At 43.0% G+C, this 143,598-nt stretch overlaps 4 protein-coding genes across 8 annotated transcripts; all 4 read left to right on the top strand.

The window, feature by feature from the left end:
• The first annotated feature begins 20,661 nt into the window (after positions 1-20,661).
• CSF1 (colony stimulating factor 1) lies at positions 20,662-45,778 on the top strand. Of its 2 annotated transcripts, none has more exons than XM_028733853.2 (9): positions 20,662-21,142; positions 26,503-26,634; positions 31,982-32,047; positions 34,025-34,198; positions 35,219-35,363; positions 36,971-38,094; positions 39,651-39,709; positions 40,022-40,080; positions 42,181-45,778. In XM_028733853.2, exons 2-8 carry the CDS (start codon positions 26,509-26,511, stop codon positions 40,077-40,079), a joined length of 1,752 nt encoding a protein of 583 aa, XP_028589686.2. In that variant the 5' UTR covers positions 20,662-21,142; positions 26,503-26,508; the 3' UTR covers position 40,080; positions 42,181-45,778. The 2 variants fall into 2 exon arrangements, with proteins under 2 accessions (XP_028589686.2, XP_028589687.2); XM_028733854.2 differs by having other exon boundaries at positions 20,674-21,142; positions 37,967-38,094.
• Positions 45,779-62,827: 17,049 nt separating this feature from the next.
• AHCYL1 (adenosylhomocysteinase like 1) lies at positions 62,828-110,496 on the top strand. 3 transcript variants are annotated; one of them, XM_028733851.2, is made up of 17 exons: positions 62,829-63,061; positions 90,959-91,070; positions 91,975-92,118; positions 92,658-92,758; positions 93,146-93,248; positions 94,861-94,955; positions 97,521-97,627; positions 98,930-99,046; positions 99,698-99,761; positions 102,256-102,344; positions 103,836-103,906; positions 104,384-104,478; positions 104,560-104,658; positions 105,223-105,291; positions 106,477-106,555; positions 107,556-107,676; positions 108,065-110,496. In XM_028733851.2, the coding sequence occupies exons 1-17, from the start codon at positions 62,951-62,953 to the stop codon at positions 108,069-108,071; spliced, it is 1,584 nt and encodes a 527-aa protein (XP_028589684.1). In that variant the 5' UTR covers positions 62,829-62,950; the 3' UTR covers positions 108,072-110,496. The 3 variants fall into 3 exon arrangements, 2 of the variants coding, with proteins under 2 accessions (XP_028589685.1, XP_028589684.1); XR_013392947.1 differs by lacking the exon at positions 106,477-106,555 and having other exon boundaries at positions 62,828-63,061; XM_028733852.2 differs by lacking the exon at positions 108,065-110,496 and having other exon boundaries at positions 62,828-63,061; positions 107,556-107,680.
• A 3,045-nt stretch (positions 110,497-113,541) lies between these two features.
• On the top strand, positions 113,542-132,639 carry STRIP1 (striatin interacting protein 1). 2 transcript variants are annotated; one of them, XM_028733850.2, is made up of 21 exons: positions 113,542-113,723; positions 114,569-114,638; positions 115,769-115,843; positions 116,791-116,925; positions 118,773-118,893; positions 119,749-119,811; positions 120,957-121,063; positions 121,424-121,551; positions 123,693-123,875; positions 123,987-124,204; positions 124,556-124,621; positions 125,847-125,910; positions 126,079-126,150; positions 126,572-126,646; positions 126,949-127,046; positions 127,929-128,055; positions 128,165-128,265; positions 128,892-128,958; positions 129,083-129,187; positions 129,328-129,532; positions 130,388-132,639. In XM_028733850.2, the coding sequence occupies exons 1-21, from the start codon at positions 113,583-113,585 to the stop codon at positions 130,633-130,635; spliced, it is 2,469 nt and encodes an 822-aa protein (XP_028589683.1). In that variant the 5' UTR covers positions 113,542-113,582; the 3' UTR covers positions 130,636-132,639. The 2 variants fall into 2 exon arrangements, with proteins under 2 accessions (XP_028589683.1, XP_028589681.1); XM_028733848.2 differs by having other exon boundaries at positions 119,743-119,811.
• A 142-nt stretch (positions 132,640-132,781) lies between these two features.
• Positions 132,782-136,466, top strand: UBL4B (ubiquitin like 4B). The gene has a single exon (XM_028733847.2). The coding sequence runs from the start codon at positions 135,830-135,832 to the stop codon at positions 136,409-136,411; it is 582 nt and encodes a 193-aa protein (XP_028589680.2). The 5' UTR covers positions 132,782-135,829; the 3' UTR covers positions 136,412-136,466.
• The last annotated feature ends 7,132 nt before the right edge of the window (positions 136,467-143,598 follow it).

Raw genomic sequence — 143,598 nt, 5'->3', positions numbered from 1 at the left:
GAGATTCTTCACCACTGCAATAAAGGGGAAAGACATTTAAAGGAGAGACCTAAAGATAACTGACTTTCCAAAGAATGCATCCTGATATCTGGATGCAAAGCATGGAAGCATAATGTGTTTTCTGCAGCAGCATCGAAGCATGAAGGGAATACAAAAAGCTGGTGGAACATCATGAGGCAGGCAATTAGTATTTATAGTGAAAGGCCTGAAGATATTTCATCTTTGCCTTTGGATCAGGGGTGCCCCTCTCTGCTCTCCACACCTTTTCAATGGTTGCATGACAGACAGAAAGCAACAGGGCAGCTCCATCAGCAAAAATAAAAATGCAAATCTGCATTTATTTATTTATTAGATTGCTGCCTGCCATACTATCTGGGGGGACGGGACTATAGCACCTTCAGAAGAAAAGAAAGAAAGGTGACAACTCTTCCTTGAACTGCTCTATTTCCTCATTTGACATAGTTCACTGTGAAACTCTGTCAATCTTTCCTTTGCCCTTTAATCGTAGTAACATATAGGAAAGTTGGTAGAGAAAGCAACACAACATAGTAACCGGTCTTGACTTCCCCATTTTTGCAGAATACCATCAAGGGCTCCCTTGCAGCTTCTGCTTTTAATGGGATGTGGAGGTCATCAGAAATGACCTCACTGAACAGCTACTGAGGAATCCTTTAGAAGGCAAGCAGAACATGGTTTCCTGGACAGCAGACATATGCAAAAGCTGATAGACTTCCCCTGATTCATAGTCACGCTTCTCTTTTCATATATTTCCCCCCGTTCCACATGGTTGTCTCAAGAGGTCAACCTCAGTAACAGGAGCTGCAATGTTTAACCAAAGAAATGAATGGATTATTACTTCTTTTTTATTTATTAAATTTCTACACTGCTCTTCATTCGAAGATCGCAGGGCAGTTTACAATATAAAAACACAAAATAAATCCCATATTAACAAACAAAAACAACACACACACCCAACATGTCCCTTGATTAACATTTAAAAGAGAGAGAAAAATCAAGTACTTACAAAAATTGTATGTGGTAGGCACTATCTTTCTTCAAAGATGGGACCTGATGTGACATGACCATCCTAAAAAAAAAGCAGAATTCCCACCCACCTTGTGAACTATTGCCCATTGTATGTATTAACTGGTTGATTAAAAAGTCATTTAATCAATCAACCAAGGTTTCTTAAACCAGCTGACAGCCATAGCTCATAGCCATATACAAGGATAACTCTCCCCACTGCACACACACAGCAGGCCAGAGTACTGAGATGTCTTAGGATGTGGTGCTTATTGGGGATGTGAACATAAAACATAAGAGAAGGCCTTCTAGGTGAAATGCTAGATCCGTGTAATCCAACCTTCCCCAACCTGGTGGCCTCCAGAGATGTTTTGAACAAGCTGCCATCAGCCCAACCATGGCCATGCTAGCTGGGACTGATGGGAATCATATTCCAAAAGAACCTAGAAGGCAGCAGAGTGGGGAAGGTGAATTTAGTCCAGCATCCTATTACCAACTGTAGCCAGCCAGATGTTTCCAGAAAGCCTACAAGTTGGACAAAGGCAACTGTTCTCCCTCATTGTTTGTCACTCAGCAACTGGGGTTTTCCATTTAGCTTTCATTTAAAGTAGAGGTTCCCAAACTATGATCTGTGAATCACCAGAGGTATGCAGACTTCATTTAGATGGTCCACAGTGTGTCTATGGATTTGTGTTTGAAGATGGGAGACAGCACATCCACCACATTGAATATTCATATTTTTAATTGTATTCTTATTGCTTCTTTTATTTAAGTTGTATTTTATTGTACATATCCTCTGGAAGTACAATATCTACAGCAGGCAGAAAAATCACTACATGGTCTGCCAAGGCAGCAGATGGCTGCAGAGTCTCATAACTCCACCTGTATGGGCAACAGAAAGGCTGTACAGGTAAATTTTTTTCTGAGGAAGAAGGGGATCCCGCATAACCTTTGTCATTGTAGATAAATATAAATTTTAAAGTTAGTATTCTAAAACTTTCTGGAGGGACCTGCCATCAGATTTTCTTCTTCAGCTTGCCAATATCATAGTTTGATTTGCTTAACACTGAAGTCTGCGCAGCTATTTTCATGCCCTGATGCATGACATTTACTATTCTTTTCCTCAAAACATCTGACATTTTAGGAAACAAAACATTTCCTGTCGTATCTCTGCCTATCAATGTTACCTTTATTCAGTATTCAATGTCTCGGCTCAATGGAAGTTGCTGGCCTTGATAACATCTTGTGGCAGTGGGTTCCACAAGCAAGTATCAGAACAAATAGGTTCATTCTTTCACGTACCCTTTCATTGAAAAGCCTCCTTGTATTCCTGCACTGCATGCCTTAAAAGCAGAAGTCCGTAGGAGGACTCATTTCATTAATGAGTTCCCTTCCCTTCTCCCCTCCCCTCTTTTTGCTGGGTTAATGTGGGAGCTCAGCATGACTTAGCACTGAGCTATTTCTGGAATGGTTCATGCAGCCTCCAAAAGCTGCAGAGGCTTCTCTGTTCAGAAATAACTCACACTAAAGAGCTAACAGGTCTCAGTGCTGTCATTGTTTTGCACTAGTGAGCACAGATTTGCCAGGATGGCTGAGTCAGTTTTGCAGAGGAAGGATGTATACCGGTAATTTTACTACCCATGCTGCTAAGTGCATGAAGAGGCAACTGATAGGCAATCCTATGGAAGGCTGCAATGCAAACAGGCCTATGTGAAAGATAAAAAATCCATTATGAGGATTTCTAATATTGATTTCTCTCCCCAGTTTGTCTCAAAAAGACAAAAAGCAAGCAAGCAAATATATAATATAATATAATATAATATAATATAATATAATATAATATAATATAATATAATATAATATAATATAATAATATAATATAATAATATAATATAATATAATATAATATAATATAATAAAATAATTCACTGCTATGATTTACAATCCCAGGGCATGGAAGCTGAGCAGACCTTCGGAATGTGGAAGCTGAGGGGACCAGCAATCTGAGATCAGTGGCCGTGTTGTTGTTTTTAATGTGCTGCCTGCGGTGAGCAAGGGTGTCAAAAAGCAAGGGACTGTAACCTTTTTCTCAAGGTTCAATGGGTTTTTTGTGGCTGCCAACTACAAAAATGACCTTCTTCCAGTTAGCTTTGAAGTATGTTTCTTTTTCGGTTTCCACATCGATGTCATTTGTGCTAGATAAATATCAGTGGAACACAGCGTTTACTTTGAGGCGACATTACCAAGCACTTAGCATTTTGTCAACTGTAGACACTAGAAGCACTATTTAGAATCACAGAATTGTAGAGTTGAGACCCAAAGCGTCATCCAGTTCAACTCCCTGCAGTGTAGGAGCCACAGCTAACAAATCTCTGACAGATGGCCCTCTAACCTCTTCCAGAGGCAAGGTGCCACTGCAGAGTAATTTTCTGTGGCTATTGCCACAGGAAAAGGTGGAGGAAGGGTATGAGGCCAGGCCTTAAGGGCAGACTCCTTCCTGTGAGAGTAGTGGAAAAGGCTTACAACCAGAAGACCTGTGAGAAAGGAAGAAAAGGAAGCTCTGCCAGACAGGGGTTGGGATTTGCAGGAGATACTCAGGCGATGTACAACCTTGCCCCTATTCCCTGTAAGGAAGCATCATTCTGCTTCATTCCAGGGCAAGGAGGAGCTGCACACAATCATTTATCATTTATAGGAGCCAGTGTGGTGTAGTGGTTAAGAGCGGTAGTCTCGTAATCTGGGGAACCAGGTTCGCGTCTCCGCTCCTCCACATGCAGCTGCTGGGTGACCTTGGGCCAGTCACACTTCTCTGAAGTCTCTCAGCCCAACTCACCTCACAGAGTGTTTGTTGTGGGGGAGGAAAGGAAAGGAGATTGTTAGCCACTTTGAGACTCCTGAAGGGGAGTGATAAAGCGGGATATCAAATCCAAACTCTTCTTCTTATAGCCTGTGCAGGCAATAATTCTCGCATATGGTCCCCAGCTTTTTACACATGCATGGACCCTTGCAGGGGGTAGCAGCAGCAGGGCCTCCAACATCATACCTCCAACGGGTCCCATAAACCTTCTGGGCGGTCCTGCAAAGCTGGCCACAAGGGGGGCAGGCACCAAAAGCCATCCTGGCCCAGGGCACTATTGATTATACGGTCAGCCCAGTAAGTAAAGTCTGAAGGAATGTGATGCAGCAGACTTGCTGGAGCTAAGCAGCTCCTGAGTTTTTTCAGTGCCCAGGTGGGCGACTGCTTGGCAGTCATATGTATCCCACCTTGAGTTCCATGATGGAAGAAAGGTAAAGATGAAATGCTTGTATAACATACAAATTTCACTCCATGAGATATGGTGATTTGGTTTTGGCAGGTATATCTAGGTATTCCTGTGACATCAAGACAGATCTTCCATGTTCAGAAGTAGTCTACCTCTGAATACCAGATGTTCAGGACACATCAGCAGAGAGCTGTTAGCTTCCCAGAGACATCTTGTCCAATGGTGAAAGCAGGATACTCAGATTTCATCACGGAGGGTATTTTATGCCTTCATATTTAAAGAGTAGAATATACTCAAGACATATTCAGCACTAATTCGTGTCAGCTCTGCAGGTTATTTTGCAATTTTGAAGGGTGCTGTTGATTCAGAGGACTAACTTTTTATTAAAAAAAAAATGCAGCATGTCAGAAGGTCATCCTGTGCCTGCATTGCAAAGAGTTATTTGTGTTATTCACACTGTCCTTTGGGATGTGTGGTTGTGCCTAAGAGGAATGTATGGTCAGTAAAACAGAAAGTATATTCAATGGGGAAAATACTTATGTTAGAACAAGGTTATATTATAAAGTTAATATAATTCACATAGCCCGCAGCCAGGAAATGCAAAATTCATACAAAACTGAGCAGTTGCTGAATGATTTCATTCTGCTCTGAAAAACCCTCCATATGTCACATTTATGACTGATAAATCATGACGTAATATTATTGTTTAATCGGGGTGGAAACAGTATTCACGCCTCTCTTCAAGAGCATTGGCTATTCTTCTACAGTTCTCCATAACATATTGTTGTGAAGAGGGATTTTCAACTCTGACAAATATGAAAGATCAGAAAAGAGAAAGGGTTCTTTGTGTTGATAAGGAGATGAGAGTTTGTTTGTCTCAAATTAGACGCAATGTAAATGAGATTGCCCAGAAAAAGCAAGCTCACACCTCTCTCTGAGTTTGTATACATACTTAGGGTACATATGTAAAAGGCTCGTTTATAACTATATTTTGAGAATGATTCATGTTCTTCTGTAGCTGCATTGTTTTATACTTTTTGGATGTCCCATGATCATATTATAAAGTAGTTGTGTTCTATGTTATAAATCAAGCACTGCTAGGAGTATACAGTACCTCACTTTCAATGGCAAAGATTCCTAGCACAGTTACACATGTTTGTACAGTCTTCTACAGCAAGATCTTCTCCACTTCATGGTCTTCTTGCTATCTTGCATCACTAAACAGAGTCAGAATTTCTCAGACATGCATAGGTGGTACACAGAAAGGTCTGCAGGCATATGCATTGGCAGACTATAGGACCTTGTTGTCCAATGCATCTTTCAAGATACAAGGGCTTGTATTTGAAATGACAACCCTTTTAACATCCTAGGCATGCAAAACAAAAACAACAAAAAAAATTAGACAGAGTTCAGAATCTGATCAAAACTAGTTCCTGTGAGTATGTGCATTTTCCTCTTCGAAGATAAAGCAGAGTAATAAAGCTCATTTCTTGAAAATGAGTGAACTACCCCAGCAGGTTCTTGCGATCAAGTTTTCAAAGAAGTAAACATAAAAGAGATATCATTATTCTGCTTGACATTTACATGGCATGTGACCTCAGCAACTTTGCGGCGTTTGCTAGGAGGGTGAACAGAACCCACTGCACCAGCCCAGCCCTTGCCACTGATGCCAGTGGGCGCATGTGCGCAGGACGCAGAGGGTTCATGCAGCCCCTGCTCCAGCCCAGACCTCACCGCTGGAACCAAGTGGGGCTGCACTGCTCCACCTGTCTGCCCTCGCAGGGAGAAGCATGGCCAGCCACTGCAGCCCTCGGCAGACGAATCCCCTCAACACTGGCCAGGAGGGAATTCAGTGAGGGGGTTGGGGACATGACGGTGAGGCAGGGCATGACAGGGATCTCTGTGTGGGGACGACTGGTTTGTGCCCTCTAAAAATCTTTTTAAAAAAATATTTTCCCCCCATTTTTCCATTTTAGAACATTCAACAACGAATATAAATCTACACAAATCGAATAATATTTTCTGCGACTTCCCTCCCTCCCTTTCTGCGATTTCTTATTTTTCTGTCATATTCTTACTGCATATCCAAATTTATCATTTTTACAAATTTATCCTTTATAATTCCTTTACATGTCTTACTGCTTGTGTTTAGGTCAATCCTGCTAATGTTTCTAATGGTTTACAATTTGTTTATACAGTGGAACCTCTGGATGCGAATGGGATCCGTTCCGGAGCCCCGTTCGCATCCTGAATAGAATGTAAGACGCGCCTGCACGGGTCGCGTTTTGCCACTTCCGCACATGCACATGACATCATTTTGAGTGTCTGCGCATGTGCGAGCAGCGAAACCCGGAAGTAACGTGCTCCATTACTTCTGGGTTGCCACGGAGCATAACTTGAAAACCCTCAACCTGAAGCACATTCAACCCGAGGTATGACTGTATTCAATAAATTTCCCTCATTCTGTGACAAAAGGTTTATCATCTTGATCTTCGTGCCCCCTAAATATAATGAGCCTGGGGCTATTTCCCCTCCTTGTCCCCCCCTCCATTACGACCCAACGTGACCTGGAATTAATATAGGTTCCGAGTAAGGCCCAGTGAGCCCTGCCTCAGTTTATGCTCTGGTTTTACACATTTAAAAAGAAAAAAAATGACATGTTAGGTAGGGAGACCTTAACAGCATGAGTGCCATAAGACTGGGGAAATATGGACTAAGGACTCTAGGAGGGCAATGCTGGCTGCATTCTCTTCCCTCATGGCTCCACCAGGTCATATGCTAGGACAAGGAGCTGCAGTACTGGCTGTCCCAGAAAGGTGCCTCTTGTGCCCCTGGCTCAGCAAATGCCTTTCTCTAAACAATAAGCGGAAAGGGAACTGGTGGAAACCAGGAATGTCAAAATAAACATGGCCAGTCCAAGAGAACAGCAGGCTTGGGATGGTGAGGCAATACCCTAGTGAGAAAGTGGCTTCTTTGGATTTGCATTCACGCTGCAAACAAATATATATTAGGGATAGCATGCAGCTCACTGAGGCAAATCCCTGAGAGACAAGGCATTTACATGGTGTAACTTCAATCCATTCTTGAGACGCACATTGTGGGTTGGGCGATCTGGGCGAAAGGTACACTCACAAACCCCATCATTACGGCTCTACGCTTCTCATTCCCGTCTAGGAGAACTGCCAAGAAACCGCTGGTGGAACAGGGCCCCTTTGCACAGTAAGTGCCCTGCGGTTGGAAGGCTATCTCGCTCATTTTGGAGCAACAACTCGTAAGGACAAGATGACAGAGCCAGGGGCTAACTTCTTTCTCGTTTTTCTTAAAGGTGTTGAGACTCAAGCGGCATCCACATTTAAGGCAGTATCATCTGCTGAGAGGTGCCGATGGGCTGCCTAGTGGTCCAGGAACTGATGTTGCAGTCTTGCACCTGCTCCCCCCCCCCCCCGAGCATATGGTGTGCATGGTAAGTTTGTCTGCAGACAGCTTCCAGGTCATGTGGCCAGCATGACTAAGCTGCTTCTGGCAAACCAGAGCAGTGCACGGAAACGCCGTTTACCTTCCCGCCGGAGCGATACCTATTTATCTACTTGCACTTTGACGTGTTTTTGAACTGCTAGGTGGGCAGCAGCTGGGACCAAACAACGGGCGCTCACTCCGTTGCGGGGATTCGAACAGCCGACCTTCTGATCGGGAAGCCCTAGGCTCTGGGGTTTAGAGTCCCATATATGGGGCAATTCAGTGCCGTATTTACATATAAGCTAAGCAAGTTATAGCTTAGGGCCCTACTCATTTGGGGGCCCCAAAAAGATTAGAAGGAAAAAAACCAGGATGTACATTTCCAAAATATAAGATAAAGAACAAATAAAATAAAACCTACATACAGCAACAGTGTTTTGTGTTGTGTAGGCTCCTTTGATGTTAGTAATGGCTGCTAGCCTGCTCCCTAAAATATCACTGGTTTGCTCATTTCTTAATTGTATTTCACTATTAATATACTTCTTCTTAATTGTATTTCAGTTCAACAATTACTTTGATAAAATACATATTTTGTTATGTGCAAATGGCTTTAGATACCTATTAGGGTCCATAAATTACCATATAGCATATATTCAACACAAAAACAGCGACAATTTGTTGTTGACAAAGGACAGCTGGACATATAAAGGGCCCCATTACATTCAGTAGCTTAGGGCCTTGTCAAACCTAAATCCGGCCTGGGGCAATTGCAGATTGCAGGAATGTCTTTGACCTGCTGGACAGAGGCAATGGGCTCATGGGCAGAGTAGCTGCTGCCCTGAGTCCTTTCCAACGCTCTGACTAGCCACATGACTCATTAGTTAGTGGTAATGCAAGTCTTGTGCTCTAACTACTGATTACCGTTTTCCAACAGCTGTGGGTCATAGTACTGTTTTATGCACCGCAGATGTCTGTAAAAGGCAGCATCCCGGCCGTACCACGGGATGGAATTGGTTTCTCTGGGGGCTTACTAAGAATGTAATTTCTATGAAAACAAAACCACGTGATTTATGGCTATTAGTCTCATTTCCTCTCTTTGACTTAACTTTGCCAGCTCTTTGGAGGGCAGCTATTCTGACCCAGGGGATTTCTCTGCCTGCTCATCAAGAGCCGTGACACGCCCTTCAGCCTGCTCCTGCAAAGAATGAAAACTACCGCTGCTGCTCTGTGGGTATCGAATGCTCTCTAGGGATAGGCACAATGGGCATGAATGTACCCTGAAGGCTTGCTTGGTAACATTACAAGCCTCTAGCACGGTAATTGTGTGCTTTCTCTTGCTTACAGAGAGATTTTGCTTATAAATCTTGCCTGGTCTTGCCCAGGAATCGTGACCTAAACCCACTTACTTAACTAATAGAACCTATTCCCAAAGATGCTTGTTTACAAATGTGCCTCTAGGAGGTGAATTAAAGACAAACAAACCCAAATGTACCACAAACATTGATTGTAGGTCTTTTCTTTCTTTCTAATGCGAAAATACAGGAATGTATTTGATGTAAACTTTAAATTGATTGACAGCCCAGTCTGTGGAGTCACTTCAACAGCTGTGGTGCAACATGGGGTTGAAATGGCATCCTGTTCAATGCAAAGGAGAAAGGGCCCAAAGCTTTGTTTCCCTTGCCTCACATTCCTTAAAATTTCCCTTTTCCTGTTAGAACTATAAACTGCACTGACCCCAGAGTTCACTGGGGTACTCCAACAGCCCTTCAGCCCCACGTAAGGATGAAACATCAGCTGCATACGCGCATGTAGGAATGGGGGAGAAATTCTATCCAACCCACATTTAAACTCAAATCTACCTCACTTTCTGAAACAGTACATGAACAGAAATACAGACATCCTTCAAAATTCACGCATCTCTGAATTTTGAATGCAGTTCTTCAGCCAAATCCTATGTACAAAATTGCATATACAAAGGGAAAGCAGGCACAAAAATCACAATTTTTTAAAAAGAGCAATAAAAATGCATTATGTTACAAAACATGTGTGTTACAAAAATGTGTTTATCAGGTGGAATGGCATACAATAATGTGCATGTGTGGAGAAATTCGCACTAAGATGCTAATGAAATTTCATGAGCACTTTAAACAAAAAAACCACCCCATAAACTAATGTAGAAATGTGGACAACTGAATTCCAGACCAACAAAAGCAAAAATGACAAGTTACCCATGTTACTTAAAACTGTTTCTTAGAAAGAAAATAGAATACAAAACATACAAGTTGATACATGCTTGGCTGTGTACAAAGGTTTCCCTATGAACAGCTGTTTTTTAAAACATTTTTAGGCAAAACTATCGTTTAAACTTGGGGTTTCTAACATTCAGACAACCCCCCGTGGTACCTGCCAAGGCCCTATGCCCTTTCCTTTTTTTTACCACGAATTTGAAGGGGGTGGCTATTTAATTGCAGCTGTATGCCTGTTCTATTTTTGTTTGTGTTTTATTTGTCTTGGAGGGGGTGTCAGTTTTTGCCTGTTGTTTGGTGGGGGACAGGAGAGACTTCTGAGCATTGTCTGTTTTCCTTCTGTGAAATGGCGGCCATTATAGCTTCTAAGATTTCAAAATGTGCCCCTGCCCCACCCCAAAAAAAGGGGGGTTGGGGGTCTCCTGCTTTTTAAACAATTTCCATTCAGGTAGTATTGGCCATCAACAAAACAAACAGACAATATTTACCATTTTTGCAGAGCTGTTCTCAGTCCTTTCAGGCACACAGTTGACATACAGATAGCCATCCTCCCTATTCTTCCTCACTGCTGGCAAACTCAGGTTGGCATTTCCTTCACCTTTGCCAGATCCCACCAAGAATCTCATTGCTTAGTCAATTCGGAGCTTCCCTTCACTAACATTGGTAAGGTTAAGCTTCAGAGGATCAAATCTGACTTTCAGAAAGAACAAACTTCTGTACTTGAAGTATTGTCATTAACATGTACCACCTGAAACTCAAGAGCAGCTGAATATTCACGTTTCACAGGGCTGTCTATCCCCTGCAAAGGTATGGAGATGTTTGTTGACTTTGGCAAATTTTGAAAATTTTGTCTTATCTTTGAATTTTATTTAAAAGTTCTGTTTGATTAAATTTACACTGTGCACCCTCCTCCAAAGGAGCCCAGTGTTGCGCTCCTTGTTGGGTTTCTCTTCTTTTCCCTCCCTCCCTCTTCAAAAGCCTTGCCACTGTTTTAAGTGGCATCTTGGCTGTTCTCATCACCCAAGGCACATTTTCAGCACCCCTCTCCCCTGGTATCTCATCATCCCACTTTTTTTTTTTAAAATAGAAAGTGAGCATCTCAATTCCTGCTCTTCTCAAACAAGTCAGAATGGACCCTGCACACACCTTAAAAATCCATCCAAGAAGTCTTTTCTTTTTGACATCCTGCATCTCCAGGCATCTGGGAGAGTAAAACCGGGGCTTTCCAGAGCACACAGACTGATTTCTTTTCCTCCCCCACTCACCAAGTAATATATGCCCTCTCCCTTCTGTTTTGGAGGATATATATGTTTTAATGTCTACTTTTGCCATCTGATCCCCCTGGCCTACATCATTAGTTATCCAGCAACCAGCATGAGTCCGGTTTCTACATTTCCTTTCCGCCTCCTTTTAGCTTTAAAAAATGGAGTACACCATGTGCTGCCTTACCCCTGTATATCCCAGGTTAAGTGAGGGGTTTTGGATCATGATTTGAGTGAGCAAGTGTCTGCCGGATCTGACTCCAGGGTGGGAGAGCACCATTTGCAATCCTGAAGTGGGGGCTCTCTTGAGATTGGGAGGAATGATAAACTCTCCACCCACAGCTTCTGCAACTCAAATTCCCTCCTCCCAATGGATTAGAAACATCTCCAGAAAGTCCCTTTGCAGGCAATGCAAAGGCACTCCTCCCTCTGCTTGTAACTTCAAAAGCAGTCGTGAATTTTCTCGTAGCCAAAGCAAGCTAGAATGAAAGAGCTGCAAAAAAAACAAACTACCAGGAACAGCCACCAACTGGGCTTGGCTGGGCTGAGCTTCAAATGAACAGGAAGAGAACTGGGAGGATATAATGAATTAAATCTCTACCTGTGACATGGGTGGGGGAACTTTTACAACCCGACGGCTGCATTCTGTTCTGGGGAGCCATCTAACGGCCACATGCCAGTGGTGGACAGAACAGCAAAGGTAAAATTTTACCTTTGTACAGTAGCCTGCTTTCTACACACACCTCTCTCTACCCTCTATCTAGGGTACTGTTAAGGGGTCCAGCCTGGGGAAAGCATTCAGGAAGGGTACCAGGCAGAGAGGCTTAGAGGGCCACATTTGGTGCCCAACCTCTGCTATAGCAGAACACTCCAATGGCACCCTTCCTACAAGCCATTCTGAGGGAGGGTGGGGAGATGGCTGCCTGCACTGGCCGTAATGGGATATTGTTTCCATGGAATTTTCTTTCCCAGACACAGGTCTGGGCTGCAAACCATGGACTGAAACAATGGCACAGGTGGCTTGTTTTTGTTGTTAAAAATAAAAACACCCAGAAAGAACCCCTTGGGCACCATATTTAAACACGCATCCCATCCCAAACAAGAAGATTAATCCAATATCTGGAAGTTTTCCCCCCTCCATACTTCCTGAAATTTACAAATTTACAAATTTCAGGGGTCTGAACACTCATCCCCCCGCCACCACTTTCTGGACACGACCCAGGAGGAAGGAGTGGAGCCACTGGATAACAGTGCTCCCAGCTCCTCTAGACGGTCCAGAAGTAGTCGATGGTATCAAAGGCCGCTGAGAGATCCAGCAGAATTAGGAAATGCAAAAGACATTCTAGAGAAAGGAATCAGAAGCGTGTGAAGCAATAGCAGTTTGAGGCCTGTGCTTTGCTTTCCAGTGCACCAAAGGTAATTTTATAAAATTTAAATATACAGAGGAGCCCATGCAGGAAGAGTAGGAGATGTCCAGGAACATTACTGGAAACCACAGCCATAAATCAACTGCCTTGGAGCTCTTCCGAGATTGATTGATTAGAAAAGGATGTCTCAAAGGACACACATTGAAAATTGAGCAATGGACTATTTCCAGAGAAAAGGGGTTCTCTTTGTATTGCACTTCTTCAGTTGCAGAATTACATTAATGCATTTGCCAGGAGACAGGTTCCTTCTTCCTTCTGTGAAATAATGACACTGGCATTAAATTGATGGATTATTGTTACACAGGTACTCCATGTTCTGGGATAATTAGATCCACTCAACAAGGTGACTTTCTGTTTCCAAACATACGTCACCTGCTCTCAAAGCCCAGGCATACTGTTTGGGAATCACTAAGACTGAGCTCCATCTGGTATGTAGGCTGAGACCCTACCTGCCTGCGGACTGTCTCGCCAGAGTGGTGAATGCTCTAGTTATCTCTTGCTTGGACCACTGCAATGCGCTCTACGTGGGGCTACATTTGAAGGTGATCCGGAAACTATAACTAATCCAGAATGCGGCAGCTAGACTGGTGACTGGGCCAAGACCACATAACACCAGTCTTGAAAGACCTACATTGGCTCCCAGTATGTTTCCGAGCACAATTCAAAGTGTTGGTGCTGACCTTTAAAGCCCTAAACAGCCTTGTTCCAGTATATCTGAAGGAGTGTCTCCACCCCCACCGTTCTGCCCGGACACTGAGATCCAGCGCCGAGGGCCTTCTGGCAGTTCCCTCGCTGCGAGAAGCCAAGTTACAGGGAACCAGGCAGAGGGCCTTCTCGGTAGTGGCACCCCCTCTGTGGCACCCGCCCTCCCACCAGATGTCAAAGAGAAAAACAACTACCGTACTTTTAGAAGACACCTGAAGGCAGCCCTGTTTAGGGAAGCTTTTGATTTTTAACAGAGTATTGTATTTTAATATTTTGTTGGAAGCCACCCAGAGTGGCTGGGGAAACCCAGCCAGATGGGTGGGGTATAAATAAATTATTATTATTATTATTATTATTATTATTATTATTATTATTATTATTAATGTGGCAAGCTACAATCCTTGTGCAAATGCAATGTTCATAATAGTGTGGCACTGAATTCCACCCAGTGTCCCTTTTCCACCCCAGAACTTTATGGTGCAACATTCTCTCCCTAGCTATAGCCACATCTATTTTGTTAACAAATGATTGACATGGAGCCACAGGCATCCATTTAGAGGGAACAAGTGGCAGAGGAAGCAACCACAAGGCACAGTTCTGATAACAAGTTTGGCACCTTATTAGTCAGGGCTTATTATACATGTAAACATTGTCTAGATTTGTAGAGTAGATAGACTAATGAGCTTTTGTCACTTCACAGCTTAAGACAGACAGTTCTTACGTTCCATTAATGTGTATTCATTGGTCCATGTCATATTAGGATATGGTCCAGATTTAAGTGTCCTCCAGCCACGTGTGTTCTACAGGTCCCATCAGAAGTCACTTGCAGTGAGAGCTGCTTAGTCAGAGTTCCCAAGACAGACAAGTTCATCATTTCAGTATTTTTCTCCATTTGTGAATCTGAACACATCTCTCTCTCCCCCCACCCCGTTCCCTTTTCCTGCCATCACATCATCGACTCAGCTGATAATGAGTGGGAAAGGGTGATAGCAACTGAACCTGCATCCTCCCTGGTAACCACCACCAGAATACCCACAAAGTCCTCTCACACTGGAAAAGAAGACCACAGCAAGCAACCCTTTTTCCTCTTAGCATGGTGGTAACAGACACGTTGCCACTTTAAATGAGAACACACCTAACAACCAATCACAGGGGTGTAGGCAGTGGGTGTCTGGTCACTGGCAGTGGTTTTGACAACCGGATGAATGTTGTGCAGTGTGTGTGTGTGACTGGAAGGAGTGGGCTGCAGGGCGTGGGAGACTCAGAAATCACACAACCGTTGCCAAGGCAGAGCTGAGAATCTTTCTGACCTTTACAGTACATGCCCTCTTGACCTCAATACTACGATTGTGTTGATCACTGGTGCTGAGCTCTGTGTGCCACTACTTCTTTATTAAGATTTATACCCCACTCTTCAAGAACATAGCATCATAGAGTTGTAGAGCTGGAAGGGAACACCAGGGTCATCATGTCCAACCCCCTGCAATGCAGGATTTTTTGGCCCAGTGTGGGTTTCGAACCCATGACCCTGAAATTAAGAATTTCATGCTCTACTGGCTGAGATAATCAGGGCAGCTTACTGTTTTTGTTTTTAAAAAAAAACAACTATAAAATAATTCATAAAAGAAGCTAAAATTGTAAGATCTATAAAATTATCATAAAATTAATATCATTGTACAGTGGTACCTCGGGTTAAGAACTTAATTCGTTCTGGAGGTCCGTTCTTAACTAATGGGGCCTCCCGCTGCCGCCACACGATTTCTGTTCTCATCCTGAAGCAAAGTTCTTAACCTGAGGTACAATTTCTGGGTTAGCGGAGTCTGTAACCTGAAGCGTATGTAACCCGAGGTACCACTGTACAAGACATTGTCAAAGTTTGAATGCTGATGGGGGGAAGTTTCTGCTCTTTCAGATTGTGTGCCAAATTATTTTCTTATCATCATCATCTCCTCACCCTTCCTCCCAAAGGAGAACAGGGGTGGCATACACAGCATTGATAAAGCATTTCAAACCCCACTGTCCTGCCTTTTTACCCCCTTTCATGTTTCACTTCACTTTCCTTTTCCAACTGTGAGCCTAGGGGCAGGCAATTGTCCTTTAAAATGCATTGTGGAAAGCCTGGTAATTTTCCAAAGCCTTACAAATTAAAGGGAATGGCAATTATGAGAATACAGTGGTACCTCTAGTTACAAACTTAATTCATTCCGGAGGTCTGTTCTGAACATGAAACTGTTCTTAACTAGAGGCGTGCTTTCGCTAATGGGGCCTCTTGCTGCCACTGCGCCGCCGGCACATGCTTTCTGTTCTCATCCCAGGGCAAAGTTCTCAACTCAAGGTAACTCTTCCAGGTTAGCGGAGTTTGTAACCTTAAGCATTTGTAACCTGAGGCGTTTGTAACCCGAGGTACCACTGTAACCAAGAAGATGAAAACACCTATGAACAGCAACCAGTTTATGGTTCTAGGAACATAGGAAGCTGCCTTATACCGAGGGCAGACCTTTGTTCAATAGAGCTCAGTACTGTTGGCACTGACTGGCAGCAGATTTCACACAGGGTTCTCTCCTGGCACTACCTAGAGATGCCAGGGATCTTCTGCATCTGAGATCTTCTGCATGGAAAGCAGGTGCTCTACCACTAAGACGTGGCTCTTTCTGAGAATCTTGGAATATTACTTAAAGCTTCTGAGTTCAGCAGTAAAGGTAAAGGTAAGGGGACCCCTGACCGTTAGGTCCAGTCATGACCGACTCTGGGGTTGCGGCGCTCATCTCGCTTTATTGGCCAAGGGAGCCAGTGTACAGTTTCCGGGTCATGTGGCCAGCATGACTAAGCCGCTTCTGGCGAACCAGAGCAGCGCACAGAAACACCGTTTACCTTCCCGCTGAAGCGGTACCTATTTATCTACTTGCACTTTGACGTGCTTTCAAACTGCTAGGTTGGCAGGAACAAGGACCGAGCAACGGGAGCTCACCCCATCATGGGGATTTGAACCACCAACCTTCTGATCGGCAAGTCCTAGGCTCTGTGGTTTAACCCACAGTGCCACCCGCATCCCCGAGTTCAGAAGTACTGGCCCTTTAAGACTGCAGAAAGGAGAGGGCTGCATTGAGCTTTTGTAGATCAATTTGGAATGTTCAGGCAGCTGAGTAATTTGAATGATTGAATCCAGGCGTTCAAAGTGGGAGGGTGGGAAGAAGCATAAGAGTTCTATGTAAATTCCAACACCTGCCCCATATACTGTATTTCAGGGCCCACGCCTTTCAGTGCCTCTTCAATTGTTGTGGTTATGAATTGGGGGGGGGGGGGGAGTCCAAATCTTTAAATGTGCTGGATGGTTAAAAAAAATTAAACTTAAATTACTGTTTAAAAATGAAAGTAAATAAAAAGCACGCAAAGCTTTCTGATTCAAAGGAGAGTTATTTAGATCAACAACATGATAACACTTGCAACATACAAATGGATTGCCTATAGATGCAGACTGGACAAACATATTCATCTCTGGAATGAGTTTATACAAAATGTAGTAGGTTATTAGCAACCATATCTATATGAGAATAATAGTATCACATATCTATACAATAATCCATAGAAAGGAAATTGATTTTATTTACTGTATTACACTGTACTTTTCACGTGGTTTTACTTTTTTTCTTCTCTTCTCTTTTTCACATTTCCTTTTTCTTTAAATTTTTCTTTTATCACATTATTCCTTCATAAAAGAAAACTTTTCAATAAAATATCAATAAAAAATAAAAGACCTGTAAAGATTTTTTTGATTGAAATGAGAGTTATTTAGATCACCATTTTTACGACATGATGTGAAAACTCTGCTATGATTTTAAAAGCTGCAGATATCCCTGCTGTGACTTCACACACACACACACACACACACACCCCATCTTTCCTTGTTCTATGTTCAGGCTGCAGAGCTACAATTTCATAGGGGTTGATACAGAAGACATTAACAATGCAATCTTAACCATTTTTCCTCAGAAGTAAGCTCCATTGAAATTGATGGGGCCAGGAGAGATGCATGGCTCAGGCATGCTGCAGGCCCCGCGGTGAGTGCAATCCGGCATTTTGTCACCTCCCTCAGTGGTGACTCCCGGGGTGGCCCACATGCACCACACACCCCTTCCTCTGCCCCTGGAGGGATCTTACTCCCAGGTAAGTAGAGGAGGACTGCAGTCTAAGGGCGTACCATTTAAGTCACACCATTTTTCTCTTCCCTGACTTTATACTGTAGGTGACAATGGTGTACAAGAAACAAGCAACTTAAATGCTGTTTCAGTGGTCATTTTGCCTCTCTACCCATGTTCAGGTGGACTGGCAACTTTTTTTTAAGTGCTATATTCATTTATCTGTTTTTGCAAAACTTTGTTTTTAAAAGCATGATCATTTGTTAAAAATTATTGTGAAAGCACTTCAAAGATTACTGGGAGGTGGGTTCACCACAGCCACAAACCAGTCAGACAACTACCATAGCTTCTGCAGCAAATTGGTTCAAAGGGATCTTTCCCCCTGAGTTCAACTCCATTTTATTAAAGCAGAATTCAATCAGTCAAATAACATTACCAACAGGACTGCAATCTTATACCTCGGAATAAGCCCCATTGAATTCAGTTGGGCTACTTCTTTTCTTTCTTTCCCTTTGTAAATATGTATTATTATTTTGTATTTCCAAAATATAGTGGGACTTACTTCTGAGTAAACACATTGGATTGCACTAAGTTTCTTTTTGTTATCACAGCAAATAGATTTTGAGCCAAATTGGAATTTCATGTTTATTTATTATCATTTAAATATTACACTGCTTGATTGTATTTAGCCTCAAAGTGGGTTGCAAAAGATAAAACAGTAAAATCAAGAAAAAAGATTACAACTCTACCATAAACCTTTATATCCACGCTTCCAGATTCTGGGAAAATCCAAAAGCGTATTATGATGAAGTTTTAAACATCACATTCATTTAACATGCAAACATGTTAGTGTCATAACAGCAGTAATAATTACCAATGTAGTTTCCCCTTCCTTCTGCATGCATTTTATTTTCTCTAGCAGCCTAAGCTCAGATTTTGTTGGGCCTTGAAACAGTGGTTCTTCCATGAGATTCCTCATTGTCTCCCTACATTCTGTAAAATTTTCACAAGTATGGAAACACGAAATGCAGAACAACCCCCACCCACACACCATCGTGCATGCATTCCATTCACTCTTGTAAGCAGCACATTCATTGCAAAAGCACACTCATGCACCACACCAGATTCTCCAAGACTCAAACCGGATTTTGTGTAGGAGTTTTGCCAATGTCAAAAATGAAAAGAAAAATTGTGACAGCCCTATAATAGTGCATAAGTGTTGTGGTGTCGTCAGCATTAAAACGGAGAAGCCAGATTTCATCTCATCTTGCCATCACTGCTCTTCATTAGTGGGCCTTATTTGCTTCTGCTGTATAGAAAAGGATGCTAAGGAACTGACAATTGTCTATTAGGCTACAAAGGAAGTATGTGTAGGGTAAAGGTAAAGGACCCCTGGATGGTTAAGTCCAGTCAAAGGCGACTATAGGCTTGCGGCACTCATCTCACTTTCAGGCCAAGGGAGCCGACGTTTGTCCACAGACAGCTTTCCGGGTCATGTGGCCAGCATGACTAAACTGCTTCTGGTGCAACGGAACACTGTGATGGAAACCAGAGAGCATGGAAACACTGTTTACCTTCCCGCCACAGTGGTACCTATTTATCTACATGCACTGGCGTGCTTTTGAACTGCTAGGTTGGCAGGAACTGGGACAGAGGAACGGGAGCTCACCCCATTGCGTGGATTCAAACCGCTGACCTTCTGATCAGCAAACCCAAGAGGCTCAGTGGTTTAGATCACAGCGCCACCCGCGTCCTGAAAGTGTTGAAGTACAAGGTAAATATAGGGGCATAAGATTATCCCAGCTGGTGAGAAGTGGACCACTAGAAGCTTACTTATCTTTTTGCTTTTAACAAATGTAGTTGAAATTGACATTGCTACAAAAGATTCATAATACACCTCCTTCTCATTCTTCCAATATTTACTAAACAGGAAATGATTGGGTGTAGAATAGAGAGGTGCAACAGGTGGAGGAGGTCAGCGATATATCAACCTGCACATTGGACCTCCATCAAATTAGCTGATGTGCAGCTACTCTTTGTAAACGTATTAATATGGCTGCTGTTCTCTAAATCTGTACAATTGTCCAAGACAACTTTTGTTCCATTTTGTTTTAAACAGATATGAAATCTCTTATTTATGCATAATAAATACAGACCATAAATAACCACCCTACACCCTGTGGGAATCTTCTGCACAGTGAATTTCTTGAACACATCGAGAGTTTCACTATAAATGGATGCAACATATCTGCTGGAAATTCCCAGTATTGTTTCTTTCCTGCAGCTGGAATTTTAATATGGGGACCAGCCACCACATGTCATTGTTTCCACAACACTAATCAAATGGCAGGTGCCCATCTTGACCCATTTTCTGACTTTTGGTTTTGAAGTGCTTGCATTTCATAGCATGTGACATATGGCTGCCCTGCAGTTTCTCAGCTGGAAATAGAACCCCGTTTTTATGTTTAACAGCACAAGCTACCCTCTTTGTCTCCATTATGCCTTCAAGGGCTACAGAAGTGCCTGTAGTGTTTCTGGTTTAGAAGATGGGCAAGGGCAGCTTGGATGGCACAGCAGCTGGTAGTTGGTGGCAGAGGGGCTCAGGAACGTGGGGTGGGTCCCAAATGACACTCCCCAAATGAACACCTGCGCTTTTTAAAAATGACAAAAGTGATGTGTGTGTGAGAAAGAGATGGTTGTGTTATGCCAGAGATAAAATAACAATTAACACTGGCATGCAAAAAAACCCAAAAATATCAGAAAAGACAAAACCATTACTCAAAGACATGTGCATTTAATCCAGCATGGCCCAAGGTGTTACTTTGCCAGGACTTGCTATTAACCCTTCTCTGTGCGCTAGGCCACTATTATCCTCATTTTACAGGTGAGGTTGCAGGAGCGAGGCCTTAACTAAACGGTTACCGGACTGCAGCCTCCGGCTCAACCTGAGAGCAAGCCCATTGAATTCAATGGGATTTACTTCGCCTTGGATTGCGTGGGGAAAGTCTCTGCTGCAGCAATTCGGGATATACGGATGGGGCTTGGCAACTTCTTGTTCCCACGAGAGAGATGTTGTCTTTTGCCAGACTCGGGACGTCTGGGTTAGGGATAGGAAGGAAATTCCCAGGTGAAAACACACCCACCCGGGCATCGCGATGCGGAGGAGGCCCGTCGTCTGAAGAGGCGAGAAGGGGTCGAGCAGAGGCTTCTTTAAGCGCTTCCTAGCTCTGCAGCTTCTCAGTGACAAATCTGGGGAGGGGACTACAGCGCATGGGGGAAAAAGAGGCTTCTTTTTTTTTACAAAGTGGGGGAGGGCCCGTCGAGAGGAGGGAGCGTGGCGCCGATCCAAGGTGATTTCCCGTAAACCACATGTTCCGGAGGGAGCCCTTTATAAGGCCGACGAGTCAGGCAGGCGGCACTGAGCGGACGGAGGCAGCATTTCCTGGGCTTCGCGCGAACTGAAAGCACACAGTCCCAGCCCCCTTCGCCGGCCGCTGTTGCTGCAAACGGGATTAGCCTGCAAGAGGGAAAGAAGGCGCGCCCGCCGACGCTGCTTTCTCGCCAACCCGGATCTTAAGGCGACGGATTGGGGCGTTTTCGGAGCGGGCTGCGTGCAGGGCCAAGGTAAGGAGGGAGCCAGGCACCCCGTTCGCGGAAAAGCGGAGCCCGTCCGGAGGGGACTGCCCGGGTCTCTTCTCTCTCCCCTCCCACAAAAATATATTCGAGTGGATAAGATAGGCAGCAACGCGAGCCCCCCGCCGAAGTAAGAGGGTCTAGAGTTGCCAAGAGCGCAGATCCCCCCCCATTGGGTTTGGGAGACGGGGGTGGCGGGCGGGCTTCCTCGCGAGTAAGTCCGTGGCTGCCCTTTCAGCCGCGCAGCCTGCTCCTCCGAGGCGTGTGGCGTGTTTACGCGGCGCTTTGCTCCGTAGCAAACACGAGGAGGGCCGCAGGGCTTGGCGCAAACTTTGCAGCCAGGTATTCCGCTTTGGCTGCTAACGCGCAAAGCGCTGCTGCTGATCCGTGTGTGAGAGAAACTTTCCCCATCCAAGTGTCCCGGTTTGTGCATAGGGCATAGGAGCCAATTTCTCGGGGTCGAGGGGTCCCACCCCCCACAAGTTGATGGGCATTGCCATTCAAATTGTATGGGCGAGCCCCGTCATGTGATTGATCATGCAGGGTGGAGCTTACCTCCCCCCCCCCCCCCCATATTTTATTTAAGTTGGTACCCTTGGCATTGCTTTGCGCCCACCCTCTGCCTGGATCCAAGTATTGAGGCTTCCCTTTCCCTGCGTTATGCGCCGCTTGCTCTCCGCCTCCCCACCTCCCTTTCACGCCCTCCTGTCATTCTGCGCGGCCGACGCTGCAAGCTGGTTATAAATCTCAGGCTTCGGAGGCGGGCGGGGTGGAGGTCTGACCCTGTCGCGCAACTCAGGCGCGTGTTCTCTCGGAAGTAAGGCCCGCGGCGTTTTGGATGCTTTAGTTGAGATTCCTGCGTTGCGGGGGGTTGGCCTAGATGACCCCGGGGTCCCTTCCAGCTCCACGATGCTATGGTTCTACTCCCCGAGCAAGCACAGGGCTAAATAGCCTTGAGTAGTTACAGTGCAATCCTACCCATGCCTACTCGGAAGTAAGCCCCAGTGGATTCAATGGAGCTTCCTATCCGGTAAGTGCGGTTGGGATTGCAGCCTTAGTTGCCTCTGGCATGAAATTTCAACTTGCCGCACTGTCAATACCTCAGGTTGTTGTATCGGTGCCATCTGCCACGAGACATTAACAGTGCAAATATTGGCTGGAGTGGAGCTGCCCACATGATCCTTGTGGATTACTGTCCTCTGGTAACAAGTGTGCTGGCTTTGCAGCTCTGCCTTTCTATGCTCTAGCTGCAGAAGAAGCTTTATGATGCTCATATGAGGCTGCTCACTCAGAGGATGCTCACTGAGGTTGGGCTCTGAAGCTGGGCTCGGCCTCCTGCACCACAGAAACACCAGGGGTGCCCTCTAAGCATATGCAGATTGTTTTCCCTTGCTGCAGATTAATAGCTGTGCATCTCCACTTATTTGGAGTGAGAGAATGGGGCATCCAGTTCAGAGGGTGGGACTCCTAGGAAGACTTGGCTTCCAGTATCTCCCAATGCAATTAAATGCTCCCTCTTGGTTTTTAGGATGAACAAGCAGGGTCAGCCCTAGCGCTGGGCAGAGTGAGGCAACTGGCAGCAGATGCTGAGTCGCATTGAAGTGTTTGAGGGCAGAGCTGTGTGTGTCATACACACAGCCTCCTCTGTGCCCTTGGATGCAATTGAGGTTAAGATCTTGTTCCTAGTGATGAAGAAGGTTCAGCTGTCATTCTAGCCAGCATCTGTATGTGGAGTGTATGTGTGTGTTTGGGGAGCAGAATATTGTCCTCCTTCCCTGATAGCAACATGTCTTGATTCTGAGCAAGATGAGGATTACAGTCTTTCGTTTTACACTGAAATACTGGGGAAAGTCCTAATGTGCTCTGCATGCACTCACCTGCTGAAGGGATAGAAACTTTAATCTCCAGAGCTTTGTGACTGGGCAAGGTTAAATAAACAAAGCATGACTCCGAAGCCTCTTCCAAACCTTATGTGTGATGTTTTTATTATTCCCTCCTCCCCTCCTTTCATGTTTCCTGTTTTCTGTGCCCAGTGACTGGACCGGCAGCTAGGTGCATTTGAGGGACTTTCCCAGGACTCAGTGTAATGCTTTCTTGCTAATGGATGTCATGGCATAGAATGAGTCTCATGTGAGCTTGGGAGCAAAGTGTCTTTTTTAAACTGTGGAATGGAAGATGCCAAGGAAAACGGTGGGTGGACATGCAAGGACATGTCAGGGAGAGACTCTGCGCTTGAGTAGGAAGGAAGGAGGAATGAAATGCCTGCATTTCCTACCCCTGTGCCCTCCAGTTGGCTGGGGCTGATGGGAGCTGCATTCCAAAACATCTGGAGGACATTGAGTTGGGGAAGGCTGGCCTGGACTAGCTGAAAGAAGAGCATGAAAGCAGACTAGGCAGAAGGTGGGTTTAGTGTCTCACTAGGGTGGCACCAGAGGCTTCACAGCTGTTGCTGGAACACAAAATACAATTGCTTGAGAAGAGACAGGGAGGCAGATGTAGGGGGGGGGGACCCCATCTGCTAGTCTCTTATATCACATACACCCTGACTGTGTGTGTGTGTGTGTTGCACCCAAATTGGGCTGGACAACTGGTTTTGTTCTGTGCTGGATACAATCCACAGTATTAAAAGTTCTACTTGGAGTACACCTGTTTAATGGACCTTGGTTAGTCATGTCCATTAATTTTTGTGGGTTTGTAGTTCTGCGTAGAACAAACAATGGTTGCAACCCTTTTTGGTTATGGAGATCTTGTTTTCCCCCTGGAAGTTATTTGCGAGTAAATCTCCTTGCAACAGAACCACAAGGAAGCTGGAGAAGGTTACAAACTAGCCCCTCCTGCCTGCCATAGGATACCCACCACATTGTCCTAGGCAAAGCCTTCCTGAGGAGGGAATTCCAGAGACTGGTTGTCTCTGCCTTGCCGCAGACAATGAGCGGGACCTCGGAGGCCAGTATCAACATCACGTGGGCGAAGGCAGTTAGCACTCTGGTTAGCAGACTGCTGAGTATCATCCAAGTGCCCAGCTGTCCAAGGGAGCTCCTGGAGATGAGCTGCCAGAACGCTTTGGTGGGGAGAGAAGTAGCGAAACAGAGGCAAAGTTCCATCTATGGCAGTGGCCAGTGTTGGCTGCTTTGCGGGGAAGAAAGCATGTGATGCTTGCATAAAATGACCTCAAGGAAGTTAGTGGATGCTTGAACCCAAGTTAGACTACAGCCCTTCACCCTAGTTTTGCTATTTAGTTTTGCCCTCTGTCTGAAACAGTTGCACAGCCTGTTAATGTGAGCAGAAGTGTCTTCTGGCACTGAGCTCCAGAACTGAAATGCATTATGGAAGGAAGTAGAGATAAATGCTTCTTTAAAAAGAAAAGGAAAATGCCTTCATGATCTGATGGAATGGCCAAAGATGCGAAGGGGAAATTCCAGGTGGGAAATCTTAAGGGTGAGAAATGAGGCTTGCTCGCTTCCAGTGGCACCTGGGCAAGTTTTGGCCGTATGGCCCTTGCTATGGAAAATGGAAATTGGTGCTGTGGAAGAAAAGAGGATTTGGACAGAGACAGCAATGAAGGGAGGATAAAATAATTTGGAAGAGGAAAGGAAGGCTGATTAATCGTGAGAGAATTTGAGCAATAAAATCTCAACATATTGCGGAGAAGCAAGAGCTGTTTTTGTTTCCTTCCTGGGGGGAAAAGCCAGTGCTGTCACAGACTGGCAAAGGCATATTTATCTGAATGTGCAGAATCCAGCTGAGGCCTAAGAACTGGGAAATTCCCAGCTTGGCTACAGCTGACCTCTCCTCCTCCTAATAAGAAAGAGGAAAAGGCGGTGGGGTGTGGGGAGGAATGGGAAAGGAATGCTTGCAGGCCAGATTTAACTCTTCCAAAGCTGCTGGGAAGGGTCCTCTTTCTGTTTTAATCCTTACACATAACGGGAGCATCCGTGGAGAAATAGGACACCTCTGTGGTGCAGACTCCAGACATAAATAGATGCCCAAGTGTAGCGCTTTCTGCAGGTCACCATGGGTGGCAGAAGGAAAGGGTTATCTTTGGAGGCATGCCCAAAGTGTGGAATTGTAATGTATTTATTTTATATAATGGCAGAGTCCCAGCACCAAAAAGCCTAGTGGGAAAGCGCGAAGCATGCGGGTCTCAGAAGGAAGTAATGAGACGATGGTTAAAACCTCATCTCTCTTCATTTAAAAAACGTGAGGTGCAGTCATAGCTATAAAGTCTCCATCCAGAAGATGTTAATAATTCCTATACATAGCAATTAACTCAAATCCCCTATAGTAAGATGTCATGACTAGGTATTGGCGGGGGGCAAGAGTGAGAGGACAGAGTTGGGGGAAGCGACTGGTTCTCCAGCACTTGTGGCTTGGAAGGATAATGTGCGGCAGACCACACTGCAGGGGAGAAAGCACTGGATGCTCTTGTAAAAAGAGTTAAGTAAATTCCAAAACACTGTATTATATCTAAAAATAGCAAAATAGGCACATCCCTGGGCCAGCCAGACATACATGCTTTGGGATGTGTTTTTGCAGTGTAGCGTGGATTTATGTTGAGCGGAAACAGAATTTGAATGAGAGATGAGAAAGCAGATAGGGTTTTCTTTCCCTTCTCATAATGCTAGAACAAAGGCCACCCAACAAATCTGAATGTCGGTAGAATCATAGAATTGTAGAGTTGGGTGGAATCCTGAGGATCATCTAGTCCAGCCCCCAGCAATGCAGGAATATGCAGCTGCCCCATATGGGAATCAAATTTCCAACCTTGGCATTATCAGCACCATGCTGAGCTATCTAGGTTGACAGGAACTCTATGGCACTTAGTGTTCCCAGGTGGTCTCCCATCCAAGTACTAACCAGGCCTGACCCTGCTTAGCTTCCAAGATCAGATGAGATCGGGCAAGTAGATTCATGACAGAGAAAACTACTTCGTCCCTTAGTGCATATGTTAAATCATGGGATTTGCTCCTGCAAGATGTAGTGATGGCTGTCAATCTGGGTGGTTTAAAAAGGGTTCGGACAAATTCATGGGATATGAGGTTGGCTCCTAAGCATGGTTGCTCTGTTCTGCCTCCAGTATTGGAATTGGTATGCCTCTGAATACAGTTTGCTGGGGAGCAACCATGGGGAGAAAGGGGTTGCACTCGGATCCTGGTTCTGGGCTTCCTACAGGCCTCTGGTTGGTCAATGTGTGTGGTGGGAGGATGTTGGACTAGATGAGCCTTGGGTCTCATCCAGCAGGGCTCTTCATATTTTCTTAGGTTTATGTTTATGTCCACAAGGCTAGAGGGTGCATGAAGGTGCAGGCTTCCCCCATGTTTAATCCTGACTCTGTCTCATTTGTTGCACAGAAAAAGATGATCTCCCACATTGCAGCGGCCTTTCTCCTCCTTGTGGCCTTCGCTATCCATGGAACAGAGCAGAAGAACAGAGGTTGCAGCCGCTTAATCCATGATGTTCACCTGAATCGGCTGCTGGACCTGGTGAGTTTCTTTGCAATTAGTACAGCAAAGGTGACAGGAAAGAATGGATCAGAAGATGAATCACCTGGATCTTACGCTGGGCAGAGGCACCTCTCCAGACAAGCCACAAACCATAGCCAAGGTTTGTTCTTGGCCTACCACTTGTGGTTTGTCTGGGGGGAGACAAACTACGAGCCTGGGTTCAGGCCCAAAACAAAATATGGTGATGGCATAAAGTTACCAGTTCCTTTGGTCAACAGAAGGCAGTGCCCCTGCCGTTTGTTAGTTCAGTTTGACTCGGGATGCTGGATGATCTTGTTCAGTTTGCCTTTTTAAGCAAATGCATGAAAACTACTAAAAATCAACAGGAAATATATTAATCCATCCGTGCCTGGAACTGTTTGTTTCTTTGTTCACAAGCTGTTCTTGCCCTAAGGGCAGAAGTTGAGAAGGGGGAAGGTAGAAAATGAAAGTAGAGAAGACATAGTGGAAGGAAGTTGAATGACTGCTTTTAATTGAGATAAATAGTGCCATTTTAATTGGGGATAAATGGAGCCAATATTGTGAGGAGGGAGTGTTAACACTGAGCATGCTACTAAGGAGGTGGTTCAGCTGAATGCAGCCTGGACTGTGCTGTGATTCTGCAGGCTAGAGAGCTTTTAGAGCAGCTGTGTGCGTGCGTGTGCACTCTCTCACACCCTTTTCAGTGCTTCCCTTGTTGAAGACTTTTAGTAGCTAAAAAGGGAGGTGCGGCATGGGGACCACTGCACAGATGCTTAGGAGGGTAATAAAGCATTGCTCCAGCAGGAAGTGCTAATGCAATTATAGAATGGTAGAGTTGGAATGCACCATTCTAGTCATGGGGAGAGCAGGTTGGGGTGATTCAGAACCACAACATTCTGGGAACAAGTGCCTGGAATTTTCCTGACTCTTGATCCTGCCTGGATCACTGGGGAACTGCTGGGAGGTCTCTGTCAGTGGTTAACTGTCAAAGGTCCTGGCTTTGATCTTGCCTACAAGGAATTCTGTGGGCTTCAATCAAGATTCTTTTCCATTGTCAGTCACAAGTGATTGTGGCAGCAAAGCATGATAGTTAATTAGGAGAACTAGAAGCAACCAGGAAAAGAAAGTTTCACAGGACCAACTCAAGGGCTTAATCATTGGGAGAATGTGGCTCTCTGTGGCATCCTGATCAGGGACTGATAACTTGAGAAAAGTGTGTGGAGGTTGTGGCAGTTATGGGAATGGGACCTGCTGGCAGTTTACTTCCTGCAGAAGGTTAGGAAGACCTCAGATCCTCCATCCCCTTATCAAAATACCCTCATAAGCCTTGCTGCACACCAAGGCGCTGTGTGGCATCTGATAATTGGTGTAACTATATTGAGAGAAGACTAGAGTGGCTTGAGATCAAAGCTTACAGTTCTTGTACCTGCAGCATTATGCAGAATCCTTAGTTAGACCCTCTTCCATTTTCTAGGTTTGCATAACAGCTTGCTCATTCTGTAGCCCAGGCATGCATTAGGCACTAAGATAATAGTCTTGGTTCCAAAGATGCTGATCAAGAGCATCTGCCTCTTCCCACAAGACTGCATAGGGTGGCACAAAAGCCTGAGGTGGTCCTCCAAAGAGATCCTCTCTCAAGTCTTTCACCTGCCACAATTTCTTGATTTGTGCTCGAAAATAGGTTTGCCACCTTGACATCCATGTGGCTAATGAAGTGCAACCCTTGAAATGCTTCATGATTAGTAAGACATTAGTCAGCTACCTTAAAAGCCTTTTCTTGTGTTTATGGAGAAATTCAGAAATTGCTGTCCCCATCCTTTTGCCTTTGGGAGATGCCCACTGGTGGAGGAAGAGGAGTTCAGGGGGAGCGCACCACCCCCAGCAGCGCGATCCAGGCAGGGTGCCATCGCGGCTGCCCCCCTGCATGCGCTGGGCGCCATGCCCTGCAAGCGGCATGCCCCACCCTCAGGATGTGCACCACGCCCCTGCAGGTGGCGTGCCACGCCCTCGGGTGTGCAGCAGCCCCACCACCACCTGCTCTCTGCCCCCCGGTGCTGTAGCATGAAGCTTCGCCACTGGAGATGCCTTCTGCAAAGCTTGTAGCTATGAGTTGCTAGTACATGCAGGTCCCACTACTACAAAAACACTTGCTACAGAAAATTCACTTATCCAAACATCAGCAGCAACAACAGCAGCAATAATAATAATAATAATAATAATAATAATAATAATAATAATAATAATAATAATAATAATAATCCCATCTGACTTCATTGCCCCAGCCACTCTGGGCAGCTTCTAACAAATTAAAACATTAAACACAGTAAGACATCAAACATTAAAAACTTCCTTGTACAAAGCTACCTTCAGATGTCTTCTGAAATTCAGATACTTTTCCTGACATCTGACAGGCAGGCGTTCCACAGGGCAAGCATGACTACCTAGAAGGCCCTCTCCCTGGTTCCCTGTAACCTCACTTCTTGTGATGAGGGAACAGCCAGAAGGTCCTCAGAGGTGGACCTCAGTATCTGGGCTGGGTGATGGGGGTGGAGACACTCCTCCTGGTATACAAGGCTGAAGCCATTTAAACAAGCCTTTAACTTTTTGTGTTTTGCCGGTCAGTGACAGCTGTTTTGCCAGAAACCATGATGGGAGGGAGGGGGAGAGACCAGACAATTAAGAAGGCATTTGGTTTCTTTCCTTGTTTGCCTTTTGCAAGGTTTCCCTGGGGTTTTTTCATTTGGGTGTTGAAATTCTGTGGTTGGGAACACCTTAGAAATTCCTCCACAGGAGTCAATGGAAATCTTCTGCTTGTTATGCAAATGCTCACTTCACAAACAAATTCCTGAGAATGCATTATGCTTGAATAGTGAGACCTGTACGTATTGTCACTTTCCAGGATTCAGCTCTCTCCCCTGGAAAGCTAATTTCTGGCTGTTTAGATGGGCACATTCTGTCTCTAGTACACAAGTTGAGGAATGCTAAAGCACCGTGCAGTGCACAGCTTGCCTCTTAGCACACTTCAGCTGCTGAGGTATATCAAAGAGTAACTATGCATTTCAAGTACATTCTTTAGGCTATAGCAAATCACTCTCTTGCCATTTCCAAGCAGTGGAGGTGGTCAGCGCCATTGCAGAGTAATTAAGGGGTTTTTACTGCCATCTACAATGTGTAATAGTCAGGGTGTGGGGTTGAAACTGAGTTTTGGTGTGAGATTAGGGGTCTTAGAATCATACCACTAATTTTCCCTCCGAAGATGCCGGAGGAGAAAGCTCTAAAGCCTTAACATTACCTAAATTACTATGTAGAATCAAGGACACAACTGGTACTAATTATCTCTTGTTTGAGAGTGATAACACAGTGTCTGACTTGTACAAATAAACTTCTCTTCACAAAGTCTCTTCTGGGCTAAAAGTAATTTGATATAGTTGGTCAATGCTAACATTTGATCACTGCTCCACGGCTGAGATTCTGACTTAGCTGTAATTTGGGCTTGCAACCACCAACCATTAAATGATTTCCTCTTTTAAAAAAGAAGCTGAAAAAAGTAACTTGGGTTTTTGCAAAGCTGTTTTTACTTTTGGTGTACTTTGCTTATCTTAAAGGAGCAATAAACCTTAATTGGGAGACTAATGAATGAAGACCTAGATATCTTGTAGCACATCAGGTGAAATGAAAATAGTCTGTTCAGATTTAAGCAAATGCTCAGGAGAGAGCTCTGCTGTAAAATGTGTGGTCTGGCTTGCAAAGTGCTGGAATTTTTTATTTTTTTTTTAGGTTCTGCTGCTGCCCCTTTAAGTTTCTGTGCAAGAAGCCAGGATGCAAATCAAAATGTTGTACTGCCTGCCAAGGATTAGGTTGTTTAGCTAGCTGTTGCTGTTCTGACCCCAGAGCTGCTCTTCTCGGTTCTATAGAATCCAAAATCCTGTGATCTCTTGGCCAAATGGAAACGGGATCGCGTTTGTAAAACCAAAACTGAAAGTGAGATGCTCGTACTGCTGCATATGCTTCCCTCGTCTTTTAGGGCAGTGAACCTAAACTTTGCCCCTTCCCCCGCCCTCATTGTGCTTGCTTCTGCCTGGGCTTCTCTGTGATGAATAAATGTTGCTGGCGGCTGCTCTCTCCAGATAATGAAGCAATTGTTTCCAGTTCGACATGCCCTCCTGGCAGTCCCATCTCGTGTTGGCCTGCCGCAGAAGCTCCAAATCGTTCCCTGCCGTTTTTCCCTGCCGGCACTAGGCTGAGATCGCTGGAGAAGGTGCTCTAAAGTGCTGAGTCAGCACTTGACTTGGAAGGCACAGGGTGGTAGACGCTTGACTTCTGCCTCTGGGCAAAGAGAGCCAGCTGTTTGCTTTGGTAAGGATTAGCAAAGCTCAGAGCTGGCTCAGTGGCCACAACATGGTTCTTGCTGGTTCGTAGCATGGCCTGCTACAAGAGCTTGGTGCCCCTGGTGCACTGACACCGGTCAGGGCAGAATATGCTTGTGCGCATGCTTCCACTGCTGCGCTAATGTGCAGTGTATGTTTTCTAACAAATTGCAGTTCAGAAAATAGCAGGGTGCACATTGCAGGTGTCCTCTGTGATCTAAATTATATGTGCTCTGCTGAGTGGATGTGATGGGGGAGCCCCTACTGCCTCAGTTGCTTAGTCAGCCAAGATGCTGCACATAGCTGTCCTGCACATAGCTGTCAACCGTCCCTTATTTGGCAGGAAACTCCCTTATCTCAGCGCCGTTTCCCACTGCTGGACTTATTGCTCACCCAATAAGGAGTCTAAGAATAACTGGGGGGGGGGGTGGAGCTTGCATGCCTTGTGCTGATCAAATCAGCCGCATTGCCTGGGGACTCACCTTTGCTCAGCGCTTCCCAGCGGAGAGGTGACGGTGGTTTTCCTTGCTGCATCCCCTTTGCCGGGTTGTTGTGCTTTGGGAACCACCGCTTGAGGCTTCGTTTGGCTGCTGGTTGACTAAAATCCCTTATTTTGGCTGCTGATCCCTTATTTTTAAATCTGTAAGTTGTCAGCTATGGTCCTGCAAAACCGTAAAAAGAAGAGAGTTCTTAGATACTCAAGCACTCATTTCTAAATCTTGTCATTCTGTCACTACTTGGCTGCCCCTAATCTCCGTAAACTGCTTCAGCACAGAAGGCAGTAGACTGTAGTCTAGCCCTTTGTGGTAAGCAGAGGGATGTCATCCTATACCTTCAGAATTGTCTCCCCCCTTCCTCTCCCAGCCCCCCAGCCCAATAAAATATCCCTAGCAGTGTAGCCTGGTGGGGATATTCTTTCCTGTATTCTGGATTCCTAGATGAAGGAAACTGCAAGTCCACTAAAGTTGCTTTGACTTGACTGTGCCTTTTTGTTACAGGTTGATAGTCAGATGATGAAGCCCTCCTGTGAGCTGTCCTTTGAGTATGTGGATGAGAGAGAGCTGGTGAGTTGGAATTGTGAGACACACATCTGCTGTGCTGCTGACACATCTGTGGGACTTGGTGTGTGTTTTCCAAGGAATGCCTTGTGTTTAGACAAGGGGCGGCGGGGGGGGGGGGCATTTTTCATCCCTGTTGGGCAGTGTTCTGAGGACCACATACCACTGCTAGGGGTTGCAGAAGTGGCAATGGCCAGACGTCCATCACTCTCCATCTTCCATCAAGGTGGTTGCATTTTAAGGGCACATTCCAGCCAAGTAGCAGCCCTGGAGGAGGAGAACAGAGCAGGACATTGAGGGATTGTGGCCTTGGCTGGCTCCCCACCCCCAGTTGAGAACAGTGGCTTTCAACATCATACCTTCAGGGGACACCTTGCGCTATTGTGCTGTTTGTGTTTTTAATACTATACTATGATTTGAGCATTATGAGCCTGTGCAAGCCTTAGGCTTAGGTTCATGTGCTCCCCCCCCCCACCTACACACACACACCTCCCCCCTCCTTGCACAGTCACAAGTACCTTGGAAGTTTTCATCTCTGGTTGCAAACCAACCACTTTTATGTTGAAACCCAGGGGAATTATGGTGTGGTGAAGATCCTGACCTATGATCATGATCTTAAGAATCAAATGATGGCTTATGATCCTAGTTGGTTGTCTATTCATTGCTTAAACTAAGCAGACTTCCCCTGAGTTTGGATATAAATGAGGAACTTTGGTTTGGAATCAGGTGCTTCCAGTCTCTTCCTTGTGGCCATTCTAGGTGAGAAGGAACTGTGCAAACACAAGCACAAGCACATCACACATAAAACTCTAAACCAGGAGCCGGCAAACTTTTTCAGCAGGGGGCTGGTCCACTGTCCCTCAGACCTTGTGGGGGCCCAGACTATATTTTTTGGGAGGGGAAATGAATGAATTCCTATGCCCCACAAATAACCCAGAGATGCATTTTACATAAAAGGGCACAGTCTACTCACGTAAAAACACGCTGATTCCCAGATCATCCGTGGGCCGGATTTAGAAGGCGACTGGGCCAGATCTGGCCCCTGGGCCTTAGTTTGCCTACCCATGCTCTAAACCATACTTCAACTGTTGAACTGAGCCACTAGCTTAGCTGAGGAACCCCTGTGTATCTGCCAAATTCCATTTTGTTATAGATTATTCTGGGGCAGGCATAGGCAAACCTGGCCCTCCAGATGTTTTGAGACTGCAATTCCCATCATCCCTGACCACTGGTCCTGTTAGCTAGGGATCATGGGAGTTGTAGTACCAAAACATCTGGAGGCCTGAGTTTGCCTATGCCTGTTCTGGGGCATATCCTGGAACAGACACTCTTCTCCTGTGGGATTCTGGCTGGGCCTGTTGAGATTTAAACACATGCCTGTGCTGTACTGGCATAGCTTGTTTGAGAGGAAGTTTGGTAATGGCAGAAGATGTGCTGCCTTTCCAGCAACTTGTCTCTCACTCGTGATCTTCTTACTGAAGCACCTTTGATGAAGCTTCTGAGGAACCCTGAGATCACTTATTTAGAGAATGTGTGAGCTAAAATCCTGCATAGATGACCTTGTGGTTAAGTCACCAGTCATGGATTTGGTAGACAAGTCCTGTGGTCTCTCAGTTTGCTTCATGGGGTATTTCATCCTGAAGGACACTTGGAGAAATTTCTCTGCTGGCTTCAGACTTTGGGGGAATTATTTTAAAGCAGCCCTTGCTTGGGGGTTCCTCAAAGCTGTTATTGCCCATTCTCTTGGCCTGTTCTTCTGGACCCAATCCAATTACTCAGAGGGAGAAGCCAGATCAAGAGAAGCTGCTCCTCTTTTTCACTCTAACCACCATTCACTTGTTTGGAGAGGGAAGGTGGAATCTGCAGCACCAACAAGGAGAAGTAGCAACTGGGGGCTGATGATGGTAGATGCTGTGCATTGCTGATCTTTGACACCAGCCATGAATCTTTCTATGATGGACACCTGTCCCTGTTGCCTTCTAGGATGACCCCGAATGCTTTCTCAGAGCAGCATACTCTCCTCTAAGAAACATCCTTGAAAGTATTGAATTCAAGCACAATACTCCAAACTCTAACATAATGAAGGAGGTAAAGGACTGGCACATAGAAGTTGGAGACTGCATGGAAATTAATAGCAGTGATGAAGAAGAGAGCAAGGTAACCTCTTACTTATCAGATTTGCAGTTCTCACGGATGCTAACAGATCTGTGGTGAGACTTAGGAGACTAAATGGCAGCTGAAACGTGTGCTCTATGGAAGTGGGAAAGAAGCTGGGGACTGACAATACTTGTGTGACGTATGCACTTGCACTACTGGCTAGGGTGGAGAACCCTCTGGCCCTTCTGATGTTGCTGGACTACAGCTCCCATCATTCCTGGCAGTTGCCTATGCTGGCTGGAGCTGATGGTAGTTGGGAGTTCCACAACATCTGGAGGGCCACAGCTTCCTCATCCCTGAACTAGAGCATTCTCTTTGAAAACAGCAGTCTGTTAGGGCTGCTCTACACTTGATGCTACTCACTTCTTTAGCTCTGGGGTGCAGGACTCCATGAGTTAGATCATGACCCTGATGTAGGGGACGGAGTTTTAATCCATGATGCCTCCATCCAAATTACTGAGCCGGTATGGTGTAGTGGGTGAAGTGTTGAAGTAGGACCTGGGAGACCAGAGTTCAAATCCCCATTTGGGCATGAAGCTCATGGGTGACTTTGGGCCAGTCACTGTCTCATAGCCTAACCTACCTTACAGGGTTATTGTGGGGGTTAAAGGAGGGGAGAGAACCATGTACACAATCTTGAGATCCTTGGAGAAAAGGGGACGTATAACAGCAGTAACAAAAATTAGGCAGCACCTATGCTGGTTATCTGCAGCTGGAGGAAAACTGTTGACGGTTCTAGCAGCATCACAAGTGATGCAAGTTCTTCTCTGCGCTACTGGGACCTCTTACACTGCTGAGTGCTCTCCAAATGAGGTTCAGAATCCATCGCTGAGAATTAAGAGGTGCTGGAAGCCTGCTTCGTGTAGCCAGATAGCCTTTGCTGGGTCACAGTGACTGCCTCTTGCTGCATATGCTGCCTTGGATATTTTTTATGGTGGCTGTTTGGTTCTGGTAGATTCAGATAGTGGCTCATTGATTCCCACCCCCCTACTTCCTACTTTCTCTTTTTGTCTCTTATAGCACTGCACCAGGCCATTCTCCCGGACTGCAAGGCAGATGCTGAAGCTGGTGCATGAGTACTTCAGCAAAGCTAAGGAAATCTTGTCCAAAGGAAATTTCAGCCATGATTGCAGCAGAGTCTTTGAGAAATGTTCTGACTCAAAAGGTAAGAGTACAATATCTCCAGGTAACAGAAAATTCTGGGGTTTTTTTGCATCTCCTGGCAGCTGCTGGGGCAGCATTTGAGGAGCAGGAAGCTTCCAAGTTAACTTGGCTTTTCCCAAACTAGCACTGTCCAGATGTTTGGGGCTACAGCTGCCATTAGTTAGCCCTAGCCATCTGGGGGGTGTCAGTGCACTGGTGAAGGCCGAGGTAAATGGAACATTCCGGGTTGGGAGGGTATTCCAGAGCTGCTATTTGTGCGCATTTGTTTGTGTGCTTCTGTGTATTTACACTTGTTTCTGCGGTTACTAACTGCTAAAGCCTTAAGTCAACAGAAGTTTCATGTTTTTGAAATGAGCATTATCTCTTTGATCTGTGGCAAGGGCAAAACCGACTATGTTAAGAGTCCAGCAATCAATTCAAGGCCCTCTGCATGCTCATCAGGACACAGTGGGACTTTTAGCTTTCACCTCCCCCTCTCCCAGTAAAATATGTATTTCCCCCACATGGCTTAAGATAATATTCAAAATGTGTTGACAAAGGCTGTTCAAAGATCCCTTCTGAAGGGTTTCTTCTAACCTTGGAAGTTCTTTGCTCATTCAAAGTACCCTCTTGATGTACCCTGACCTTTACAAATAACAGTCTTGTCTGCTTGTGGTCAGACCATGAGGAAATCCCAGAAGTGGCTTGGCATACCATGTCTATATGTGACCTGCAGAAATGGGATCTTCTGCCAGGGCAGAGGTTTGGAGATGTCATGCTTGTGGTGGCCCTCAAAACAGATTGGCCAGGCAGGGAGGTGCTGGGCTACGCAGACCAAAGTTGAGAAGACACTGCGTTGCCGTTGATGTTCTTATACACATACATGCAACTCTCAGAAACAGCCTTAAGAAAAAGCCATCCTATTGTCCGCCTTTTAGAAGATGCTCACATGGTCAGGCTTATTGCTTTGGCCTCAAGTGAACCACTTCCTAGCTTGGTTTGCCTGCTCATCTGGTCCAATAGGCACAATGACGCTGCCCATTCTCTGAGTGGTGCTTGGTTTTGCCGGTGTGGAGAATGCAGTCGCTGTCTTCCTCTTGAGTCCATATTCTATGTTCTGTCACCTGCAATGCTGGGAAGGACAGCGAAGTAGGAGCACCATGCTTCCTCCCTTGATTCTTGCTTGACCAGCTGCTTCTTGCTTGACCAGCTTGCTCCCTCTGCTGTTCTGCTCATGGAGGCATGTGCAGAAGCTGTGGTTGCCCTTGCTTTGGCTTGCTAAACTAGCTGAATCTTGATCCGATGCCGTTCCTCCAGAGTTGGTTCTCTGGCCTCTTTGGTATCCTGTGTGCTCTTAGTAATCTTGGGCTGCATGTGATGCTCTTGGGAGTTGCTGTTCCCAGCTGACCTTGCAGTGTCTTGTTCCATCCATTGGTCCCCTGGAAGCCTTGTGGTTGCCTTGCTGCCTCTGCTTCATTTACTTGTTTTGTTGCTTTTTTGGCACTGGTCTGCCCCGCCTTAGCATGGTGATTTTTGAGGGAAGGGGCTGATCTTGGCTTGAAGCATCCATTCTGTTCTTCTTGCTGGTTACTCTATGGCCATTCTCTTCTCTTTATCTGGATCTTTCAGGTGTGGTGACTGACCAGGACTGCCCGTGTCCAGCCACAAGCCCCATGAGTGGCAGAGGCTCAGCTTCTCTCCTTCCAACCTTTGAGCCCTCCTCTTCCATTGCAGACCAGCTGGACAGCAAAGAGGCAGCTGCCAGCACTCTCCAGCTCTTTATGCAGCCTGGCACCATGCAGACTCAAGGAGGGTCACAGGGTAGCACCAGGCCCAGGATGCCTAGGAGCACCCAAAGGGGCCAAGGAGCTCCAGCGCCCACGGATTTCGTAGCTAGCACTGAGGCTGTCATGTCCTCACTGCCAGAAGAACTAGCGTTGGCAGCTGTGTCCCAGGGACTTGACCCTCTGTCCACAAACATTGCATCCTTCCTGGACTCAGCCGTAACCCTTGATTCCTGGTCCCCCAGGCTCAAAAACATTTCTCCCCCTCCTTCTAGCCAACAAAGTATTGAACCTATGGGGACAGGGTCTCCTCTCCCTGGTTCTGGGGCTGGCAGCAGCCAGACATGGCCCCCTTCCCATTCTTCCCCTTTCTCTGGCTCAACCAAACCCTACCTCAGAAAGCAGTGGCTTCAATCAACTGAAATGGATGTATCAGATTGGGCTGTGACTGACACAAGCAGCACATCTGGCCTAACTTTGGCGTCTCTTGCCAGTTTGGACTCTGCAGAGAGTGCAGGGGTGCCCTCCAGTGGCAGTGGGGCAACCCTCTCGCCCAGTGACCCCACACTCTTCCCTGTCTCTGAGGATCCTGTCTCTGCTGCACAACAGCTTTCTAGATTGGTGGTGACCACAAACAGTCCATCATCTCACAGGCAGGTACCCCCAGAAAGCTACTCCTGGGGGGCGGAGGGAAGCCGAGGTAGAGCCCCAGGAGTACTGCACAGCACCCAGCTCCGAGAGAGACGAGCGGAACAAGAAGAGGGCCCAGCCAAGGGCAGGGAGCCGGAGGATAGCATGCCAGGTCCCAGCTCTGATCTGAGCTTCATTCCTCCGAACACAGACAAGCACAGCGTGAAGCCAGAAGCCAGAAATACCCAAGGGATGGCTGTGACTTATGTGGTGGTACCCAGTGTCCTGGGAATCCTGTTGGCTGTGGGTGGCCTGCTCTTCTACTTCCATAAATCCAGGGTAAGGTCCAGACCTGACTTAAACTGTTCTCCTTTATTCTTTTTGGGTTGCAAATGTGGGGCATACATCATACCTTGTAAATACATCAATGGAGAAGGCAGAAGCGGCTGAACTCAAAGTATACTCCCTCCTCTCAGGGTAGAACATTATTGGATGTGAGCAAACATCCATCTGCATTTCTTTTATTGGGATGAGGGGAAGGATTAGCCAGCTAGGTCTTAATGGGTATGCGTCTTCCGGCGCATACTTCCCACTGTCGCTGTGTCCTGCAACTGAATGTAATCCCAGACAATCCAAGCAGTTCTACAGCCACAAGTTAGATATGTTTTTTAGAGGGAAAACTTCTGTGGCTCTGCACCACAAAGTCTGGAAGAGTTCTTGGCAGTAAGAGCCTAGTGCTGGGGGTGAATGCTGCTGTCCTTGATGGGTGATGTTGAGCGGATGAGTTCTCCTTCCTGTGACATAGTTCTCTCATCTGTCTTAAGTAACAACGGTCACATTTTCCAGCCTAAATGGACTGAAAGTCTTCTGGGAGTTGAAAGTGATGCCTTTCCCAGTAGGAACCAAATGGATATGTAGCAGTGGACCAGCAAGGTCCATTGTACTTCATCTTGCCAGTGGTGACTGACCACCTCTTCCGGTTCTGGACAGGGCTTAACCATTCCCACACGCACGCTTGATTCATGCCCACTGCTTAAGAAGTCCTATAGGAAACTGAGAGCATCTCTTGATTTGTGGAGCTGCCTTGCAGTCAGTGTATATGTTCAGAAGGTCGACTTATCGCTACTGTTAGGAGAGGGGGTGTAGTTGTTTCTTGCATGCTAAAATATTTGTTATGCTTGTAGTCCTAAAAGCAGCGTTCTTTTAATGCTGTCTTTATTGTTCACCATCTGCAGTGAGATCCCTGTCTCATGTAACGACAGGGGGAACATGAGAGACTTTTTTTTTAGGTGTAGGAAGAGTGTGGTTGAGATGGTGTTCGTGGAACTCTTATGGGGAAAAGTAGATTTAAAAGGCAAAGTGTTAAATATGGTATGGGAAGACAGGGCAGGAACCTGGTGGCATATCTTCACTTGTGCTTGTGACACTAGTTCTATGGATGCTAATGGCATTGGCATAAATAATAAAAATAATTTTATTATTTGTACTCTGCCCATCTGACTAGGTTGCCCCAAGGAAATTCCAGTTATGCTTGGGTTTGGGGCTTGGGATGGGCCTTTACTAGCAACTGGTAAAGTTGTTGGTTAGTGGGTGAACTGATGGCCTCCTGGCCCTCAAAACTACAATGAGAGCTTGCTAGGGCAACATGCCTGCTTGTCCTCCTAGGACAGGCATAGGCAGAATCCGGCCCTCCAGGTGTTTGGGACTACAATTCCCATCACCCCTAGCTAACAGGTCCAGTGGTCAGGGATGATGGGAATTGTAGTACCAAACATCTGGAGAGCCGGAGTTTGCCTATGCCTGTCCTAGGACAACCATAGCACCTCATACGGCACAGCCAGTTTGACAATATCAACATTCCTTATAGTAGTAAATATTTCCTTTCTTCCACACAGATGCTAGCCAGGAGGCGACTGCAGAGAAATGAGAGAAACCTGGAAAGACAAGAAGGAAGGTAAGAAGGCGGAAGGTTTGCATAACTCCGATGTATAACTAGGGTGAAATAGGCCCCTTGCTCTCAGATAGCCAATTCCTTGAGATTCCATCAGCCTTGGGAGGTTGCAGTGAGTTATAGAGCCCATGTATGAAAACTTAGCCTGTTCCCCACAAAATGCAGTTATTGGGTACACCAACTATTGTTGAGAGGAAAAGATACCAGATGGATTTCTACCATACAGAGGGAGATGTAGTCTCGTGATGTATCAGTTCTTGCTTTTAGTCTTCAGTGTTGGATTCTAATCCTTTTTTTCTCTCCTTTCCCCCCTAGGCCACTGAATAGAAGGGAGGGAGATCTGGAATTGCAGATACAGGAGGAGGAACTATGAGGTAAGAACAGGTTTTGATCTGATTCAGTAGGGCTACCCACTCCCTCATTCTGTATCTGCAGCGGCCAGCCAGACTTCTAGCCATCATGACTAGTAGCCACTGATAGCTTTATCCTCTGTGAATTTGTCTTAATCCCCTTCTAAGTTGGTGGCCATTGCTACATCTTCTGGAAGCGAATTCTGTAGCTGTAACTGCACTGCGTGAAGAATTCCTTTCATTCTGCCTACCTTGAATCTCCCACCACGCAGCTTCACTGGATGATCTCAGATTCTAGTACTGTGAGATAAGCTCCCTGTCCACTCTGGCCCTCTTTTCCAAGAGAAGGTCTATTTGCAGGGGTTGTGTATTCGTGGATGGAGCTGAGGCAGATCATTGTGCCACAAACAAATCTGGATGGGTGTGGGGAAAATGGGACCTTTAGACTCAGAGGCAGTGTCCCTCTGATTCCCAGCTACTGGGGACAGACTGAGAGCAAGGTTATTTATTACCTTCTTGCCTGGCATGTGGTGCCTTGGCAGATCTGTCTGGCTGGCAGCTGCTGGAAATGGGATGTTGGAGTAGACGGGCCTCTGATCTGGTTTCCCATGGCTCCTGTGCTTTTTTTGTGTGGGCTCAGAAATTGGTTTATTGACCAGCCGAGTGCCGTTGGGCACATGCAACCTACCACCTCCTTTCTGCGTAGGGACATGTTTCCCGCAAATGTGTCTTAAGTGCAGTGGAATGTGACTTTGTCCTTGGGGGCAGCCGCAGATAAGGATCTATGCAATTTGTGGTGCATTCTTGGTTTGGGGGTGGGGACTGAGGAATGGCTTAGAGAGCTACCACTTGCTTGCAGGAATTTCATTTCATTGTTGTTGTAACGTTGGGAGTCACCCTTGTGTAAAATGTGGGAGCAGAAAGTAGCCCTCGTAGGATGTGCCGGAGTCAAGGTTGCTGGTCGTTAAAACCTGCCCTGCTTCAAAGACTAAATGAGTCTCATTTGAAGGTCTGCTGCCTCCTCCTCCCCACATTCCGTTTAATGCTCTTGGCCAGATGCAGACTTTTGTTGTTGCATCTGAGATCTGTGGATGAAGGGCGGTATACAAATTAGATAGATAGATAGATAGATAGATGGCCAAATCCTCTCCCCTTTCCCAAAGAAAGTTCTGGGGGAAAACTATACCTTTATTACATCAACATACTTTGGTTGACCTAATAAAGGTATAGCTCTAATACAGTGGTACCTCGGGTTACATGCACTTCAGGTTACAGACTCCGCTAACCCAGAAATAGTACCTCGGGTTAAGAACTTTGCTTCAGGATGAGAACAGAAACCACGCGGTGGCGGCACGGCAACAGCGGGAGGCCCCATTAGCTAAAGTGGTGCTTCAGGTTAAGAACAGTTTCAGGTTAAGAACGGACCTCCGGAATGAATTAAGTATGTAACCAGAGGTACCAGTGTATGGATTTTGGAATACATTTCCCTGAAGTTTTGTGATTTGCTTCCCATGACTTCATTTAGATCAGCCCCACATGACACTAGGGTCAGCTCAGGGTTTGGGGGGGGGGGGTATAACTGCTCAACTTTCTCCTCTTCTGTTTAAAAGTGCACTCCTAAAACTGCCTTCCCACTGGGGGGAAGGTAAGAAAATTTCATACCTGTCAAGAGGCAAAATAAGAAAAATCCTATGAGTTAGTCCTCCATTTCATAGAAACACTGAGTCAGCTCTCTAAGCAAGCAAAATTTGGCTAGTAAACTAGCTTAGTTTTGAAATGTGTATTTGGCAATAATGCTTTCAAAAATCGGACTCTATTTAAAAAAAACACAAAACTTTTGGTAGCCTGTCTTAGTGCTTTGATCCTTCCTATGGTGCTACTGTTGTGATTGTCAGCTGAGAATGGATTTTTAATATTATTGTTGCATTTTTGTTGTTGTTATATTGTAAATATGAACTGTGTTCTGTTCATAAATTGCTTTAATTTTCCCTGAAGAGAAAATTATTAAAATGGAAATCTGCCTTGGCCAAGTCCTGCAAAGTGGCTTGGCCTATGCTTGAGCCACACATGCCCCCTTTGTGGTTAGACATTGTGTCATTGTAATCTTTGTCTTTTTCTTTCCAGCTGGACCCCTTTCCCTCTGGGATGACAAGCCACGTGGGGACTGGGCAGTAAGCCCCTCTTTTTTTAAAAGGACAGCCCTCTCGTTACTACTGGGAGAAATTAACACAAACTGTACTCTGGGAACTGAAGCAATTGCAGTCCCTTCTCACGAAGAGTGTTTTCTCTTCCCAGACATGTTTTAATTTTTTTGCGACGGAAAGGGATTCATCGGGAAATGGACGCTATATTTATTCCTGGCATTCAAGGTTGGCTTTCACACTTAACTGCAAGCTGCCCTCTTTCTGCCAGTCAGACAACAAGCTGGAACTTGGTGGGAAGGATGGAAACTGTTTGGAAGCTGACTTTGGACTTCAAAAGGCCTCTTCTGATGGTGAGAGAGGGAGTTTCTAAGAACCACTGTGCCCTACTGCCTTCCAGAGTGGAAAGGGTGACATCCTCTCCAGAGATGGATGTTGAGTCTGCCGTTTGAACAGCTATGTATCTGGGGAAGAAGACTCTCTTCCAGGACTTCCAGCTCCTTTGGAGAAGACATAGGATCTTGGGCCTTATATCTATATATTTTCCTAGACATAACTCCCCATAGATATGAATAATGGCAAGTTGTGGTTCTGTAGAGAGAATGGGCACTCTCTCCCCACCTGCCTTTAAGCCATGTGTATAATGTAGCCCAAGGAAGGACACCCATTTTCCCTCCTCCCCTGCAAAACATCCTCCATTTTTAACTCCCCAAATAGCCTAATGCATTAATCCGAGAGTTTGCTATCCCAGTGGCCTTCTATGTCTTCACTCCAGGGACCCCCTTTTATTAATCCCAACCTACAAAATGGGACCCGCTTTTAACTTTTTAACTTTTTACCAGGACTAGCAGGGGTCACTTAATAAAATTTGATTTTAGTTGCACTTTAGGGCAGACTAGTTAAGGAATACAGCACAGTCTTATGATGATGACTCCTAGCTTAAGATGGCTTTTTAAAAAATGGGGTTAGATAAATGTAGCACCAAGCAACTGCTCCATCGGTGGAAAGATTTCTGCTTGTGCAACGGCAAGCCCCCAAAAAAATCTGTTTTGGGGCTCTCCCAACTCTCCAGTGCAGAATAAGGGAGAGAAGGGTGGGTAGTTAATTGCACAAATAGAAATCCTTGCTCTGTTGGGATTCTGCCCCATCTCTGTTCTAGCAGGGCTTTATGAATGGATCTCTCTGTTTTATCAGATAAGAAGAGCCCTGCTGGATCAGACCCGAGTAGCCCACGGGAAGCTGGCAAGTGGGCTGTGAGCAGAGTAGTCCTTTCCTGCTGCTCCCCAGCATCTGGCATAGTGCCTCTGATTCTGGGGGTGATATATAACCACAACCTTTATCTGCCTAGAAAAAGTGATGTGTTTATATCACTGATGCAACCCATCAACTGAAATCCAGTGTGTTACACACTCTGGTAATATTGTCAGAAAATGTAGAATATAACGCCACTCCCAGTTCCCCATACCCCACCTGCATTGTGTCTTGACCCAGAGAGGAAGTGATGCCTTGTAAGCCAGGACATGAGCAGATCTGGCACTGAAGTGGTTGCAGCTGTAACTATATCCATAGGAGAGATGCAGCCTCTTCCAGCTGTGTTTAGATTATCCACTTCCCAGAGCCTGCTGAACAATGCAGGGCACTGCAGGGAAGTTCAGCAGTACAGAAGTTAAATATATTGGCCCTGTTCAGTTACCCACCTCCCCACTAAGGTGAGCTTGGCCCTTGGAACTGCCAAAGCTGTGCCATTTTAAGAGATTGATCCCCCCCCCCCCGCACCCTTGATCTCTTGTACCAATGGAAGGAAAGTGTTAAGACCCACCCCTCTCATCTTCCACAAATTAATTTAGGAAACTTGGGGACTTTGGTCATCTGTGTTCCCATGCCTACATTTTCCAAGTTTAAGCAGAATGGTGGGGGAAACTTGCAGGGAAACACTGGAAAGTTGGGGTGTACATAACAACAACATAAACTTTCTGTTTCTCCTCCAGATGCCCCTGCGAGCTCTATTCCTCCCAGCTGGGTTTACTTAGAATTTGAGAAGATGGGTGGCAGGCAAGGGTTAAGTTGTTGTTGTTTTTATTGTGTGAAGGCATTTTCAGGGGAGAATCTAACGGGGGCTACCTGCCACCGTACCCACGGCCTATCCCCTGCAGTGCTACACCCTCAATTTAGAGTGCCAAACGTATCATGGGTTTGAGGACCACCCTGTGTTTATTGTGTATTTCTGCTCTGAAGCTTAATAATTGCCGACCCGGGAGCTGCTACTGGAGGCTTTCTCCAGAAGGACCCACACTTTCCTTGCTCCCCTGTGCATCTCTTTCCATGTTGTAGTGGAGAGCTGATGCGGAGAGGGCCAACGGGAGTTGCCGCAGCCCAGCTTTGAAGTGAAGCGAAGCTCTTGCACTTTGTATACTTAACATGTTTTGCCTCCCATGTGCTGAGAACATTCCCACCCTGGATTGAGTGTGTGAGTGTCGATGAGTGAGTGCATCTGGTCCAGCCTCTTGCCATTCCATGCCTCTTCTCCATCCGTCCTTGCCACAACCAGCAGCCCTTATCTGCCTCACCTCTTGCCCTCCCTGCTTTCTCCATCTCTGCTTGTAGCTGTGACGCTGAGCTGGCCTCAGGGTAACGACACTGCCTTTCCCCATTTGTGCTTTAATGTAATGGATGAAATGTTGATAAACTGTTTGTATTGGAGGAAGGTGTGGGTGCAACTAGCCAGGCTCTGTAAGGGGCTGATCGTGCCATGTATGTTGCTCCAATGATGTGAGCAGGCCTCCATGTTTGCACCAAATGCTGGTGACTCTCTTATTCAATATGCCAGTGCATCATACTATGCCTTATAGTGTGTTTGTGTACAGCGTTCTGAGACCCTGAGGGCATATGGCCTGGTTGGTGTTCAGGGCTTGCACACACTAATTTTGATCTCACCAATTCAATGATCGTTGCAAAAGTGGTAGAAGTTGCCTTATTTTATTTCTGCTTGCACTTGCATTGCAGCAAAGGGGCCTTCAGTGAAACATCATTTGCCTCCCCTTCTTTGCTCCTAGTTTAGCTGCAGTGCTCATGGGCAGCTTGCTCACAACTCAGAGGCAGACAAGTTCCTTCTCTGTTTCTGGCAGAGACCAAGCATTAGCTACTAGTATAGGTCAATGAGCCATGGCATAGGACTACCTTTTGACATGCATCAGCTGAAGAACAGTCCCTGTTTGTTTTAGCACCCTGTGGCCAGGTTTGCAGCGGCGTTTGGATGCAGCAGTCAGTACGTTCCATCTTGCACACTTATTCACCAGCATAGCAAAACGTAGGATCTGGCCTTAATGCCTTAACAGCCACCCTTCCCTTGCCTCTTTTTATTAATATAGGGAAAAACCAATGAAGAGGAGTTCCTTTTTTAAAAAATGGAGTTGCAATTCTGGTTCAGACTGTGTTCTTTATATATATATATATTTTTACAAACAATGAAATATTTTATATTAAAGACTTTTTTTAAAAAGCTGTTTAAATGTTTATTTAAAAATAGGAAAGTTTGTATTTAATAATAAAAACACGAATGTGTGTAACACTTTTTAAAGTTCTGTGTGACGTTGTCGTTTTTACAATTGGAGAGGAGGGGTCTACAAGGAATTTATTGGGGTAAATTATTAAGTCATGCTTCCTAAGCAGCTTGGAGGCGGTCACTCATCCAGACATTGTACAGGGCCAGAGCTGCATAGCTTAAGCATCCAAGCATCTTGTACTGTCACATTTTCTGCGCTACCTAGCAGAAACTACATGAATCCCAAGATGGAACAAGTTGTTCTAGGGATATAGCACCACACAGAGATGGACGAGGCATGCAGAGGGTGAGTTCAGGTATGCACTAATAGAAAATCATGGTTAGTAGGGGAAAAGGCAACTTTCCGGGAACAAGAAGTGGAGATAAGGAAGAGCCCTGATGGATTGTGCAGCATCCTATCCCCACAGCAGCCAGATGCCTCTGGGATGAGTAAGTCAGCACCTGGGCATTTTAATATGGCCTATGTTAACAACATTCAGCTTTGTAGTAGCAAACATCGCTGTTAAAAGAAAAGGCATGTTAGTGACTTGAAGACTTGCGAAACGTATCTTCCTTGCTCCTTGAACATATGTTCTCACTTTATGAACAAATTAAGTTCTTGCTCAGGAATGGGAAGCACAGATAAGGAGCTTTGGGGGTGGTGTGGTCCCCCCCCCATAACAATTTTTATTTGGCCTTTTGAAACAGAGTAAGAAAAAAGCCATCTGCCTTGTATCAGGTGTGAAGCATTTTAAACATTTGTGCTTTTTTGGGGGGTGGGGGCAAAATACACAAAACTGGGCTGCAATTTTGTCATATTTGCCAGAAAACATTCTGATTTTAAAAGTGAACACGCCTAAAGCATACCTCATCAGTTGAGAAATTTATTACAATTCCCTGCGGGGGTGTATGGGCTCTTCTTTCCTTCCCTCCCTCCCACTTCCATGTTGTCCTCAAAACAATCCTGTGAGGCAGGTTAGCCTGAAAAGTTGTCTGGCCCAAACTCATTGTCTAAAAACCTCATGGCTGAGTGAGGAGCTGGGGGTGAATCTCGCCCAGCGTTTAGCCGCTGCTATGCTGCAGTGCAGAATGTCAAATGAGAAGCCGTATGACACGCTTTCAAAGTAGTTTCCATCCTCCTTTAACCTCTTGAAACAAATACTTCAAATGAACTTGTAAAATTTATAGTCCACCTTTCTTCTGGGGAGCTCAAGGTGGTGTATATGGTTTTCTGCTCCCTTTCATCTTCACAGCAGCCCTGTAATGTAGGCTTGAAAGATAGGAACTAGCCCAAAGTCATCCATTGGCCCTTGTCCCTGAGTGGGGATTGGAACCCTGGTCTCCAGCACCAACCACAACAGCAAGTACTTTGCTTGCTGAGAGAAAACTGCCTTTACCAGATCAGGTGCTCAGAGAAAGGCCACAACAACATGAAGACATAAAAGTGTGTATCCCAGTCCTATGCGTGTTACTTGACGAGAATGGCACTGTGTGTAACTTGGCCACTTCATGGTAAGCAGGCTGACAACTGCAATCCTAGCTTATATTGAGACCAGTGATGTGGGTAGCCTGCTTCCAGACAGAGCTTATTGCTCTGTGTGTCAACGCAGGGTGGGGCATAGAATGTGAACATTGCAACACACTTTTCCAGAATGCAACAGAAAGAAACTGACAATTCATTTATAACAAGCTGGAGTTGCAAAACGTTGCAAAATGAGAACTGGAGGCAGTGCCGGATTTACGTATACGCTAAACAAGCTATAGCTTAAGGCCCCACTTTCTTGGAGGCCCCCCAAAAAATTAAAGGGGGAAGAAACCCCTGGATGTACATTTCCAAAATATAAGATAAAAAAACAAGTAAAATAAAACCTGCATACAGTTAGAGCTTAATAATTACTTCACTATTAATATACTACTTCTTAATTGTATTTCAGTTCAACAATTACTTTGATAAAATACATATTTTGTTATGTGCAAATGGCTTTAGATACCTATTAGGTCCATAAATTACCATATAGCATATATTCAACACAAAAAACAGTGACAATTTGTTGTTGACAAAGACAGCTGGACATATAAAGGGCCCCATTACCTTCAGTAGCTTAGGGCCTCATCAAACCTAAATCCGGCCCTGACTGGAGGCAGAGTCAACTTGGAACCAGCCTGAAATGCAGCCTAACTTGAAGAAAGTAGTTTGACCCTACGTAAATGCAGGCTGCACTTGTTTTTTTGTTGTTGTTTTTTAATGCCAGAATGATTTTTGGGACCCTTTCAGATTAAAAAGCCAGCAGCGCTAGATTCTATCCTCCTGTTGTAAAGCCTTGCTGTGAGGCAGGGATCTGTTTGCAGTTTTGTTTTGGGAAGACCGGAGAAATATGCGGAGACTCCAGCAAAATGCCCCTCCCCACTTGCAATGGGTGTGGTAGATGGGAAACTAAATGTGTATTCCCACAACCTGACATGGTGACTGAGCAACATGCACTATACAAGGATTGTTTGGGCAGATGCTTGTGATACCCATGCTGAACATTGTTGGCAGTGGTAGCACTTGTTAGGACAAGGGTTTGCCAATCGATGCACATGTGCCCACAGAGGCCTTTCCTGGTGTCCTCGGAGGCCTTCCCTGGCACCCACAGCGCCCCTCCCCCTGTTGAAATTACACTTAAAAGAAGCATATTGTAGCCAACAGAATAAGGTTGTGTTGTGTGCTTGTGTATGCATGGTGCCGAACACAGTTTATGCAGCTTGCAATTGTGCCCACAGGACCTGAAAGGAGGAGGGAGGTGCTTCACAGAGCAGCTTGCTACATGGCTGAGTGAAGTGTCTCTCCTTCTGTTAAGCCTTACTCAGGTGTGTTTAATGAAGACAGTTCACAGCAACTCCCCACCCTGGACTCCATGAAACAGCTCACCTGGACTGTCTGTCACCCAGGCTGCATACTCTCTTGCTCACCTGCCTGTCTGCCTGCCATCCCTCACACTACAGGTGGCACGGCCACCTATTGGTGGTTGTGCTACCTGCAGCATGCTGACACCTTACATTTTTATGTATATAGGAAGAAATACCATGCAACACATTTATTATTCATGACAGAGCAGTTATCTTAAGTGTATTAACCTAAACTAAAATAGTAAGTTTAAATAATGCTCCTCTTTCTAAGTCCCTAGAGATTTCCATTACCATCTTGTTTTAATCTGATTTAAATTTTAATCTGATTTAAACCCAAATTCCTAAATTCCTAAACAGGAGCACCAACGAAAACACCAACCAGTATACAAAGCAGAAAATTTACACTTGCCCACTGACTATAGTTCAGATTTTGGCCAATTTATTGTATGCTCTGAAATTCCACTTTCACATGCACAAAGCCATGCATCTCTCTGTTCTGGCTAATAGCACATGCCAGTGGTTCCAAGCATAAATCAAAGACCAATGGAGAAAGAGGGTGTTCCTGTCTTGTGCCTTTCTCTAAATATAATGGACCCAAAAGGATTCTACTTGTCCTTACTGGAGTTTTAGTTTTATAAATTCTTCAGGGAAATCCAAATCTCTCCAAAGTAACAAACATAAATTGACAATAAATCTTGTCAAATGCTTTTTTGGCCCCAAGAGAAATAATTGTTGCTGCATCCATTCTTTGATTATTCAAAGCAAGCAAATTAGCTTACCGAGTGGAGAGAAAAGAGACTCATAGCTGAGGATTATTAAGTAGGAAGGCCCTTTGCTGCCTGTGGGCATGGCTAAGCTAGAGAGGGAAAGTGGTTGTGGAGCTTTTCTGAAACAAATGGATCAGATTTCTCCAGATGAATTCCTGGAACCCAGAGAAGCTGATAATCTATGGGAAATGAGCATAGCTGCACACCCTCATTCCCTGAAGCACAGTACCTTGTGCATCTGGCAGCAACACTGAGATGTTATCTTCAAGACCCAGTTCAAGCTTGTGAGTTCTCTAGGTTTGTCCTTGTAAGCTCTAAGGAGTGTCTGTAGAGCAAATTCTGCCCAACAGGAAAGGAAAGGAAATTAAGTGTTCATTGGGGATTCGTCAGAGCTTCAGTCCTTCACAAACTACAACAACTAAGGAAGTAAATTATATTTCCAAGTAGCATTTACAAAGATATAGCAGGCATTCTCTTTCTCTGAGGCTAATACCACTTCCTTACAGTTTTTCCCCCTGTAATCAGTGTGGCAGTGATGGTTTGAGAATTTTAAGAGCAATTTAAGAGTAGTGCTGAGTCAGGTGCAGATAACTTTCTGTAGCATCGGATAAGGGTCAGGAAACCAGAATGAGTCATAGGAAACTATTCTGATAGAAAACAATGACAAGGTATTCAATACAGTCCCCATAATTCAACCTCTGCCACATGACCTCAGTGCCCAGGAGTGCCCTTTCCCAGCTTTCATAGAATTGTAGAGTTGGAAGCTTGGCCACTGTTGTCCAGATTGGATTATTGCAATACGTTCTCTGTGGGGCTATCTGAAGTTGACCCAGAAGCTGCAGCGAGTGCAGAATGCAGCACCTCAGCTGTTCACTGGGGCTAATAATAACTATAATTATGATCTATTTTATTCATTATTACCCACCCTTCATCCGCAATTCATTGGGTGGGTTACAACAGTTTTAAATTCAGAACTAAAAACAGTTAAAACAGACATCAGTCCCCAAAACAGGTTGAAAATACATCTCTCAGTGGCCAAGGCCAGGATACAAAGGTGTGTCTCCACCATCATGTTGCACTGTTGTTAAAATAATTGCACTAGCTGCCAGGCTAAGTTTGAGGTCCTGGTCCTGGTGTGCAAAGCCCTATAAATCTTGGAATCAGGTTACCTAAATGATCATCTCGCTTCTTATACACCCAACCAATCACTGCACTTTGCAGGAGAGGGCATCTGATCAGTAGATCCAGAACTTCCTCCCATTGCATATCAGACAAGCACTGTCTCTTTGGCATCTGCTGAAGACTCCCCTCTTTCAACAAGCTTTCTGAATGGAAATTCTTATGCCAGTGGGTATCTGTGTTGGATTTGAGGTGGTTTTTATATCTGCACTTGTTTCATCTTATTTATGCAGTCCTTCTACGTGTACTTTTATTGTATTGTGAGATCGCTTTGAGATGTTTCATAGGAAGCAATCCGTAAACAAAACAAATAAGTAAATAAAAGCCCCAACTATTCAAATTAAAGACCAATGATTCAGTTAAAGATGCCATAATTTTCATGTTCTATGTCCGTTTCACAACTGCACGTCCTTTCAATGTAGAGAATGGCCTTCTCTCACGCTGTCTTTATTTAAACTCCCTCCTAGTGTGTTCTGGAGTGGATCTGGGCAGCCACCTGGGCCTGCCTGGAGCCTGAAGTGGGATGATTTCCTTTCTCTCATTTTCTACATGGCCCGTGTTGGGAGGGCTGCCATAGGCTAAGCTTCTGCCGCAAGTGACTTGGGAAGACGGATATGGCTCCCTGCCTTGAAGATGGATATCAAGTGTTTTCTTTTCTTTGTGGGCTTCTGCCTCTCACATATTTCAATCCAAAAACCTGGATTCCAAGCTTTCAGTTGCCAGCAATATACATGCAAATCAGGAGTAGCTGCATATTTAAAATTTCTCCTGCTGCTTGAGCCTGGCTTCTGTCTCTATTTGCAAATTTGTTTGACTGACTGACATATTAGTCCGCAGATAGACTGCAGATTCCGTAGTCTGTCTTCCCCTTCCTTTCCAGAGAGTATATGGGGGGGTCAGTCTGCCTTTTTATTTTTAACTAAAGTACCATGTTTACACTTACTCAATCAAATATGTATTGATTCCTCACCCCTTTCTAAAAAATGCAATCTTTAAAAATAATAAGCATGGAAAAGGCACTTCAGGAAAGAGGTGGTTCTCCAACCAATGAATGCTATGTGCTCGTGGCATCTGCTGAAAACTCCCTTGAGTTCAGCCTGGGAGAGAAGATTTTATGCCTATACAAAACGCAGGGACCACCTCTAATTTTATCACCACCACCCAGTTTTCCCCTGAGGGGTCATCCAGTGATGTTGATGTTTTAAACTGGTCTACTGATGTGTGATGCAGCTTGCCCAGGTCATTTTTTGCATAGGCTAACCCAGGAATTCCTCTGCAGCTTGTATTTTCCTTTCAGATCCGAAATAATCAAATCATTTATTATTTTCTACTATTCACTAATAGGCTCTGTTACCTCATATTGGTAACTATATATATATATATATATATGCTTTCGTAGATTTTCACGGGTACAGGAATGTAGGTTTTGGTGTCCTCGGGTGTCTTCCCGTGTAAAAGTTGGGGTGTCTAGGCGACGTTTCGACGAGGTCTCACTCGTCATCTTCAGGCTGGTGCTTTCGGCTTCTTGTTACTGGAACAGAGCAGGGTCTCAGTGTTTGAGTTCCTATAAATACTGTTGAGGAGGTGTGGTGTATAGCCTCCAATGTTCTGGGCAGAGAGGAAGTTCCCAGGCTAGTGTGCCTTTTCTTCTTTTGTTCCTTAATTAATTGAGGGATATCTTGAGTGATTTCTTGAGTGATATCCTGAGTACCACTTAGGTGGGTCATTAGGTGTGGATTAGTTGCTAAAGCCTTTGTGTCTTGACCTCTTGAACTTTGTGAAGAGTTTTTCTGAGAAGATGGCTGTACTGCACTTAGTTGTGCTCTGGCTTGGCTTCGTGTATAGGGGCGAGCTGTGGTTTTGTGGCCTGTGCCAGCCAGGTCTGTGTAGGGATTGCAGGGGGGTGCAGCATCCGGAGGTGCCACCATGGTTTGGCTACTGGATGGTGTCTGTAATTTATCTGTGGAGAGGGTCTGGGTTTGGGTCTGGTGTGGTTGATTGGTGATGGCGTTCTGTGTGCCTCTGGATCTGGTGTCAGTTTTTGTGGGGAGGGCTAATTTCCAGATGTCTGGCAAGCGGGATGTGTCGTCACGCTTGTTCATGTTGTGAGGGTGTTTCTCTATCTCTATGGCTTCCATGATTATTCTCTTGTGGTGATGTTCCATGTTAAAGAGCAATTTGGAATCTGCAAAATTAATTTCGTGTCCTGTTTCTTTCATGTGTTGGAAAAGAGAGGAAGTTTTTTCTTCTTTTTTGACGGCATTCTTGTGTTCTGCGATACGTGCATTTATTCGTCTGTTTGTTTGTCCAATGTACGTGGCTGGGCAGACTTTGCAGGGTATTTCATAGACCCCTTGGTTTTCCAACTGGATTTTATCCTTGGGGTTTCTGAGGATATTGGCTATTTTTTGGTTGGTGCAAAAGGCTGTTTTGATATTGTGTTTATGGAGGATTTTGCTAATTTTATCTGTAGTGCCCTTGATATAAGGAAGGAGGGCCATGCCATTGTTTTCTTCTGTGTCTTGGTTTTTTGCACCAACCAAAAAATAGCCAATATCCTCAGAAACCCCAAGGATAAAATCCAGTTGGAAAACCAAGGGGTCTATGAAATACCCTGCAAAGTCTGCCCAGCCACGTACATTGGACAAACAAACAGACGAATAAATGCACGTATCGCAGAACACAAGAATGCCGTCAAAAAAGAAGAAAAAACTTCCTCTCTTTTCCAACACATGAAAGAAACAGGACACGAAATTAATTTTGCAGATTCCAAATTGCTCTTCAACATGGAACATCACCACAAGAGAATAATCATGGAAGCCATAGAGATAGAGAAACACCCTCACAACATGAACAAGCGTGACGACACATCCCGCTTGCCAGACATCTGGAAATTAGCCCTCCCCACAAAAACTGACACCAGATCCAGAGGCACACAGAACGCCATCACCAATCAACCACACCAGACCCAAACCCAGACCCTCTCCACAGATAAATTACAGACACCATCCAGTAGCCAAACCATGGTGGCACCTCCGGATGCTGCACCCCCCTGCAATCCCTACACAGACCTGGCTGGCACAGGCCACAAAACCACAGCTCGCCCCTATACACGAAGCCAAGCCAGAGCACAACTAAGTGCAGTACAGCCATCTTCTCAGAAAAACTCTTCACAAAGTTCAAGAGGTCAAGACACAAAGGCTTTAGCAACTAATCCACACCTAATGACCCACCTAAGTGGTACTCAGGATATCACTCAAGAAATCACTCAAGATATCCCTCAATTAATTAAGGAACAAAAGAAGAAAAGGCACACTAGCCTGGGAACTTCCTCTCTGCCCAGAACATTGGAGGCTATACACCACACCTCCTCAACAGTATTTATAGGAACTCAAACACTGAGACCCTGCTCTGTTCCAGTAACAAGAAGCCGAAAGCACCAGCCTGAAGATGACGAGTGAGACCTCGTCGAAACGTCGCCTAGACACCCCAACTTTTACACGGGAAGACACCCGAGGACACCAAAACCTACATATATATATATATATATATATATATTTGCTTTCGTAGATTTTCATGGGTACAGGAATGCAGGTTTTGGTGTCCTCGGGTATCTTCCCGTGTAAAAGTTGGGGTGTCTAGGCGACGTTTCGACGAGGTCTCACTCGTCATCTTCAGGCAGGTGCTATACACGCCCCTATACACGAAGCCAAGCCAGAGCACAACTAAATGTAGTACACCCATCTTCTCAGAAAAACTCTTCACAAAGTTCAAGAGGTCAAGACACAAAGGCTTTAGCAACTAATCCACACCTAATGACCCACCTAAGTGGTACTCAGGATATCACTCAAGAAATCACTCAAGATATCCCTCAAGCAATTAAGGAACAAAAGAAGAAAAGGCACACTAGCCTAGGAACTTCCTCTCTGCCCAAAACATTGGAGGCCACACCTCCTCAACAGTATTTATAGGAACTCAAACACTGAGATCCTGCTCTGTTCCAGTAACAAGAAGCCGAAAGCACCAGCCTGAAGATGACGAGTGAGACCTCGTCGAAACGTCGCCTAGACACCCCAACTTTTACACGGGAAGATACCCGAGGACACCAAAACCTGCATATATATATATATATATATATATATATATATATATATATAAACATGTTTAGGGCAGGCCTGTTTAGGGAAGCTTTTAATATTTGATGAATTATTGTGTTTTGCTGGAAGCCGCCCAGCATGGCTGGGGAAACCCGGCCAGATGGGTGGGGTATAAATAGTAGATTATTATTATAATTATTATATTATAACAATATATATGGGCAGTGCAGAAAGGTAATAAATAAATAGTTTGGCCCTGGTGAGTGGGTCTAGGATTGCACACCCGTCAACAGTCCTAATTTGAATGGGACACCCCAGGATGACAGAAGCCATCCTGGCTTCTGATTGCATGTCCCGCTTTCAGTGCTGAGCTCTTGTGCAAGTCCACTGGTTCCTGCAGGATCTCAGCACCAAAAGGCGCACATCTTTCATATGAGTCCTTGAGTTGGAGGTGGAGGAGTGGCAACTGGTGGTGGTGCAGGCCAGGCAAACTACAGTTCCCAGGATTGGGAAGGGGTTAGTGGTGGAAGTAATGACTGCTAAAATGGATGTGACACAATCACACTGAATTTTAATTGCATCTCTCATTTGAGACCCAGTGTGGTGTAGTGGTTCAGAGCAGTGGACTCATAATCTGGTGAACTGGGTTCGATTCCCTGCTCCTCCACATGCAGCTGCTGGGTGACCTTGGGCCAGTCACACTTCTCTGAAGTCTCTCAGCCCCACTCACCTCACAGAGTGTTTGTTGTGGGGGAGGAAGGGAAAGGAGAATGTTAGCCGCTTTGAGACTCCTGAAGGGGAGTGAAAGGCGGGATATCAAATCCAAACTCCTCCTCCTCCTCTTCTTCTTCTTCCTCACACAACAATGGATCACTTCCTACACTGAGGAAGTGATACCATGTTTAGCACCAGACTTTGGGGCACATTAAGTAAACCTGACCTACTTCTCCATTATGGCCCCAGTTCTCCAAAGGGCATCCTCCTCTTTCCACTTCCTCATTCCCTGTTTCCATCCTTCTTTCATTTCCTGTGCTTGGCATTCTCCTTTTTGTAACCATTTCACATTTCTTGGCCCTGTACCGTTCCTTTCTGCTATCCCACTCTGCTAAGCCACTAACTGCCTGTTCTTGCCACAGTTCCCGACTTCTCAGCAATCAGACCTCATTGTGCTTCCTTTTCTCCTGCTTACAAGATCTTGAATCAAGATCTACATCAGAGCCATAAATCTTTAAAACTCCATACAGTTAGCCTACTTTGTAATAATGAAGTTCTTGGTTTATCTGGACCCTAGCTGGTGGTATATTTCAAGTGCTTTCTAGTTTGCAGAGGAATAGGTTTGCCAGACCTCCAGGTCTGGCCCTATCCCATTAGAATGAAAGTTATGAAGCAAAATATGTAGGCAGCATTCAAAGCAACTGCTTTGTGGGATATGCGTTTGCTCGCACCTTTCAGTCTTTTCAGCCAATGAATGAAGTCATCGTTATTCTGGCACCTGAGACAGAATTCCACAAGGTCCACTCCCTTTCCTGGCAGCAAGCATATAATGATAAATTAAAATACTAACAATTCCTCATGACACCCAAATTAAACTGCCTGAGCAGGCTGCCTCTTTCTGCCTAATGGTAAGGTCTGCTAACATATATAGCGCCTCCTTGTTGCCAAGCCCTTTTTATTTATTTATCCCCAGGCAATTCCGGATCTTTTGGAGCTGATCAGGTGTGGATGGATGTTTTATAAAATGGGCTGCTGGCTTTTAGGGATTACCAGCTTTGGGCTGCTGCTGTGATTCATATTGTTACAAGCCACTGCAATCTCCACTGAATGGCTGCACGAGATTCTGGGGGTTAGGGAACTCATCGAGGGTTGAGATTCCATTGGGAAATCAAGACGCAGGGGAGAGGAGTGCCCTTAAGAAATATGGTTTATTGTACACATATTCACACCTGGGTCTCCTTTGGAGAGAGTTGAGAGCATCACACAAAGCCGTCTTTCCCATAGGGCTTAGTGGTGCATTGCGCCACAGCACTGGCCTCTCAGGGACGCCCCAGCGAGAAGGGGAGCTGCGCCGCTTTGCCAGCGGTTTCCTGATTTCCTAGAATCCGCTCACCCCGTGCATGCACAGTGCTCCTGCATCCTGGCCCTTGCATCACATCTCAAGAAGGGCTTGTTCCCCACAGCAGTGCAGCATTGGAGTCCAAGGCATCCTGCATGCCATCTCTGTGCCAACTTGCCAATATGTTTCTGGCCTTCGTAGCAGCAGCTCATGCAGTTCTGCCTCCGCCCTTCTCCTTTCCAAAGACCCTTGCCAGAAAAACCATGAGGCACCTTTTTCCTGTGGGCACAGCCTCCCTCTCCCCTGTAGTCATGGAAGCTGAAATCCTAGACCTTTCTCTGTCCACAGTAACCATGGGAACTGCCCTCTCTGCCCTGATGATGGTTTTCATGGATGGGTTATTGACTTGCTTCCAGGACCGTTTTTGTCATTTTTAATGACTTCTTCTATCCCAGGTGAGGCCCTGGCCTGGAAACGCAGCTCAGCCTGTATTTTTCAGTGGCCTGGAACCTTCCCTTCAATACTCTAAACAAATATTATCTAAATTCTACCATTTATTAATTTCTAACATTCACCCCTAAATGCTGTTACCCCAGATCTGTAACAACACTGACCTAATATAGTTTTTATTGTACTGACTTTTATTGCTTTTTATTGTTCTCTGCCCTGGGATTCTAGCACCTAAACATTTACGAAATAAGTTAATATTGGCTGTTTCCATAAGGTGATCCCCTTGGACACCTTAAAAAGCCTTGCAGACAGCTGACAAGAAAGCTTGAAAGCTTGAAAGAGCCAGGCTTGCACATCATGACACTGGTCCATGATAATGATCACAGCAGATTCTGAGTAGCTGCGACAAGCTGTTTCCAAGAATACAGCTCTGTGGTTTCCTCTGGAGACTCTCTGTGGCTTTACACTTAGTTATTTGCTTTTAAGGTGCTATCAACTGAGGTCTCAGGGCTTGCTTTTGGGGTTGGAGGGGGGCAGGAAATAACCCATAGCTGTGCAGTCCTTCTTTTCAGAAACGTCCATAAGTTTGTTTCTATACATGAATGGTTTTGACCTCACAGGCCATCTTGAATGTAATTCCCTTACATTTCAACCTCTGAATTCAGGCTATGTTCTCCTCCCTTTTCTTTTCCCTTGCTGCTTAATTCTTTAACAGGTTCAGAGGGAGGTGGAACAGAGCAGAGCAGACCCCAATGGCCATGTAGAAAGTCACCGGTGGAGTGTGAAAGGTGACAAAAAGCAAACTTTAAGAGTTTTTGGTCCATGGTCTCTCCTGGCTTCAGAGGCACCCATACAGCTCTTTGCCAAGGGTGCAAGGGAGCCTAGGTGTGCCTCTGAAGTGCAGATAAAGAAATACTTTGCATTCCCTTAAAGGACCAGTGATTTAATTCATTGCAGGCGGTTGGATGAGATGACCCTCAGGCCAATTCTACAATTCTAGTGTGGGGGACATACTAAATGGGCTTTTGGGGTCCCCTTCTGTGCTTCTATTAGCTGTAAGATGGGATACAGCAGAAAAAGAGACTGCTAACACTGTCAAAATACAGTAAATTAACTGTTTGGTTTCATTACGTAAGCTGAAGATATTTCTGGAAGATGAGCTGAAGTGGGCAAGTCCCCTTGCTGGAGAGGGTGTGTGTGTGTGTGTGTGTGTGTGTATCAAAAAGACAAAGAGCTGCCAGTCCTGGAGCTGGAAAGACATAGAGGCCTGATTTGCTTTCTTTGAGATTGCAAAGCTGTGGCTTTGGTGCCACCTCCTAGAAAACTAATGGTGAAGCAGGTTCAGTTAAAGCATTGGTGCTGTGAATCTTCGATATGTATAAATAAACCTCATACCACAGGAAATGTTATCCACCTCCAGTGACACTAATTTCAAGAAATCAAATCCCAGGTTTTCTGTTGGGATGCTCGGAATCTCTTACCACTCAGAGATTCGGTTGCACATAACATACCTGCAAGTCAGATTTAAGTGATTGATCCACCCCAGAGAAATAACTCTGTGTAGGAAATCTGTACAACTGAATGACTTTTATTGATGAACATAAATCCTTCTTAACTGAAACTAATGCTAACACAAATGCCTTCAGGCTCAGGAGCATAAATGGTACCTGGGCCTTCATGAGACCAAATGCAAAGGCTTCTCGTTGCTCAATAAATCAAAACCTGGAAAGGGTGCCATCGTATCCACCTTTACTGGGAGAAAACTTGAAAAGCCATAAAGCGGTGAGTGAGGGCACTGAAGTGTAGAACCACGCTCAAGGAAGCTCATGTGTCCACTTCATTTTCAAGACCTGGAATCTAGATGTCTTATTAGGGACCAAGAGGCCTCTGGGAGCATCTGTGGCTTCTAAAGGACCAACACTTGACAGAAACTGTATAGAGAAGTGCAACATTGCCATCTTAAGGTCAGCAATGCAATGTCCAAGGAGATGTTTATTTCAGTATATTGTGATCTGTTTGCTCTTGACTACATCTTCTCTTTCTTCTCAAGACCAGATGCTTCTGCCCTCAGGGCTGACCCAAAATATTATGGTACCTCAGGTTACAACCCTTACAAGGGAGAAAGCCTCAGTGTAAATTGCTTCTGAATAAACATGCATAGGATCGAGGCTGATGACACACAATGGATGTGCTGGACCAATGTTTTGCCTCAGTAATGGACTGGATGAGAGCCAATAAATTGAAGCTCAATCCAGATAAGACTGAGGTACTGTTAGTGGACAGTTCCCTAGACTTAATGGGAGGCTGCTGCTCTTGATAGGGTTACACTGCCATACCCTCCAACATTTCTCCAATGAAAATAGGGACGTCCCGTTCCATAGTGATACTTTTACTATTTAAACCCCACACATCTTATTGGGTTGCCCCAGCCACTCTGGGCAGCTTCCAACATTTATAAAAAACATAATAAAATATTAAACATTAAAAAAAACCCTTCTTTATACATAATTGCCTTCAGGCGGCTAGGGAGTCGAATAACTCCATACCCTCCAACATTTCTCCAATGCAGATAGGGGCATCCTACCATACCCCCAACATTTCTCCAACGATAATAATAATAATAATAATTTTATTTATACCCCACCCTTCCCAGTTCAGAAAATCGGGCTCAGGGCAGCTAACAACAAATTTAAAACACTTAATTGATGTTACAAAAAAATAGCATAAAATACGGTATAAAATGTGAATAACAATAAAATCAAAAATCAATTTAGGGGGGAAATCCATCCAATAAACATTAGATGATCACCAGGGCTAGCTGCCTAAATTAGTCCTATTTGGGCCAGCAAGGAGACCAGGGGAGAATTAACTGTGGGATCCCAGAGTGGGTAATCTTCATAAAAAGAGGAGGGGGAGGGAAGAAAGGGGAATAAAAGATCAGGCTAAGTTCAAATTGAAAGCCAGGTGGAATAGTTCTGTCTTACAGGCCCTGCGGAAGGAAGTTAAATCCTGCATGGCCCTGGTCTCATGGGACAGAGCATTCCATCAGGTTGGAGCCATCACTGAGAAGGCCCTGGCCCTAGTGAAGGATAATCTAACATCCTTAGGGCCCGGGACCTCTAAACTATGATTATTCATGGACCTTAAGGTCCTCTGGAGAGGCGGTCCCGTAAATACGAGGGCCCTAAGCCACAAAATAGGGACACCTTAAGGAAAAGCGGGGCATTCTGGGATCAAATCAGAAACCAGGACGACTTCTCTAAATCAGGGACATCCCTGGAAAATAGGGACCCTTGGAGGGTCTGCACTCCCTGTGAATGAGTGGGTATGTAGCTTGGGGGTTACTTCTAGGTCCTTTGCTGTCGCTTGAGGCTCAGGTGGCCTCGGTAGCATCAGCTTTGGCTGGTGGCCCTGTCGCTACCTGAACAGGGATAGTCTAACTTCTGTTGCCTATGCTCTGGTAACCTCTAAGTTACTGCAACCCATTATACATGAGGCTGCCTCCAAAGATGATTGGGAAACTTCAGCTGTTGTAGAATTCAGCAGGCAGCTTGAACATACTGTATAATGTGATTCCTGGCCCAACAGCTCAGGGCCACAATACCTCAGGGACCACCTCTCCCCATATGAACCAGCCTGGACCCTACAATCATCATCCAAGGCCCTTCTTTGTGTGACTCCTCCATGAGAGGTCCGGAGGGTGGCAACACAAGAATGGGGCTTTTCTGCAGTGGCTCCCCCTCTGGGAGGTTTGCATGGCAGCATCATTATATATCTTTAGGGGCCAAGCAAAAACTTCCCTCTGTAAACAGGTCTTTGGCCTTTGACTGACTGCGGCCTTTTAGAAGTGGGTGGGATGTTTTTAATAGGTTTCTCTTCCCTCTTGATTGTAATGTATCCATGTGGGGTTTATGTGGGGTCTGTTTGGTTGGTTGTAAGTTACTTTGGGTTGCTCTGGGCAAGAGAAAGCAACTGACAAATTTAATAAACTATGAATGAATAAATTAATATGTATAAATAGTGTATGATCACTTTTTGTATGATCCTCATTATTTATTTTATATCCTTTAGACCATGAACAAGCATGGGGAAATCAAAGAGAAATGATTAAACTGGAAGAGTCTAAAACATTACATCTGGTTGCATATATGTGTAAGGTGTTGGTGCTGGCGGGAGAGGGAACAGACCCAAAATCTTGGGAAGGTGAGAGCAGAGTTCTACTTAGTGAGTCCTTCCAAACAGATCTCTAATGCCCCAGAGCACAGATGCCTTTGACAGATGAGTTCATAAAAAGTGTGGCAACACCTGCACTTTGGAACTTCCTGCCTAATGAGATCAAGTTCATGGTACTCTTTAGGGTGCCTGCTAAAAACATTTATGTTTAGAGAAGCCTATGCAGATGCTTAGAAAGTTGAGGTAATTCTAATCTGTATTTTAACTTTTGTATGTTTTAAAGTATGGTTGTGAATTTCCCCTGATTTTATTGTTTGATCTTTTTTGTCAACCGCTTTGAACTTTATTACAATCAAATGGTGTATACATTTTATGAAATAAATACAAATCGTAAATAAAAGAGATAAAATGGAACTGTGTCCTTTCAAAGGCATTGGGGTTGTGCTTGACCAGGAGTCAGACTGATATGCCTCCAAAAGTGCAAAATTCCCAGTGTGACTGTACAAGCTCGTGGAAAAAATCTGTCAGCTCTTCCAGCCACTTGAAACAGTCATCCAACAGCCACCAGGAGCAGTGCTATTTAATATTTTAAACGCTATTACATTTTAAGTGTTAGTTAATATTTACATTTTTGTAAGTTGCTTTGAGAGTGCTTTTGTTGCTCCTTAAAGCAACAAATATGGGACGCGGGTGGCACTGTGGGTTAAACCACAGAGCCTAGGACTTGCCAATCAGAAGGTCGGTGGTTCGATTCCCCTTGATGGGGTGAGCTCCCATTGCTCGGTCCCTGCTCCTGCCAACCTAGCAGTTCGAAAGCACGAACTGCAAGTAGATAAATAGGTACCGCTCTGGCAGGAAGGTAAAGGGTGTTTCCGTGCGCTGCTCTGGTTCGCCAGAAGCGACTTAGTCATGCTGGCCACATGACCTGGAAGCTGCACGCCGGCTCTCTCGGCCAATAAAGCGAGATGAGCGCTGCAACCCCAGAGTCGGTCACGACTGGACCTAATGGTCAGGGGTCCCTTACACTTTACCTTTAAAGCAACAAATAAATTAATAATACACTACAGTATTAGCAGGGCCAGCCCACCCATGAAACCACATGAGGCAATTGTCTTAAGCAGCAGGATCCATGAGACATCAGATCCTTATGTTGATGTTACTTCCCCCCTTGTTCCTGATGTAGATCTCCCCTCACCCCTTTTTTCTGCGGTGGCGAGGGGAATGCTATTTTGGGGTCCAAGATGCCTTGGGCCGGCCCTGCTCTTAGGGAGGCACAATGCGCAACGACTGGCCGCAATCACCGAAGCTCAGGCTACGGCCATTTCGCGGCGCCTTCCGCCAGGTGGCGCTGCAGCCCCTGAAAGCGAGACTCCTCCGCCAGATCCTTGCGCGAAGGCGTCGCGTGCCCGACCTGTGCGTGTGCGAGCGGCTCGCGGGCCACTCCGAGCGTGCGTGGTGACGTGTTGGGCCCCTTGGCCCCGCCCCTTGCTGAAGCGCGGCGGCCGCAGTCTTGGCGGTTGCAGAGGGAGGTCGCGGCGGAGCCGGTGAGAAGCAGCAGCTGCCTTCGGCCTCGGCGCCCGGACGCTTCCGCGCTCGCCCTCACGATGTCTTCTGTGCCGGACGCCGCCGCCGGCGACGAGCTGAAGCAGACGAAGGAAATGGAGGACGCCGAGAAGTACTCCTTCATGTCCACGCTCACCAAGGCGCCCAAGAAGGTGCGGGCCGGTGGCCGGAGGAGCGGGGAGCTCGGGGGGCGCTCGCGGGGCGGGGCGGCAGCGACGGGGCTCGGCGCCTCAGGCCCTCCGGGGCCGGGGCTTGAGCCCCCCACCCCTGAAAGTCACGCCCTCTGAGTGGGGGAAAGCCTTGCCTTCCCCTTGACCCCTGACGCGCTTGCAGGTTCAACGGGCGCTCTGCACATGCCCAGGGGAACTCTTTTCAGTGTCGGCGTTTCTCGTGTCCCGGCGCTGAGACCTGACCCTGAAAACTGGTTCCGGGGCTTAAGGCATGTAGACGTGATCCCCTCCGGCGAGGACTGGGGAAGAGGAGGAAATAGGGGGGAAACTCCAGGAGGAGGAGATGTGGAGGAGTCTGGAGCTCTGGTTCAGCTGGTTCAGCTGTTGCAGCTCTGGGCAGGTGTAAGAACTGGGAAGGAAGGTCCTTTAGGACACGGATCCTCAGCTTGGCAGGCCTGGGCGGTGTTCGTGCGAACACTTTTCTTTGCAGCTGAAAGGCTGGACCGTCTGCCTTGAAGGTCTCTATCCCCATGTCTGCCAGTGGAAAGCATTTCCGTCTAGCAGTCGCAGAGGAGATTCTGGTTTCCTCCATCCACCCGGCTAGCTAGGAACAGTATGGAGCCCAGCATGCATATGTGATATCTGACTGCTGTCTGTCAAGACTGCCCCTGGGAACGAGGTGCTATGGATGCTGTGCAAGCTAAAAGTAGCCTGTAGCTTTTTCCGTATCATTATGTCTGTCTCACACACAATTCCTCAGTATATTCTTCCAGTATATTATCGGTCCTAGCATAGCAGTACAGGCTTAATCCAGGCAGTCTTGTGGGAGCTCCCACAAGAGTTATTGCTTGACTTGTGCAAATGTACCTTCAGGTAAAGGCATGGTGTCTTGTGCTACCTGGAATATGCTCTCAACTTTTTGTTCGTCATTGAGAATGTCAATCCAGAGATCAGAAAACGCCTTCGTGCTATTCTTAAGTGCTGTTTAGTGGGAAGGGCTATTTTTGCTTTGTATTCCTACCTGGTTTAGGATTTTCAAAAACCATCTACCTGCAGCCTCAGTGATTGTAATTGTTAGTAATCATTGCTGTTAGTGGAGCTGTAACTGTGAACTCTTCAGTTATGCATGGGCAGATACAGCCAGAATTCTCGGCTTAGATTTCCTGTGGGAAGTCCTTCTGGGCTGAACATTGCGTTCTCCCTAGCTTTGTGTTGCATGGCTCTGAACTTAAACCTGAATGGAGTATGAGGCAAAAGCTCCAAAGACAGCAGAGCTTTTCTTGGGAGAATGGGCATTTTCCTTTTGATGGCTGAACTGAAGCAGAATTAAACTTGTGAATAAAGTTTATTTCCTTAGACTCACATTTGAAACCTTTTGTGAAACCTTTTGTACAGCCCAGCCTTTCAATGACTAGCAGAAACATTTTGGTGCTAGTTGGAAGATCAAACTTCATGCTTAGCAGGTGCCCAAGGACCACGCCTATAACATTCCAGTTTGCTCCACCTGAATATAATGCAAAACCATTAGTTCCACCTTAGAAAGTAAAATTTGAGAAACTAGAGATGTTATTCCTTTTGGCTTTGGCAAATTCTAAGTTACAAAATAACCACAAGTGTGTTAATAAAAATATACATACATATTTTGCTGTGCCCATGAACTCCAGCAGGAAGCATTCCTGTCCTCCAAAATCAACTGTCAGAAAAGGGATATGGTTACCTATTCCAGACACACATAATCTCTGATAATGTTTCTGTAATTTGTGTGGAGTTGGTGGTTGGGGTACCTATCAGGACTGTTTCTGTGACCTTGTACTTTTGATGATCCAAACATGGATGGAGAACTGCATATATTAGGTTGGCAGAGGGAGGACGACCTCAGGTGGCAGATGCTGGGGGGATGGTGTCAGCAGCCCTCCAGTTGTACCCTTTTGTTGGAGGACAGAGCTGTAGGTGCCACATGAACTTAACTACACCTTCTAAACTAACCTGCTATCCTCGGCTGTGGTGGATGATGCTGTCCTGTCCCTAGCCAATCTGTTCAGTTTCTGTACATAAAATGAGGCTGGGGCAGGGGCCTTGTCCTTAAGGTATCTTCGGCCAGCCCTGGACACACGCTCTCCCTGATCTGAGATCTCAGATTATGGAAAAGACATCAAACCTACCTCATGAGTGTTCCCCCATTAAAAAGAGCTGCGAAGGGGTTGGCATCAATGCTATACCAGGCATGGCCAAGCTTGGCCCTCCAGATGTTTTTGGACTACAATTCCCACCATTCCTGACCACTGGTCCTGTTAGCTAGGGATGATGGGAGTTGCAGTCCGAAAACATCTGGAGGGCCAAGTTTGGCCATGCCTGCGTAAATGTTGTTTATCCAGATATAGTTATGCCATTGGTATACACTATTACAGCCAGTTTGCTTATGTGGCTGTATTTAGTACTGCATTGTATTGTATTTAGTTGTATATGTGGGGCCTCAATATCCCATTGAAGTATAATATGCTATGTTGTTGGTTCAAGTGGTTTAGAAGAACACTGCAGGGAAAGAAGTTCTCAAATTTCTGGTTGCAAATAGTTGCTCTTTAAAGTTGCTTTAACTTTAAGCCTGTATTTAACTCCAATGTTGTCATTTATGCTACTTATATGGGTCTCAAGTTTGATTGAAATATTGCTTAGAGAAATATAGAATGTGCAGCTAATGTCTGAGACTCATAAATCAGAAAAGACTGTTAAATCTTGGTTGATCTGGACATAAATTAATGTTTTCAGCTACCGTTTATTCAAATCTTATCCAATATGTAATGTTAATAGTGGAGTTCCTGTGACACACTTTCCTTATCAATGTTTTTAAATGTAACATAAAGGAGGTTTAATTGGATTTGTGAATTTCTTTGTCCTCATCTATTCCCAGAACCTTGTCTGTTTATTTAAGAAGGTGTACATAAGGTATCTTTTCAAGTTTAAACATAGTTTATTTATATGCCACTTTCCCGCTGTAAACATATGCCCAAAGTGGTCTGCAATTTGAAAACAGTTTATTAGAAAACATATCAGGAAAACTAAAAGCAGTTAATTAACCTGATAAGTTAGTGTTGCAGTAGAATAGTCTAGACTTAATTTTGATATTGCCCTGTATATATGTATTTACAGGCTAGTAATAACAGGACTAACCAGTGCTAGTAGTTATAGTCTTGCTGCCCTCCCAAGGGGCCACAGCAGCCTGGCTTAAATACGGTTCAGAGTGGGTGGGGCTGTGTTTCCCCCACCCCCACCAAATGATTCAAAGTCAGCTTGGCCACCTCTCCTCCAGAGGAGGCTGGCATCAGTAAAAGGGACTTACTGGGAGAGTATCAGTGATGTAACCCCTCTTGCCAAGCCTTCCAGGTGTTCCAGCTGCTAGCATTGCTCCTACTGTGATCCTTGTGACTATTGTGTCACCTAATTTGTGTCGATTGGCATCAGGATGGATTATTGCCCATACATTGTTAGCCTGCCCAGAGGATCAGTGATGACTACAGCTAGGATGTCGGATTGGTGGTACGGATGGCCCTTTCTTTATTTTCAAAAGGTTCATTTAAGGGGGTTTGTCCATGTTCAGGGAATGGCCGTTTTGTGGGTGCAATGCTCTGTAGTAGGCAAGAGTTTTTGTTTCTGACTCCTTTGAACTCTGCTTTTATGAATTTAAATGAGTGAAAACTAGTGCTCAAATTATATTTTGCTTTTCATAAAATAAACAAGCCAAGACTTATGGGTGCAGGCCACTTAAACTGCCAAGGGTGTAATTGAGAAGACTTGTTTAGCCAATGGGCTAAGGCACACTTTTTATATTACAGCTGTTAGAATGCTAATAGTATAGTGCTGCAGCTTTACCATAGTACAGCTTGAGTTCCTACATAAAGACTGAGGAGAGAGGGTAGTATCTTAGTCACTATAAGTCTACAGCAGAGTACAACAACACCCCCCACCCCCATTAAAAGAGAGTTCCTGGGTTGCTATGGATGCCACAAAGCTCCCTCATGGCTGCTTTGATAGATTCAAGAAGAATATGTTCTTGCATTTCTTTCTATCTCCTCTCTCCATCTTCCTAGCAGCTGGTCAAAGAAAGTAGAAGGTCAAGCATATTTTGCTCTTCCACCCATACCAAATATAGGATTGTTTCTTTTCATTGTACTGTCATATTCTAGCACTCCTATATAATCCATTAAAATGCTTCAAGCTGTGGCCTATTCCCCCGCCTCAAAGCTCTTACCACCACAGTGCTAAAATCTCCCCTTGAGTCTTTGTACATTCATATCATGAATAACTCCTTCTTCATATATTTACAAGTGGCTCATAGATCTTCTTAGTTGCATCAATATTAATCAACCCCTCTATGCAAATTTGTGTTTCATTGTTTGCTTTTTAAAAAAACCAACCTTACCATCGTCAGCCTGGATAGCTCAGTTGGTTAGAGCATGGTGCTGATAAAGCCAAGGTTGCAAGTTTGATCTCTGTATGGGACAGCTGCATATTCCTTCATTGCAGGTGGTTGGACTAGATGATCCTCAGGGTCCCTTCCATCTCTACAACTCTGTGATTAGGACACAGGGTTGTGTTTTACTGTCTTACTCAGAGTAGACCCATTGAAGTTAATAAACCTAAGTTAATCACGTCAATTAATTTAAGTTGGTCTAGCGTTGAATACTAATCACAGCTTTAAAAAAATGTTAATAGCATGCAATAAAAGAAAACAAAGAGAGGTTAGGAGTTTTAAAAGAGAGATTAACATTCAAAAACAGCTTTATGTTTTAGTCACTCCTTGGATTTCCACCCACCCCCCACCCCCCAAATCGTGCCACTCATGTAGGTAGCAGACTGAGGCAAGTGGAGTCATGTACTCCCACTCTACAGAATCCCTTCCAGTGACAACATATTAACAAGTATAAAAAAGTGTTACTCTTCCTCTCTGCCCACTTCTTTTTTGTGCTTCTCAGCAATCAGTATTTCTGCTTCTCAGCTTCATTGCTCATTGTAGCTCCCTCCAGTACGTTCCTTATGCTTACATATACACATTGGACTGACACTTTCCGCAGTGATGTGTGTTTTTTCTGCTTTACAATTGTATACTGTCAATTTTGTAAATATACTTTTGGGTTTCAGAATCTTAGGTGAAAAATTTTAGCAGCAAGATTGCTATAGGCACAAAGATGGAAAGATACAACCCTACCTACTATAAATGAATGGTTGATAAAATTATTGGACTTAATTGAGATGACAAAATTAATGTGTTTAATTAGAGAAAAATCATTATTGGCATTTATTAAGGATTGGAAACTTCTTATGGACTTTTTGCATGCAAGAGAAAATGAACTTATAATATCTGGATCTGAAGACTGAAAAATTTAGCTGATAGAAAATAGACTAGGTAAAGGGACCTCTGACCGTTAAGTCCAGTCACAGATGACTCTGGGGTTGCGCCGCTCATCTCGCTTTACTGTCCGCAGACAGTTTTTTCTGGGTCATGTGGCCAGCATGACTAAGCCGCTTTTGGCGAACCAGAGCAGTACACAGAAACACCGTTTACCTTCCCGCCGGTACCTCTTTATCTACTTGCACTTTGACATGCTTTCGAACTGCTAAGTTGGCAGGAGCAGGAACCAAACAACAGGAGCTCACCCCGTCGCGGGGATTCGAACCACCAAACTTCTGATCAGCAAGCCCTAGGCTCTGTGACCACAGCACCACCTGCATCCCATAGAAAATAGACTACTTCAGTCTTAATGAGTGAATACTATATTTATCTGCGGGACAGAGAACTGGAAGTCTTTTTATCTTTTTCATTTTCTTTTCTCTCTCTCTTTTCTTTCTTTTTGCCCCCCCCCCCCTTTTTTTCTTCTGTTCCTTTTACAATTAGATTTTTAAAGCATTTCATTTATTCTGGTGTATCATAAAAAGTTACTTCATATTGGGTGTGAACTTTTGTATATAATGGACAAGTATCAATAAAAATAAGATATTAATAAAAAAATAATTTTATATGCAGGTTAATTTACCCTGAATGGTATTTCTCTAGTGCTATATGTGCACTACAACTGCAACAGAAAACTCAAACTATTTTTCTTAAATGAACAATAAGAAATTAGAAAATGTACAGTTTGTTGTGCTGAACAACCAGGAATCAGAATGTGACAATGCATATTTGTATATTTCCCTGTTCCTTCCTATTTTTCTAGCATACGTTCCATACATGATTTGTCAAAGTCCCAATTCTGCAGAAATATTGCAGTTTGAATAAATTGCATGTATTTATTTTGCATAAATTTGCAGAATTCAAGCTCTGATGTCTTCTCCGTGTTAATACAGAACATGGATATATTTTGTATAACACAGTCCACTTAGCACAAGAATCTCCTTCCTTTTTCCTTCCCTGCATGAATGGATATGAAAAATCATCTTTTTTCAAATCTACATATGCCATCCTGAGAAACAGATAGATTTCCTCTTAACATGCAATCAGCTTCTCCAGTTTTCATTAGTTCTTGACCAACAGCTTATTTATATCTTTACTAGAAGCAATATTCTCATCCAAATTGCTTGGGAAAAGATTTCCCCCCTGCCTTAGTTTGGCCAAACCCTATACAGTGGTACCTTGGGTTAAGTACTTACCGTAATTTGTTCCGGAGGTCCGTACTTAACCTGAAACTGTTCTTAACCTGAAGCACCACTTTAGCTAATGGGGCCTCCCACTTCTGCCGCACCACCGGAGCTCGATTTCTGTTCTCATCCTGAAGCAAAGTTCTTAACCCGAGGTACTATTTCTGGGTTGGCAGAGTCTATAACCTGAAGCGTCTGTAACTTGAGGTACCACTGTATGCCCATTGTTTCCCAACCCTACATTGCCTTTCAATTATATATCTAAGAAGTAGCAGTGCTAGTGTTGCCCATGAGATTGATGCTCACCCCTGCAGACCCACATTGATTTCTGACCATTCATTTTCATTTTTGTTATGCATAGAAATTGTTGCTCAGAACGTCTTGCAGTGTGTATGGGTCTCTAGTTTTCCTGGTCCTAATCTCTCAGCACATTTTTTGTGTGTGTGTGTTCAACATTGTTTGGTTCTAAGCAGTGCTTTTTTTCTTAAAAACTGTTTAGGGGTACTCTCATTTTGACTCAAGAAAAATCACCATTTTATAGTTCAAATTGGGAAAAATAAATACAGTGAATGGACAAAAGTACAGAGATTCACAAAATGTTTAGGGGTATGTGTCCCCCCAGAAAAAAAGCATTGGTTCTGTGTCTTTCAGAATTGGCCAAAAGCTGCTGCTGACAGGGTTGTTCATCCTAGAAGATAGCTAGGCAACCTTTAGAAGTAGCATTGTAGAATACAGTGGTACCTTGGGTTACAAACACTTCAGGTTACAAACTCCACTAACCCGGAAGTAGTACCTCAGGTTGAGAACTTTGCCCCAGGATGAGAATGGAAATTGCGCACTGGCGGCAGCGGGAGGCCCCATTAAGCGAAAGCGTGCCTCTGGATAAGAACGGTTTCAGGTTAAGAACGGACCTCCAGGACGAATTAAGTTCATAACCCGAGGTACCACTGCACATGGTACTTGCTTGCCGCTTAGTGCTAAAATGTTTGTAGTAATGCAAATATCTGTTAGAAAGGGAAAGACCTACTATGCTCCCCTTTCAACTTCCTGATAGCACAGCCTGACATACGGTAGATAATCCAAGGAGTCCTACAGGTGGACAGATGTGCAGACTTAAAATGGACTTACTAGTGCTTGAGTTGATAATAGTCATTCAACATCCCTTAATAGAAGAAAGTTTTGTCATTCAGATTCTTTAGAGCAACTCGGATGGGTTTCCCAAGAGTCTCATTATAATAAGTGCTTCAGTTGTTGATGAAATGATCAGCTCTAGAAATGCTCAAGTTTGCATATCTCCTTCTCTTTGTTGTTGTGTGTCCTCATAGCAACAATGGAGATGTGGTTATGTAGCTGGTTGTGAAGTCTGTGAAAGACATACTGGGGGATGCTGAAGGGCTGTAGATTTTGGAACAGCCTTATAACCCCCCCCCCCAATTTTGCATTATAGAGTAGGTTCTAATGCTCCCTTTGGGCTTATGACAATCATTTTGGGGGGTTCCAGTTTGTGTAAACTTAGAGATCCTTTCCTGATTTATTCTAAATATTGCTATGGTAACTGCCTCACAGTGTGTTGTTGGAACATAGCAATCTTGTTTATGCATATAGAAACTCTAGTTGTAAATTATTTGTGATCTATTCAGTAACCAAACAGGAACATGGCAACAAAAAAATAAACTACTAGGTGTTCTTGGGATCCAGTAGCTCAAAATAGTTTTGTCTGATTTGAGAGACCCCCTTACACTGGCAGTATACTCCTCAGGTGGATAATCTATTGTAAGCTTTAAGAATGTCACTTTTTTTCCATTCCAGGTGAGAAATGTGTGGCATAAATGACTGATGCAGATGTGTGAGCAGAAGGGCTTGTAAAATACCGTAGTTGTAGTCATAGTGGTAGTAGTGTTGCTGTTGTAGGTTAGCAATTTTGCACTTATTTTCAAGGCTGCTTTCATTGAATGAATTTTTAAGAAGTTATATTTCAGTTATTTGATTGATTTTTTGCTGATGCCTCTTAAGGTGCAGAACTTCTTCTAAAGTCATTGCATATTATGTACCAAAAGTACTAGTTTATGTTTGAATCCATTAGTTGTTGGGGACATAGCCGCCTTCAGGGCTTACCAGCACTGAACTTGCTATCTTTGGCTGCCCTTTGTGCTGTTCCATTGTGAAGTTTCCTCAACCAGAGGCCAAGTAGCTTTAAATGTTTGTTTTAGTGAAACACTGAAAGGTTCGTCTGTAGTCTTGTAGCACAGCTTAAAAACCTTTTCCTTAGGATGTACGCAGTTCAGCATGCTACTCAAAACTGTCCCTGATGGTGACAACATGAAAGTGATTTTGAAGGAATGACAGCACAAGGTTGACTTGTGGTCATACAACTTGCTTAAAACGTTAGCCAATCCTTTTAAAAAAAATATCTAGTGAGCAGCTTTTTAGAAAGGATATTTCCTGTTGACATGGTTCAAGTCTTAGAGCTCAGGAACTGCCTTTTCCTTTTCATAGTGAGCTAGTTGAACTATATTATGTGTTGTGATCAATACTGTGCCCTTGGTAACAGGCTTATTGCTGCTGCAGAATCTGTTCACTTTAGGCTTGTAACGGGGTGGGGTGGGGGTGGGAATCAACTAGCTGGCCATGGATTGGGTATTCTAATCAAGTTGGAAGCATGGTGGTGTATGCTGAGAATCCAGGTGTGAGGGTGGGACAGGGTGCTCTGTTTCTGCATACAGGTGGATGATCTTGAGCTAAATATCTGGTACCATTGCTCTCCTGGCACTAGAGGTGGGAGGGCTGTCATTCATAGATATCAGAACTAGAGCATGGGAGTTTGCTGTTAGAAATGGGCAGAATCAGACTTCTTGTTGAATCAGTGGGAATTCCTTCTTCACCTTCTTGCAAAATTCTTTATGTAATTTGAACCAGTATTCTGGAAGCTTTCACCTTCAGCCATTCATCCCACACACACAAGAATCCTGGTCAGAATTTTGTGCATTCTTTTCCAGCCCCACAGGGAGAGGATTAATTTGGATCCAGGCAAGCTCTAAATAAGAGGGTATTGCCAATTCTTATTAAAGTTGGATTGAATGACTGTATACATAACAAAGCATGACCTTCCTCTGTCTCGATGAAGCTAATTCTCCTGTGTTCTCATTGCTGCAGCTGTGTGGGCTGAATATTGCATTTTGCAATTAAGCTAGGGCATGACTGAAAATACTTTATAGCCTGTATGAGACCAACCAAAAATGCATTTTAGGGATTGCCACCCTTAATACAACAGAGACAGGACAACCACCTCTCATAAACAGTTTAGCACCCTTTTGAAAAGAAGTACCAAAAATCACCAAAAGGAGGAGGGAAGCGTCTCACAGTAGTGAAAATGTTTGCCAAATCTGCCTCCATTTCAGTTCTTCTCTACTTTCAAACGTTTTGACTCTTCCATTTTTTGATTGAGCACAGCTGCTTGTGTCATCCAAAACCAACAAATGGTGGTTTAGAAGATCACAGAACATGTCATTTTTATTTGGATTTGTTCATGAGGTCCATAACTTTTAGTATATGCTGAAAGGGGTAAGTACCTCCAGTGTGCAGGAGTTGTGATCTTTTCAACAATAAAGGATGTTTTGCTTTGTGTTTGGTGCTCACCGAGTTTTTCTTGAACCTTGTTACCTGCTTTACAACCTGTGCCTGAATATGTAACCTTCATTAAGATCTTTGCCAAGAAACAACTTTATCTTTCCCCCATTTTAAAAGCAATTAGCTGGTTTTTATTTAAGACCTTGGGGTAATTGCTGTCCATGCATCAGTACACTTAATATTAGCATGTTAATTTATAATGTGGCCCAAGGGTTGGATATGCTGGAAATAATGGCAGTCTGGATCCCCTCTTGACTCTTCCAGGTGCTGCCCTTGAGTAATCAATTAGTATGCACCTTTATTGTGTCCAAATGTATTTTGTGTTTGGCGCAAAATGACATGGCTGCCACTGTACCTTTAGAACAACCAAACTACCTTCCTACCCACCCGCCCTGTGTCAAACACTGTCATTATCAGTGTCCCATTCCTAAACTTGTTCCTTTTTGATATTGCCCCTGCTTTTAAATGATGCTAGGCCAATAAGAGAGAGCAAAATCATTGGCATGGATGGGAAATCATGAACTCCCCTTTTTTCTTGCAAACTATCAGGTACTGCAAAATGAACTATTATTAATATTCATTTCATTTCTATGCTTCTTTATATTGTTAAGGAAAAAACCCTCAAATGTAACCCTCAAATTGATGTGTAAACTTTACTCTCAAAAGGGAAGGGGGTTATTTGGAACTCTGCTAAGTAAGTAGTCTGAGGAACTGAACATATAATTTCATGTTGAAACTCTGCAACTGACACATCAAGATAGCTTAAATTCATTTGATGTTTAAGTTGACTAAGCTAGTGGTGCCATGTACCAAGCGTGATGGGGTGAGCTCCCATTGCTCTGTCGCAGCTCCTGCCAACCTAGTAGTTCGAAAGCATACCAGCACAAGTAGATAACTAGATACCGCTGCGGTGGGAAGATAAAGTGTGTTTCTATGCTTTCTGGCTTCTGTCACGCCAGAAGCAGTTTAGTCATGCTGGCCACATAACCTGGAAAGCTGTCTGACAAATGCTGGCTCCCTGAAGTGATTTGAGTGCCACACCCCATAGTCTAAGTTTGACTGGACTTAACTGTCCAGGGGTCCTTTACCTTTACCTGCCATGTAAACAAACGGGAACAACAACCAAAAAATGAACTGTCACGGATGGGAGAATACCACTGTGAATTCATTCAAGGCCTTGAAAACTCCAGTTCTGGATTCTGCAGTCTTTCTGTTCCTAAGTGCTTCCCTTTTATAGGTAGCCTTTGGCATTAAAAAAAAAAGTGGGAGTTAATGAGTTGCAGAAACGATTCACCTTTGCCCAGCAGTATTTGTAAGGCTGTAATGTTCAGCTGCTGGACATGGGCAAATCAGCTTCTAAGTAGCCCTGCTAGAATTCTTGGCTGAAACTTATCAGTATTCTACCTTAATAAATTGCTGGTGTGTTAATACAGTAACAGCACTGAAAGAATAAATGCAGCAACAGGAATTACTACTCCCATAGCAACTGTGTAACTCCCCCACTAATCATTACATTATCCTCTAGCGGCTCCCCTAGTAATCACATACAGAGCATGAGTCGTCTTCATGCTGCAGCACTGAAATTGCATTGCTGCCAATACTTTGCTTCCATTTTCAATGGCCTGGACAAATCAAGGTTATAAGAATAGGGAGCAGCAGCCATTCTCTTTGTTGTATTTGGGCCGGACGCTGTAATATTTGGGATAGAATTTCTGCATAAGGGAGATCTAAAAGTCTCCCCCCACCCCCTTCCAACCCCTGATACTTTCAAAGAGCTTCTCTGCTAGACATGCATCTTTTGTGAAGCTCTTGAAGGTAACTTTTCCCATCTTCTCCCCGTTGCATGACAAATATCCCCTCTCCCAGCACCATTTTGCTTATAGCCTGATGCAGGCATAGGCAGAGTAGGCCCTCCAGATGTTTTGGGACTGCAACTCCTATCATCCCTAGATAACAGGACCAGTGGTCAGGGATGATGGGAGTAGTCCCAAAACATCTGGAGGGCCTACTCTGCCTATGCCTGGCCTAATACGCCTAAGCAGCCAGGAACATGTAATAGTTCTTTGTTTTAGAAATTTTGTATCTTGGGAAACTTTATAGGTTCAAAATGGTACAAATGTGGTTATATGATGATATTGGCCTTCTTATAGCCATCCGTTTTCTCCATGTTTCTTTCAAAGTAGAATCATGCCTTATCAGAAAATTCTCTTTAAGCCACACAAGGAATGCTTCAGAAGTAGGTGTTTAACTGCTGCCATAAGGCAAGACTGTTCTGTGTCATCTGTGGACCTCCCTCTGTAAATGTGTGGGGTTGTAGCATCTGCCAGTACTAACTGGGATTTTTGGTGGGTTCTCTTTTGATAATAGGCAATCTAAGGCTGTTTAAAGATAGTAACTTCAAAGACTTGATGTTGCTATCATTGCCCATAGCACACACACACATTATTTCTGGTCAAACATGTTTTGCAGCTTTTTGAAGTGCTTCAAGAAATACTTTGAAAGAGCCAAAACTGGCCTCTGAGCACCATGATCAGTACTGCCACAATAATATTAAAATATTTTTTATAATGCAGTCCCCCAGTTTCCCTCTCCACCTCATTTAAGAACACTTTTCCACTTTAAAACTTAATTAGGGGTGGGTATTTTTAGACCAGAAGCTGCTTCTGATGCCGTCTGGTCAGTTTCACAAGTCATTGACTAGTACAGGGCTCAAGTAAGTGACTGGAATTAGAAATTGGGGGCAGGCATTCTCTTTCTCCTTCCCCTCCAACTTCCATTATTGCAATTGCTGAACACGGCTTGGGTTACACTAATAGTAAAAGGGAGATTTACACCCATTACTCTACAGAAAAGTATCACAGTGCAGCCTAAAATATGTGGCCTAAGCTAACTCCTGTCAGTCATCTCCAATTTGACCCTGGGGGATAATGCCCTGCAGTTCCAGGATGTCAGAGGAGCTTTCATGCTTTTGTATGACTGACACAAGCAGAACTGATGCATCCCCCCCCTCTCTTAAATCTGCTTTTTATTAAATATGACAACTTGCTTCCAAAAATAAATGAATTAAAACAATTAACATCCCAAAGTCTCTAAACTTACAAATGTTACAGGAGCTTACAAGGAAACAGGTCTAGGCTCCTAAGAGGAAATTCTGCTGAGATAATGATCTTTTCTATGGGGTAACCAATCTTTACTGATGGCAATAGTCATTCAAAGTAGTTTGGGTCTGCAGCCTAAATTGTAGTAGTAAGGATCACATTAAAAAAAAAATTATCTGGTTAGGAAGACTGTGTGAAAAGTACTTACAGTATTTTATTTGTACTTAAAAAAATTATATACTGCTAGATTGTAGTAAAATCTCTAAGCAGTTTATAAGAAATAGTAAAATCATCAATTGTTGTTGTTGTTTAGTCGTTTAGTCATGTCCAACTCTTCGTAACCCCATGGACCAGAGCACGCCAGGCACTCCTGTCTTCCACTGCCTCCTGCAGTTTGGTCAAACTCATGTTAGTAGCTTCGAGAACACTGTGCAACCATCTCATCCTCTGCCATCCCCTTCTCCTTGTGCCCTCAATCTTTCCCAACATCAGGGTCTTTTCCAGGGTGTCGTGTCTTCTCATCAATAAAATCATCAATAAAAGCAGATAAATGCAATTAAAACATTTTAAAATAATTAGAATTAACAGTTCAAAAGATTAAAATGTGTCAGCATTTATTTGTCTGGGTAGACTTACATAAATGAAACTTTCAAGCCAGTGGTGCAAAGAGTTCCCTGGGAAGAGGAATTTCTTGTTGAAGCATTCTGGAAATTGTAGTTGTGTGAGGAGAAATGTTTAAAATAGCACAATACTTCTTTAAATGTATATTGCACATGGGACCTTATATTTTGTACTCTGGGAAGCAGGGTGTAGCATTTATGTTCATGACAATTTATTCGTCTCACTGAGTGTTACAGACATATTTTTTAACTTGGTAGTTTCTGTGCTGCAATTTCTGGGATTGGAAATTCTCACCCTTTCCTCCATTTTTAATAATGTAACTTTAAGGAGAAATCACAGATTTTAGCAGCTGTGGCTTTTCATGTGGTTATGTAAGGCAGTGTGCATGCAACTTTAGATAAGACGCTTTAAAGTTCCATTTCAACTACTCATATATTGCACCCACAAAAAGCTGTCATATAAGTGGCAAAACCATCATTTACTTGGGCTCTGTCTTGGGACAATTGCTGGCTCTGTTCTGATAAAATGTAGAAGTCTTGTGTCAGAATGAATATGCTGTTATGAGCAAAAAGAACAGGTCATATTAGGACATGCTGCGGCATTTAATTTCTGTGGAAGCAAAAAAGCAGTGTGCAAATTTAGTATCCCCTCAGTGCAAGTGAGCTCCTGTTAGGGATCACTCTGGCTCCCACTCTGGGCCCTGGGCAAAGACAGTCGGTGTCTCCCCTTCCGAGTACCTTGGAGGGGATGCTACTTGTGATTAGCACAAAGACTCCAGGCTGGTGGCTTTGCCTGATGTTTCCTGGGGTAAAGGAGAAAGCACTTTGTTGTTTTGGGACTTCAGTCAATCCTGTATGAGGGATGGTAGCAGAGAGTTTATTATCTGGTCTCATTTCCCCCCTGCCTCCAGTAGTAAACCGCTGTCATATCAGGTCTTTTAATTATTTTTAATAGATGTATTCTAAACTGTCGATCTTGACTTTCACTACAGTGAACACTCAATTTAGTAGCTCCCCCACTCTTTAAATTGCCATATACTAATGTAAGGGACAGAGAGGTGATGGCCCGGGTACTTGTCCATATTGTTTTGACATTTACGTCCAGCCTAATGCTCTTCACATACTTCAGAAACAAACATGCTGGTATTTATAGTCTGCTGACATGTAAGATGTGCTTATAAGGGGGAAGGAAACAAATTGGCATAAATTGAAATAATCCCACCTCCTTACCTCTTACTGTCCAGATTCTCCAGAGTGAGTATGTTAAAGCTTGGGATATGCAAATAAACTGTTCAAACCTTCTGACAAGCGATAGTATTGCTTCTAGAGTTGTAGCTTTTGGGACGTTGTGAAGACACTGTTTCCTGTTTGCAGCAGTTAGTAACATGAATGAAATGTTTGTTTGATTTAGGAACTCTAGAGGTGGAGAGGAGTGCCATTCAGCAAAAATATAGAGGATCTGCACAAGGAGATACCATGCCTGCAAATTTCATTTCTGTCCGGCTTTGCAACCCAATTACTTCTTCACTGTTCATGAGTATTTATTTAGATTCCGACACCAACCTTCAAAACAGTCTTCAGTCACACACTGTTTATTTGCCCAAGTTGCTTTTTCTTTTTATTATGAATGGTGGCTTATCTTACAGGTCCACCCCTACCTTCTTGTCTTAAGTCAGCTGGCAACTGGGATTGGCTCTCCCAATTTGGATGAGATTGCAGAACAAGTTAGTTCACTTATAAATTGCTTCCCTCAACAGAGTGTCTGGAAGAAACTTACAAGCATAGAACATGGTGACACAATTAAAAAAACAAAAACCTTACGCCACAAAAGTTTTTTCCTCTTAAGGAAAGACACTGGCATGTTGAGCAATCTCCATGTCTTTGCCAAATGTGCTAGACAGGAAAGACTGTCACAAAATTGCACTAGCAGTTTTAGAACATCCTGGTGGGTGTCTGTATTGTGGGAACAACAGATCTTAGTGCTCTGTAGGTGGGATTGTACCTCTGCTGGAGGCAATATTTAGTCACCTTGAGTGACCAGACGGTAATCAAACTGCAAGCTTGTTTTGTGAGAATGAAATTCGAGTCATGGCTGTGGGGCAAGAATAATCCAAGAAAGTTCAATTGAGGAATGTTGTGTGCTTATCTTCATAAAGCCAGAGGATCTGTCACTCAGCTGTAATAAGTACAGAAGAAAGTGATTGGGGTTACAGGAGCAGCCTACCCTGTCCTTTGTGGGGCACATGTTGCAATGTGTGGTGGGATAACATTATATGGCACCATGTGGAGCGGCCTTCCCCAATCTGGTGCCCCCCAGATGTTTCAGACCAGCCTTTCTCAACCTTGGCACCCTATATGTTGTTATACTACAACTCCCCTCACCACTGGACCTGTTACCTAGGGATGATGGGAGTTGTAGTCTAGCAGCATAAGGGGACTCAATATTGAGAAAGGCTGTTTTACACTAATTCCCATCAGCATGACCTGTGCTCAGGGACATCTGGAGAGCGGGCTGAGGAAGGCTGGTTTAGAGAGTACAGCTGAAGCTACAACCATGGGATGTTAGCTTTAGCTTTTGACATCCTCATGCCTCTTCACTTCTGTTTGATATCTGCCACTTTGCAGGATCAAGAATTTTGACTACTATTTTGGGTGATATCCCTACTCCATTGTTGAATTTACTCCCACATGGTTCTCCTGCCACCCCCTTGGGTGTGTTTCAGGTAAAGCTTAACTTCAGTAAAACCAACTGCTGTTCACATGGCTGCATTTCACATAAGGTTGCTTAGAAATCAGAATGACAAAATAGCTCCAATTGCAGATTTTTATGGGCTTATATATTTCTTCAAGATTAGTTTATTCCAGTCTCTAATTCTGAGCAAAGGGACTGGCTGCTCTAGTTTATTTCATAAGAACCATATGTGCTGAACAAATAAGCCACAAAAAGCTACGTGTTCTATTTTTTTTCTATAAAAAGCAATTTAATGTGCTTAAATGAGTATAGTAATCTCAGGTATGCAGAGAACAATTTTTGTGCTGAGCAGCAATAATTTGCACCCTACAGAGCTTTTTCTTCAGTTCGTGTTTTTAAAGGGTCTGGAGGCCTGTGAATGTTTTATTTTATGCCCTCGGTTCTTAGCCAAGGATAATCTTCAGGAAAAGATCAGAAGTTGGACCTTAGGTTTGTGCACCCTTTGAAACATTAAAAGAAGTGAATGACCAGATTAGGAGATTTTATTCTGAGGGTTTCATTCTCTTTCATCTAGAACTAGTCTACATTCCAAAATGGGGATCTCCCAATTTATTGCTCACTTTCCCCTGAGGTAAGGGAATGCAAGAGCCTGTGCAAGACTGAGGCCTAATTCATTTCATTCCTGGAGGATAACTCATCCAAAGGCTGGGATGGGAATAATGTCGATGCAGGCCTTGAGATGTCCATGTAGAAGTTGCTCTTTTTGTGCAGCAGTGCAGGTCAATAGTAGAAGGATCCAAGCTCTAGAATGTAAATCCTTCTTCCCCATCTTTATCATGGTCATGGAAAATTTTGTTGAAGAATTGTTCTTGTAAGTAATATTTTACTCTCAGGTAAATTTATTAAAATAATGAGAAATTTGGGCTGTGATTCCCCAAACCACTTTAACGGAGAATACTTCCAATTAAATGGTTGGTTCTTTTAAAATGCAGGTTTTTCCAGCTGTACAAATCCCCACCCCTAGAAGAAGGCAAATGAACTCAAAGGCATTCTGTTCCTGGCTTACACCATTTATCGGTGAAGTTTTTGCCATAGAAATCACTAGCTATTATCTACTATCCATTGATGATTTATTTTTTTATTTGCCCTAGACTAACAGGTGCAAAAACAGGAGTATTTTAAGGGTATACAAGGATGTGACAAAGTATTTCCTGCCCAAAGATGAAAGTGAAGGAGGTTCTGGCCCCCCAAAAAGAAGTGAATTTTAAATTGAGTTTGAGCAGTTTGTTTTCAATATGGAAACTGAGCACATTCTATACATATATATTTGGCGTACATGCCATCGGTGACACTACCTATCATTTAAGGGCTTAATAAAACACATATGCCTAAGGTGTCTACTTCCTTTCCGCTCATTTTTCCAACTGCACATTATCAGCTTTACAGCAGCACATTTTTCCAACTCTAAATTTTGTGCCAACTACACACTAAAAAAACCCTTTGTTAAATTGTGATGTTGGTTCTACCTGAGGTAATAAAACTAAAACCTGTGGATTGCAGCCATAAAACTGCAACCATAACTTTCTAAAACAGAAGGAAGTGTCCATCTTGGGGAAAGTCTGTCCGTGAGAAAGAGTTGTAATTACAGTTGTGTTTCCTTGACTCTATTTGTAACACAAGTGGTTTATAAATGTTGGTCTACCATATTAACACATTACCATGCTGCAATAATGGCAGTAGTGCCAACAGTACTAGATTATCACCTCTTTGGGTTGAGTAGCGCTTGACATTGCTCCTTAGAATCCATCTTCCTGCCTCACCTTAAAGGAGGAACACAATCTCTTCCTCTTGACATAATGTACTAGGGTAAGGGCTGTTCCATTTACTGATGTGTATAATATGGTACAGCTCTCCTGCAATTGTACCAATTCAGAACGAAGGTGTGGATAACATGATTAAATGTACTCAATGTTAAAAAAAGCTTTTCAGTGTAGGAAATTAAATCATGAGTTAGGATTTGAGATATACTATCTTTCCTTGTCTCCGGAGTGTTGTAGCTTAGTTCTTGGGAAGCAAATTGGGCCTTAGGACAAATGTGGTAGCTGCAGCAAATCCATTGCATCAGTTGGCCAGCTACATATTAATGCTGGAATCTTAATCCACCTACCTGGGAGCAAGCCCAACTGAATTCAGTAGGACTAACTTCTAAGTGAATATGGTTAGGATTGTGCTATAAATAATCATTGATTAGTTTTTTTCCCCCTTTCCCCCCACAAAAGCAATTAAAGGCTGTAGAGTAATAAATATTGAGCCATTCAAATAGTCTGCAATTAAAATTATTGCCGCAGAATGTGGTAATTATAACATTTCCCCCTGCAGTAAACACGTATCATTCTTTCTTTCTGTAGGAAGAGACTCATGAAGTAGTTAGTTATTAAAGAAGTTAGTCTAAATAGCCTCAGGAGCAGCTTTTTGGAACACCGAGTACCTGAGATCTAGGCCAGTCAGATATTGCATTTTTTTGTGTTGCAGTGGAGACTATAAGGTTTAGCTTTGGTTTTAGTTTTTTTATATGTGGTTTAACTGAGAATGTTAGTGGAATGCCCTGTCACTGTCAATCTTGCTTTCAGGATTAAGGCCTTCAAACTTGAAAATTTTTCAAGGTGTTACATACAACAAATGCAAGGTGAATTAATATTGGGGTTGGAGTATGAGAGGCAGGGGGACTAATAATGGTCACTAAGAAAAGGGGTTGGGGGCTAAGTGAGCCCATTGGGAGTTTTGTCCAGCTCTCTTGGCTTCTGAATTGTCACCAGACATAGCATGGGTATTTTGGAACTGTTCTTGCAAGTGTTCATGCTGGAAATGAGCTTTAAAAAACTGCAGGTAAAGGGCAGTATATAAATTCAGACAATCAATCATTCAATGCAGATCCAATTCCTTATTTGTTTTTTTTTCTTTTTAAAATAATCTTTATTAGGTTTTCAAGAAAAAGTGAATACATAAGTAGAATAAGTTATCTGTTGAATGCCGATACAATTGCATTGCACTATAGTATTTCCCTCACTCAGCAAACAAACATACACAGAGCTATTATAACAAAAAAATCAATTAATTAGTTTAATTGAGGCAAAACTAAATCCCACTTCCCCCCAACTAACAGACTTTTTGGTTCCTAGTATCTTTAAAATGTCCCATTACCCCTCAGCAGGTAAGTGTAGCAAAGAAATAGGAATTTACATGCAAACAATAATACATACGAAAAGAGCAGTTTGGGTCAAGATGGTCACACCCTTATATAACGTGAAGAAGGAGAGAAATAGTTTTATAACTAACGAAGGTGATAAAATCATACCACTCTTCCACAAGATAAACGTTCTTTGCTTGTCCCTAATGGCTTTACAATCATTATTTTTTAAACACGTTCTTGAGCTTTTCCTATTTCAGTCTTCTTTGTTGTCTTCTTCTTCCCGACTCCTTTACCTCTTATTTTTCAGTATTCAGCTGGAATGTGTTTAATCTTTTTCAAACTCCCTGAAGTGAATAGGTACTTAAAGTCCTGCTGCATGGCTTGTAGATGAGAACCTTAATTTTGTAAAAGTTTAGTTGTCAGGTCTATATGTCATAAGCCCATGCAGGCACATCCCAGAGGTCAAACTGGGGTAAGTAGGTCCTGATGCCATCTTATAGACTTGAGAGCCAATAGTCTTCCTAATATTAACAAATGCATTTAACAATTCAGGTTTCACAATAGAAACTCATTTTATATTGATCATGTTAGTATCTCTCAGTTGATATTGGGGATAGTATGTTTTAATAGTAATAATGCTTGGTTTGGTATTAGTCTTACAGTTAACCTTTGTTTACAAAGTAAGGGCGATGCTGACTTAAGTATGTATGAGCTTCATGGATTAAAGGTCGAGGGAGAATCTAAACTGTTTCCCCCTACATGGTGTTGAAGTATTGGGATCTAAAATATTTTCTTTGCTGCTAAATACTTTGCCACACCCGGTTAGGAAAGCAAATTCCAGCAGCGAAACACGTGTGAGTTCCAATGAAAATATGACATTGTGAAGATTGCTTTTGGCTTTGGGAAAAATTAAGTCTCTACCCGTGGTGAAAAGGGGCAGTTTTCTGCTTTCCTGGGTGAAGTCAAACTAGCAGGCCTTGAATATAGCAAGCTGTCCAGACCTTCCCCAAAACACGTGCTTGGACGTCTACATTCCACAGCTGTGTGTGCAGGAGACACTCTGTACCAGTCAATATTGGTGTCAGAGAGATTTGAGAGAGGATTTTCCTTTTAATGTCATCTGGAGATCACAGCACATGAACAAAGAAGATGATATTGTGAGGTCAACTGTTGAGGTTGCAGTTGGGTCCTGTCTTTTTCCCAGGGTTGTATTCCAGCCCCGTGTCATACACCATTTTGGTTTCAGGCTAAGTTTGAAATTGATTTAATGCTGGAGTAATTCACTTCATTAGTAAGCTGCTTGCCATGTTTGATAATATTTTTAGACAGGACAGATTTTACTAAGCTGCAGAGTTCAGATGAGCGCCCTTAAAGCCGGTTCAGGGATTACAGTGGTAAATTCAGCAGTTGATTTCATTAGCAAGCAGTTTCCAAGATCCAAATTGTCCTTTTTAGAACTTAAAAGCCAGATCTAAATGCAACTTGTTTGTTCCTCTTTGTATTCTGAAGAAATAGTGGTGACAAATGGGAGCACTGGCCACTTTTTAGCAAATCAGTCTTTGCTCTGGATAAACAGGGACTTTTCTTGGGAGTAAATGGGAATCCACTGTTCGTCTGGAGCATTGGGAAAAGGTATGCTTATAGTTTCTATGCTTTCTCAACATAGTGGGAATTTGTTTTGACATACAGCATTTGCAAACTTTAAAGTTAGTTTGTTACCAATATGACAAACTGTAACCTGGGTTATTGATTATTTTTGCATGATGTCTCTTGGGTTTTGAATTAGAAGTTTGACTTATGGTGGCTGTCCTGAATTTTTTTTTAAAAAAAGTTTCCCTGATTTGTTTTTAAATAAATGTTACATTTATGGTTTACAGCAAAGACATAGGAAGCTGCCTTGTATTTAGTCAGATGATTGGTCTGTCTCACTCAGTATTGTCTACACTGACTGGGACTTTCAAATGAGGCAGTTTCTGAGGACATACCTGGAGATGCTGGTTATTGAACCTGAGACCTGTATGCAAAGTAGATGCCCTGCCACTGGGGTATGACAGATGTCTGACATTCTAACCACCTGTTAGGACTTGCACATATACTAGGGTTGCCATATTTCAAAAAGTAAACTTCCTGACACCCACAAAGTTGTTGAACTTTTTTGGGGAAGCCTCTCCCCAAAATAGTGATTTTAAGCTTTTGGAGCTGTTTCCGCTGCTTTTCCCACCACGTTGCCATACATCTAGATTTTTCCTGACATTTTGCCAATTCAGCAAAATTCCCCCGACGCCATTTTTACACCCAAAAACCAGGACATGTCAGGAATTTTCCTAACGTATGGCAAGCCTAACATATACCAAATGCCTCTTGCTGGATCTTCATATTAACAATAACATTGTTACCTCTGCCACCCATCTTAGTTTGTTGCCCTTTCCTTGTGCATTTCTCTGTTCTCAAAGTTTCTGTTCTGCTTTTAAGGATGTATTGCCACATATATAAACACATTCATTGTTCAGAGGCCCCGTCTAAGCCTAGATTAACATCTTGATTTGTAGCAAATAGAGGAGTCTGGATTTTCAACTTCAGGTCTTCTACTGACCACCAAAAATCAGCAAGCCTGCATTACACATTGTGTTGGTCATCCAGTCACTTGAAGATGGCTTTCACTCACTTCTAGGTCAGCTGTACTACCCATAGTACAGAACATAATCAGCGGTAGATCCCTTCAGACACTTCTTTGTTGCTTTATAGGATCGGAACAGTTATTCTGCCTTATAGGATTGGGACAATTATGGTGCACATAGGTTTATTATGAAATTTCATATTTAAGCTACCGTTTCTCAAACTGCTTATTAGTAGTATAGCCAGTCTTCCTGCCATTGTATCTTGACACCAACTTCATGAAGCAGACTGTCCAAAGGTCTCTAGTAAGTTTTGTGGCTAAGCAAGGAATTGAATCTAGGTCTTGCTGTAACTGCAGACTGCTACACCACACTGAGTTACTGGCTAATGATCAAGTTTCCTTATAGATATGCTGATAAAAGGGCTTTTGCTTGGATGCCACAGAACAAAAGCACTTGAGGTATAGCTGGAAAGAGGTGGTATACACACAGAGACACAGACACACAAACACAAACAAACAAGCACGCATGCATACAGCAGACATAGAATCATAGAGTTGGAATAGACCACAAGGGCCATCGAGTCCAACCCCCTGCCAAGCAGGAAACACCATCAGAGCACTCCTGACATATGGTTGTCAAGCCTCTGCTTAAAGACCTCCAAAGAAGGAGACTCCGCCACACTCCTTGGCAGCATATTCCACTGTCGAACAGCTCTTGCTGTCAGGAAGTTCTTCCTAATGTTTAGGTGGAATCTTCTTTCTTATAGTTTGGATCCATTGCTCCGTGTCCGCTTCTCTGGAAGCGGACATCCTATCACCTATGGTGAGAATGGATGTAGCTGCCCTGCCAGTTGAGGGCACTCCTTTTCTGACATAGTTTTGTAGCCCCCTTTTTCTTAGGAGGAGAGGGTATTTTCCTCACATGCACAGCTATCGTTTGTCTGATTAGGTGGTTGCAGAAGGGAGGCTTTGTGGCTCTTGGGGCAGGCAAATGAGCCTTTGGCATCAGTTCACAGTTCCCTCTTAATTGCTCAAAGCTTTGTGGTCTGTGTTACATAGAGTTCACAGGACCAGAGTGCAGCTTTACCTAGCCTGTAAAATCTTGTTGAAATCTCATTTGCATATTTATTTATTTATTTAGCAAACTTTATATACCACTTGATAATAAATAAAACTTCTAAGCGGTTTGAAAAATAAAGCAGACATTAAAGTTATCTACAAAATAAATCTGTATCTCTGTCAACTTGTGTGTACTTATTTTATACTCACAGTAGTCCTTGATTCTTTCAGCAGCTAAATTTCTAAGGACTTCTTGGTGGCCCCAAGTGGTTATTTGACCTCTCACACCTAATGCAGACGTCTGCTCCCCCCTCCACTCTCTGCCTCTGGTGCAGTGGTGAAGAGGAAAGCAGAAACAGCAGTTTTCATTTTAAACTAACCATACATTTGTTCTGTCCATTTTGATTAAATAGTTTGAAGAATAGCAGTCTTGGGAGGAAAATCCATCTTCTGATATCACTACAATTGAAATGAAGTGAAGTTTGTGTTTGTGCTTAAATCGTGAGTGATTTCATGGTGGTTGAGATGCCCAAGTTGTTTTTTAGATTGTCAAAGATGCTTCATAGTTTTGTGCTAGTATAGCAGCTGAAATTCCACTCTAGTTGGTCATGGCAGTAGTGGAATACTGTAAAGATATTACGTAGACGCTCTTCTGAATAAAAAGGAAGCTGTAACAATTAAAGCCCTTGTGAGCCAATTCTTTACTTTGGGCCACTCTCCGCTTTCTCAGAGGAGAACTGGTTTTTCTGTGTGGCCTCCAATTGTTGATTGCTAACCTTCATGTTATAGCTGATGGCTTGTCTGGTAGTGCTATAGAGTACAGTTTGTATTCCTGTGCTTTTCTGACTGAAGGAAATTGTATTAATTTGCCAATATATCCCTTTTGGTCTAAAGATCTTCACAATTGTGACTGCTCAACATTTACAGTTGCTGACTTCTACTGAAGCCTTGAATACTGCCATATAACATGCAATTAATGGGACTTGACAATGTAGTACTTAAAATGTCAGAGGCCAATGAAGCTCTGCCTTCACAAGAACAAATTCATTTGCTCCCTGTGGTGGTACCCTTATGGTGATAGCAATGGTAGGTGATGTGATGTGAGGGAAGCCTAATTTAGGCGGATAATTTTGAATGCTCTTTCATCCATTTTGGTATCTACTTATTGTGCTTTTTCCATTTTTGAATGTCACAGCACTTCATTAATCCTATTCGTCATGCTTTTGTTCTGAGGGAAGCATGGCTCCTACACATCAGCTGTGGCAAAGAACACGCACCTTTATTGGGCTAGTGAAAACAGCTCAGGGGGCCTGCCAGGCAGGGGAGGGGGGAAACATGGTAGATTGAATTCAATCAAGCCAATGTAAACAGATTATTTTAAATCACAAAAGAAAATAGACTTTCTTTATTTTTTCCTATTGTAGAAATCAAACTAACTAGTTGCTGTAGCATACTCCTTCTAAACCTAGAAGAATAATCCAAAACAGTTGGGTGTTTAGCACACATGCTTTGTGAACTACAGGATCATCTCCTTAGGGGCACATTTGGGCAATTGTGAAATAAACACAATTGTACGTATGCATAGACCCTAAGAAAGAACACTTGAGTAATGGCTAAATTCCAAATAACTTTTCAGAGGCTGGGGTTAGTAATTACTGAGCAGATTAGTGTTTCTCTGTGAGGTGAAAAGTAATAGAATTGTCCAGCAAAACATAATTCTCATTTAATTTTATGGAAGAGTAAATCATTGAATTAATACTCTCCCTTTTTTAAGTTAATGGGACTTAAAACTTGGTTGTCCTGTTTAGTTGACATTCTTCAATGCTCACACTCTGCCACAGTTAATACATACACTACTGCATCAGTATAATTCTTGATCAGAGGCCTCCCCCCTTCTTAAATGGAAAGCAAACTTTAATTCTTTCTGTTGTAGTAATTAATGGATTCTATTTTAAAAGGTTATGTGAACTTTTGTCTGTATTATAACCAGATTTCATTTTCAGAGACACTAGATTTGAGTTTTATACATTCTGAAGACATGTGGAGGATTGTCCTCTACTGGATTTGGCTTTCATTCTTCGTTGCACTAATTATTTCAACAGTTGAACGGGCTGAAACATTAAACTTTGTTCAAGCTGGAATACTTCTCCCTTCGGGTTTCTCATCCAGGATTTGATTTGCTGAGTATCATTCATTGATAAGATCTGAATGCAGTGCAGAGTCTCTGGTAACTCACCAGCTAAGTATGATAAATTGGTGTTTAGCATGGGAAATACTTTTGAACCTAGTTTTTATTGGTTGGTCTTATCAGTGAAAGTTACAAAGCTCTATGCTAGGCATTTATTAAATAAGGATTAGACTGAAATAAAGCAAACAGGTTTATGAAGAAGGGAGTTCAGCACAATGAATTGCTTACTAAATCTCACTCATAAACATACTTCCTGACATGGTGAACAATGTGCTGTTCCTCTAGGACTTAAAATAGCATTTGACACAGTCTGTAGTGATTGGTTTGTTCAAAGTTCACTTGTTTTTGTTCCTAGACCTGGATGAAATCAGAGGGCAAGGTTAAAGTAGGCTCTTGGTAGCACTCTTTTCAGCAAAGGGGGATTTACTTTTTACTAACTTACTAACCTAATTTTTACTATTAGGTTTTAATGACCTCCCTTTTTGTTTTTGAATTGTCACTAGTTATTTTGCTGCTTGACATTAGTGAATTGTTTCAGATATGACACTAAGCCATGATGGGAATCCATTATCTTTTGCCAAAGACATTGTTAAAGCCTACATTTGAATATAAGAGAGAAAAATGGGGGTGGAGGGGCTGCCATAAATTTTATTATTGAAATACTTTTTTGTGCATTATGAAGTTCAGAGCTTAGAAAAGCACCCTTCAGGCCATAATAGTTGAAAGATAAGAGGCAAGCCTTTTCCATTATATCCCAGACTTCTGTTTTTCCAGTTCTGGTTCTTGGCAATCCCATTGCTATCATGCTGTTCTTAAGGCCACACAAGCAGCACATGGGGCTGGTTTGTTGAAATAATCAAATCACATGGTGAGAACTGTTATGATCCTTGAACTATGTGCTTTGTAGAATTCAGGGCAGGTTCTATATTTTTAATCAGTTGGGGTTTTTAGTTTCTGTCCTAGTTTGATGTAACTTGCTTTATGAATTAACTAAACTATAAATGTATAAAACAAGCCTTTTTAATAGAATTGCTAGATGACACTTTTTTTTATTTGTATCTTGGTGAGTGACAGGGGCTATCTAAAAAACAATACAGGGAAGTTTTGCAGCAAATATTTGAATTGCCAGTAGTGTGGGGGGTCCAAGATCATGTCACTCCACTTTTTTTCCTTCTCCCAGCCTCTCTGATTCTGTTTTCTCTTATTGTTGAGCCACTTACTCCTGGAAGGAGGTGTTCCCTGGTACAAATTCTTTGTTTTCTTGAGTCTTAGAAGTACTTGGAAATTTGACCCACTTGTTCTAGAATTTTCATAATAGTAAGCAAATTGCAGCAGTAATTCTTTCTTTGCATTCAAATTCACATTTTCAATAGTTTTCCCACAGTGCCATTCTAATGTTACACATTTCTCCTCAGCCTAACGCTACAGATTTTTCTCTTGCTCCCAACCAAGGTGCTGCATGTGTTTAGTGTATCGTAGTTGCAGGTGGTACAATCCAAACAGTTCTTTTCTCACAGAAAAGCCAAGGTATTGTAAGAGAACAGGAACCAGGTTTTTCCAAGACATGTCTTGTGCTGTCAGTTGTGAGCTGCAGTTCCTGACTGTATGCCATTGTCAAGATGTTCTAAGCCCACAGCTCTTTCCTGGTTTATCTAAATTAATCTAGGGATCTTAATGTGGAATAGCTAGTATATTTGGTTTCTTATGATCACATTGGTTTTCATTACACACTTCGAATACATGATTGATTGACTTGAATAGCAGTATTGTTGTTGGCATATGACTTGGCTGTAGTTTAATGATCTAAATGTTTTAACTGTTCTTAAACCCCTGATGTATCTTTGGGTTACTGGGGGGGCGGGGAGGATAAAGCTGGTATTCATCAAGAAAGTAGCATGAAGTTTGTTGTGTCTAATGAAACCTTCTAATAGCGCAAGTATATGGGGGCGGGGGAGGGAAATTCACCTTTTGCGCAGAGAAACTGGAATAAAAGAGCAAGCCTTTCTCCTAATGGGTTTGAATTTTAGCAAGCAACATTCTTCCCTGGATTGCTTAGTTGTTTGTCTTTGTGGAATGTGTGGAGAAGTGAGCCTGCTCAATAAAATAAATAAAACAAAGTGGTATAACTATGTATGTCTTCTTACTCCTTTGCATTTAGCAAATCCAGTTTGCGGATGATATGCAAGAGTTCAGCAAATTTCCAACCAAGACTGGTCGCAGGTCTCTTTCTCGGTCCATTTCACAGTCTTCCACTGACAGCTACAGCTCTGGTAGGTGTTTTTCTTTTCCAGACCTTTTATTTCCTGTTTAGCTGATATTTTGAGCATTAACCCTGACCCCAGACTTAAAGGCAATTGCTAACTTTCTTTCTGGCAACCTCATTCAAGATTTTCAAAAGTATTGCAAAACACTGGAATACATGGCAGTTGGCAGTGCTAGCCTTATAGTTAGGGGTGCATCTCTTAGGAAAAACACCATCCTCTCTCAAAACTTTGTCACATTCAGCTATGAGCCATAGTGGCTGCCATCTGTTGTACCCTTTCATGGTCTCTTGGAAAGCAAAGCCCCTTTGTATACCTCTGGTTTTAGTGATTACAAGTCATCACCTTTTCCTGTTCAGTTGCACGTAAAGCTTGAAAGAGTCCTGTAGTATCCCTTGTAGCATCCCTTGTGCATGTATACAATACTAACCTTTTAGTTCTGTTGTGTTCTATGGTAGTTGACATGGATTTAAGAAATTTAATTTCGGTAGATCTACTTCAAATATGACTTCGATAAATATCACCCCATGTATTTATGCACTGCTCTATCTTTACTGTAAAGCATCCTTGTAAGGTGTTTTAAGGACTTGGTATGTTAGAAAGGAAGCCTATTTTTTAATAAACAAAAAATAAAAATCTGCCTGCCAATAATCTTCGAAGGATGTTGATATCCTGCAGTATTTGAAGCACACACGGTGCCACCTTATGCTAGTGTGTATAAGCCAAGAAGTGAAAAATTTGCAACAGGAAACCAGATTGACCAGGACACTTCCACTGTTTTAAGATGAATGATCAGAATGAAGTTAAAATAGCACAGATGGTAAAATGTCAGCCCTTAGTAAGAAATACGAATTGTCTTTATTTCTTTCGCGTATACTCCTTTCTTACCAAACACTTCTGTTTTGTTCTCTAGCGGCATCCTACACAGATAGCTCTGATGATGAAGTTTCCCCAAGAGAAAAACAGCAAACTAATTCGAAGGGCAGTAGCAATTTCTGCGTTAAGAATATCAAGCAGGCAGAGTTTGGCCGCCGAGAGATAGAGATTGCTGAGCAAGGTAAAGAGTGAGCTGCTGAAGCTTCCTTCTCCTTTGGGTACCACAAATTATATCCTGTTCGTCAGCAAACCCCCTTGGTAGTAGATTAGCTGTGTCAAAATGTCAGCAAGCAATGTAAACTTAAAACAAAAACAAAACCTCTCAGGATTGTTTCAACAGGTGTTGCTAATGATGCCAATTGCAACTGTCTATGTACTCAGTCTTGTGAACAACAGCTGATGGTCTATACATGAACAGTCCTTTTTTACCACTTCTGTGTTAGGGACAAATTAAAAGGCCTTTATATTCCTTATATTCCTTTTCATTTAGGTTGCAGCCTTGACAACTTCCAGCCTTTTCTGACTGCAGTGTTAGGTTGCCAGCATCCTTCACTGACATCCAATCTGACATTCAAGACAGTTGCCATTACTGATCTTTGCGTTTCTAGACCTTCTCACATATATAAATGTCTTTGAGCTGACTTACTATGGGAACCCAAGAGGATGACCAGCCAGTGGATGGCAAAAGTTTCATTGAAAATTTCTCTTCTGCTTTTGTAGACATGTCTGCACTGATTTCACTTAGAAAACGAGCTCAGGGGGAGAAGCCTTTGGCTGGAGCTAAAATTGTGGGATGCACACACATTACAGCACAGACTGCGGTGAGTTCTCTGCAATTTGCACACCAGCTGCCTTTCATCTTAACTGCTACCTATGCCACTCACCTTTGTCCCTTTCTGAATAAAGAGATGAGTGGAAAAGAGACTCCGTTGTCTAAACAAGAGCATTTTTGTTGTTGTTGTTTCTCAACCATCCTGATGTGTCTGTACATAATAGTGTTCGGCAAAGACATTTGCTGTTATGGCAGTTCCAGGATTCAAGTTGTCAGCAGTATCCGCTGGGTTTGGCTGATGGCTGCAATGTCTTGCATGGACTTGGGTATGCCTGATTTGATTGGGGGTTGGGTCATAACTCTGGCCTGGTATTGGCCAAATCGAGCCAGCTATTTCTGCTGCGTTTTCAGTTGATTATGCTTGCATCACCCCCAGGTCTTGATTGAGACGCTGTGTGCACTGGGAGCTCAGTGTCGTTGGTCTGCTTGCAACATTTATTCGACTCAGAATGAGGTAGCTGCTGCCTTGGCTGAAGCTGGTGAGTACACAGCAGCGGCACAGAGATTCGGTATCAGAATTAGAAATGCAAATTCTGTTTTTATTAGGGTAGCAGTTACTACTTCTGTCAGACTATTCAGTACAGATGAATACATGATGTACCAAGAATATTTGGCTGTGTTTGAAGCTCTGCTATCAGATTTGTACAGCTTGTCACTAATGATGCAAGCTTCTGAACAATTCATTTAAAACAAAATAAGACCGACTTTGTTTCAGGTAATTACATAAGAAAAGCCCTGCTTGATCACAGCGGCCAACCAAAGGCCTATAGCTAGCCCACATTCCAGGCAGCTGGCATTCAGAGGCACACTGCCACTGATGGTGGAGCAAGAACATAGTCATCATGGCTAGCAACCATTGGTGGAAGCATTATTTTTGAAAGAAGGACCAAATTACTTAATAAGCAGAAATTTTGAAGCAAAATTCCTCAGCAATGAAATAAGTGCAATCTCATTTGAAAGAATTGTAGTTGGATGTAGTCTATCTTTATGCACATGGTGGCCTTGTGGAAAGATTTTTGGTTCTGTTTGAATCACAAGTTCATGCTTTATCTGTGGATCCATCGGTTAGTCTGCTAGTAGACTTATACTGTACTTTATTAGATCTAAATGTATGGAAGTAGCCATGTTGTATCAGTTGCACTTGCTTCATGTTAGAAATTGACACAAAGACTTACTGCAAATGAGTGGTTTAAGTACATAATTATGTGGAAATAAAACACAAAAACTGGTGCAGACAAGAGAATGAAGACGAATTTACTGTTCTTTCAAAAAAGATTTCTAGCATTTTTCTGTCACTGCTGAATATTGGAAGCTTGTATAACTCTAACCCGTATGTCAGTTTGTACAGACTTCAAGGGGGGAAATACTGTTGCCAACTTCACTGTCCTAATATTTCTGTAAATTCTCTGCATGCCTGAGTTGTTGGGTATTTTGCAAACCCTTGTCAGAGAGACATTCCATAGCCAGATGGACTCCGTTGAACCTGCTGGGAGAACCTAGATTATGCTAAGAGAGCTTGTTCGGCTTTGCTTTATTATGTTCTATATGCATCTCTTATCTAATGAAACTTCTATCACAATTCATTTCTTATGCTGAAAGTGCCACAGGACTTTGTCTTATACTGGCTCTGTTCCTGCATATTCTGCCAAGAATCCACTCTGATAGACAGTTTAGAACTAGCAAGCTAGCTACAACTGCTATTACATGTATAGTTTCAAGAGCTCCCAAAGCAATTTTTAGATTGTACAGAAAAAATTGCTTTAATGTAGTCCATTTAATACAATATAATTCTTAACTAGGATGTGCTTTAACTTAGTTACAATTCAGTGACCAGAGAAAGCCTCCAGAGATCAGTGCCTTGTTATTTATGTGTTGTATAAATATAAAGTCTTTTCAAATAGCCTGGTCACTTAAATATGCTAAACAGATGACAAAAAAGGCAATCCGGAAAAAAACAGTGGGGCAACTTTCAGCATGGGTTAGATAAAATGGGGTTGAGAGCTGCTTTGTGCCAGAACTGTGCTTATTTTGAGTCTGCTTCAAGCAGCACTGCTATAAGAATGATCCAGCAAATTCATTTTCTTTCGCTAGGTGTTGCTGTATTTGCCTGGAAAGGAGAATCTGAGGATGACTTTTGGTGGTGCATTGATCGCTGTGTTAATGTGGATACCTGGCAGGCCAACATGGTAATGAAACATTCTCCCATGTTTCCCATATTCTCACACATTTGTTAACTTCTCCTTTGGAAGTGTATTTGGTGGCATCCGAAGAGGTACTTTAGGCACATCCAAGGGTTTTGACATGCCCATTGGAACTTCTGACTTCATCCCTTTCAGCAGACCACTGTGTATTTTTCTGTTTCAAAAGAGGTTTTTCACATGGGTGTGGAGCTAATGTTTAGGAAATACATTTTTTGGACATGCAGAACTAGTTCAGTGCTTCTTTGGATCTAGTCTACTGGATCACACTGTATTTAGTGTTCATTGTCCAGCCACATTCAACCCCTTTTCAAGTTTTATCCTCCCTTCTCTCTTCTCCATTCAGTGGGGCTTAGCTGAAAGAATGGGAAAGTGTATTATGATTCAATACTAGTTAATTCCTGTCCATTTGCAGCTCAAATTGGAGGGGTAAGGTGAAATTCACCCTCCGAAAACGGGCAGCTGGTTTGGGTAATATGATGGGGATTGCAGCAAAATTACCAGTAGGGTCCTGGAGTGGGCTGCTGCTTCTTTATTATTTTGTTCCTCCCTGTTGCAACAGCTCCTCTTTCAACCCTGCAGCCATTTTGTTTCCCCCAGAATGCCTTGGGCACATTGTGTGTTCGTGTGTGTGTTTTCGGGGGGGGGGGGGAGGGAGATTGGTGGCTCATGGCAGCTGCATTCTTGAGGGTGAACGGCCAGGCTGCTGGGAAAGGAGCTCAGCTTTTTCTGTCACAAAAAAAACCTGCCCTGGGATCAGTATATTGAAGGGTGGGTTTATAAGTATAATGAAATAAGTAAAGAAAAACCTGCTGCTCATGGTCAGCGCCCACCCTCCACAGGCATGGCGGTGAATTTCACATGTATCAAATCTGTAAAATGCCACTCCTAAATTTACCACCTATAAATGGGGTATTTAATTTGTTGGTGCAAATTTGCAAGTTTCAATAATTGTCACATTCATACTCTGTTTAAAGCACATCTCTTTCCCCAAAACAATCCTGGAAAATGCTGTTTACTCACTACAAAGCTACAATTCCCAATACCCTTAAAATAAAGTTCCCAGTCTTCTTTGGGGGGGAAGACCTGTGCTTTAAATGTATACTGTGAATGTGCCTGGTGAACCAGGGAAATGAAGCACACTTGTTGGTTTTGAGCAAGTCACTCTATTGCAGTCTAACTTATCTCTGAGGGTTGTTGTGAAGATCAGAAATAAGCAGAGCTATGTTGGAAGAGGGGCAGAATTTCACTGTGGCAAGGCAGTTGTGATAATAGACAGATATATAGAAAATGAGATTTTCTGAAAGGAGGATGCTGCCTAATGTTCCCTAGCTCTCAGTTATCACACTTCTTGCACAAAGTTGAATCATTAAAAAAGAAAATAAAAGAAAATGCCCCCCCTTATGTAGATTCTGTTAATTGCCATATAGCTAAATGACTGATCAGAGTCACTAGAAACTAACTGAATGTTTACACACGATAGAATCATTCACATTAAAAAATAAACTAGGGATTGCTCACTTCATAGTATAATAAGTGGGGGCTCATCTGTCTTAGATTATCTATTTTTAAGAGAATGTGAGAATTGTCTGTCATATGTCCTTTGCATCTACTAGAAGAATTACTTCCCATGAAATTAATTGCATGACTTGTGTCCATTGCTGCCATTATGCTTGCCCAACATATATTTTCTTATGCAACACAGCGTCTTGTCCTCTCCCCTGCAGTCCCCTGAGCACCCTCAAAATCTGATCCGGAGTGTTGGGGGACCCTCCAGAGCAGATTTGGGGTGCATGCAAGAAGAGGAAAGGGGAGTGCTACTGCATGAGCAGAATTCCACATGTGCAGCATTGGATACTCTTTTAGAGTACTGTCAGCAGGACCCGATACCCTTTGGCTTGGTGTGCTAGATATACCAGATAAGCATAAATCTGCACTGAAACAATGCCATTGCATTTTTAAGGGGAAATTCTGCTGTGGTTTTCCCTTCCTAATAAAGTATTAGTATACGCAACGACTTCTCTGTTTCATGTATCTACACTAGCTCAGGAAAAAGCTTTTTGTTAATCAACTTTGTAGTTACTGTATAGCAAACTCCTTAGCTATTGATTGATTGTTGTTCCAGGTTTTGTTTTGTTTTTAAGATAATCGGCTATAGATGAGCATCCCCTATTTCTTTTTCTGTCAGGTCAGTTATGAAAAGGGTAGATTATCCTTACTCTGAGTATACAGCTTGAACCAGTTTTCCAGCTTCCACTTGAATTTGTGCGATAAAATCTAGTACTGGTTCTCTGGAAGTATACCTTGTAGAATTCGTATATTTCTATTTATATGTTAGAAAACCAGGCCAGGTTTGTTGCTTGGACAACATCGTGCACGATAATAATGGTTTGTGAAGCAATATCAGAGTTCTGATCCCTTAATGGTTATGTGACTTAACAGTTTAATTGCCTAGAAGTAATCCTTCTTTGTGCCTTAAAGTGAAGTTGGATGTGGCATGCAGTATAAATAGCAGAATATCTTTTGAGCTAATTATATTTATCTTATTTTCAGATCTTGGATGATGGAGGAGACCTGACCCATTGGGTTTATAAGAAATATCCAAATGTATTTAAGAAGATCAGAGGCATTGTAGAAGAGAGTGTGACAGGTGTGCACAGGTAATCAACCCCAAAGGATCCTGCAAACCTTTGTCTGTCCTCTTCAATATGAAGCTTTGGGAAGTTGTAGAGCCTTGCCCATACCTGGTAAGCAAGCATCTAAAAATTAAAGCTCACTTTTAATCATGATGGCCCTGCGGGATGGTAATAAGGATGGGGGAGGAATAAATAACGCCATAAAAGAGAAAGGTATGGCTGAGGTAAGGCAGAACCTAGGGCCTTTTCTACTATTTTAGTTCCCACACTGTTGAGCCATGGGGCTTCTCAAGTTTAAACTCAAAAGTTGACATGTTCTTCATGCAACATTCCTCTGGTTCCCCTTTGCCACATCTTATGTTTATAAAGAAGGAGGAATGCATTTTAATGTCCCACTGACCATTCTCTTTGGCCGACTATTCTTCCCTATACTTTCGCTACTCGTAGAAACTTCATGAGCTGCTGCTTGTTCTTTTTTCTCCTTTCCTCCTTCCCCCATGGGTATTTCAGTACCCAGTACTTGGTACAGACGCATTCAGTGCTAAGTTACCAGTGGTCATGATTTTCAGTATGGTTTAAAAGAAACTGGCTTTTGAGTCAGACGATTGCTCCTTCCAGTTCCATATTCTCTACACTGAGTTACAGTGGCTCTTCATGGTTTCTGATAGGAGTATTTTCCCAGTCCTACCTGCAAATGCCAAGGATTGAACTTGGGACTTTTTGTTTATTAGATCATTTACTGTTTTGTATAGTTTACCACTGAACTATATTTCACAGTTGAATATAATATGGGGGAGGAACATGTTTCTCTCTCTCCAGAAATCGAGAGGCGTAGTCCATTAATCACTTTGGCTTACTCACTGATGTGAAGCGTTTTATTTTTATTTTGCTAATTACACATATGATGGCTGTAGGAAGATACTAAGGGTGCTATGTACATCAGGCCTAAATACAGCTAAATTCACCTATTTTATTTTTTTATTTTTTAAATAGAAATATATGTTTACTGGAAGCAGAAGATGTTTGGGGGACTCAAGTGTATATTATAAGAATTGGTACTTCTGCTGTTGCTTGAAGACAAGATGCAGAGCTGATTAATATGTGGTCTTCAGGCTGTTATTGAACTCTTAACACCTGTCAGCCTTGCCAAAATAGCCAGTGGTCAGAGATGATTGGGATTGTCATCTAGCAACATCTGGAAGGCTGCAGATTAACCACAAATATGGAGCTTGGGTGTTAGCCCAGGGAACAATTTAATGTTCTGCTGATTATCCTGTTTTTTTCTCACAGTATTCAGTTCTAAAATCTTCTCTTTCTCTCTTTTAGGTTATACCAGTTATCAAAGGCTGGGAAACTTTGTGTTCCAGCTATGAATGTAAATGACTCTGTCACCAAACAGAAATTTGATAACTTATATTGTTGCAGAGAATCCATCTTGGATGGGTGAGTCTGGCACTCAGCTTTGGGAGTTGGGAGTTAAAACCCTCAGAATCAGCCCCCAGCTTCCATATTTTTCCTATTCAGCTCCTTGTGTTGTGGAGTTGAATACTGCTGTGATCGTATTATCTGGTGGCCGCATAGGGTCATACTGCTGTGGAATTAAGAAACATTGGCCACATTAGGGCATCTCAATAAACCACTCAATGAACTTCGGCAAGTCTTCAGCTCGCATTCTCCACCCTCTCCTCCTTTATGACTGGGAAGAGGACTTCAGAAGCATTTGCTTTTGGTTTCAGCTAATTGCAGCTTCCCGTTTAACCCAAAGATCTGGTTTACACTTAGGATAGTTGGTTTACACAAGCCTGTTTCATGAACTATGGCTTGAAACTGGCTTGTTCTTGCCAGCTATAGTTCCATAAACCACAGTTCCCAGTTCAGATGAAACAGGAAGGCTCAGTTAGTTAAAATCAAAAGTATGTGAATGCTTCTGAAGTCCTCTGGCCCATGCAGGACAAGGAGAGGCAAGCTCCAGATTTCCCGTGGCTTGTGCACGTTACAGTTTATCGAGACAGCTAAGCAAAGCCATTGTATTGAGTCAAGCATGTATTTTGCATGTGGTTAACTTCTCAAAAAGAGTCTCTTTCTCTCCCACAGCCTAAAACGAACAACGGATGTGATGTTTGGAGGAAAGCAAGTGGTGGTGTGTGGCTATGGTGAGGTGAGTTGTAGCCTGGCTGATTCAGCAGCTCTCATTAGTGTACAGTACAGTACAGTTACCTTTGCTTTAGCATTCATTACCTTCTGTATTCATGATCTACCTTTTACTAGTAATGACTCCTTATGTGATTACTATAAGGAGCATTAGGAACAACTTGTGTTGCAGCAGAAGATTATGCATCCAATTGTAATGGCTCTCACGGTAATTGCAAGCTGATGATACTAGCAAGTGTTTTCACATCATTAGAAGAGTCTCTACTCTCAGCTGTATTTGTACAGTAAAATCTGGAAAGAATTTAAGAGGTGATTAGGGCACACATTATGGTTCAAGTGTGCTGAAATTTGCGCAGATAACAGTGCTTCAACATGGGTGCTTCCAGCAATGTATGAATAGCACAAGTTGAATTATGTACATTTTAGGGCTAAATTACATGTGCTGCGGCAGCTTTGTATGCTAACCTGATTGGAGCTGCTCTAGTCCTGTTAATAGGCCTATGGGGATGGAGGGAGGTCTGATTTTAATGGCAAAATGAGCTCTCTAGTGTGGAGTGGAGAATCTTTGCACAGCTCCTATATTTGCAGCTGAACCTCAGTATTGAAGTTACCTTGTCTGGGAGAAAAGCACCTAGGGGGCAGGATTGTGTAAAGGGATATTAGGGAGAGTTCTGAACTCCTCTCTTTCTTATTAGTGCTTATCTGATTCTTTCCCAGCTTTTCATATAGAGACACATGAGCAATGGAGCTATTATCCAAATTAAAAAAAAAAAAAGATTAGGCTATAATTTGTTATCTAGTGTTCATATGTGGACAAACTAAACTAGTACAGATGGCTGTCTTAACACATGGCAGAGTTTCCTACCATGTGTTTCACTGCATTACTAGAGAAACATAGTATACATTTTTATGCCATGCATTCTTAATGTAGTAAAGGTTGCCCCTCTCCTGTGGCAAAAGTTTTCACATAGTAGAATGTAGTAAACCATGGCCACTGCTGTCTGTGAGCAAAACAAACAAACAGCATTTATCGGTGTGATGAGAGTTGAATGGTGACATTTTGCTAAAATGAATATTTTAGCTTCCTGTTTTCTTTTTTCATTTTGTTCAAATCTCATAATTCAGAGGATTTATATACTTCAAGTATTTGCTGTTCTGGAATGGTTGGGAGGATTTTTTTAAAAACTGAAAAATAGTGCTATGATGCCTCTGAAGTTAAAGAGACTGTGTCTGTATTCCATTAATATTGACTATAAAGGAGGAAATGCTATATTTTACTCTGTGAAGAGAAAAATACAGCATTTCCATTCCTGCCTATTTGGCTCTGAGAAAGGAGAGGGGAGAAATGCTGCCTTTTCACTCTGCATCTCTAAAAAGAAGACAGATAGCTTTTATCTCCCAGTCTGAGCACTATGATTTCTGCCTGCGATTCTAAAGAGCAGGCAGCAGAGATTTTGTTTCCTGATCTCAGAGCTGATTGCCACAGTTCTGAGATCAGGAGATAAAGGGCTATGTCTGCCCTTGGAGATTATTCTCCAAAGAGCAGGCAGAGCGCTGTATTTATTTGTTGGCTTGTTTATTTATTCCTCCAAGCATTTAAATAAGAAAAAATATTGGTAATATTGCATGAAAGCTAGACAGACAGGATAAAAAGAAAAGTATATATATCACAAATAAAACTGAGCATTATACAAAACATGGATTTAAAAATTTAGTAAGGCTCAGGGACCAGAAAAGCTTGGGTAAACTTAAGTTTTATTCTCAGTGCTAAGCTATAGCTTAAAGCTACAGCTGCAGGAGCTGGTGGGCCACTTCCCACAGCTTGCCAGGCTGGATCTGGGCTGTGGGTTAGCCAACCCTGCCATAGCAGCAGTGGGGGAAGCAACTAAGGGTGGAGGAAGAGCAAACCTAAAACCAAAATACTACAAAGCTAGTCACTGGTGACTGTATTACTATAGTTGAGTATATACAGAAGTCAGCAAACTTTCCAGCATTTCCCATGTGATAAACTGGTCTGAATTCACCCTGTCCATCAGTGAATCAACTGATTGTATATATTTTAATTTTTGCATACAGATATCATATACAGTGGTACCTCGGGTTACATACGCTTCAGGTTACAGACTCCACTAACCCAGAAATAGTACCTTGGGTTAGCAACTTTGCTTCAGGATGAAAACAGAAATCGTGCTCCGGTGGCGCGGCAGCAGCAGGAGGCCCCATTAGCTAAAGTGGTGCTTCAGGTTAAGAACAGTTTCAGGTTAAGAACGGACCTCTGGAACGAATTAAGTACATAACCAGAGGTACCACTGTACCACACTTCATGGTCCTTTGGCTGCATTGCTTACATTTTCTCTCTCTTTACACTTGTGTGTATGTAGAAGTGCGGTGGGGGGGAGAAGACAGAGATGGGCTGTAATCCAACAATGTTTCTCAATAAATCCTGTTTTTTAAAACACTTGTATTTGCTTAGATTTTGTAGTTGTTTTTGTGTATTCCAGGTTGGAAAGGGATGCTGTGCAGCTCTGAAGGCCCTGGGAGCCATAGTTTGCATCACAGAGATTGATCCTATCTGTGCTCTTCAAGCCTGGTGAGAAATGAGGTGTTACAAATGCTGCTGTCTGAGAGAACAAGCCTTTTTGTATTGCTTGCTGTTCTTTTTTGGGCTACTTCAAAAGGTTAAAATTAATTAGCCTACTAAAGAAGAGCCTCTCTCTACCCAAAACTTCACAATCTGAGGCCATACATGCAAGAAGACATAAAGCTTCAGGGAATCTTCCATTTCCTTCCATTTCATTTGAGGGTTCCACAATTGATTGTGACCTTGTACCTCCATATGTAAGAGTCCTTTCCCTCATAAGTTTGACACTGTTCTGTTAATAATGGCTAATGAATAGTTTGCCGAAATGCATTTGTCAATAAGAAGAATATTGGGGTGGGGGGAGGAGGAAATAAAACATGTGAATATCCTCTTAAAGAAGTAGTAGATGCTAAATACTAGGATAGTCATTGAGAGCTCCAGCAGCACTAATCTGATGTAAGATGGAATAATTGTCAAACTCCAGTATGATTAATAGAAGCAGTAAAAATTAACTGGATATGCCATTTGACTACTTTGCAGGTTTTTTCTAAAAAGTAGGATAGAATGTCTACTTTAAATTTTGAACTCATAAAGATTAATAGCATACTGCTTTCAATAGATCTTGCAGAACTTTCTTTTTTACCTCTGAACACTCTGATCTTTCTCCAGAAAGCCCATTTCTCTTCAGACTGCCCCACACAACTTGTCCTTTTTTCAGAACTGCTACAGATATCAGGAAATGTCGAAGTTATTTCTCTAGTCCCTGCCTACAGAGCATAGGAAGAGCTTCGGTGTCCAATAAGTCAATCTTCTGTAACTTACCCTAAGATCAGCTGCTCTCGACCAGTAAAATGGCATATCCTGTTTCTCTTTATTTCTTCTGTTGCTACTGTTGTTTCAGGCAGTGTCAGTTATTTCAATAATACATGTGAAAAGGATTAATTTATTGGCAGTGGGTAAAAAAAAGGGTGAGGTATAAGTGAAACATCTATATGAAATGTTTGAAAGTACGAACCTTAAATAAATCATGTGTTTCTTCCAAATATAGACAAGGAGATAATGATCTACATTTTAACTGTGTCTTGCTTTTAAAGAAGCAGAGGTTCAATTATTGTAGAATGGGTATCTAGCAAGTTTTATTAACAATATAACTTGTAGTTCAATAAAATGAAAATGCACATTAATGACCCCTTTCTTCAAAATCTTCACACCTAATAGCTGTTCAAAGCTTAGCTGAAAAAACACTTCTGAAAAATGTATTGGTGAAAACTGCAATTATTGTTATTCATGAAAATAAACTATTGCAGCGGTTTTAGTCAACAGCTATATAGGAATGCATGTACATAACTACAGTGCGACACTGTCAGTGGATTCTCTAAGCATCAATCAAATGTTGGGGAACAGAGTTTGAGGTTTAAAACTTAAATAGCCAGAGCAGCTTGTTCAGTTTCACGTTGCCATGTTTGATGTCCCTTTAATCTCTTACCTTCTCTTTGGCAGCATGGATGGGTTTCGGGTAGTGAAACTCAATGAAATCATTCGCCAAGTGGATGTTGTCATAACTTGCACAGGTAAACCAATCTGGGAAGGACTGTGCATGTGTTTTGTTCATATTATTCCCACCCACTCCACACGCTGAAATCCTTCCGATTTTGTCTTTTTGCTCAGTAACAAGTAGTAGTATTTCCCCACTCAAACTGGAAACCCGCAAAGGATATAAAGAGACATAAGTTGTATTGCTTTCTATTGTAGGTTGTATCCAAATAAGTAATTGTACAAGTAGAATGAGTTCCGCTCATGTAACCCCCTGCACCTTTACCATAGCTGCTCTGAGTTACTCCCCATGAACCCTCTGGAACAGATTTGGAGGAAGGCAATATTTGCATGGGGGAGAAGAGGGAGGGGAAATTACACTGTGCAAGTAACTCATGCAATTACTTGGTGGGATTCAAGTCACTGTGTTGGGATTAAAGTTGTAGCTATAGATAAGGGGAAATTTGATGGCTCACCTGTCTGAGGCTTGCTTTAACTGCCTCTTTTTACTGCAGGAAACAAAAATGTGGTGACTAGAGAGCACTTGGACCGAATGAAGAATAGCTGCATTGTATGTAATATGGGCCATTCCAACACTGAAATTGATGTGGTGAGTGTCTGTTAATCTTAATTATGCTTTCAGTCATCTTAATAAATCCTAGTAGTTGATCCCTGCCTCAATCTCTCCTAGGCTAGTCTTCGTACCCCAGAGCTAACCTGGGAGCGTGTACGTTCTCAAGTGGATCATATAATCTGGCCTGATGGCAAGCGAGTTGTTCTCCTAGCTGAGGTATGTTGGCAAAGGCCTAAACAGAAGCCTTTATAGGGTTCATCATAAGGAATTGTGTCTCTTATTTTCAGGTTCCCAGGGTATTGGAAGGCTAATCAAATGGGCGGCTAGCTATGTATCAAGGAGAAGCTGTTCTTCTGAGAAGAGAAGAAGATGCAGGTGTCCTTTGGGTAGTTCAGAGTTGTTGTCTGACTTTAGCTTTACAGCAGAATTCCAAAGCTAGCCAGACCAGTGGGAATATGAAGATCTCAAAAGTTTTTGCTAAACAGATTTTATCCTCCTCACTGCTAAATCATGCCTGTCCTTTTCAGTTCATCATAGATCTTAACTTTTCACCAGGAAAGGAACCATTAACTATCTAAAAACATCAGTGGTTATTAGTCCTGGTCTGGCCACATTGCTCCTGGTTCAAACTATGCAGTTATATCCCAAGTTTGCTGGGCCTGAAGAGTTTAGCATTGCACTTGAATCTGAAATATTGCATTTCTGTTTGATGTTGCTCTCTGTGCACAAGAGGTGATTTCTCAAAAATGTTTTTTTGTTGCTGTTTCCCTGTCATTCTAGGGAAGACTTCTGAATCTGAGCTGTTCAACAGTTCCAACCTTTGTTCTGTCCATTACTGCTACCACTCAGGTACATGATTTAGCCTTCAGGTTCCCCTGCCTTGCTTGATGCTGTATTTATAATGTGTTTGTGGGGATGGGAAATAGAAGATACCATATTTATATTAGTTTTCCAACTCAAGTCTGAGTAAAAGCCTAGTTAGAGGATTTATTTGAACTGCATTTTGTCTGTTAGTTCTGATCTTTAAATAGAGGCATTGAAAAATATTGTCCGCTAGAGTTCTAGAGAATATTATGTGCTCAAGACAGGTAATGCAGAGCATATGAACTTGCATATTTATTTGAAGTATTCATCACAGATGAAATTAAATAAAATGTGGATTTTGAAGCAAAGGCTCAATTAGAAGGGAATGACATGGAGAACTGAGCCAAATGATCAATTGAGCAAACGGTTCACCGTGGGAGGAAGTTGTGTCGATTGCTGAAGCCCCACCCCTTTACAACTTGAAGCCCTGCCTAGATCTCCCATTCGTTTCTGAACTTTTCCTGTCTTATTGCCTACATGTGTTTCAGCCCCCCCCCCCCCAATGAAAGATCAAGGTTCTCAAGATCACCAAATCCAGTGTCCTTTCATAGTGAACCTATAAATGAATGAAATACTTACAATTGCTGCTTCTCACTTATTATTATTCCTTCTTCAGTTTTTAAAAAGCAGCATAACTGTCCACTGTTTTGGTATCTGTTTATGCCTTTGAAAACAGAGTTTGCAGTCTGGAGAGGTTAAAAACTAAGGAAACAGAGTAGATGAATTGTTTGTTCAGCTGAACAGTGTTACATACAGGGGAGATTGGCCTTTCCCCTCAGTAAAATGCCTCTATGTACCTTAGTTTGTTTAGGCACTAGGGTGAGTCTTAATAACATTTTAGCATGTTTTCATTCCCTATTTTTTTCCCTACTGGCTCAGCAAAGATGCAATACATAGATTTCCTTTTCACTAACTCGGTGTATTCTGTACCAACAAACTCCTCACTGCAGTTTCAAAAAAGAAGCTAGATCCACAGAACTGTTGTGTCATTTATCCCAAAAGCTTGGACAACCACCTCTAAGCTCAATGTCTAAAGTATCGGTGCTGAACATAGACTACTAGGTTAGCCACCAGGCATGTCAAAACTACAATGATAACTTTTCAGAGTGTGCTGGAAAGAATTGATAAAGCCTGCAGTTGTTACTTCCAGCATCTCTCTGATCTTCACAGGCTCTGGCTTTGATTGAGCTTTACAATGCTCCTGAGGGACGATACAAACAAGATGTGTACCTTCTGCCTAAAAAGATGGGTGAGCAAACAATGGTAGAATTTTTAGCTGCTGCTTGTTGATCAGTGAGCGGTAGCCTCCTCTCTTGGAACACTAGGCTAGCACAGCATGTACCACTGTAATAAACATAGTTTCTTCACCACATGTTTATGCTGGGCGCAGCCATGCTTTGAGAATAGGAAGGAATTTTTAAGAACTTTAGTATATCGAGAATTTTAGTATATTGAGGCCTTATGGGCAATGCCCATCCATTTCATGTCAGGCTTCAGAGTTGAAATTTAGATGTTTTTAGATAACTTCCCTCCTTGTCTGAAATAGCTATATTTTTATTAGTCTGTTTGCTGTGATTGTAATCCTGGGTATATAAGCTAGGGGTGTCCCATTTTTTTGATAATACGATCAAAGGATGGGAAAATAAACCTTTGAAATAAAATTAAAAATGCCAGGGGTCTGCCAGTACCAAAATACAAAATCCACTAAAAGGACTACATTGAATTTTAACATTCTTCTACATCATATGGTATATACTTTTCAGGGGACATATATTTGTTATTTCTTTCTACATGTACATTGATTGAATGTCTTGAATATGAAAAATACAAGGCAGAAGCATCTACTGTACCCTCTGGCAAGAATTGTTAAATGAAAAACACCTGTTAAAGATTGAGTTGAGAATGAGAGATTCCAAGGTCATTTCACCTCTTAGGTTATAACTTGTCTCATGATTGAATTCAGGGTAAAAATGTTAAAAGCCGAAGTTCCAGACTGAATGCTGTGGGACAACACACAGCCAAAAATATACCCCGCCTATTGACTGTCTCTGCCTCAGTATTCATGAAATCGCTGATATTTGTCCATAGTGTGAAATAATTATAGATGAGCTTTGCTAGACCTGCAAGTGGCCTTCCTTATTGAGCCTAGAATTGGTGGGGAAAGCTTTCAGGAGTAACTGGTTAAAGATGTCTAGGCGCTATAGAAAAGACCTTAGAGGTTCTAACACGTCTTCCTGTATTCTTTCTAGATGAGTATGTTGCCAGCTTGCACCTGCCTTCATTTGATGCCCATCTGACAGAGCTAACAGATGATCAAGCGAAGTATCTGGGGCTTAATAAAAATGGACCCTTTAAACCAAACTATTATAGGTAACCTTCTCCATTGGGGGAAACTAGGAAACATATAGGGACTTGCCTATAATTCAGATACGACAACATGAATTGTAATTTTTTGAATAGTTTTGTTAGTGTGGTGAGCAGGGTAGTTGTGAGGCTTCTCTGAACATCCTGGAAGGAAGATTGGGGTTCAGATAATAGTAATAAGTACAGGCAAAATAGAAAACCCTTCTAGCTTAAGTGTCTTGAATGAAAATACAAACATCTAGTGCCAGCTAATGGTGGATTTATACACCAGGCAAGGGAAGACTAGAATTGGACTGGCAGTTCTGATAACCTAAGGCAGGAGTGCCTCCACCTGGTCCTGTGTCTTGGTGGGTGCCCAGTGCTTGACTTTGGCTTTCTTTCTGCTTTACTGCAGGTACTGATGGACCATAACGCTGAAGGACCAGACTACATAATCTACACAAGAGCTTTAGCAAGAATATTTTTAAAGAACATATTTTTTGTGTTACTTCTAAAAACTTTTTTATTTTTTATTTTATTCATGTGATTTTACTGCCCTCTCTTATTCTCTTTAATATTCCTCTGTCTTTGTGTCTGACTTTACAGACAACCTGGGATTTCCCTGCTGCATCACCACTAAAATAGTACAGTTTCAGCTCCTCAGCTCTCTTACTAAGGAAAGGATTTCCCTGGGTAATGAAGGGCATTCCTGTCCTCTGGTCATTTTATTTTTTAATTTAAAACTGTCTGGAGCACCTTAGTTGTAGTTGGTAGAACTGCAAAATATTAAGAGTACTATTTTTTCTGGGTGGAATTATCTACAAATTCTAAATTGCCTTAACGAGCCCCAATTTATTAGCTGCTAGATCAGTGCTCCTTTTCCTGTACTGGAACAGAGTTATATCTTGTGGCCAGTTAGGTGTATATTCAACAAATGCCTAATATTGTGTTGTGAAGAAAACAGTGGGACAATTTAAAATACTATTTATTTTTAGTTAGGCTATTTTTCCTACATGAAATATGTAGCTGCATGCCTGGTTACACCAATCCTCGGTAGACTTTAACATTCTTTTTAAGTTGCTAGGGTGCTAATCTGAATTGAAATGGCTATTGACTATCCACTGTCTTCACTTTTCCATAGCTTTTATATGTTATGTTTTTTCTTTCTTTAAGTGAAGATGTACCAGAACCATATTTTAAAAGGCAACGGGTGAGAATTCCTTTTCCTTCGAGTTTGGACATTTTTAAGGTAGAATCATAGAATTCTATGAAGATATCAGTAATACATTGCAGAATTGGTAGCGGCCACTAAGAACCAAATCAGTCCTTCTGAGCTGAGATGGGTATCTCCTGTGCTCCATCCTTTCATTTGTCCAGCACCGGGGATATTTGGATGATGTAGTTGCTTAGCTTTTCATATCTTACAAAGCCAGTGTGGGGGACCTTTGGCCCTCCAGATGTTGCTGTACTACAACTCCTATCAGCCCCAGCAAGGGATGATGTGAGTTGTGGTTCAGCAAACAACTGGAGGGCCAAATGTCCTCCCTACACTGCCACCCACACCTGCTATAAAGAATTATTCATTGTGTAAAGCACCTTCCCTCCATCTTCAGGCTCCATTTGTAGCAAATGAATATTGAAGGTGGAATCCCTTCCCATTGGCACTGCTGTTTTAAGTGCTCTGCTGCTTTAATTACCTTGGCTTAGGCTAGCCTATTCTGTCTGGTTACCTTGATGCACTGGTACCTCTCCTGCGAAACTACGGTGCAGCCAGATTTCACATTTTAGTGCCATGAAAGAGGAGGGAGCTCATCTTTAGAGAGGCAAATATCAGGCTAAGGAAGGTGGTTCAGGCAAATATTGCCTGCATCTGATCACTTCAGACTTGTGCTGAAGCCTCAAGGGGCAGTGATGAAAAGCTAGAGACTACTGTGAATCATAGTGAATATATGATCAACCTTGAATTTCTGTGGCTTTTTATGTAACCTTTGCAGAAAACTTGATGTAAATACAGATTACATTCCTAGTTCCATCTTCTTGAAATCTATTCCACTATTGTATGGCATTGGCTGTGGTCTTTCCTGATACCCTTCACTGAGGAGAATAATTTAACTGTGATTTGATGAGGAGTCTGAGCCACCAAACCTTTGCACGTTCATGCTTGCTCTCTCTTTCCCAGAGACCTAGGTGACCTTTCTCTTGTACCTTTGGCCCCAGATAGCTGTCTGGTTCCTTTCTGGCAGCTACAGGGTGGCCACTCGGCCTTGCAGAATGGCTGCAGGCCATTGACTGACTTGAATGTGGGAGATCCCTTTGCCTCCAGCTCCTCCTGCCCCCCCCCCCTTTTCCAGAATCTGACTTACATTTGGCCAGGCCAAATGAACTCTGTTCTTCCTTTTTGTTGAAGTGATTTCAGACCTGAGCATATGGGCTTCCTCTCTGTTCCTTCATCAGGATGGCGTCTTAGTATTTTGGTTCTCAATTTCACAGCTCTAATACTACAAGTTCTGATCCCGGAATTGGCTTGGATCCTTCTAAGCCAAACAGAGTGCACTCCCAAATGTCCTCCATGAAGCTCAGGGAGGGCCTCTTCATTCCATTTGTCTGCCTCTGTGTTGCAGTGTCAATAGATACCTTAGCTAAGGGCTTCATCTCTGTATAAGCCATGGAATAAATTCTCATGCCTGGCAACACCTCAGTTCAGTCAGAGGGAGCATGTTATAGCATCAACCCAGGTGGGGATAGGTTTATTTTGTATATGAATGATTTTTAATGAATGCAATATTATTCCTTGCAGATGAGCAATAAATCATTACGCAAAATCTAAATAAAATGATTAGAAAAATACCTCTGGCTTGAGTTTTTAAATATCACTGCCACAGTTTGCGCTGTCCAAGGAAACAAGTTTCCAGCACACTTTCAACTGCAAGTTTTATTCCATCCACAAAGCAAATCATTTCTCTCATAGGATGTCTGTGGGTTGAGAAGATATACAAATCCCTGATGTCAGAGCACAAGGAAGAGCTTGGTCTCCCTGCTTCTCTTCCTCCCCGAAGTAGACTTTACAGCAGGAATGGAGAAACCCTACTCTGTGAGTCAGATGTGGCCTGTAGTTGGCCCTTCAGGGGTGCTCAGTGGGAAGCAGCTGAGGGGGGAAATGCCATGGTTTTTTAAAACATAACAAAACATACCAAAAATATACACTATGCAAATATGAGTAAGTCCTAATAAAATGTTATCAATCTTTATGAGAAAACAAAATTCTGTATAAATTAACTAGGGCAAATGCTTTTGTTGGGTGAAATGCACACTTTCAAAATGTTCCTCTGAAGTAAGATCTGTTGGAAGAAGATCAAAGTAAATTTTTAAAATGTTTCAGCTGAAAGGTAGATTACTGTTCCTTGCAAAGATGCAAAAAAAAATGTCCAGGCAAACTGCAGTTGCACGCATGCAATTTTCAGGATGCAGATGCATTTTGAAATTTTAGGTTTCAAATAGCTGTAAGACACAGCTTTGCAGTTCCTCTGTACTTTAACATTGCTTGCATTTCTCTGATGGAATTACTGATTACTCTTTGCCTTTTGCACAATTAGCATAGAGACAACAGTGATTAGGAGCTTTACTCTTTTAAAACTTTTTTTAAAAAGCTTATGGAGAAAATGGAAAGAAAATGGATATTTGAGTGGAGTTGCTAAGAAAAAAGCTCCTTGTTTTCATAGGAAATACCATTTTGTATGTCTCTGTATATGTTAAGAATGTGTGATTGGTGTGTTGATACGGCCCCAGCCCTACTTTTCAGGAAGGGAATAACTGCCATTAAGTTAGCATTAGAAACTCTGTTGAAATAGAATCCTATATCCAAGCTCCCAGAAGCAAACACACTTCTATGGCTGTCTAGCCACACTGGATGCAAAACAAACCTAAGCTTGTTCTCATTGCTAATAAAATAGAGATGGTGTTGGGCTTTCCATGCAAGCTTTAGTTGTTGAGCTCACATTAACATAACCTACACTGAACTATTTGTTTTTAAATAAATAAATAAATAAATAAATAAATGAATGAATGAATGAATGAATGAATGAATGAATGAATGATACATAACATTTCTATTCCTGTAAGTCCACAGTCCGTAAAAGAGTGTATGGATATACCAGACATCTTGATCTTGCTTGCTGTAGTCCAAGAAACTCTTCTCGTGGTGGACAGAGGCAGTTCATATTGTTCCCTCATTTACCGTACTTCTTTCTTGTGAACACATTTCACATATTTAATGTTTTCTATTGTTAAATTGGTGTAACTGAATATGGCCTAAAGCATTCTGCAATTATCTACAATCCTTTTCCTCAATGGACCATCCCTGATTCCATTGGACCCCCTCAATCTCAGATGTTCCTATTGCTATCACACCTTTCTGTTCTGCTTCTATATGGCTACTAATACTTTAGTAGCCTGGCCATGTGCAAACTCGTTGGTGGTCCCCAATATTCTCAAGTAGCAGGCAAGTGAAAGGCTATCCCACCAGTGCTACATCACAGATATGCCAGTGATGCTATCACAAGTGTATATTTCAAGCATTTGTGGCTTTTGCCAATGTTTTTGATAAGGTAAGATTGTACAGTGCTTTTATTAATGTCCTTACAACTACCCTACTGCGGGTTGTTGTGTTTTTTTGGTTAAAAATCAGCTCATTAAAAGATTAAACAAGCTGAAGGTAAAAGTGATAGGATCCACATAGTGTTCAAGAAGGTTTTCTTCTGCACATGAATAAATACTAGCATGAGCTGGTACGTAGGGCTCAGCTTGCAGAGTGTTAATAATGAATGTCCACGGTGTCTCCCTCTTTCCAAGTTCAAGATGCTGCTAAAGATACATAGTAAGCAGGCAGATGTTAAAAACATGCAGCAAACTGTTAACACTGAATAGTGGCTTGCTATGGAAACTATTTAAATACAGTGCTGCATTTCAGTGTTAAAGGTACTGACGACCTAAGACTGCGCTAAGAAACATTAGGCCTTTTAAGCCCTATCTCAAAGGCACACTGTTCTATTTAAATAGAATGCATGGATAATCGTAAAATCCTTATTGAGCTGCTTCACAAGTGCAACCCTAGTTGCTGTAATAGATTTCCCCAACATGTGCATGTAGGAGTGAGCGATCCAGAAAGTGTGTCTCAGATGTGCGTCTGGGGCCGTTTTTGAAATGTCCAGTTTCTCTTTCTTGCCCTTCCTTTATTTAGATGCGTGATTTTCAGAGCGCTAGCCAAGTTGCAACGAGAGTCTTGTGGCATATAACGAATTTATTGTGCCTTAAGCATTTCTATTTGAGTCTCCTCTGTCAGATGCACGAAGTGTCCTCAGTTGGCTGGAATATATGCGTAAGTGGGGGAAATGTGAACAGTGGAATCGAATGACAGTGAAATGCAGGAAGTGCTTTCTGTAATTCACTGCCGTTTGATTCCAGCGTTCACAATTTTTTCTTTCCGCCCCTGCGTACAGCCTGTGTCTCTCGCACCCATGTGCACTTGTCCATCATGAAGCTGCTGCTTTTGAGATGACGTTTTGAGAGCTAAACCCTTCTGCATAAGCGCGCTTCACTTGCACCGTCTGCGGGACTTTACGTGACAGCTCCCGGCTATGGCCAAACGAGCCTCCGTTGCCTTGGGAACCATTTCACAGGCTTTACAAAAACCGGAGAAATGCCAGCTTTCAGGCAGCGCCGCCTTTAGGAGGATAACGCGACGCAACCAAGATGGCTGCCGCGCCAGGTCACAAGAGTCCTTTGATCCGCTCGCCATCCTCAATCTGTTCCTGTCCATGAAACAAGAGCTTCTCATCTTAGCCGCACCCATCCGCCACGCTCAAGATGGCGTCGCTTCCTGCGAGAACCTAGCGCTGCCTCGGCCCAGTTCGCGCGAGAACTGCCGGCGCGTCGAGATGGAGCCGGGCGGCGGCGGTGGTCCGGGCTTGCTGATTGTCAACAACAAGCAACGGGGCGCGGGGCTCGGGCTGGCGGCGCCGGCGACGCCGGGGGTGAAGGGCCGAGAGCCCATCCGCAACCAGCGCAAGGACTCGGAGGTCAGGCGGGGCGGCGAGGGGCTCCGGGTGGGGGGAAGGACGTGTCCTCGCCCACTCGCCGCTTCCTACCGAAGTCTCAAGGAGCCGGGAGGAGGGAGGGAGGGAGGGAGGGAGCGGCTCCCTCTGGGTGACTCGGGCTTCCCTCACCTGTCGGGCCCTGCATGTCACCAGCGGTTTAAAAATAGAGATGAAATTGGGGGGGGGGGGGTGTCGGGATGTCCCTGCGCTGACGGTGGACGTGCAATGTTTAGTCTCCACCCGAGCCTTGGCTTCCCTCCCCTCCCTTACTCACGCGAAGCCATTTCCCAAATAAAGGCTCTTTCCCATCCCCATCCCGAAGAGGAGCCTGCCATGGTCACAAGGCAGCTGCTTCCTCCTCGTGCAAAAAGTGCAACTTTTGGGGAACCCCCCCATCCTTTTGCCTTTCTAAAAGGTTTTTGCAGCACAGACGCTTGCTCACAAGTAAGCTGCCCTGTGCCCAAGGGCTCTTACTCTCGGGTAAGGGTTGCCTGTAGGGTGGCAACCCGGAAGATTATAAATCGGCAGTCCTATCTGTAGACATTTACTTGGGAGTGGGTTTTATAACTCTGAACAGATCTTGTCCAGGTTGCACGGCAGTCCGCGAAACTAGAGTTCCAGGCAAGCCTTAAAAGTTCGAAGTTGCCGAGCAATGTGGCAAAGCAGGTTTCAGGGAGAGGAGCATTGCCATAGTCATCTGCAAGTTACCATAGTAACAGTGAAGCTGCGTGGGGAAAGTCGAGAGCCCTTTCAGGCTGAGCCTAACACCCTTAGGGGATTCTGCCTGGGGGAAAAAAGTTTTATTCTAAACTGTCCTCTTCACCCAGGGCTATTCGGAATCTCCAGATTTTGAGTTTGAATATGCAGACACAGACAAGTGGGCTGCTGAGCTGTCAGGTAAACTATGACCTTCTTTACTCTAATATTGTGCTTTGTTTCGAAACAGTTTCATTTTATTATAATGGATGTTGCTACAAAGTAAAAATCAAGCCTATTTGAAAACTCAACGGATTTGTTTGAGTTGCTCCTTCCTATATTCATTGTTAGTTGCTTTCAGGTTTTATCTTGTGATTACTGCTGTGTGAGGAAAGTTGTTTTGAGTGGAAGTGATATCCACATAAAAACTCTCAGTTTATTATTTTCTGACCCACCCTGGATAATTTTTTAATGAAGAGCAAGTTAGAAATGTTCTAAATAAAAAAAGAATTCCGCTATAAATAAATAGTGTGTCTTAGTTTTTGCTTTAAATATACATATGTACTTTTGAACATTCACTCAGTAGTATATGTTCCTATTTTACTTCAATAGGAGAGATGTGCGGACATTGCCCAGATTCAGCTATCATGTTCCGCTTGTAAAACCCAGTGCAAGGACATCTGCTAGAGCAGTGGGGCTTTCCCACCTCCCCTGAGAGCCCCCTGCACCTTCCCAAATTCACTCAGAAAGGTATCCAGTAATAGGAGATATCCAGTAACATTGCAGGGAGGGAGGAGAGGAAAGATGGTTCCATCAGGCAAGCAGAAATCCTTGCACTGATGGAACTATTTCCTTAGCGTTATGCAGAATCCTACCCATTATGCTTAACCATTGCTTGTTTCTGTAACTACAGTTAAGTGTTGCTTGCACCTGAATACCTACATCATGATTAAGGGTTGTCTGCAAACTACTTATGTTAAGTCATGAGTCTGAAGTAGGTTTGTTAACCATGTTTTGTATTAACCATGGTACATCTACATCAAGCAGTTTAGTTCTCCCTGCATCTCAAGGATCTTCCCTTGCAAAGTTATGAGCAGGCCTCATTGGTGTGGTTCCCATCCTACAGGGGCAGGGCTTAGCTTGAGAAAGCTCACCCATGGCAGCAATTTTCAAATAATGCCATCTTCTTTAACACTCTGTGTTATTAACATTCTTCCACTTGTTATGACAAATAGCTGTCTCTAGTCATGTTGCTTTAAACCATGCTCAGGTATTGTATAACATATAACTTGGTAATTGTAAGATTTTGTGTATTTATTATCTCATGGCAGAACTGTACAGTTACACTGAAGGTCCGGAATTCCAGCTCAACAGAAAATGCTTTGAGGAAGATTTTAGACTGCATGGTAAGAGTGATGTATTGTCTTTTTGCTGTGAAAATGTCTTGTAGAGTTGCTTTGTGTGTGCTCTAGAAGTTGGTCTTTGTGTGCTCAAAATGTAAGATCTTTCTCTTTGTGATAGAAATAAAATACCAAAGGATTGATTGCTAAATCAAGTATGTTCTTACATCTTTTCATGAAACTTTACTTTTATTTTAATCTATTATTATTATTATTATTATTATTATTATTATTATTATTATTATTATTAATTTGTATACCTCCCTTCATCCAAAGATCACAGGGTGGTTCACAACATAAAAATACAAAATGTGAGCACAAAATACATAATAAAGAACCTCAAAACAAACCAATAACACCCCTCCAAACCAATGACACATTTAAAAGGCTATAGAATGTTTCAACAGCCATAGCCCTGGTTATAGAGAAACCTTTTCATCTGGTGCCTAAAGGTATGTAATGAAGGCTTCAGGCAAACCTCTCCATGGAGAGCATTCCACAAATGGAGAGCCACTGCAGAAAAGGTTCATTCTCATGTTTCCACCCTGGACCTCTCATGGAGGAGGCAAACAAAGAAGGGCCTCAGGTGATGATTGCAGGGCCTGGTATTGTGGTCCTGAGCCATTTAATAGTTTGTATTTTAAGCAAATCTTGAGTTTTTGGAAGCAATGGAAGGTATTTAAGGTAAATGAGAGGGCCTGATCTAATAGCATAGCATCCTTATTTATGAATTTTCTGAATGTTCTAGTGTGCCAGACTGAAGGGTGCTTACCACAGCTTTTAACTCATAAGAATTGTAAGGGCTTTTGGGTTCTTATGAATTCAGCCAGACCTCCCAGACTCTTCTAAAGCAAAGTTGCCCTGTGACTTGTGAGGCTAAAGCTCCCTGATCTTTGAGGGTCTGTTTTGTAGTTTCAGAAAGCAGCCTTATAGCAAACTGTTTGACTTTACAGTGCTGGATAAAAAATGGACAGAGTTGGACACCGATCAACATCGTACCCATGCCATGAGGCTTCTTGATGGCCTTGAAGTCACTGCTCGGGAGAGAAGACTGAGGGTAGCCCGAGCCATCCTCTATGTTGCACAAGGTATACCTTTATTACTGCCAGAGGAAATACTCAGTTATGAAATGTTTGCTAGTTGCTGTGTAATGTCTTCATGGAATATTTATTAACATGATACTTGAGTGAAACAAAGCCTGTTTTTTGAAAAAGAAAGAAAGAATAGAGATGTAGGAAATTTGTTGGTTACTACCTTTATTGCATAAATGACTGAGAGCAGTATTCTACTAAATGGATCCACTAGTGCAGAGATTTCCACTTGTACAATGAAACCTCCTCCCTCTCTGCCAAATATGTGTGCCAAATCTGTTCCAGAGAGTTGAGGAGAAACCCAGAACAGATTTAGGAGGTATGCAAGGAGAGGAGAGGGTGGAGAACTTCCGTTGTACTAGCAGATCTATTTAGTTTCATTTTCATTTTCATTTTTAGTTGTTTGGGGCTAGATTCTAGACTTAGTCACTTTTCATAGTAAATCAAGATGGTTGTCCATCTTTGCTCATAGTGTGCCTGAACATCAGAGTTGACAGAGGCAGCAGTTTGTAGTTGACTATCACATATGCAGATATAATTAACCTGAGTAGTTATTATTATCATCAAAGTTATTTCCCACCCTTCCACTCAAAGGAACCCAGGGCAGCAAACGCACAAATAATGAAACAGTTTAAACATCTAAAAGCAATTCCAATTGAAATGCAACCTGTAAAAGGCTTGTTGAAAGAAGAAGGTGCCAAAAAGACAACAGAGGTGGTCCCTGTGTAGTATTTAACAGGACAGAATTCCAAAGAGTGGGTGCCACGTCACAAAAGATCTGATTCCTATATTTTGCAGAATGGACTGAGCCCCCCCCCCTGCTCTGTTAGTATCTGTGTGAGGCCCTCACCAACAGAGAACACTTATTTGCTGGGAAAATAAGGGGTGAGACGATCTTTCAGGTATCCTGGTCCCAAGCTGTATAGGGCTTAATGCACCAAAACCAACACCCTGAACGTAGCCCAGTAACTACCGGTAATTGGCAGCCAGCGAAGTTCTTTTAGCAGCTGTGTAACATGGTGGCAGCAGCCTGCCACAGTGAGCAGTCGAGCCATCTCATTTTGCACTACCTGCAGCTTCAGGACCAACTGCAAGGGTAGCCCTGCATAGAAAACATTGCAGTAATTCAGCCTGCAGATTACCAGCGCATGGGTGACAGTGGCCTAGTCCTGAAATGGCCATAGCTGTCATATTGGCCAAAACTGGTAGAAGGCACTCCTGACCACTAAGAGCACTTGGGCCTCTACTGAAAACTATGGATCTGGGAGCACTCCTGGACTATGAGCCTGCTCTTTAAGTGGGAGTACAACCCTATCCAAAGTAGGGAGTTGGCCAGTTATTGGGAACCAGCCACCCAAAACGCTTCCATCTTGCCAGGATTCCAAGTCAGTTTGTTGGCCCTCATCCAGCCCACCACCAAGTCCAGGCAGTGGTCCAGAGCTTGCATGGTCTCCATATTAGTACAGATGCATGATATTGCATTAGTGACATATTTCCATTGCACCAAATATTCAGGCAACAGAGGTGGTTTGGTGGGATTATCCCTTGAGATGTTGGTGTGATCAAGTGCCATCAAGTCCCACTGGAAGCCATGTTTTATTTTATAATTGTGTAACACTCTTGTTCTCTGTCCTGCAGCAGGTTCCAGATGCTGCAGGAAGCTGACATTCTAGCCGGTTGTTTTCATAGTACTGTATTATAATTTTTGTGTTATTATAATTTTGTGAATTCTCTGCCCTTAAGCATAAGAATCAGGAAAAACATATCAGTTATGAAGAACAACAACATGCTTTATCTGTAAAATGGAGAGCAAATTGGTATGATTTTTGTTTTTGTGGCTGCAGGCACATTTGATGAGTGCAGCTCTGAAGCTGAAGTTCAGTCCTGGATGCGATACAACGTTTTCCTTCTGCTTGAAGTTGGCACATTCAATGCTTTGGTGGAACTTTTGAACATGGAAATTGAGTGAGTTCCATGTTGCTGTAGAGTTGGCCTCTGAGAGGAATGTAGGCTGTTTAGATAGCCTGGTTATGATCTGCCCCACCAGGGTATATATTTTTACAGCTTGTGAATGATCAGATGCCAGATTCATTCTGGTATCCATCCAATTTTTATCTGATTCCATAGAAAGCCCTAGAATTTAGGACTGGAGTATTAAGGCAGTAGGGTAACACAGCAAGTTCTTTTCACCTACCTTTCCAGTATCTGATTAAGAAATGCTATTATTCTGGTAATGGAAATAGAAAAGTAATCTAGAATAACTTGATTTTTAATTATTCATTTATAATAATTGTATTAATATTATTAATGATACTATTATTATTATACTTTGTAGTGCCAAACAAGAATCACTTACTTTTGAGGGTGGCTTTGTTGTGCTTGCAGCTAAAAACTAAACATGGATTGATAGAAAGATTAGTATATACTGGGCTCAGATGAATGCCTCTGTAGCCCACTCCTTTGATCTCAGTAGGATCAAACATGTTCCTACTCAGTTATCTAAAAAAAAAGGAACACAAAGTTGTTATCGCATGTCTAGTAATTTGGTTCTATGGAGCAGATGCTTCTCTCGTAGTTGAATTCAATCCAGTTTGTAAGATCTCATAGCAACTGTTTTGGGCAGCTGCTGTTGGATATGTGAAGGAATTAGAGCATGTGCAGAGTGGTGCCTAGTTGCAGAGAAAGACCACAGGATATGCAAACTGCACAGTGATGTTTTAATGTTATAATCTTAATGTGACTTGTGTAAAAAAAGCCTTTGATCCCAGATTGTAGGCAGCAAGAGCTAAGTTGATGTTGCTTCTTTTCTCTCAGCAACAGTGCTGCCTGCAGCAGTGCTGTGAGGAAGCCTGCCATCTCCCTGGCTGACAGCACCGATCTGAGGTGAGGAGTATTGTCATATAGGCCACAGATGTGATGAGATTTCCCTGTGAAGGACTCATGAGTTTAAAAGAATGCTTTGCTTTCCTTTCCTCCGCAGCCTTTCCTCTATTTGCATATGCTCTTGTGTGTTTTTTGAATCATGGCATTTAGAGGTGGAAGGGACCTTTTACACCATATAGTGCAACTTCATCATAGCCTTCCAGCAGGGGTGGTAATATTTTTTCAGCCTGAGGGCCACATGCTAATAGTGGACAGGACAGAGGAAAAAGTGGGCAGAGAAACTAATGTGAATTTGTATACCTTCGTATACTAGGCAGTTTCTTCACACACATCCCTCTGTCTTCCATTCAGGCAAGCAAGAAGCATGATCAGAGTTCAAGGGACATATTCCAGCTAGGCAAAACACTCAAGGAGAGGCCAGATGAGGGGTATGGCTAAGGAAGAGACTTGAGTACCTGACAGAGAGGCCTGCGAAACTGCATGTGGCCTCAGGTCTGAGGTTGCCCATCCCTGCTTTCAGTATCTACTTGAATACTTCTCTGACATTTGTGCAAGAATCAGATTTATGGATTTGATGCAGCATACTGTTGTGCCTTCAGCTGTCTGCATTGATCTAATGGACTTGTGTGTGTGTGTGTGTGTGTGTGAAAAGATAGGTAACCAAACCCAACACAGCTTTGAATAGAGTATGTTAGGAAGAAACACTGTGTACTAGCTAACACTGTGTGCTAGTGGCTTTGCACAGTACAATCACCTCATCTGTAGTGAAACCTCTATAGCTGGAAAATGGCGAGTTCTTCCAGGAGATGCTTGTGGTTTATGTAAAGGTACACCCACTAGAATGATGAGTACATTTTTCTTTTCTTTTTTAGAAATACAGGTTGCTAAGCAACCGTCACCTTGGCAATATAGACTGGGAGCAGGAGGAAAATGCTGGCTTCTTTCAGTAAAACTTGTCGTCTTCTTGTTGTGCCAAGCATATAATGTTGCTACTTCTGATGAAGCCGGGGGGGGGGGGGACATCACTTGTGCACACTTTGCTAGTCTAGCCCCCTCTCTCCTACCCCTGCAGTTTTGAATAAGCTGAGCCATATTGTCAGAGTTTGCCTTTCTAACCTGCTTGGTCTTTGCAATCCATTTTGCAGGGTGCTGCTGAATATTATGTACCTTATCGTAGAGACTGTCCGTCAGGAATGTGAAGGAGACAAGCCTGAGTGGAAGACCATGAGACAGACCTTTAGAGCAGAACTAGGTAAGGATTCTGTTGCTGCCCATTTTGTGTTTGTTAAGGCTGTTTTATAAGTCTCTTGATTTGAAGTAAGCATCAGTAAGCCAGTAAGGTGCAATTACTTTGTTGCAAGAAAAACTGCCTAGCCAGGTATGGAAAGGTATCTTTTTTCATTTGAGCTAAATGGGCAGGATGTTTAGAACTAAACTGAAGCAGGGACAGTGTATACATAGACCAGAGGAAATACAGTGGTTATGGACAATATAATGGCTGTTATGTTGGACCTACTAGTGAACTGACGGCAGAGGATGGGGTTGGAATATATACTGCTAGAACTGAGGCATCTGCATGTAACATGGCCATCGCCAATATATTGCCTTTCAGGGGCACCTCTGTATAACAATGAGCCATTTTCCGTGATGCTCTTTGGAATGGTGACCAAATTCTGCAGTGGCCATGCCCCACACTTCCCTATGAAGAAGGTGTTGCTGTTGCTCTGGAAGACTGTCCTGGTAAGAGGTTGTTGCCTACGAATAATTGGTCTTTTAACAGATTGCTGCTTTTGCTGTAACTAAAAACTCTGTACCCTTGGGATATAACCAGGATTACACAAAGAGATGTGGTGCTGCTGTTTTAATTTCTTGACTGAGATCAGTACAGAGACAAGCATGCTTAGCGTTTAAGTGTAGGACATGCATAGGTCCGGAGTCCTTTTTATTATTAAAAGCTCTATTGTAGCTAACCAATAAATGTAAATCACTACAAGGACTTATGTGTGTTGTATGATAATATCCTAGGTTGAGTTTGTCACCACCATTGAAAAATCTCTGGAAACTTTGCAATACACAGCAGTGGAGTTTTGGGGGTGGGGATATTATACCCACAGGCACAGGACCACTCCCTTTTCATGCACTGTGCAGTGCACCTACAAGCTATGAACAGTGCTGGGTTGAAGCAGGATCTTAGATAGTGACTTGGGGAAAAAATCCCTTACTGATCTCTTCCATCACTGTTGACAAAACAGACACACAGGAGAGCTGCTCTGTAATTTGTTGGGCTTATTCAACTCCTTTCATATATGTCCTGATAATGCCATTTGGCACATCCCTGAAGCAGTGCTGCTGGTTTCTTATGCTGGCTGCTAGCTGAGTCTGGGTATCCTCAGGGCTTTTTGATTGCTTGAAAATAGCAGATGGCATCATGCATCCAAGCCTGAGCAAATCAAGCTGCCATTGACACATTGGAAGGAAAATGATTATTAATGTGAAATGAGGCTTCTGGGTTATTTTGTTTAAATTAACAAATTTATAGATATTTTGAAACTCGGAAGAAAGAGATGATGAATATTTTCTCGCTAGCTAAAGTATCTTAGGAAGAGGTTCAGTTTACATGGGAATCCTAGGACTGACAAAGAAGCACACTTGCTGGCCTAAATTTGAAAACCAGGCAGTCCATAATTTTATTTAACTATGAAATGTTTATCCCACCACACCAAATTGTTTTAATTTTTCATATTTAAAGAAACGATTTCTGGATATTGACTAGAAAAGTATCTCAGGTTAGTTAATAAATGGACTTGCAGTGCACTAATGCATAATCTTTTTAAAAAGAGCATAGAAATAAATGAAGTTATTTTAGTTGGTGCCATAATGAAACTCGTACTGCATACATTTGGCTTGCTTTTCCTTTTTATTTTTGAACTGCTGACATGTATAGTTTAAAGACGGTGGTGCTACAACTAGAATGCTATAATATAATCCATTTGTGGATGATAAGGACATATTTTTCAGCTGTTTAAGACTAAATGATCATGAAATCAATAAAGTGCAATGTTGTTGCTAGTTTTCAAAGGACCTACTTCTGTGATCAGTTCAATGTGGTCCAGCTGCCACTCAGCTAAACACACCTATTTCAGATAAGCCTACCTGGCTTTTCCAGAGTTCTTGGTGTTCCTCTGGCTGTTTGGTATCTGCCGAGTAAAGAGCATAGTAGTACAGATACCACAGACATGTATCATATGCTACTGTTTAACCTAAGGTGATCTTTCCCTGTCAGTGAGTGGATGAGAATTGCCCAGAAGTCTCATGTAAGCCCCTCTGAACTTCTTGAAGAAAGAGAAGGATATGCTAAATACAGTGGTACCTTGGTTTTCGAATGTAATCCATTCCAGAAGACCATTCGAGTTCTGAAACGTTCAAAAACCGAAAACTCAATAGCCAGCAGTTAGGCCTCAGGATCTTGCACTCAGCAGAAGCCGCATGGCATGTTCGACTTCCAAGGCGTGTTGGAAAACTGAAATGTTCATCAACAGAGATGTTCAAAAGCCGAGGTACCACTGTATGTGTGTCTGCTAGGAATGTGGAGCTCTCAGCTTCATGAGCGAATGTCTTTAACTTCATTTGTTTGAAAGTTAGCTGTGAAAATGTTTCATATGAGCATAAAGACAGGTTTAAAATGCTATGTTCTTTGGTCTCTGCTATGCCTTCCCATATACACAAATGGTTCTTTGAAGAATGATGGACATTCCTATAACTGCAGCGAGTCCTCCATTCCCCCGTCTTAGTTTACCTTTAAAAAACTGGTTTTTGAAGGGTTTATGAGTGACCAAAGAGATAATGGAAGTGAATGACCTGCAATTATCCTCTTGCCGTAGTGCACCCTTGGAGGATTTGAGGAACTCCAGGATATGAAAGCAGAGAAAAGGGAGATGTTGGGGCTCCCCCCACTTCCTGAGGATAGCATAAAAGTGATTCGCAACATGAGGGCTGCCTCCCCTCCAGCATCTGCTTCTGATTTGATTGAGCAGCAGCAAAAACGGGGTCGTCGAGAGCACAAGGTAAGTCAGGGTACAATCTGGGTGGGATGTAATCTTCCTTTGTTTAGGAAGACACTGAGCTTAAGGAGAAGGCAGACTATAATGTCATTTGCTGTGTGTGTATTCTTCCAGGCTCTCATTAAACAGGATAACTTAGATGCCTTCAATGAGCGAGATCCCTACAAAGCTGATGACTCCCGGGAAGAAGAGGAGGAGAATGATGATGACAATAGTCTTGAGGGAGAGACATTCCCTCTTGAAAGAGATGAAGTGATGCCCCCTCCTATCCAGCACCCCCCGACTGACCGACTGACTTGCCCAAAAGGTTTGCCTTGGGCACCCAAGGTCAGGTGAGCACCTATACAGGATTGTTGTATTTAAAGAAAATCCCTGAACTGGAAGGCTCTCATCTTCAGCCTCAAACCAGTGCTCAACTACTTGGTTATTGCACCTAATAGATTACTGAATGTGATAACTATAACGAAATACGTGCTCTGGCTTCTCTCATTGACATTGTGATGATGTTTGGGAGCCTTGATGTCTTTGAGGCTGCTTGAGATCAGAAGAGCCATTCTCATTTTTTTGTGTCTAGCATATTAAGGAACTTCATCTCTCCAGGGCTTTGTGGTGAATGAAATATGCAATAATCTTGAGGAGCCCTAAAGTTCTGTCTGAATATGATTCTCTTCTCTTTTCTTCAGAGAAAAAGACATTGAGATGTTTCTGGAATCAAGTCGGAGCAAATTCATTGGCTACACCTTGGGAAGGTGAGTTAATGGAGCCCCAAATTTGTTGCCTCTTGTGCTTAGCTTGTTTGTAGGCGATCTCTTCTTACTATGCAGTTAATGTGTTGGGTAACTGGCAGCATACACTTTTTGCTGAAAAAAAGTAAAGACATCAAGCTGTTCAGGCTTCGTGTTTTTTTTTAAGCATTCACATAATCGTTTCTCATCCTGTGTTATGCCAATACTGTTCAGACACTGAGTTTCTGCTGCCCATCTTGTCAGCTCCTGAAATCTCAGGAGGTCTGTACATGCAATCATACATGCATCTCAAAACTATAAATGCAGCTATAATGTTTTATCGTATTGTGCTGTAATTTGAGTAACCAAAAGGACTAAAATACTTAAACAACAAAAATAAGGTGTGCCGGTATACACAAACACACACACAATATTGCTATGGACAGATGAAGAATAGGACCAGGAAAAGACTTAGGACACCCACCATGTGTATAGTTGCTAAATAAATTAACATATCAAGTGGTAACAGACATTTTCCAGGCTTTTGGCTGGTACAACTAAAAGCTTAATAGGAATGGTGAAAACCTGCTACACTAAGTCACAAAACCATATTGCAGAGGGTACGTATGAACTACAGATTGAATCCAGATAACCAAACTTTTTTCCAAATCTAAGAAATCATAATTCTTTCTTTATTATGTATTAGTGCTTCATTTTAATAGGAAAAAAATCTTACATTTTAGATACATCCAATTAGATCCTCCTATTTATTTCAGGTTCTGTTCCTGATGCATAATAATTACACAAACTGAACATTCTTAAAAATCTAGCATGCTTTTATATTTTAAAGTTGAGAGGAAGGTTCCTATAATTTCCAAGCATTCCTGTTTTTTAGGTTGCTAGGTAGCCTGAGAGAATCATATCTGAACTTACTAATAAACAATTTTTATTGGCTCAATAGGAGCAGGAAGCTCTTGCACAAATGAAAGAGAATTTTTTTTTCTTACTCAATTTATCAGGACATGCCTAGCAGGTATTGTAAGCTGCCCTGTGATCCTCGGATGAAGGGTGGTATAGAAATTTAATAAATAAATAAAAATAAAAGGTGCTGTTTGAAAGCATTACGGAGAGAAGAGTGAAATCCCTTAATCAGATTGACTAACTTTCTGTTAACAATTTTACCAAAATAGCTCATTTGTATCACTTATGATATTTACTGGCTGACTGGTTTTGCTTTCACCCCCTCTAGTGACACTAACACAGTCGTGGGATTGCCTAGACCCATTCATGAGAGCATCAAAACTCTTAAGCTGGTGAGTACTCACTGTGTGGACTTCTGAATTTGCATGTGTAGAAGATATCTCATCTAATTGGTTACTGCTTGTTCAGGCTAAGAAATATATCCTAAGCTGGAAAAGTGCTTGAATTTACGGGGCTTCCAAGATAATGAGGTTAACTTTCTTTGCCCGGTCTCTTTATAGCACAAATATACATCTATTGCTGAGATTCAAGTACAGATGGAAGAAGAGTATCTGCGTTCTCCCTTGTCAGGGGTAAGTATCATAGGGCAAATGTTCAAAAGGGGGAAGACTTGTGTTTTAAAAAGCATCTGCATGAAGAAGTGGAAGGAGAAAAGTGTGAATCTCTAATTTGGAACTGGACATTTGGCTGATCTTTGCTATCTGCATATGCTGTGAGTTGGTCAAAGAGTTGATCCCTCCTGATTCCTAACCTGCAAATCAGATTATTGGCTTTGGATCATCAGAACTCTGCCCATGAGACACTCTTATTGGAAAGAGAGACTTAGGATCCAACCCTTATGTGGTATGATGCTGTGCAGCTGCCTCTGGAAGGAGTTCTTTATTAAGGAAAGTTTTGCTGAGTTTCTGGATGAATGCTCATAATATTCAGACTAACTTAGCATGCACTTGAGGTTGGAGTGAATGATGCTATTATCTCCTTGTGTTAATAAAGGGGGAAGAGGAGGTTGAACAAGTTCCTGCAGAAATCTTGTACCAGGGTCTACTTCCTAGCCTGCCACAGTACATGGTGAGTTACCATTTCCTCCTAATGTTCATTCCCAAGGCTTCAGCACACCCTTTTCCCATTTGTTAAACTCTAGCCTCTCTACCATTTTCAAGATGGAAGAAATAGCTAGACTCGGTTTGCATTTCACTGCTGGCTTATGCAAACTCCCATTCTGATATATCTCTTCTTTGCTTGCCAGTATGTGACAAGCTATTTCCTTCAATGTTTCATGTTCATCTCTTCCCGTTTTTGAGTTTCCTTCTCTTTCCTGTTCTTTGGCACTTCTGAAAGCCTTCTTTGCTTCACTCAACTTTCACCCACAGATTGCCTTGCTGAAGATCCTGCTGGCTGCAGCACCCACCTCCAAGGCCAAGACCGATTCCATTAACATCCTAGCAGATGTTTTGCCAGAGGAGATGCCGTGAGTCTTATTCTTAGAGGGAACGCATATGGTGAATGAAGGGCAAAGGCAATGAATGGATGTTTACTTGACATTCTGTGGTTGGGCGTTGAGTGGGCAGCCTGACATTTATTTGTATATTTAGACATTCCTTTCCTGCTGTTCTTTATAAAAAAAATTCAAATGCTTTTCATATGATGGAACATTTGATTGTCCTGAACCTTGCAAAATGATGTGTGCAGCCTAGAATTAAGAGATCTGCTAGCAGAGAAAAGAAGTGTTTGGACTGGACCTGAAAAGCTGTTTTAAAATGGGTCTCCTTAGAAATAGCAGGCCTCTTAAATATGGAGAGGGATGTTAAGTCAACAATCTCTTGAGAAGCTTCAAGGCAGCTTAAGTGGTGATGCTCGTGCTTCAATAGAAGACCATTTTCCCCTGAATTTGAATGTGTCATTAATACATGCACAGTACTTCTCCATGTCTGGAGCAACAAAGATTTCATAAGATTGGTAAATAGGTTCTGCCACATAGCATACACGGGTTCAAGGCAGTACTTTTTTCTTTTAAGCTTTTGTTCTCCCTATTACACCCTGAAGTGCTTATGTTGGCAAATGGAGCCACACACAGCTTGTTGAATTCTTCATTTTATTGACATATTAAACAGAGTCAGGAAGGGCTTGGAGAAAAGTATTGAGGAGTTGCCATCTCTTCCTTGATCACCCATATATTAACTAAAATTAAAGCAACCTTCTTCACTGGCCTATAGAAAAGAGAGACCATAAAGTGCTACTTAAAGGAGAATTGCCCTAAAATATAAATAATAGCATTAAGCACAGACAGATCTGCCCTACCACAGTCACCATCACAGGCCGTCGAAGCTAATACTGCTGCTTTGCCTTCCAGAACAACTGTGTTGCAGAGTATGAAACTAGGTGTTGATGTGAATAGGCACAAAGAAATCATTGTAAAGGCCATTTCTGCTGTTCTGCTTCTACTGCTTAAGCATTTTAAGCTAAACCATGTCTATCAGGTAAGCATGAAATGGCATGAGCAATCAGCATTGGAACTGAAAGAGAGATTGAAGTGAATCTGGAATTTGCTAGGCTAACCATTCTTATCACATCTGTTTCCTGCTCCAGTTCGAATACATGGCCCAGCACCTAGTGTTTGCCAACTGCATCCCCCTTATACTGAAATTCTTCAATCAAAACATCATGTCATATATCACTGCCAAGAACAGGTAGGTGGGAATATCTCTAGCACACCTGTATCCCAAAATGCTATGACAGGAAATGTGACACACTATCTTTGCAGTGGGACACCTAGATGGTATCCGGATGGGATATCTAAGAATAACTAGTTATCCTCCACAATTTTAACTTGCAGAAAGGTAGATGTTTCATCCCACTGATAAAAAAACACCTGCTGAGAAATCATTCCTCTCCACCAACCCTACTACTTGTCTGCAAAATGGATAGGTTTAAAATGTGCTTGTTTGAAAAGACATTGAGTGACGTTCATGTAGATCCCATGGCCATGAGTATTACTGGACTCAACAGACACCATTGCCCTTGTGGGCTAAAACATTACTAAGCAGTTGGCTGATCTGCTTATTTTTCTTGGCAGTAGGTAACTATCTGGGATAGGCAGATATAGAAAGATGTTCATGTGTGAAGCCTCTTGGTTGTTGCCAGCTGAATAGCAGTGGGTGGAGATGATGTCACAATCATTTTTCTCATATGTTTGAACCTGGCAGGGGCAACCATTTTGGACACGGTATATTTGACTATATCCAGTCAAATATCCATTCTGATCCGTTTGGGGTTCATCCATTCTGATCCGTTTGGGGTTTTTTGTGTTTTTTAGCATCTCTGTTTTGGATTACCCATACTGTGTGGTGCATGAGCTGCCTGAGCTGACTGCAGAGAGTCTGGTGAGCTAAACTACCTGGACAGAAACATATATAGCTGAGGGGTGGAGATGGCATTGTCAATAAGGGGCAATTTCTCACTTTCCTTACTTGGTAATATTTCCTTTGTTTTGCTTTTTTCCCATAGGAAGCTGGAGACAACAATCAGTTTTGCTGGCGAAACCTGTTTTCCTGCATTAATCTACTTAGGATACTGAACAAATTAACAAAGTGGAAGCACTCAAGGACTATGGTGAGTAGAAGGGCCTCCTCTTCATAGTGCTGTTAAGGTTTTATTGAGCATGTACCATCCTTTTGGCCTTAAGCAAATGGATGGTGACCAAGGCACAGACAAAGTCTTGGAAAACTGAGAGTGTTCCTTTGCTTTCTCAGATGTTGGTGGTGTTCAAGTCTGCACCCATTCTGAAACGAGCCCTCAAAGTGAAGCAAGCCATGATGCAGCTTTACGTTTTGAAGCTTCTCAAAGTGCAGACCAAGTATTTGGGGCGACAGTGGAGGAAGAGCAACATGAAGACCATGTCAGCAATCTACCAAAAAGTGCGGCACCGGCTCAATGATGACTGGGCTTATGGCAATGGTATGTCCTGGATCTGTCTCTCCTCTTTCCACCCACTCCCAAGTCTTTCATAAGCCTTTAACTGCTATGCCAAGCCAGTTCCCTTAAATCACCCATCTGCCTTCCTGTTAACAGATCCCATCAGTAATTGCTAGGAGCGTGTGGTGATGGCTCCACTTATCCTAAACAGAGCAAGCTGAGGAATGTGCTTTCCCACCTCTAAATTGATGTTGCTTAATAGACAGTGTGGTACAGTAACTATAGTGTTGAACTTGGACCTCAGAAATACGTGTTCAGATCCTTGCAATGAACCATATAGTGTAGTCTTGGACAAGTCACTGGGTCTCAGCCTTAAACTATTTTCTACTGTGGAACCTTAGTTTTTGAGCATCTCAGAAGCTGAACAATTCGGAACACAAATACAGAAAACCTGGAAGTGATTGACTCTGTTTTCAAACGCGCCTTGGAAATTGAACTGCTTCTGCTGCATGTTTTTCCATTTTTTCAATGGATTTTGCTGACCGCCCATTGATATTCGGTTTTTGAACGTTTTGGAAGTCAAACAGTCTTCTGAAACGGATTACATTCGAAAACCGAGGTTCCACTGTACTAGAGTGACCATAAGGGACAAGATAGAGTCACTCCATACTTCTTCATAGAAGGTTGGAATACAAGTGTGAGATATTATTGATGTCTATGTCTGCTGGGAAGTCCCTATGCATCTCATCCCTAGAAGTTGTATTTCTTAAAGATCTGCCAAATGGGATGACATAATGCTGGACTGCCTGTATGGCATTGTATGGCATTTTCATTGTGGGGGTATGACTGGAGCTCTTTTGCTCCTTCAGCTGATTGTTTGCTTCATGACTTTTGCAGATCTGGATGCACGTCCTTGGGACTTCCAGGCTGAGGAGTGTGCTCTGCGTGCCAGCATAGAGCGTTTCAACTCTCGCCGTTACGACCGGGCACATAACAATCCTGATTTTCTACCTGTGGATAACTGTTTGCAGAGTGTTCTGGGCCAGCGCGTAGAACTGCCTGAAGATTTCCAAATGAATTATGACTTGTGGCTGGAAAGGGAAGTTTTTTCTAGACCCATCTGTTGGGAAGAATTGCTCCAATGACGTTTGAGAAGAGGGAATCGGAGCTAGTACGTGTGCCCAAGGACAAGGCAGCTTCTCTTCGGTCAACCGGGCATAGAGAGAAGAGATAAAACTGGTTGTTCATATGGCTTGTAATCTGCAGTTCTTTCCTTCTCCTCCAGGTGGCGGCATGGATTTATACAGCTCTCAAGGTCCTAGCAAATATGGCTTTCCTACATCTTTTGGGCTGCTTCAATTACTGATTGGTTTAGAAGGTGCTAAATGGATTCAGAGTAGTTCACTTTGAGACTCAGATCAATTGAAAAACGCTGAGCAAAATACCAGTGTCAGCTTTGATTGCTATTCACGTGCTCCTTGTTGGGCTTCTGTCCATTGACATTGGCCAGCTGTTCTGTTCCAAAAGTAGTATGGCAGCTTTTTTCTGCTATGCCCCCACTCTTATCCCAAAAGGACAGAACCCTTTCTCTGTTAGCTGCTAGGATGGAAAACAGTATCATGGTGGTGTGAATGAAAGGAGAAAAGATAGGTGGTGCATACAGTTGTTCATACTAATAGGAAAAGGAGCTATCTGGAGTCCCATCTAGTGGATGTAGGGACCTTGTATAATTGAGAGGATTGGGAGCAGGGAATAGGATGTGTTCATAGCAGCTGCTTCCAGTCTCATCTGGTGGATTACAAATGGCTTGGCCCTTCACGGGGAAGGCAATTTAACTGGATCAGGGGTGTTACCTTCTTTTGTTCCTGTAGTGGCACCAAGCAGCTAAACAACTGCTGATCATGTCCCAGTATAATTGAATATTAATATCTATTTCTTTCCATTGAGCAATCTTCTGTTTTGAAGGCTTCACCATGGAAAGAGAAACTCGTGACATTTTCCCATTTCCATCAATGTGCCATTCTTTCCTCCTTTGTTTGCTTGAAAGCCTCAATTTTTGAATAGCTTTGCTGCACAGATGTGCATGCCAATGTAGTTTGCTTAATTTGACCCCTTGCCAGGGCACCTTGTTTGTGCCTGTGCTTCTTGGTTAAATGTCGCATAATCCTGGTCTCCTCAGTCTGGATGTTGGTGACCCAAGCAAGTAACTCATCCTACCTTGATGCTCCATCCCAGTCTAGTTCTCATAAACAGAAGATGAAGTGGCAAGCCTTTGTCTGGACTTTCCCACTGCAAGTCACACCCACAGCCATCTGGAATAGTACTGTCAGTCCAGACAAAAGTTTGCCACTTCCAATGATGTTTTGTTAGAACCTAGTCTCTGGGTTCCTGCAAACCAGGACTGTGAATGTGGTAGAAGTAAAGGCATTTACTTTAAGTAGATAAGTGGACCTGACAATAAAGTAGGTGCTTTCACTTCCCTAGGAGATGGTATCTGCTCTGAGAAGACTCAAAACCAAATCTAAGTGTAGCCTGTTGTATTTATAAACATTCAGGAATAGGCAAGTACAGTAGGTCATCGCCAGGTGCAATATGGTAGAATGCATTTTCCTATTTGTTTGTTTGTGCTTTGTAGTCTGATTATATGCTCAGGCTACAATTCTAACATATTTGGAAGAGAGCCCCACTGAACAGGCCTCCTGAGTAAATATGTTTAGGTCTGGGGTGCCATTAAAATGCTACTATGGGAGTGGGTAGGACTGCTCCAGCACTCCACATTGAGCCTTGATTACTTGTCCCCAAACACTCCCGGCTGTTTAACTTTCATCGCTGAGGTTACAGAATGTCTCTCAGGCAGACAGCAGCAGGGACCAAGACACAGTGTGTCAGCTTAGAATAAGAATCAAGTTTTAGCAAAGCCAATTCATTTGTTTTGAGCAAATGTCACCAGGCAGACATTTGCTCACAAATTGTAACGAACTACAGATGGGGCTCCAAGCTTCTTCAAGGTGTAACATACTGAGACCGTAGGGCTCCCCCCTCCCCATCTCTGCATTGTTAACAGTGTGATGGTGACATGATCATGCAACAGAAGCACATGGTCGCATAAAAGAATGAACAAGCATTAAAAAAAACAAAATGCCTATCAACTTAGTGGCTACTTTTGTGTATGAATCCTGAGATCTGTACGTATCTCCTGGAAAGAAATCCAGACAATTTCTGCTCAGTGGAAATTAGGGACTTCAATGGGTGAGTACAGCATCTTTCTGGCTTTGCCCTGATACCCACAGACTTCATAGAGCCTGGTGACAAAATGAGCACCTGGGTGGATGTTGCCTCTTGACAGATGCAGCAGATAAATAACTCTTCTTCCCTGGGTTCAGTCAACCTGTCTCTTGGCTTACACCTCAACTATCTCAATTCCTCTATACCATAAGGGGAGATAGAACTGGAGACATGGGGGTGATGACCTGATTCGCCTTCCTGGGTTGAATTGGGAGTATTTGGGGGAGGCCTGGTTGCATGGTGGTCCCTTGATATGTACTTGCTCAGTTTATCTGTAAAATTTCTGATACCGGCAAACATCTGGCCATTTTTTCCTTCTGGAGCACTACACTATTGGATTTTGTTTTTAAATTACAGTGAAAATGAAATCCAGCTATTATGGGTAAATTATCCTGTGAGCACTTGCTGGTCTGTGACACAGCTGATGGGGACAGTTGCATGATGGGGACAGACTGCAAACTTGAAAGATGCCTTCCTCCCCTCCAGGAGTCCATTGATGTCTGTGGATGGAGAGGAAGGATACTTGCATTTTCCTTGGTCATTTCAAGCAGTCTGAGTTATGTTCCACAGAATTGATCCAGGAATGCAGGCAGTTAAGATCCCTTCCAGCACGGTCCCCTTGCAGTAGTAGATTTGTTTATTACTTAAAGTTTTAATAGGAGACTCTAACCAGGTAGAAGAGAGCTTTCCAAACTTTTTATGTTGGTGACACCCTTTTTAGACAGGTATCACTTCACGATGCAGTAAATTTATTTTGCATCATTTCACAACACAGTAATTGTTATACTAGCAAACCAGAGGTTAAACTTAACCTCTTTTTAGCCTCAGGAGCAGCTTGGGGAGCATTCACGTGACACACCTACACACTGCAGCTGACACACTAATGTGTCACAACACACAGTTTGGAAAGCTCTGTGGTAAAGTAAGGAATTGCAAACTGTGGACAGTATCCAGCTAACATGTCCCGTCATCACAAGGATTTCTACTTATCCCCTGCACATGCCCTGAAGGGGTTGCAGGAACCCCTAGAACAGGCTTCCTCAACCTTGGCCCTCCAGATGTTTCAAGACTACAATTCCCATCATCCCCGACCACTGGTCCTGCTAGCTAGGGATCATGGGAGTTGTAGGCAAAAAACATCTGGAGGGCTGAGGTTGAGGAAGCCTGCCCTAGAACATATTTAAGGGGCACACAAGTGGAGGAGAGGGGAGATCCGATTGTGCCAAGTGGAAATCCTTGTGCTGGAGGGTTATGTTACTCAGTGTTACTTTAGATACCCCCATTTTTTATTATTTACTCCTACTTATTCCTCAAAAAAAAAAAAAACAAAAAAAAAACCAACAACACCTCAGGGCATCTGTCAACAGAAATAATTTAAAATGGCAGTGAACAGTTTTATGCCTTTTCTGTGTGATCTCTAATCTTTCTGAAATGTGTCTAGAAGAATTGTTCTAATAGCATACGAAGTGAAATTTTTGCTAAGCTGCTCAGACTATGGTTTTCCTTGCTGAAAAATGAGAAGAGTCTCATAGCAGTGTAATTAGATAAGAAACAGTTCCCCTTTCTGGAAATGAGACAGCGAGTTTATTCTATTTGTTATGAAGATTTATAGTCTACCTTTTTACAAAATACCTAAGGTAACTTACTATAAAGATAAAAATACACTATTAATACAAGAGAATGTGCAGTAAAATGGTAAGTGCAATTCAATGCAAGCAAGTGTAAAGTGATACCTATTGGAGCAAAAAATATTATGTCACATAGTACAGTATAAAACTGCAAATATAATGTCGTTATACAAATCTATTGTGCAACCACACTTGAAATACTGTGAACAGTTCTGGTTGCCTCACCTCAAAAAGGATATTGTAAAGCTGGACAAGGCTTAGAAAAGGGTAACCAAAATGATCTAGGGGCTGGAGCAACTCCATAGTAGGAGTATATAACATTTGAGGCTTTTTAGTTTCAGAAAAAGACAAGGAGGAACATTCTAGAGGTGTAAAAGTTTGTGCATGGGATGAAGAAAGTGGATAGCTAAGTTTTTCTCCTATATAATACTAAAACCTAGAGTCATTCAGTGAAGTTCAATGTTGGAAAATTCAGGACAGACAAAGGAAAGAACTTCACAGAGTCCATAATGAAAACACCCAGAAGATGTAGTAATGGTCCCCAACTTGGATGGCTTTTATAAGAAGATTAGACAGACTCATGGAGCATAAGGCTATCAGTGTCTACTAACCACAATGGCTTTGTTCTTCCTCCACTGTTGGAGGCAATATGTCTCTAAATACCAGATGCTGGGAATCACAAGTGGGGAGAGTACTCTTTGACTCATGTCCTGCTTGTGGACTTCTCATAGGTATTTAGTTGGTCACTATGAGAACAAGACGATGGAATGAAGAGCTTTTGGCCTGATTGAACAGGGCTCTCCTTGCGTTCCTAATATCAGATGGATCCTGCTCCTCAGTTGCTTTGTTTTCTACAAAGGCAAAGGCCCAGAGATTGTGTACTGATGATTGGAATGCATAAGCAGTTTTTGAGAGACGAATTGATTCATCTAATAATACTTGGAGTGCAGACAAGGCACACTCAGGCTGCTCCTTTGGCTCAGAGGCAACTTAGCATTTTAGTACACATTTCTCCAGATGTAGTGTTTTGTGTGCAACAGTCCCCAATATACACATTTTTGTATGCTCACTTCACTAACATTGTGCATTTCTATGCACACTTTCCCCTAATGTTTATATATTTTGGCACATATCATTTCACCGCATTGCATAATGCAGAGAAGTGTGAATTTCAAAGAATATCGATTTCAGTTCGTGCTGTATCAAGAAGTGCAAATTAGGGAGTAATCATATCAAAGTGCAATCTGAATTGAAATTATCCCCCATCCAAACTTCCCCCCTTTGTTCAACACCTAAAGTTCACAGTGACTGGCCCTGGTAGAATTGTGACATCAGAGGAAAATCAGCCAATCGCTGGCTTCCTCTTTGTCCCTTCCCATTCCCTCATTCAGGCAGGGCATGATTTACTAGCCCATTGAGCAAGGCAATGCTGCTCACAGTGAAGAGGCTGCTTGGGCAGCAGTGCCGCCTTCAGGTGTCTGGCGAGGAGAGGATCTCTCTGGTGAAAAGCCTGGTGTGTGAAGAGCTCAATGTCCCCGAGAACCAGCAGACCCTGTTGTTCCAGGGGAAAGTGCTGGAGGGGGAGCACAAATTATCAGACTATCTCATTGGCCCAGAGTCCATCCTCTATCTGGTGATTAAAAAACCTGAGCAAGCTCATCCTGAGGAGCCCTCAAAGCCGACCGCTGCCCAGCCCCACTCAGTGTGGTATCGACTCTCGCAAGTCCTGGAGAGACATTTCAGAACTTCCGACGCAGTGAGGGTTCTCGAGCGGGTGCTGAACGACTACTACAAAGGCCTTGGCTTGCTGAGCCTGGAAAACATCGAAGAGTTAGCAGGGGACCTCCTAAGTCCTGAGGAAGGTGAAGGTGAACCGGTGGCTACAGGTGAGCTCCCCCAGCAAGAGGGGCACCCCACAGCCCCAGTGTCTGAATCCAGGAAGGATAAAACGACCCAGACTGAGCCACAAGAAATGCTAGGAGGAAGGTGGTGCTGGAAGAACTCTTGAGTAGACTTATTTAGAGAGGTCTAAGTGAAAATTAAAATAGTGATGGTGTATGGAACATGGAGCTGTGTCTTTATGTACCAAGGAGGAAGGAGGTTTAGTAAATGAAGATGACCATTTTTAAAAGGACCAGAGCTTCAGTTGGTATTGAAACTAGTGCTATGCCAGATTTTTCACAGGCAAACAGTTTTTGCATGAAAGGGAATCCTTGGGGAAGGAGAAAAGTTCACTGAACAGCCCCTGAATGCATTTACCCCTACTGACTGCTGCTTTGGTGCCATTCCCCCACCCCCCGGGCATCTCATTTCTGGCTGTGTGATCCCAGCTAACTGGCTGCCTTGTTCCTAGTGTGGTGATGTCATGGCACCACACAGCAAATCAGAGCTGGCAATGTCCAATATTCCTAAGGCCAAATGAAGCCCTAATTTACACTCACACTTGAATGCAGGAAGCCTGCATTGCCTCAATGATCCCTGTGTTATCATATTGCACTGGCCATTTAATTGTCTGACAGCACAGCCAGGCAGGACGCATCATCACCATTGTCTTGGCAGCAGGTTGATATATTCTGTCTTCTCCCATGAATAGTTTTTTTTGTGGGGGGAGCTACACCCTGAAAAATCACCATATATGGGGCATTCTGAGGGAGGTGCAAAAACACCTATGAAAGCACTCTCCCTGTTTCAGACCTGGCTCTATCATAGGTTTATCTCCTCCTCCACCACCATCACACTAGGCTTGTATCCAGTTACAGTACATGGTCCTTGGTTCCATCTTTGGCATGGCTATTTAAAATACTGGTGTCCAAAAAGCAGGAGATCTCTAGCAAGACTACATGAACTGGTTGAGCCTGACAGCCCTGGTTGAGATGGACAATTGTCATGGTTTGTCCTTGTACGCCATCTCTCTGTACATTGAATCAAACATTATTTTCTTAAAGTCAGTGTGTCATATGGGAGCATATGGCTGGCTGGCTTCCCAGGACCACAGGCAGGAACTCAAGCATTTCTGTGGCAGCTTCCCAATTTTGTGTGCTGGAGCTGAAGCAAACAGTTGAAGAACCATTCCCAGGATCCATTTTACATGCTTCCCCCAGCAAATGTATTGGATTCTGCATGAAAAGTGACTGTTCCCCTACCTCCAAGTAGAGCTATTCCACTCCACTTCCCAAGAAAGCAGTCTCCCAATTAGTAGTGGGTGGTTGTTTCTTCACATATACTAAGCTGGTATCAGCAAGCTGCTTCTGAAATGCTCGTTTTGACATGGTTCCCAACTTGTCATTGTGTTCCTCCGCTGAGATAACTACCCAAGAACTCAGCAGAAGTGAAGGAATGTTTTCAGAACTGGAGATTAAAACTGACATTTCACTACAGAGGGAGTGGGGCAATTAAAGCACCAGACTTATGAAGAGTGCTACACCCTGCTGTGGAGATGAGATCGCTGTCTTCAAACATCTAAAAGGTTGCCATGCAGAGAGTGGAACAGACTTATTCTCTGTTGCTCCAGAGAGCAGGACCAGAGCCAATGGGTGGAAATTGCAGCAAAGCAGATCTTGCATAAAAATGAGGAGAAACACCCTAACAGTAAGAACTGTTCAACAACGGAACAGACTGCCTCAAGAAGTGGGCGGCTGGGGAGCGGGGCGGTTGGCTATCTTTTGCTAGAGGAATTTGAGCAGGGCCTGGATCTCTCATGGATGCTGTAATTGCATCCTGCATTATAGATGTTACATTGAGGCAACAGGTTGGACTCGATGACCTAAGGTCTCGTCTGACTTTGTGATTCACATGTGCATAGCATCAAATTGTCTCATGGGGAGGGACATACTTTAAACATAAAACCCTACAAATGTTAAAATGGTACCTTCATGCCACCACATCTCTTGTCAGCCAAAGCCAACCTTTTTTTAAAAAAATAGTTTTACATTGCCTTTGGGCTATGTTCATGTAAGGAGAAGGATATTCCACAGCTGAGAGATAGACATGGAGAATACCTCCTTGTCTCCTTGCAGTTCTTACCTGGCATATATATGGTAAATTTAGCCTATCTTAGAAAGTGTGATGGACCATAATTAGAGCCAGGCTCAGGTATAGATGTTGAATCAAAGGTGTAATATGTGCCAGCAGCTCCAACAGAGCTATTCAGATCAAAGAACAAGCCATAGTTTGTCTGAAGTGATTCAGTGCTTGATGAAGTCTGCAGCCACCACCCTTTGGACAACATTTGAGCTTGATCAAACATTGATTGCTGAAGAGAATCAAGAAAACATTATTCTTTTTGATTCTCATCACTCTGTGACTGCAGAAGTCATCAAACCACCCTGAGATCTACAGATGGAGGATGATCTACTACTATTACTATTATTGCTACTACTACTAAGTACTGGAAAAAAGAGCAACTATGTTTGCAGAGCCATAGTTTGTCTCCAGCCCTAGGGTATTATTATTTTATGTCTTTTCATAAGAGAAAATTAATGCCCACGTAGAAAAAGTGTCCCTTTGGTAATATATAAAGGGTTGCCTGAGTGTCATTTTTGCAACAGGTACATGCATGTCTGTCATGACTGACCAGCCCATGAATCCACCTTCTCTATACATTACAAAATGCACACCTTTTCCTGTATTGTGCGATGGCCACCCAGATGTTCTTGGACTCCAGCTGCCCTCATTCCTGACCCTTGGCCATGCTGGCTAGGGCTGATGGGAGCTGGGACTGACAAGAGGTGAATCTGGAGGATCACAGGCTTCCCACCCCTGCTACATGGAAATTGATTTTTCATATATGGAAGAGTAATATGGGAAGAAGCCATAGATTGCATATTTATGTAATATTGGCTGTTACAGCAAGAGTGCTGTGCATTGAGCTTTTCCTAGGCATTGAAACAATCAAGCTCAGCACCATGCACCACTGGTCTAATAACAGCCTTGTAGGCACTCTGCCCTCCACAGTTCCCATCTAACCACCAAACATTCCTTTGGGGTAAAATTAAATTGGCAGTAACCAAGTGCTTAATTAGCATGCAGTAGTAATTCTGTTTGTAAACACCAAAGCCAAAGGAATGAAGTTTGAGGCAGCCGTGGAAGGTGGAATTGTTTAATGAGATGAAACGCATAAAAAGGACCGAGGGAGAGGAAAATCTGTCAGTAATATAACCAACACGGGGGCTAATATGTCTGCATCTGTGCCTATATGAGGAGCACGAAAAGTGGGAGCTTTGGCCAGGCAGTGTCCCCTCAACAAACAGGGCTGTTGTATGCTGGTGGCAGGGTGCTCCACTAACTGGATGCTGCCTTCAACCCCAGCTTCAGCTTCCTGACCAGACCTCAGGGCAGTTTCCCATAGAGTGCATTGCAGTAAGCTAATGTTGAGGTTACTGCTGCATAGACCCCTGTGTGTCCAAGCTTTTCCTGTCCAGGAATGGTTGTCGCTGGCGTCCCAGCCAAAGGTGAGAAAAGGCACACAAGCAGTGATGATGGATCAATGATGATTGTTGTTGTTGTTTAGTCGTTTAGTCGTGTCCGACTCTTCATGACTCCATGGACCAGAGCACGCCAGGCACTCCTGTCTTCCACTGCCTCCCGCAGTTTGGTCAAACTCATGCTGGTAGCTTCGAGAACACTGTCTAACCATCTTGTCCTCTGTCGTCCCCTTCTCCTTATGCCCTCCATCTTTCCCAACATCAGGGTCTTTTCCAGGGAGTCTTCTCTTCTCATGAGGTGGCCAATGATGATTACCTCCAAGCTATATACCTGATCCTAAGGGAAAACAGTCCTTTCCAGAGCAGCCAACTGATCTATCACCCAGACCCACAAACGGCTCACCCGCCACTGGGCCCCATTCTTGCCAGGATTCAGTCTCAGTGTATTGGTCCTCGTTCTACCCAGCGCTATATACACCAAGGTGCTTGTATGAAATTGCACAGCCTCACCTGATTCAGATGTTATGGAGAAATAGAGGGAAATGGGGGAGAGTCATTTTGTTTGACTAAATATAGATCTTAAGCACCCTTCTGAGCACTTGCTTTTTCACGTGCTGAGAGACGCTGCTGTGGTGTGGTCCTGATTTAGGGTGATTCGGGAGGAAATGATGCTTTCATGACCACCGAAGGACAATGGTGAAGAAGAACATCACCTCCCTCCCTCCATCTGCCCATATTGCAGTTTAGCGAGCATTAATTGCCTTATGATGGGAAGAACGAGAGCACGCTGGACAGTAACAGTCTAATCCCTGAAAACTGACAAAACAAGGTCCTGTTGAGATGGAGAAGCGCGTGACGTCAAGGAGAGGCTTAAAATATACTCCCGGGTTGAGGGAAGAAATCACATGACAGTTGTGAAACATGAGCTGCCCTTTTGAAGCACAAACCTAGGCAGAAGATTAAAGGGTGTGAGGGCAGGAGAGTAAAATTGCAGCTACTAAAACATTGTTTCTTTTCCATCCTTTTCTGAAGGCTCTGGCAGCATCCTGGGAGCCAGAACAGAATTATTTCAATCAGTGTACCGCCTTTTTGTACAAATGGCTGGCTAACCAGTTCCCCATCTGCTTTGCTTAACTGCCCCAGCTAGGCAGCCAATGAAATAAAAGCCGGGAGCAGTTCCTGGAAAGGGATAGCATTGAAGGGACCAGCTGCTGGTTCATGTCTGACTGCCCCCTATTAGTAGTTGCAGCTGGTTGATGAATGGAGCTCAGAACTGCATCCTTCAGCTTGCTTGCTTATTTGCAATTAACTATGGACTGTTTGCCTCGGCTTGCTTATTGGCTTGACATTAAATCTATCCCTTCGTTTAGCTGAAGGCTTATATATTTTGTGAATTTTAGCCAGAATCATTAGAATTAGCACTGTGTAAAAACAAACAAACAAAAAGCCTCCCAGTGTTTTTCAGTTATTCTCCATCAATAAATAAATAATGAACTTCTCCTAGGTGGGGTGCTGGGTTTTTGCTGCACTTAACTTACTTTTGAGGTGGCTGGAGGGTATTTCTTTGAGTGTCGTTTTTTCATTCTCCAAATCATCTCCCTGGTGGTCTGCACTCTGCAACCTTCCCAAGTGCCCCTGCATATGGTTTTGAGGAACTGCAGGATGGGAAGACAACAGACCATCCAGGGGTTGTTCTATAATGGAAGAGGACATTAATTCATGTCCTCCCCATCCCACTTGTAAGTAAATGCAATCTCTTCTAAACCTAGAAGTTCCTAGAATTTTACCCCGAAATAAAAGGCAGGTGATAAACCACCCTCTTTCACAAGAGATAATGATTATCTGGAAATTTAAAGGCAGGACTTGGCACAGGGCTAGTGAAAATGGGATCATCATATTCAAAAGCTGTGAGCCTGTAGTTGATGTGGTGGTGGCTACCTCTCTCATTTGAACATAAGAACTCAAAAAGATATTTCATAGATCAGGCTAAGGACCCATGTAGTCTGGCATCCTGTACCCCCAGTGAACAACCAGAAGTATGTAGAAAGCCTGTGAGCAGGAACTGAATGCAACAGCACTCTCCCTATTTGTGATTCCCAGCAGAGACATACTTCCTCTGACAGTGGAAGTGGGGTGTGTGTGTGTGTGTGTGTTTGGACTTGTGTTTGTTGGGGTTCTGGGTAAGATGAGCTTTTGCTCTAATCCAGCCAGGGGTGGAGAACCCAGTGGCTTCCAGATGTTGCTGGACTAGGGCTCCCATCATCCCTCGTTATTGACCAGGCTGTGTGGGAAAGGTGGGTGCTGAAATCTAAGAACATCTGGAGGGCCACTAGATTTGCATGCAAGTTGCCATGCTAAAATCTGCCCGGATAATGTAGGGCTTGTTCCCGCAGTCACGTTCTGTATGATATAGTTTCTTCAGCAGCAGTAATGTGTCTCTGCAATGAACTTTGGGAAGCTGAACTAGTCCTGTGAATGCTTTGGTGCTTGTTGCAGAATCTGCTCCCTACTTATGTCATGAAAAGTATTGTGGAAAGTAAGTCAGACCATGCATGATGTGAGGAATTGTGACCAGGATACACACTGGAACATTCACTGGATACACTTTAATCTGCCAGGAAAGTTAACGTAGTTTTGGCTTTCCTGTGTAAGAAATGGTTGTCTGAGTGAGCCCCCAGACAAGACTCTACAGAAATCCAGGACATTCAAAGGTGGGGGCAATTTACTTCCGGGGAAAAAGACAAAGGCTCTTTTCTCTAGTCTAGGGAATAGTTCTTCCTAGTTTGTCCATAGGGTAAACCCAACCTTATTGCATTTTTCATTCAGCTAAAATTAGAACAGAGCACAGTACTAATTAGAAGTGTAGTCAATGCAGAGTAACATTACATGATTGTTTTCTACATCTTTCTGAGCTTAGTGCTTCTCAAATAAATCGGCACTTGCTATTCCCGTAATGGCTTCGTGATGACTCATGTTCAGAGTGTAACTCTCTGTACCACCCCAGTTGCAAGTGTAAAGTGATTCCTCATTTTGCCTTTATGTAGCAGCAAATTATTTCTCATTCTGTATGTCGGCATACCAGTGTTGCACTGCATGTAGTGTCAGGGGGCATTCCCCTTGCCTCTAGAAACCTCAGAGAGAAACACCTGAAACCTGAAGAAAATCATCTCTGTCAACTCTCGCTGACATTTTATAAGGCATCCTCAGTATCTCTAAAAGACAAAATAACATGATGGTGAAGATTCCAAAGGGGACGCTATTTCCTTGCTTCCAGTCTCCTCCTCTCTGTACCATTGAAAAGGGGCTTCGGTCCAGAGCAGGGAGGCATAACATTTCATTCCTAGCGTGTTAATGTCTAGCACACTGGGGCATCCACTTACCATATTGCTTCTTCAGAAAGCACTAGCAGTGTCTGCTGCTGGGACAGCCATCTAAATGGGTTACTGACCTGACAAGGTGGGCTACTTCCTGGTCTTAAAGATGGCAGCTGAAGCCTGAAAAGGCGCAATTTAGAGAAAACTCAGACAGTCACGATGTCTGCATCGTAACCAAAGAAACTGTGCTTGCTGAGCATTTCCCTGCTGCATACAACTCTCAAAGGGCTCATGGGATGAGGAGATGGCAGCTTCAGCTCTGACCCAGTCTTGTTACTATTAAAACACGACCTCTTTCCTAATGCTTCCTAAAACATCAGCCTGCAAAATCCTCTCTCGTCAGCATCCATACTTGCCAAGATCAGTCTTTATCTCCTTGTGTTTGGCTTTCCTTCCCA

The sequence above is a fragment of the Podarcis muralis genome, chromosome 5, assembly GCF_964188315.1.
Source record: "Podarcis muralis chromosome 5, rPodMur119.hap1.1, whole genome shotgun sequence".
Lineage (NCBI taxonomy): Eukaryota > Metazoa > Chordata > Lepidosauria > Squamata > Lacertidae > Podarcis > Podarcis muralis.
This window is presented reverse-complemented; position numbering and strand designations above follow the sequence as displayed.

Coding starts and splice junctions, on each gene's coding strand:
- STRIP1 (XM_028733848.2), top strand. CDS start 113,583: ATGGAGCCGGGCGGCGGCGGTGGTCCGGGCTTGCTGATTGTCAACAAC. Junction 124,622..125,846: donor ATTGGCTACACCTTGGGAAG/GTGAGTTAATGG, acceptor CACCCCCTCTAG/TGACACTAACACAGTCGTGG. Junction 128,266..128,891: donor TATATCACTGCCAAGAACAG/GTAGGTGGGAAT, acceptor TGTGTTTTTTAG/CATCTCTGTTTTGGATTACC.
- AHCYL1 (XM_028733851.2), top strand. CDS start 62,951: ATGTCTTCTGTGCCGGACGCCGCCGCCGGCGACGAGCTGAAGCAGACG. Junction 105,292..106,476: donor CCATTACTGCTACCACTCAG/GTACATGATTTA, acceptor TGATCTTCACAG/GCTCTGGCTTTGATTGAGCT. Junction 106,556..107,555: donor CCTTCTGCCTAAAAAGATGG/GTGAGCAAACAA, acceptor TATTCTTTCTAG/ATGAGTATGTTGCCAGCTTG.
- UBL4B (XM_028733847.2), top strand. CDS start 135,830: ATGCTGCTCACAGTGAAGAGGCTGCTTGGGCAGCAGTGCCGCCTTCAG.
- CSF1 (XM_028733853.2), top strand. CDS start 26,509: ATGATCTCCCACATTGCAGCGGCCTTTCTCCTCCTTGTGGCCTTCGCT. Junction 34,199..35,218: donor GTGATGAAGAAGAGAGCAAG/GTAACCTCTTAC, acceptor TGTCTCTTATAG/CACTGCACCAGGCCATTCTC. Junction 39,710..40,021: donor CTGGAAAGACAAGAAGGAAG/GTAAGAAGGCGG, acceptor TTTCCCCCCTAG/GCCACTGAATAGAAGGGAGG.